Source organism: Caloenas nicobarica, chromosome 1 (genome assembly GCF_036013445.1).
Source record: "Caloenas nicobarica isolate bCalNic1 chromosome 1, bCalNic1.hap1, whole genome shotgun sequence".
NCBI lineage: Eukaryota > Metazoa > Chordata > Aves > Columbiformes > Columbidae > Caloenas > Caloenas nicobarica.
The window spans coordinates 194,785,895-194,921,734 of record NC_088245.1 but is presented as its reverse complement, the minus strand read 5'-3'; the positions used below and the strand labels follow the sequence as shown (position 1 = coordinate 194,921,734).

General features: G+C 39.4%; 1 protein-coding gene across 3 annotated transcripts; it reads left to right on the top strand.

The window, feature by feature from the left end:
• Positions 1 to 46,293: 46,293 nt before the first annotated feature.
• TNFRSF19 (TNF receptor superfamily member 19) lies at positions 46,294 to 116,548 on the top strand. 3 transcript variants are annotated; one of them, XR_010606960.1, is made up of 11 exons: positions 46,294 to 46,379; positions 60,037 to 60,125; positions 61,910 to 62,020; positions 72,087 to 72,265; positions 75,666 to 75,751; positions 106,515 to 106,679; positions 107,947 to 108,072; positions 108,844 to 108,946; positions 111,443 to 111,843; positions 114,254 to 114,617; positions 115,540 to 116,548. XR_010606960.1 is itself a non-coding variant. In XM_065644412.1 (10 exons), exons 2-9 carry the CDS (start codon positions 60,060 to 60,062, stop codon positions 111,834 to 111,836), a joined length of 1,230 nt encoding a protein of 409 aa, XP_065500484.1. In that variant the 5' UTR covers positions 46,294 to 46,379; positions 60,037 to 60,059; the 3' UTR covers positions 111,837 to 111,843; positions 114,254 to 116,548. The 3 variants fall into 3 exon arrangements, 2 of the variants coding, with proteins under 2 accessions (XP_065500484.1, XP_065500492.1); XM_065644412.1 differs by having other exon boundaries at positions 114,254 to 116,548; XM_065644420.1 differs by lacking the exon at positions 46,294 to 46,379 and adding an exon at positions 51,053 to 51,135 and having other exon boundaries at positions 114,254 to 116,548.
• The last annotated feature ends 19,292 nt before the right edge of the window (positions 116,549 to 135,840 follow it).

The following is a 135,840-nucleotide window of genomic DNA, read 5'->3' as shown; positions in this document are numbered from 1 at the left end:
AGTTCCTCATTCAGGAGCTCCACCAGAGTTAATGGAACATGTATTTTGGTGGACTTAGGTATTACACTCACATAAGATGTTGGAGCAGACACAGCTCAGTTGTCCTGTGCTCTGAACCAAAAGCTGTTCAGCTGTGATTAGCACAATCCTGATCCCAAGCTATTAAGCTCTACTGGGAGGCAAAGTTTATTAACTTAGGCTGAATGCCACATAAACACTTGGAGCAGGGAAAGAGTGAGCTCATGTTGGTCTGACAAAACCATGTAGCCATATCCATGCATGCATGGATCTATTTCTGACTGAATTTTGCAGATGACACCAGACGGGGGATCAGTAATACACTTGAGAGCAGGCGATTCAGAGGGACCCAGAGAGGCTGGAGTAATGGTCCAGCCTTATGAAATTCAAAGACAAAGGCAAATCCTGCTCCTGGAAAGGAAGAGCCCCTGGCACCATACAGGCTGATTCTGCCTGGCTGGGAGCAGCTCTGTGGAGAAGACCCTGGGCATTGGTGGGCAGCAAGATGAGCATGAGCCAGCAATGACCCTGGCAGCAACGAAGGCCAACAGCATCTTGGACTGCATGAACAGGGCCAGAGGCAGAGAACAAAAGAAGTGATTATCCCTTTCTACTCAGGACTCATTAGACTACATCTAGATTACTGCATCCAAATATGGGGCCCTGAATACAGGAGAGACATTGGCTAACTGGATGGAGTTCAGCAGAGGCCACCAAGATGGTGGGGGCTGGAGCACTGGCCCTATGAGGAGAGACTGGGGGAGCTGAGCTTGTTCAGTCTGGGCAGAGACAGCTTCAGGGACTGAACGGCAGCTCCCAGTGCTAACAGGGAGGTCACTGGGGAGAAGGAGCCGAGCTCTTCACAGCAATGCAGGACAGGATGAGAGACAGCAGGTAGACATTGAAACAAGACAGGCATACTGGCTTTGGCATGGATAGGGTTAAATTTCTTCACAGTAGCTATGATGTGGCTATGTTTTAGATTTGTGCTGAAAACAGTGTTGATAACACAGGGATGTTTTAGTTACTGCTGAGCAGCGCTTACACAGCGCCAAGGTCTTTTCTGCACCTCACCCCACCCACCAGCGAGTGGGCTGGGGGTGCACAAGAAGTTGGGAGGGGACACAGCTGGGACAGCTGACCCCAACTGACCAGAGGGATATTCCACACCATATGACATCGTGCTCAGCAATAAAAGCTGGGAAAGGGGAGGATGGGGGGAGGGGGGACAAAAGGGACTCCCTGGGGACTGGCTGTGTATTGTTTGGTTGGTGGTGAGCAATTGTGTTCTTTTGCATCTCCTGTTTTTTTTCTCCTCTCTCTTTATTGTTTTGGTGGGTTTTTCCCTTACATTTAAAAAAAATCTTTTCAATTCTTAAACTGTTTCTATCTCAACCCACAAGTTTTTTTCTCACTTTAACCCTTCCCTTTCTTCTCCCCATCCCACTGGGGAGGAGTGAGTGAGCAACTGCATGGTGCTTAGTTGCCAGCTGGGGTTAAAACACAACAAATGAATGGAATTTTTTTCACCATGAGGACACCCAAGCAGAGGCACAGTTTGCCCAGAGAGGTGATGCACTTTACTTTTCTTGAGGTTTTGAAGCCCTGACTGGATAAAGCCTTTATCAGCCTGGTCTGACCTCAGAGCTGACCCTCCTGTGAGAAAAGGTTGGACCAGGGGCCTCCTATGGTCTCCCCTGCTTAAATTATCCTGCATTCCTGTGATCCTATGATCCTCCATGTCCATCCTCTTAAAAATGTGTCCCTCTAGTCCATTAAATTTCTGGGCAGACATCACCTCAATGACTTCACTTCCCTCCCACTGTACATGCAGAGCCACCTCATGCTGTACCTTGTACCTGCTTGCTGTCCAACCTCAACACTATGGCTGCTCTTTGGCAAAACAGCTGAAACAGCTTATGTGGAAGCTGAGTAGGAGAAGCTTCTCCATCCCTCCTTGTGAGTAGTTCTTGAGTTAAAAACAAAGCAAAATACACACCAAAAAAAAGAATGATGAAAGCCTCTTTATCTCTCCATTAGGAAGTTTAAATGGGAATCTGGGCTATCTGTCTTGAAAACATATTCTAGATAATAATAAAAAACTCAATGAGTAGTATAAGAGTGTACATTTGGGTGTGATATTGTTCTCAGATTGCCTCAAGATAGTTCTGGTCATGGCTAAGGAGTTTTGTTCCTAGACCGAATGCACTGTTCATAATTTTTTAAAAAGCTAGAATCAAGTAGTTGGCAGCACTACAGGCTTGGGGAAGAGTGGCTGGAAAGCTGCCTGGTGGAAAAGGATCTGGGGTTGTTGACTGACAGCTGGCTGAACATGAGCCAGCAGTGTGCCCAGGTGGCCAAAAAGGCCAACAGCATCCTGGCTTGTATCAGGAATAGTGTGGCCAGCAGGACCAGGGAAGTGATTGTCCTCCTGTACTCAGCACTAGTGAGGCCGCACCTCGAATCCTGTGTTCAGTTTTGGACGTTGAGGTGCTGGAGAGAGTTCAGAGAAAGGCAACGAAGCTGGTGAGGGGCCTGGAGCACAAGTGTGATGAGGAGCGGCTGAGGGAACTGGGGCTGTTCAGTCTGGAGAAAAGGAGGCTGAGGGGAGACCTTATCGCTGTCTACAACTACCTGAAAGGAGGGTGTAGCATGGAGCGTGTTGGTCTCTTCTCCCAAGTACCAAGTGATAGGACAAGAGGAAATGGCCTCAAGTTGCACTAGGGGAGGTTTAGATTGGATATTAGGAAACATTTCTCCATGGAAAGCGTCGTGAAGCACTGGAACAGGCTTCCCAGGGAAGTGGTGGAGTCACCATCCCTGGAGGTGTTTAAAAGGCATTTAGATTAGGTTCTTAGGGACATGGTTTAGTGCTAGAGTTAGGTTATGTTTGAACTCAATAATCCTGAGGGTCTCTTCCAACCAAAATGATTCTATGATTCTATGATTCCATGATCATTGTAGGTCCCTTCCAACTGAGAAATTCTATTCTAAGTACTTCAGGTGTTGTTCTTCAAACTTACAGTTTAGGTATTTAGGGGGAGAAAAAAATCCAGAATGCAGTGAAGAAAACAATAAATATTAAATTATATAATCATAAAACCACATTATTTTTTAACTCCCCAAAACTAGTATTACAGGAATAGATAAAGAGTTGCACCATTACTGCCTGAGGAAGGATGAAAGAGCAGCTCCTTCAAACTAGGATGGAAAAATCTCTTCTGTTAGGACTGTGTGTCACCCACTAAAAGGACTGAAAATGATATATATATAAGGAATATAGGCACCAATTACTCAGAAAAGTATGACTCTTTGTGCAATATGTTTTTAAAATATAGGCCGGTACCCAACTTTGAACCAGCACTGACATCAATTAGTGGTCACCGCATTGTTTAATTTCTTCCCGTTAATTCTCACTTGTGTTCGCTTTTTCATTTCCACTCGGCTTCCCCTGTGAAGCAGCGCTTTGCTGTACGTGTCAGGGAGAACAGGACCAGGGGTTGCTGCCCCGATTTCCACCACGAGAGGTCCCCCCAGCCCCGTCGGCGGGGACAGTCCCGCTGTGCCGGGCCGGGCCGGGCCGGGCCGGGCGCGGCTGCTGCGGGCGCCCGGGCAGGGCTGCGCCCTGGGTCTGGGCACCAGCACTCACCGCGGCCGGGGCGAGCTTCAGTAAGACACTTAGTGACCCTTGGGTGGCTAAAATTAAGTTAAGCACCTAACTGTGAGACTTGATTTTTCCGCTCCCCTCCGCCCCCCAATTAATTCCGTTGGGAATAAGAAGAGGCTGCAGGAAAATATCCAGCAGAGAGCAGAGTCTGCTCGCAGCTTGTCTGCAACACTGTGTGATTGTGCTTGGAGTTCCTTCACACAAGAAGGTATTTTAAATGATGGTATTTGCAAATTCCTGCCTCATAGTCTCATGGTTGCAGTTATAACACCCCAAAGACTGACATTAGATATGTTGTTCTTTTAATAGGTAGTTAAGTTAAAAAATAATAACAAAACCAGAACTAGAAAAAAATGGCATTGGCCAAATATTCAGAATAACTCAGAAAAATATTCTGTTTCTGATGAGACTTCAAATAAACCAACTACCGGCAGTTACCTCCAGAGTTACTTTTAAAATTATAATGGAAATGTAAATTTCTGGGTGCCAGCAGGGGCCCGAGCAAATGGACATGCATTATACCTTCTTTTCACACAGCACTTGCCATTCGCTTTTGCTGAAGCATATTCTGAGCTGCGTTTTGGTAGGCATCCAGATGACTTCAGGCATGGGTGTGCTTCAGCCAAATTGTTAATATGAATAATGATTCACGGTAGTGAAAGTGACACATATCTGTGCAGTATTCATCAACATGAAAGGATGGTGCAGGTGGCAGTGTATTAGCCACCCTGTTAGTTTTGATGAGTGCTGCATCTCAATGGTTGTCACACATCTTTTTTTTTTTTTTTTTCAAATTAAAAGTCGTGTGAGAGACCAACTGGTTGCACATTAATCACTATTGCAGAAGGGAATGGCGAGGAACAGGTTGGCCTAGTTGTACAGTTAGAAAGAACCAGGGGCTAAATTGGGCAAAACTCTGTCCTAGCTTTAATCCAACAAAGCATGTGTTTAAGTCCATAAGCGATTCGTTGACATCAGTATGGTTATTCTTATGTTTGAAATTAAGCACCTGTAAAAATGCCGTATGGGATCAGACCTCTCCCTTCAATACCCTCAGAGTGTTTACACAACAGTGCCCTTTGTAGTGTCTGAAAATCTGGTTCCTCAGCTTCCTTTGCCTGCAGTGATACTGCATAATGTGAGAAGCAGGTCATTTTGGGCCCAGTCCTGCTGTGAGCTCCACTTAGACATCAAAGCTGTAGAGAGACTGTATAGCCCAAGTCTCTTAAAGCCTGTTTGCACCAACTGCAGTGATGAATCTGGGCTCCTGTTGCATTCTTCACTCACCAAACTGAGTCTCAAACTATGGCAAAACAACTTCAGACTGGTAATTCACATCACTGCTGCACCAGGGCAACAGCTTTAGCTTGCATAAAACTTTCTGCAGTGCTTTGTCATGACAAAATGCCCGGTTTACTTACAGCCTCCAAAATTCTGAAAGTGACTTCTGATTAGGATATTGTAAGAATACAGTCCAGTAGACTTGCATGTTTGTTTTCCTAAGCTTCCTAAAAATCTTGCTTAATTCCCAGATGGAAATTGATCTCTAAGTATATAGCACTGTTACCAAGTGAAACTGCTGAATTAGCTTGAGTATGAATGTATGATGCCTCAGTAACATACCTCAGCAATGTACTGCAATACACAAAGCAGAATACATGTATTTGCATGCAGCTAATCATAAACGCTCATGATTTACCACTGGATGACCTGGGGGGGAAATGAAGTAACCTTCTAAGTGGCTGATTAGAAGGGAAAAATGTTATCCTGTCATTAAAGAGTGACTGAAGAGGGGAATAAATTTCCAGACCAAAGACATGAACTAAAATAATTTGAATTACTTTCTGATGCTAAGTATATCAGGCATTTGGACTGCAGCCATCACTGCAAAACTACCATGCGGTGAGCCAGGAGTCGTGTTTGTCACGTACCTGTCACTGCGGAGGAGTGGGTGAGGAGTGCCCTTCCCAAAGGGCAACAGCATGCTGGTTGCAGGGACTCGTGTTGGATCTCAGTCACACAGTAGATTATAATCTGTATGAAGTGCCAGCTCAATGCCTTACAGTAGTGCCTTTAACCATGGCACTGGCTTTTTGTTTCAGTATCAGAGACAGGAAAAATATTTGTGTGCACTTGTATTTGTACACACATTAAATTCCACTTATAGGAAATAGAAACTTCCCCTTAAGAAGGGCTATTGCAGAGATTAGAGAAAAATTTCAGAAGCAGATGCCTCGAGTCTGGCTGCTTTGTATTTAAACACTTAATTTAAATTTTGAAAATGGTTAGTGTCTAGTGGGTCTTTCCAATGTGAAAGTGCAACAGAGGGCTTATATACAACCACAAATCGGTGTTTTGAAGTCTAGCCTTCTCTTAAAAACTTAGTGATTGTCTAGAAATAACTTGAACAAACCCATATGCTTACATCAACTTCAAAGAAACAAAAGTATGTGAAAATTTTCTTCATAGGGCATACATTTCTACTTGATATTAAACTATTTATAATAACACATATTAGTATAGAGTGGCTTTTATATTTTTTTTTCATATTTCAGTGTCTTACCTTATGATGGTTGGTATCAGAATTACTGTAGAAATGGGGAAACTATACTGAACAGATTGCCCAGAGAGGCGGCAGATGCCTCATCCCTGGAAACATTCAAGACCAGGCTGGACGAGGCTCTGAGCAATCTGATCTAGTTGAAGATGTCCCTGCTCATTGCAGCGGGGTCAGACTGGGTGACCTTTGAAGGTCCTTTCCAACCCAAACTATTCTGTGATTCTATTATATTGTTTAAAATGGATGTATCAGCAAAAATTCATGCATGGAAACACACGAAATGGTACAAATAGATATGACCGGCCGGAGGGCACAGCTGAAACGTGTATAGTATGCAAACATCACCACTGCTATTTCATTTGGATATCAATGTATTTTTCACCCACCACTTTTTTCAATTATCTCCCATACCACATTGACAGTGGTTACAACACCCAGGTCCTGCCACTGGGTAGAGAAGGTTCCTTCTGACCTCTTCCCCCTGACATTCTGCATGCCTCTGACTTCCCATTCAGAGCAATCCTCTTGCTGCCTTATCACCTAAAGTGTAGGTCTTCCTTTCCAGAAATGTCCCATTACCTGCAGAAAGCAACAAGTCTCTGAATTTGGTCCTTCATTTCAATGATATTAATCCAAATCTCATCACTGAGGTACAAATTACAGAAGAATTTTGCCTTTGCTGGCTTTGAAGCAATAAGGGAAAACATGTGCGTAATCATTAACATCTGTGAATGTACACATTTTGAGGCGTGTTTTTAAATGAAAGTATGTGCTTTCTGAAGATGTGATTAGTTAAGCAGGCATAAATCCTACAGCTATATTGAAGTCTGAGGTGCAAATAACAGTAAAGCTTTGACTTCAAACGCTCATGAGACTTTTCATAAAATACTCCACATCAGGTAGTAGCTTTATCAAAAAAACTTTTAGGAAAAGCTACAGACCATTATGCTAAAAGTAGGACAAATGAGAAATCAATACGTAAAAACAGTATTTATAGAAAGATCTAATAAATATCATATTTGGATAATATAGACCGTATTACTTGTATTCATAAACTTTAACTTGCTTATGGCCTTAAATGGTCACTGTTACGTAGGACTAAAGGAAGTCATTGCTCACCAGAAGGATTCTCAGTTTGAAGTGTCCCTTCATTTTCTTCCTTACACTCAAGAAGTTTTAAAACATCTACTAGTTCATCAGTAACCCAGCTGTGATGTAGTAGACATTTTATTTTTTTAAATAAATGTCGCACATTCCAAAATGTCTAGTGAACCTCCTTTGTGTGTATTGAAAACGGGGAACGAACAGAAGTGCTATTTCCAGGATCCAGCAAATGGCTCTGGACAATAGTGGAACTAGTCTAACCATTTCCCCATCACTCTATTTGAAAACGGTTCCCACGCACTGAGAATCATTTGAACACTTTAATCTTGCTAAATGTTTGGGCCCACAGAGGACAAATTTGCTCCTAAGTATTTGAGTTAGCATTGTAAAAGACGGAAGTATTTGTTTTTATTTTTTGTGGCTCTGCCTGAAGCATGCCTAGCTGCCAAGGTGCTCCATTTTCTGCATTCATCTCCCTCACCAGCCAGGCTGGGCATCTCTTGGGGTTCACTGCAGCTCCAGCTTGGCTCACATCCCCAGATGTCCTTCCTATGGAACCCAGGGATCGGGGGAGGGATGGCTGGCACGCACATGGGTTTCATTCCAAAATGTGATCCAGACATGGTGTTTGTGCACATTCTGTCTCAGGAACTCAGATGTTACCCAGGTTATGGTGTCTAGACATAGGCTTAGTGCTTCTGGGATAATAATTTACATTTTCCTCTGCATAGGTTTCTCATCTGCGCAATGGAGGTATTAATACTACCATTGTACTGTCCACGTTGCTTGCTATCAGTTTGGAGTAAGAACAGTCTCCTGACTTCCTTGTTGAGAGTTAAGACACAAACATCCTGATTTCTATTTAGATCTCTAGCCAGCATTATAGTTAATACACGCACAATAATTTTTTGCAAAGTGTTAGGGTATCTGTATAGAGAACATCATACTACCAGAAATCAAAAGAGCAGATAAAATAGAAGTTTAATCTCTCAAGGATACATAACGCATGCTTCTTTGCTACCCACCTGACTGTAGTGATGACTATGATGCCACACACCACATAAATCCAGAATGCTTATAAAAAAAATACATTGTACCACCTGTTCTCATCCAAGTTCTTTTCTTTTTCTAACTAAAACAACTGCAAGTGAAATGCAGACTTTCAAGCCAAAGAAACACTTCAGGCAGGGTCCAATTTCAAAGGGTTCATATTAAAATTATATGAAGAGAAATCCAACAGGAATAACTTTGGGAATTCAAAAGCATAAAAACTGGCAGTTTCAAATTCCATGCTGGAAGGTGACTTATTTTTAGAGACAAATGAGAATTTCTGCTTCACTTTAAACCTGTTCTATTTCTGGAGTTCTAGCCAGCTGCCTTCTCAATAAAAATGAAAAATAATAATAACTACAACATGTGAACATTGGCCTTGTCACAAGGGTTTGCAACTTTAAAAAAACATTGCTAGCAGTCATTTTCTGCTGCTGCAGTGATTGCATCCACAGGCACACTCATCTTAACTGAAGGTAAGTTAAACTTTTGGCAGTTAATGTTGAGTTAGGAATTATTTTACGTTAATAAATTCAATGAGGAAAAGAATGTGTATCTAGACACCTGTTTTTCATTTACAATATTGGATTAAGTTCATCTCACAGAGTTATAGAATGTCCTGAGTTGGAAGGGACCTAAAAGGATCATCAAGTCCAACTCCTGTCCCTGCACAGGACAACCCCACAGTTCACACCGTGTGTCTGAGGGTGTTGTCCAGTCTCTGCTTGAACACTGTCAGGTTGGGGCCATGACACCTCCCTGGGGACCCTGTTCCAGTGCTCCACCATCCCCTGGGGGAAGAACCTTTTCCTAATGTCCAACCTAAACCTCCCCTGGCACATCTTCCTGCCATTCCCTCAGGTTCTATTGTTGGTCACCAAAGAGAAGAGCTCAGCGCCTGCCCCTCCTCCTCCCCTTGTGAGGGAGCTGCAGCCGCCATGAGGCCTCCCCTCAGTCTCCTCTTCCCCAGGCTGAACAAACCCAGTGACTTCAGCCGCTCCTCATAAGGCTTCTCTCCAAATCCTTCACCAACTTCGTAGCCCTCTTCTGGACACTCTCCAGTAGCTTTACATCCTTTTTATCCCGTGTCACCCAGAACTGCACACGGTGCTCCAGGTGAGGCCGCACCAGCGCAGAGCAGAGCGGGACAATCCCCTCCCTGCCTGGCTGGCCATGCTGGGCTGGATGCACCCAGGACACGGTTGCCCTCTTGGCTGCCAAGCCACACTGTTGGATCATGTTCAACTTGCCATCAACCAGAACCCCCAGATCCTTCTCCGCAGAACTGCTTTCCAGCATCTCGTCCCTCATCTGTACGTACAGCCAGGGTTGCCGTGTCCCAGGTGCAAAGTCCGGCAATTGCCCTTGTTGAACTTCATGCGGTTGGTGATTGCCCAGTTCTCCAATTTATTCAGACCCCTCTGCAGGGCCTCTCTGCGCTTGAGAGTGTCAACAGCTCCTCCCAATTTGTGTCATCAGCAAATTTACTAAGTAGTTCTTCAAGTCCTGAGTCTAAGTCATTTATAAAGACATTGAAGAGCGCTGGCCCTAAGATGGATCCCTGCGGGACCCGCAAGTGACTGGTCACCAGCCCGACATAACCCCATTTACTAGAACCCTTTGAGCCCGGCCTGTCAGCCAATTGCTCACCCACTGCATTGCGTGTTTACCCAGCTGTGTGCTGGACATCTTGTCCAGGAGAATACTGGGAGAGACAGTATCAAAGGCTTTGCTGAAATCCAAAAAATCATGTCGACAGGCTTCCCTTGGTCAACTAGGTGGGTAACCTTGTCATAGAACAAAATTTTGTTAAACAAGACTTTCCCCTCATGAACCCATGCTGGCTGGGACCAATGACTGTGTTGTCATTCAGATGTTTTTCAATAACTCCCAGAACAATCTTCTTCGTGATTTTGCCAGGCACAGAAGTGAGGCTGACAGGCCTGTAGCTGCCAGGGTCATCCCTGTTGCCCTTCTTGTAGATCAGGACAATGTTTGCCAGGTTCCAGTCTTCCGGGACCTCTCCAGATTCCCAGGATCATTGAAAAATCGCAGAGAGAGGTCTTGCTGTGACATCAGCTAGCTCTTTAAGCACCCTTGGATGAACCCCATCAGGCCCCATCGACTTGTAGGGATCTAGCTGGAGTAGCAAATCCTGTACAAGTTCCGGATATATTGGGAGTTTGTTATTCTTGCCCAGGGTTTTCTAGCCCAGGGTTATGGGGGCCCCAAAGTCCATCATTGGTGTTGAAGAACGAGGTGAAGAAAGCATTAAACATCTCAGCTTTGTTTATGTCCCTGTTAATAAGTTCACCATGCTTATCAAGTCATAGGCCAATAGCATTTCTAGTTTGCCTTTTGCGATTAATATATTTTGAAAAGCCCTTTTTTACCTCAAGGCAGGAAAAGAATCACCCGAATCCATCTGTAAGAACCTGAATAAATTATAACTTATGCAAGAATGCAGAAATTCCCTTTCAACTAGAAGTAAACAAAATGGCTCACTGGTAATTAGATTATTGATTAACTTGGCCTGCCACCCATGCCACAATGCAAACTGATCATTATTCATTTAGACAACAACACATGTCAGTACCCTTTTGAATCCAGGAACCCTGACTGTTTGAACTGGTAGTAGCCTCCCAGTTAATACATGAGCATGGTTTTCAAAGCTCAGTACTTAGTGGGCGAGAAAGAAAGAGGACAAGATGCAGTGAGTTTTACTGCTGTGAATAGGAGGACTCTGTGGTCATCTGAAGTATAAGGCCTTTTCTACCTGCAAATTCTCTGACTTGGTGGCTCCTGGAGCATATGCTTAATATGTCATTTGTTTTCTCAGCAAGCAAGCAAGAACTTGAACTGTGTGCCAGCCAAGGCCAGATGAGACCTCCCTGACCACTTACAGTATGTGTGCACAGGGCACATATGAGCTCCTTTCATGACGATAAACAAAGATTTGAAATGTATACAAAATACAGCATTAGAGTCTCTAACTTTGGAAAACACCTTTTTGGATACCCTAATAAAGCCTGTTTGACATCCAAAAAGACTTCATTACAACTGAAGCGCTGAGGCACGTATAGAAGATGTACCAGTTTACCACACATAATCGTGCAAGTGCACAAACACATACATGCACAAAGGTGTTTGACAATTTTTCATCTTTCACCATACGAACAGCCCATAGTTATTTCCTTCAGCTAACATACAGCATCTATATTATGCTGATGTCCCTAACTATAGCTGATAAATGTGCCTTCAACTAGTAAATCTGGCAAGAATAAGTAAACGCAAATATAATTAAAATACTAGCAAAATTAATGTATATTTTGCCCCAAATTACAATAAATCACATCCTTAAAACAATAGTGGAGGAGTAGAACATCCTTATTGCTACATCACAGTATTTTCAACAAAGGGTTACAACTTTCAAGTAAAAAATCATTGTCATACATGATAACACAATTGTGTCCAAAAATAAAATTAAAATTAAGACAAATCCATCTTTATGTAATTAAATATGTATTTCATTCAATAGTTGCATTTGTGCAGAAAATATTAATTCTGTTTGTGCATAAAAATATCCTCAAATAAACAAAAAGGAACAGGAATCCAAACGGCAAATATAAAACATTCTAGTAACCTACTAATAATTTGCCTCTGTTTCACTGTGTTTGCAACTACACTAACCTTTTTTTCGTCACTATATTCTGTATTATTAATTGCCAGTACAGCCACTCATTTTCATTACAGAAATCTAAACTCTGAAACAAGAGGAATATAATAGTTAAGAAAATACTGCACGAATAGAAACACTTGTATCATGACCTTAAGGGCACTGGCTGATTTTAGATTGGAGGTTTATCTTGCACATCATATTGTATAGTGTAAAATTTGAATCCAAATAATGAGAGAGAGAACTAGGTAAGTAATACCAAAGCAACTTCAGTAGCGTCTCAAGTAGCTTATTTTTGCCAATCAGCTGCATATAGGGGCGCTATTTTTTATATTATTTATACAGTCTAACCTTACCTAGATGTCTCGCTGACTTACCCAGTTCTTGGTGCTTGTTCCCATTCCTTTTTTTGGAATATATCAAAGTGAGAAGCCAAATACAACTTCTGACAAGTATAACTCGGCAAGACTGTCTTCAGAGAGAGACCCTTAGATGGGTTCATTATTTCATCCAAAGCAAAATTTGCAGCTGCTAGGAGCTGACTGAAGACCTTCCAAATTTTTCCTTTTTGTTGTGGATCTTCAGATATCATTGTTTTTGTAGATATCTGCCCAACATGTCTTGACAGCTACTTGATCTCAAATTATCTGATAAGAAGATGTAGAATAATTTACTGTTATTAATAATAAAATCTCATAAGTCCTGCTTTGCAAACACAGAAGCAAAGCGTACTCACATGAAATGAGCAACATATGAGTGTGCCCTGACAAGTTTACCATCTAATACTAGGAACCTCAGAAAAAGAACGGCATGAGCTCTTTTTATGCCTCAAATCGAAGAGTACAAGCAAGACTAAAAAAAAACCGCAGGCAACTGTGTCAAGAGTGGGGATTAAAAATATTGGGAGGAAGGCTGCTATAACAAATGGGGTTTAAGAATGGTTATAAAAGAAAAAATAGAGTTTACAGTTCCATTTGTACTTTTTTGTAGTTCTGCCTCCATTCCTAGAATAAACTCTATTCCTTAGGACTTCACTCCAGGTGATTCTGGGAAGGGAAAGGTGAAAGGGTGCTGGGCTTTGCAGCATGCATGGTACTCAGCCTTAGGCACCTCTCCTCAAGCTCTCTTGCTGGTCTAGGAATGGAGACACAATAAGAAAAGGGATTAAATAAAATTTTTTTAAAAGTAGTCAGGAAAAAAGTTAAGAGAAAGGAGAGTCCACCACTCTTCCTACAGCTGTACAGAGGCCTGTGTGTATGTCTATGTACTTTGGTACCAACAGCTGCACATCTGCCAGACCCATCGCCCAAGCCATAATACAGCCCATGAAGCTGTATTAACAGAGCCCTGAGTTTAAGGCAATAAATTTTGCTGTGAGGTGGCGTTAAATAGCTCATACTACATGAGCGTGTTTGTATGGATGTTAGTTCTGAGGTGGCCTTTGTGTTCTGAGTTCAGAGATGCAAGTGCCCACGCTTATCCATATACACAGAGCATAAAGGCATGTATTTTTCCATTCTCCATATATACATAGATACGTTCCTTCTCAGTCTCTCAGAACTATTTTTCCAAATAATTTAGCATATCTAGCTCTAAAATAAAGCCTTAGCCTTTTTCTTTTTCATTAAAACAAGGTCTCTTGTGATGAATATGGATATAAACCTGCAAACCATTCCTTCTTTCCCTAGTCTTTATGAATGAGATTCAGTTCTGGCACAGAAGGCTGTATATATCATCCTGTACTAGATGAAAAGATTGCAGGAAGAGGGGCTGCAGGATCTTGTGTTCAAAACAGCTCACAGTCTTAGTAGAAAGGTCTCAGCTCCACTGCTTAGCTCGCTGCACAGCGCTACAGCCTCAAGCAGTGACCTTTGGGGTGCATGTTTCTGTGAAGCCAGGGATCCCCACAGCTGCACAGCTTGCCTGGCAGACTGAAGCAGGGAACGTGAAGGTCTATGTCTGCAAAAGCTCAACCACAGGCTGCTCTCTCCTAAACTCTCTGTGCTGTACCACTAATACTGCTGCAGGAATATTTGTGATCTATGTGCTCCCCAGCACATTGTTCCTTGGACTTCAGTAACACTGCTCACAGGACTGGAACCTTGCAAGACACCAAAAAGAAAAAAAAGAAAAAAACATTACTAGGGCTTTTATGATATAATATTTCAACTTCTTAATGGATTAAACTAGCAAAATGGAAGTAAAAGGGGTGCTTGCTGCAATGCCATTTCAGCTATGAGGTTCCTGCAATTCAGCACTAAGGAGGTTTATCAAATTCCCTGTTAATACAGTACAGTATTGGGTCCCAAGCTAAGACTGCTGGAATGAAATAACTTGTGATTGTGGAGCACATTTCCAAATGAAGCCATAAGTGCCTAATTCTTTGCCTTAAGATTACATCTAAACATTTTTTACAGATCTCAGACCCTTAGAACTTTAAAACTTTACAATAGCATAATTGATTTTAATATTTTCTAAGCACTTATCTGGTATATGAAACTAGATATTGTATAGTGTGATTCAGCCCTCAGGCTTTAAAAATTGTAAATACAGTTCCTTTTAAAGATAAAATATAAAATCAAATACGATATCTCTAATGACAGTATTAGGCTTATCAGTTTATGGTTTTATTACTGTGATTAATACACAGCCTCTGTGCTTGAGGTAAAAGGAGCCCATAATTGTGAGAAGAAAATTTGTCCAATGTAAAACAAAGCAGTAATTGACTTAACTGAAAAATCAGATTGGCAAGGACATTAACTCAGATATGCAGGACTGTTTATAATACACTTCATTAGGATGTTCAGCACTTCTGTCGTGACTACGTCATTTTAATACCCATCAATGTCAAACTCCGAAGAAGAGTGAAGTGCTTGGAGCACTGCTTTGGAGCAATGCCACATGAACAGTTAGGTGTTGGGGCACAAATCAAAATTCATAGCCCAAAATTAGACTTTGAAGTGTCCACACCACCTGGTGAAGTAGGAAGCAAATACAAATGGGATCTTTACGTGGCAGCACCCCAACCGCACAGCCAAATACACAGACCAGCAGGAAATGCAGAGAGAAAGGCAAGTCCCAGTGTCTTCACTGGGGTCTGAGCATGCAGCACCCCGCTGCCAGATCTGCTCGCAGCCAGCTCCAGCTCAGACCCAGCCACCACAGACTTAAATCTCTCTTTGATGTGCCATCTCAAACCAACTGTGAAACCTCAAAAAAATCCCCCAAAGGAAGCCTTCTACACAATAAAAAGGCACCAGAGCACTCCTCCAAGAAGTACAAGATCTTTCAGATTTTTTTTTTTTTTCTGTCTGGCATTGTTTGAATATGTCCCTTGCCCCATGGCCCTATTTCAAAATTTTGGAGTAAAGCATACACCCTTACTGAAAAGCATACCTAAGTCTCCACAGAGTAATGACATTAGCAAAAAAACCCATATGTGATGATACACAGCTTTTGCAAAATCAGGCTGTTCTGTATTTATGTGTTTATGCTTTATGTAAATGCTGCTATTATGTCCATTTTGTACAGTTTTGTATCATATAATGAAATTACTGATGTACTTCTTAGGAGATATAAGACCCATCTTCTAAGCCAATGCCAGTCCGAGGGCATTTGAACACACTTGTCTCACAGGAAAAGCCTCACCCCCAGACTACACATCTGGTGAATGAGATGTTCCCACGATCAGTACCAAAAATGTATATGAATGCGCTTTTATTAAAAAATAGTCGTTTGAATTTCATGAGAATGTTGGATTAGATTATCATGTCTTTAGAGCAAAAGGTTTAAAAGCTGGAGTGGGCATACTGGGCTAGACTGGCTGCTTTGCCTACCCTCAGTGAAGCAGAGCAGGAGACTTTGGGAAACTGCTTACAGCTCTCTGATTCTCTGCCTAAACTTATCCTGCTCAGGAAGGCCTGGAGACTGGCTCACCCTTGCCAGAAAACAACCATTTCTCCTGAGATCCTCTACGATGGCAGGGCTGGCTATGGCAAGGGCATAAGTAAGGTGACTGGAAAGCAAAAGGCTTAGCCCTTTCCCCACTCTTTATTCGGTGGGGGGATGTCAAGGAGCTTTCACCAAATACTGCTGCTCCACTCATCCAGAAATTTGGAAGGTGGGAAGGCAATAGGAGCACTCAGGTGAATCCCTCCAGGGCTCACTTGACCCATGTTGGCACAAGTAGGTGTAATCTCTGTCTCAGGGGCCAGCAGAGGTGAAGTGGGGAAAGGATGTCTCTTCTGCTTTTAGAGCAGGAAAAAAACCCCATAATTTATAAACTGTATACAGTGTCTACAATAAGCCAGCTCAGATCTCTCCACATGATTTCTGTGTTGCAGACCTTAAAACTGTACCTTAAAATTACTGATCAAAAATTGGAACAATGCATGCCTCATAAGAAGCAATGGGAGCAAAACCTGAAAAATGTGCTGAAACATCTTTTGTTTGTTTGTTTTCCCCATGTTTTTCTTTTTTTTTCTATATTACTCATTTTATGGTTGCACCACCAGGTGCCAGTCAAGAGTGAGATGAAAGGGTACAAAAATAAAGCTGCAGTTTGTGCATTTGAGGACTTAGGTACCACTCTAACACAAGATGTTGTAGTTCTGACTACAAAGCATCTTACATCTTACTAGGCACAAACACTACAGAGGTTAATTTTAGCCCTTAGCTTCTTATTTCACTCTTCTGAACTAGAACAGAAACTGCAGCAAAAATTCCTGAGAGCTGAATTCAACCTCCATCTCGGATACATGGCTATTTCTCTGTATTATACAACACTCTCCAACCTGTCATGTACTGCTATCACTCAAAACCATTTATAACTTGTTAACAAGGTGGTGACAGGGAGCTGACTATATTCCCAGAATGGTTTTAATGTTTTAATAAAGGTAAGTATCTTGATCATTTTAAGGACATATTAAACAGTGGGAAAAAATAGCCTTCTTTGACATCTGGAAAAATGTTCATTTGCCAGAAGGTGGTGCAAAATTCATTCATAAATTATTTTAACAAAAATTAGTCTGGCAATTGACAGCACCAAGAAAATACCACAGATTTATTGATAATTTCATAGCTATTTTTATCATAATAGAATATCGTCAGACAAACTCATTGAGAGCTAGACAAAACTCAGACCAGAGAAAAATTAAGTACTGTGGTATTGACAGAGATTTCTCCCAAGGAAAGTATGGTGCCAGTAGTTTCTGAAGGGAAATCCAATTATGATTTCTACAAACAGATTTTTTTTTTTTTTTCAGAAAGCGAGCCATCTGCCCACAGACTGTGGTGCATAAAGCATTCAATTTTCACCTTTTCTTCCCAAAGTCTGTTCTCCAGGCTCCACAGACTTTTCCACATGCTCCACTCTTTGCTCTTGGTACACAGGTAGCTTTCCGCAGGGAGCAGAAGAAACCGGCTCCAGCCATAGGGACAACACCACTGAGGTGGCTCCTCCATGCACCAGAGGAGACCCACATCTGGACCATAGTGGGACAAAGACTTGAAGTCTGGATTTCCCAGATTCCTTCACAATTTTGTCCATATGTTTGTACATAACTTAACGTTACCTCTTCTTAGATCAAGCTCTCCTACTATTTCATCTTCCTTTTGAGAAACTGATGCAAATAATGCTATTCAGTGATCAGATTTATATAATGTCAGTGACTGAAGAAGGTAGATTTGGTATGTGTTAGGGAACTACCACAGATTCAAGTCCTGTCACCATGTACAAAAACTTGTAACAAAAGGAAAGATGGAATTAATAAAGAATATGTGAAGTGTAATGAGAAAAATGTAAGGTGTAATGAAAAGTATAATGAATGTTAACTTCACCTCTGCTGTCCAGGTAAGAAAAAATAATCTTCCTTAAGAGCTTAGCAGTACATCTGTAAAAGACTCAGTCCTGAAGCCCTGAATTAGAAGAAACTTGGCATCTGTGTCAACATTTGCAGGATCAAAGTTCACACTAAAATGAGGTTTCTTTCTTTCGGCTTTTCAGTTTTCTTTTTTTCTTACAGCCCTCCTTTACCATGCACCCACCACCACACAGTTTCTTTTTTCTTTGTTTGTTGCCAGAATGCAGAGGAGGTCTTTAAGGATTTTTTTCCCAGCTCCATCTGATGGAAAACCATCAAACTGAGTGAGATGCAAATAAAAATGTCATCTGGTTTCACATGTTATAAAGTGCCTGACTTTCTGTATTTATAATTTTAAAATTACTTAATTTTAAAACCTCAGACTTTAAAGGATATCTTCATTATGCCCTGAAAACTAGCACAAAGGCAAAGGATAAAGAAAACTGGTTTTTAAATGAACATGTATTACATTTTTTTCTCTGACAAGCTTTTACACAAGCAGCTGCAATAGTGAAATAGTTAATAAGCTGTACAATACTTAACCCTTTGAATGTCAACTTTAATCAACATTTTTAAAAGGAATCAACATTTTTTGTGCACTTGCCCTACCTGCCTCCCAGCTCATGCTTTTGAGATAAGTACATTCTCCTCTCTCGAACTGGCCACCAAGTAAAATCTCTATGCTCCGTTTTGCATGTGTTTTGCTGCTAATTATGCTGCTGTCCCAGAAGAATAGCTGAGAGAAGTTATGACCACTGAGTCACTGGCACTCCTGTGTACAAAAATGCAGTCTTCAGGAAAAAATAAATTATTGAGATGTTACCTGCAGGTACAACTGGGCACTATAAAAAATACCAGGGTTTTGTGGTTTGTGTCCATAACATACTCTGAAGTACAATCTCGAGATGATGAGTGTGTGTGTGTAAGTGTGTAAAACCAGGCTGTACAATGCTCACATTTAGTACAGAGGAGACATGGGTGTAGAAAATGGGTATCAGTCACTTTTCCAGTCCCTTTATCCCAGGCTTCTGGATGGCCAAACTAGCCCTCAGTATCACATGTAAGTCTAACTCTACAAGAGTTAGAGCAAATCCGCAAGGACAGGTGCCACTCAGGCTGTCCTGTGTCCTTGGGACCCCTGCCCCAAGGGACACACACTTCTCCATGCTACGGAGGTCCCTAGGTAGCTCTTTTTTGAGCACCACATGCCACCTGGTAACACACAAAGGCTGAAAATTGAAGGAATAAATGTCCCATTCCTGGAGACGTTCAAGGCCAGGCTGGACAGAGTTCTGAGGAACCTGATCTAGTTGAAGATGTCCCTGCTCATTGCAGGGGGGTTGGACTAGATGACCTTGAGAGATGCCTTCCAACCCAAACTATTATATGATTCTATGATTCTATAATCCTCATTTGGGCTCACATCACTTACACTCCTATCGGATTTCTTTAGGAGAAAGAACCTGCACATGCCTTGAGGCAGAGCACGGCTGGGACCTGAAGAGGAAAGTGGCAGTGACAGCCAGCCACAACCCTCCTCGGCTGCCACCTCCCCACAGAGGTGACACAGCTGTAGGAGCTGATGACCTCTCTCAGAGCTTGAGTCCCTGCTGCTGCTGCTTGGGAATCTCATGGCAAAAAAGAAGGTCCCCATCTTCAGTCAACAGGCAGGCTGGTCATCTCCTGGGGCTACACTTCCTGCTGCAGCGGGATGCAACCTGCCACTTCGCCTGTCATACAGAGACAATTTGCTCTCCTTTGCAAAGCAGAAGTGCCTTTGATCCAGAGCCTGGATTAAAATCCAACTTTGAAGATTTGCTAAGTAGCGCTACATTTAAAACTTTCCTATAAATTAATTTAAAGACGCAACAATTATCTTAGAGAATTTCCAAGCCTTGCAGCTGTGTTGTTGTGACCTCCTCTCACAGAAGCTTGGGTTGGAGAAGGATCACTTTGCAACCTCCAAATACAGGATAACCTCATCCACTTTTTACCTTGTGACACCTCAGGTATGTCCCAGTACACAGACTGAAAATTATTTCCCTAAGTGAATCCCCTCCTCCAGAAGAAGTGGGGTCAGGTGGACAACATGGAGCCACGACCAGGTTACAGCCAGGGATTCCCACACACAAGCCTGGTGCAAGCAAGAGGGGATAATCCCACCTCTCCATGAGTGTCAGATGTAGCCCAGGGCCCTAAGCAGATCTTTTACAGAACAGTGCAGTTAACCAATTGTATAGAAAACTTGATCCTTTACACTACTTTGCAGTAGTGTTTTGGGGTGGTTTTGCAGTCCTTTTGGTTACAAACACTTTAAAAACAGATTAGGCTGCCTTATTTCATTGCTATGCCACCTCTGTGTATCCTTGTGACTCATAACCAATCATTGGAAAGCAACTTGCCAAATTAGAATAAGGCCATTACAATTTACACCTGATAAATGTAGGTGGATGCAAGAAATACACTCCTAGGAGAATGCATCATTAAAAAGAAAAGGATGTCATGCAGTATAATTAAAGAGTTGCATACCCTTACAATATAACCAAGTATCTATGCACTAAAAACTCCAATATGCTGATCAGGAATTTTATCAGCTTTTAAAAACATGTTACTGTTATCTGTTAGTCCTCTGTAAATACCATTTGCAATAGTTCATAGACATCAGCGACTTGCTCTGAGCAAAAGATCATTGCTGCTCAAATATAAATTATTTAGTCCTCTGTGTGTTTCAACACTGGTGCAACTAATTTTCACTTTATTCAAATGGAAGGAGTGTGATTTTGGAGATTAATATGCTGGTTTTTTCACCATTGCGACATATCATAATCTCTGATCAAGGCTATCTTTGTCTTATATGTACAATAATCCTCTTCCCTCCCGTCATTCCTTATAAGCATGTCAAAAATGATGAGGTTTTTTTCCAGAAGATCAGTGTTTTTACTGCTTTCCATTTTCATGCTATTTAACTGGCTATTTTACATCCCTGGTTCCTTTTACATCTAACTGTCTTGCAAGATCCCCAGCCACCTGCTCCAGCCCCTGCTCCCTCTCTGAAGCTACATTTTGTTCTAAATAGTTTATGATGTATTATTTGTTTCTGATTCTTCTAATTCTACATAGACAGAGTGGTTTTTGATAGATTAATATTTAACCAGACCAGAAAATACTGAGATCATCTAACCTAACTCTCTGAAAAATAGTGGCCACAGGACTGCCTTGAATTAACTCCCCTTTCAATAGGAGGAAATCTCTAGAAACACATATGAACTTGATTTAAATTATTCCAGTGATGGTAAATTACCACAACCTGTGATAAACTGTTCCAGAGTTTAATTAACATCTCTATTAAAAATGTGTGCTTTATTTGTAGTTTACATCTATCTGCTTCATCTTGCACCAACTGGATATTATTAAAAGCTAGTTTGTTTTAGAGTTCAAAAAGCCTTTTCAGAGCGGGTTTCTGGTTTTGATCTAGGTACTTACACGTTTGTTGACTCTCTCACCCCGAGGCAAGTTTTCAAGGACTCTGGTCATTCCTACACCTTTCACTTTCTTGACATGTACACATAAGACTCTGGCAGTTTTTTCTTTTTTTTTTCTGTGTTCCATGAACATCTGGAGCCACAGCAAATATTTTAGTCTAAACTTTTAGTCTATATTCCTCTGTTCACACACCTGAAGATGGAAATTGGTTTTTTTCACCAAAGCATCATTTTCAGATGATAATCTGCTTGAAAACTTCCTTCGTAGGAGGCCGACACACATCACAACCAACATCTATCAGGGCAGAATTTATGGATTTAACTGTTACTACCAGTAGCATTAAGCTGTTATTATTAATAGCAGATAAAGGTACATGCAAGCGCTCAGACTCCTGTTCAAGATCCTTGCTGCCCAGCTGGAGCAGCCACTGGGAGGCCCGTCCTGGTCGTTTGCTCAGAAATGGAGGGCCCTGCTGAGGCTCTGGGGGCTTCAAGTGGGTGCTCAGCAAATCCCTCCCGGTCCCCTGCTTTGTCAGGCTGGATGCAGCAACCACCGACTTCCTCAATATGGTCTGAGTAGGTGTCAGCACATGCTGATAGCCTTGCACATGCTCTTGCTGTCCCGAGTTTAACTGTTCTAATGGGTTTGCCAGGACCAGGAGACTGCAGAGCTTGTCAGCTCCTGACGGGTTTTCACGTGCTACTTCTCAGCATGTAATTTTTCTTTCTTCAGCATTCTGTCTTCAGGTCACTATTTCTGCATCCACACGCAGAGGCCCCACAGAGCCCACCCACACAAACTCACCCAGGAGAGATGTTCACGGCATCCCATCATGATGCTGGAGACTTCTGCGGAGTCATTCCTTCCCAAGCCCCCCTCCTGTAATCATGGCCTGGAGACTCCTTTCAGCGTATGGACATTTCAGTGTGCCCAAACATTTCTTTATAGTAAATTTCCCAAATTATTCAGATGATCCTGCATTCACAATCTGTTCTTATCATAATTTAGTCCTTCCTCAGGCATCTCAATATCAGAACGAAGTTTCATATAAGAGCACTGAGAATTGGTTTTGCATTATCTTTCACACAGACCATCTTGATGCTAAATATTCAAATACGCCTAACAACACCATAGAAAAATATACTATTGCTTCAGAAATTAAAGATTTATTTTTATTTTTAATGTTCGTCTGTCCCCTAAAAGAAGTTGAAGTGAGTTTTACATATTTCTGGGTCTATGTCAGGTGTTTAATCTTATTTTATCTTCGCCTATTAAGATAATAATGGATGCAAAAAAAAATCACGTTTGTCTACAACTCCTTGGAACTTCTGAAAATTTTGTCACTTGAAATGTATCAAAACTCTCTCTAAATAGTGTATCGTGGGTTCTTGAACTGGAAAGTATCATTGGTTCATAATGTACCCTGTAGAATATTTTAGATTATATTCTTTACTATCTTTACATCAAAGCAATTTTAAACTTAGAAACAGTAACATAAATATCCCCAGAAGTAACTTTCTGCTACTTCCATGAATTTTAGACAGGAACAAGTTAAGAAAAACTAATCATTTACATCCTCAAACAAAATTGACTGAAACCAGCAAAAGGACTGCCTCTGACCTCAATGTTTTTGAGTCAGGACTGGATTAAAACTGGGATTGGATTGCTTCATTCACAGGTTTTTAAAGAATTTAAAATGAGTGAACAAAATAATTCACTGTTGTACAAACTAGCTGTTGTTATTTAAAAAAAAACAAAAAAACAAAGAAACAAAAACCAAACCAAAAGCAAACAAAAAAACAACAACAACAAAACATGGGACAGCTGAGCATGGCAAATAGAGGCCAAAAAGTTTACTTAGCAGCCATCATTTTAAAAGTAGTATTTCTTTCATGAGAATTTAATAATTTTCATGAAACTGAGATAAACAAATCAGAACTGCTCCTCTGAAAATAAATAAATAAATAAACAAATAGTGGACTGTGATCTCATTGAACTCTTTAGAACAGAGCAAGAAGAACAGAAGCATTCAAATTCAAATATGAGGTTATTAAAAGGGGCTAAATGGTTAAATATGTACTGTCTGCTTATGGCTAGGTTCTCTGCAAGCAGAGTAGCAGTATTTGGAAAATTTACTCCAGAGTAAGTATTTGTCTTGGTGATACCCCTCAGACATGTGATTCCCTTCTCCCTGTTATTGATTCATAGTGAATTGGTTTGAGGTTATCTAGGACTTGAAAATGAGTACCCATACTTTAAGGGTGTCTGAGGTAGCTATCTTCATCATTAACATTAAAAAACTCAAAACAAACAAACAAAAAAACCCCACAAAACAAAACAAAACACAAAAAAAACAACCAAACAAACAAAAAACCGAAACCCATGAATTATACAATATACATTTGCAGAAAACAAATGAAAAAAAATATATATATGTAATTTTCAGTAGGCAGAGTCCCACTGTTCTGCACAGGGACCTATGCTCTTGAGGGTGTTGCAGGCCCACAGTTCATTAGATTGGTTTAGACCCTCAGGACATATTTATTTCACCCAATCAAAGCTATCTGGGAGTCTGGTGCCTTAGGTGTCTACACTGGTCACCCCTACACCCCATGTGCAGGCAGTGCACGAAGATCAGCATCACTGGAGGCTGAGTCACCCCACCTGCCTTGGGCATCTTGTTTGAGGCAGGATGAAGCCCTCCCTGAAAGCCCTTATTTGGCTCCTCAGGCTACTAAGAAAATGTAAATAACTGTTTTAGCCTCCAACTTCTGGAGAGCTGAAGTTAGACGAGATTCATTCTTCCGACAGGAACTGATTGCCCCAACATACAATATTTGAAAGTAGACAATTGCCAATAAGAGAGCCAATGGCATTCCTGCAGGTATGTACAAGCTAATGTCCTTTGGAAAAAAAAAAACAAAAACAAAACCACAAACAAATAAATAAAACAGACAAAATAAACCCCACCACTTTTTGAATATTCATATATTTTGAAAGAGGAGATGGATACTTTTCTTACAGAGTCCAGATTCCCCATCCCACAGATGAGAATTGATTCTACCAGTAAAACTGTTGCTCATCTCAATACACTAAGATTTTTTTAACTTCTCCCATATGTGCATGTTTAAAATTAAACAATTTACTTCACTGAAGTGGAAGAGAAATTATTAATATTTCTGGAAACTATGTGATGCTAATGTAATATCAATTCTACATCCTGATGTGCTCTGTTGAATTGACCAGTGTTTGTCCTCATATCTAACTGACCCTGCATGACTATGTCACCTTTATCAAGAGTTATTTACATGCAAGTGTTTGTAGGTTATGAGGTTCTTATACAGAGCTATAGCAGTTTGGGTTTGAAAGCATGTGTAGTTTTATCCAGTAAGATAATCTTCCTACTTAGGCCTCAAGAAGTGCAACTCATGTGTTGCTTCTGTTGCAGCCTTCATGTGCTCTGCAGAAAGCTGAGTATAATTTTTTAAAGAAGGACCCGAAATTTTACAGTACATGAGTGTAAACAGCCAGAAATCCACAGCTTCACAGAGCCTTAGAACTCAGGTTACTCTTTTAATATGAAGTCTACATTCAATAATGCTGCTTCTGTGCTATCTGATAGTGAATTGATTTTATTTCATCTTTCAGTCAACATTTCATCTTTACTACACTGTGGACTCACCTTTTTAAGTTTAAACAAGCCTGGTACAGAGCAAGTCCCATCTCTCAGCATTATTATTTCTGGCTTTCTCTGTGACCTCAAGAAGACAACTATATTTCCACGCAACCATGCATGTAAACCCACATATTTTCTCAAACATCAGGGCCAGAAACATTATAAAACAAGGGCTGGGAAGCTTCTCTGGAAATTTACCAAATTATTCTGGAATAATTATTTCAATAAATTCCAGTAGCTTCACAAGTGTGGGCACACCCTCGGAATGGAGACAACAATTCTGCAGCAAGAGGTGGATTCCACAACAAATCGTCTCCATAAATTACCACCCCAGCAAGGATATAGAAATTCCTCTGCATCTACACATCTGGTCTTGTTTTTAGTGTCTGCCAACAGATTTTGAATGGATATTTTTGATACGAGGGGGTTTTGTCCTCCTTTGTTGTTCTTACGATAATAATTCTGACCTACTTCTTTGTAAAACTACCTGAGAATCCTCACCTAAAAAGGTTCACCAATTCAAAGCAAATTACTTTTATATTTAATTGGAAAGCTCTGTCTGCTGTTTGCATGCCAGACAAAACAAATTGGCTCTCTTTGCTATTTTTCTTCCAAAAAGGATGTGTGCTCTCCTTCTACGATAATTATTCTACATTTCAGTACTTTCGTTACTTTGGAAATAGTTTCGCTCTCTTCTGTTAACTGGTTGCATCTCACAATCAGTGTGCTCACTTACCATAACATTAATTTCCACTGTCATTCTTCATGTTTTTCCAAGCCTTTCCAGCAGATTAATTAAAAAAATAATAATAACAATTCATAATAATGAAAAAAAAAACCAGACAGAACTTTTTCCTTTTTGAAATTGGCATAAAAATAGATAAACAGAACAATGTGACAAATGTGCAGTGAAAGAAATCATAGTAATATTCTGTGACATGGCATTTTTTCTGCAAGCATGCACACGTCTGTATGTGCACATGTCTGTATGTGCACATGTGCATTTGCTAGTGTGTACACAGGCAATTTTGAAATGTTACTGTCCCAGACTAAAAAATGCTGCTTTCAAGGAAGTTGTGCAGGCACAGAATGTCTCAGGAATATTTTTCTTCGAACAGACTTGATATTTCTGTCAACCACTGAACGAAATAAAAATCATTTACACAGGGGATCCCTTAGAGCAGTGAAACAGGTGACATGCGGTGTTATTAAAATATGATCAAAAGGAAGAAGTGTTGGTAGTGCTTTTGAAGAAGTCACAACGAGATAGCTTTTTATTCCTTTATGTAAAAGTATTCTAAGGACTCGCCATCCAGGTGGTTATGCTTTTCCTATAAGCATTTAAAATCTTCACAGGATCAAAGGCCATATGACACTTACTACATCCTCTGAGATCTGTAGAGCAGGGGAAGCTTCAGGGGTAGTTCAGAGGATGAGGTTGATAACACTGCAATGGGAATTCATTTGTCCTGCCCTAATTTGGGGGAGTGCAGAGCACAGAAGTTGGTGTTACATTTCCTGCTGGTGTTGGCCTCCCCATCTCCTGCCTGTTCACCTCCTCCTGCAGCCAAAGGCCACGTTGTCCAGCTGTCCCATGCCAGGACAGCCCTACTGACAGCCCTGTGCTACAGTCTTGGCAGAAGAACTGCATCTGCATTGCCGGCAAGTCCCAGCTGAAAGCCTACAAGCTTTCCCACCGCAGGCTATGAGACATATAGAAGTGTTTAATCAAATCTGGTTTCAAAGGGCAGATGTCCGGAGCACAAGTCTGATGAGGAGCGGCTGAGGGAACCGGGGCTGTTCAGCCTGGAGAAAAGGAGGCTGAGGGGAGACCTTATTGCTGTCTGCAACTACCTGACAGGAGGGCATAGCATGGAGGGTGCTGGTCTCCCAAGTAACAAGTGATAGGGCAAGTGGAAATGGCCTTAAGTTGTGCCAGGGGAGGTTTAGATTGGATATTAGGAAAAAATTCTTCATGGATAGGGTTGTCGGGCATTGGAACAGGCTGCCCAGGGAAGTGGTGGAGTCACCGTCCCTGGAGGTGTTTAAAGGATGCATAGATGAAGTTCTTAGGGACATGGTTTAGTGCCAGTGTTAGATTAACAGTTGGCCTCGATGATCTCGAGCGTCTCTTCCAACCTAAATGATTCTATGATTCTATGTCATTTTTGGTCCCGATCCTTTTGGCTTTAGTGCAGCTCTAGAGACCTGAGTAGCCATAAAGTGCAAGCAGTATATTTCATGTATCTTATCCACTTTCACCACTTAAAGCAGTAAAATTAAAAAGTAATCAACTAAAAAGTAGTTCTTAATCACTACTCCTTGGTAGGGTGGGAAAGTGCAAGAGAAATGAAACCACTACAAATATCAGGCTAGCCAAGATCTCAGTAAATGAATATGATCTCCTACAATGCTTAAACTATTGGCCCACCTCAATGCCTTCAGGAACTCCTCACATGTGGACCTCATCACCCCACACCCAAAGAATTTGCTGCCTCCTCTGCAAAAGAGACATTTGAGGGCATCTCTGCCACTAACCCCTCTCCCAGGCACCCCCAGAAGGTGTCACAGATGGCAGAAGGCAGGGCTGACACAGCAAACGTCAGGTCTAAGGGAACATGCTGGGCTTCCTCCACAGGCCAAGAAGCGTCCCCCCAAAAGATGCACCAGAACTGCAGGTCTTTGTCCTTTGCACAGAGCCAGGATGCCCTTATGCCTTATGTCTCAGCAGACAGTGGTACACTGGCACTGCAGACTGCAAAATCATCATAACCTGTCTTGCTTGCAGATGACTTCTTTGGACCCCGACACAGGAAGATAGCACGGTGCTCAGTCCTGGCCAGTTTGTCCTGCTCCCTGCACCAAGCTGCACATTCAGACGGCTTCTAGTCCCTGAGCTAGCTGGCACATTTCTGCAGGTACTGCAGGGTCAGCACTCGGCTGGAACCTGGAATAAACATAAATGGTGGGGACCGAAGAGATTCTCAATGAACCAGGGAAGATATGGGGCATCTGCCCAGCTCAAGGGGGAGTCTCTGAGCTAATAGAATGGCAAACAAAGTATTATTCACCTTCACGGACTTTTAAAGGAGATTTTCATACACATACCCTAACCAAGAATATCTCATATGAGTTTTACCATGGGAAGAAGAAATCTAGGGCATTTTGATCACCCAGAAAAACCTGCTTAAGACTTCTGATCTTAGGGCATCTGCCCGTGCATATAAAATATTCTTAAAAGGTAGGTGTATGTGTGGAACAACTACATCAGATTATATGCACTTCCACCTTCTATGAAGTTATATATGCATGCAAAAGAGGGAGGCTACATGTAAAAGAGAACTACAGTTGTCTGTATCAAGATAGACACAAGTTTCAGGAAATTATTTTGGCACGAGACTTGGAATAGTAAATTAAAATAAAAAGATAAAACATGGAACCATGACACATCTTCAGCTTAGATAAGGCTGCATAGCATAAGATACTGTAGAAAACAGTATTTACGCCACAACAGGTGGCTACAAATTCCTGCCAGACAAATGACAGCTAACAGCAGCACTTAGAGAACATAAATCACACAAATCAATTGTAATACTCAGAAATTACAGCTAGTAAGAGCTCAAGTTGCACTACGGGTGGGCAGAACAAAATAGACTTTGAAAACCATCAGGAAGTACAAGATTTAAAATATGGGAACGGGCCTGAGCATTCATACTAATTGAAGAGCCCTCTAATTCTGCTCATGGCACCTTCTATTTTGCCCTCCTACTGAGAGGAGCAGTTACTTACTGGGAAACAAGTGAAAATGTGCTTCAGTATACTGAGCACATAATACTTTGAAGTAAAAATTTACATCAGGAAATCTACAATTTAAAGCAGGTAAATAAAAAGTTTCTTTCCAGTAAAGTGAATAGTTCTATTTACTTCAATCAGCATATGTGGCAACAAAAAAATGAAAATTAAAAATTCCCTGTGTTTTCTAACTTTTGTAACTTAAATACTTTTAAATGTCTTAAGTCATTAAATTTAAAACGCTTATATGTATCTTATTTTCCAACATCTGTGTTGTTTGTTCAGTGTTAAAATTTTGTAACCTGAGTAATAAATATAAGCATCTTCATTTTTTTGGTTTTCAGCCTATGTCCATCACTGGCTCTTATTTGTAAAGAGAAGCATTTAATCCAAGTAAGAATTTCTAATTTTATTACATTTTGCAGGGGATTTTTTAAAAAAATAATAATAAAAAAACCTGAGTGATCAAAATTAAGTGAGAACATACAACATACTATATCTTTTGTTAGAGCAAGTGCATTTTTACACAAGAAGCCCCTAGACATAATTCCTGCATTTAATGAAAATATCTAGAGATTCTACACCAGATAGAATTGAACGTTTTATCTATGAATTATAAAACTGTTTGGATGTAAAGCACAAGTCAACTTGTGGCTTTCAGGAATTTTGGTGAGGATTTTTATGTGCTGGTTTTTTTCCACCATGAGCTGGTACAGGATTTTGTATTGTCTTTTGAAGCATCTGACCCCAGCCAGTGTCAGGCAGGAGGCAGTGGGCTGTGTCACCTCAGTAGGACCCTGTATACTTCAGGGCATATGAAGACCAATTGAAAGAGAAAGGAAATGTCAGACTACTAAGAATTTGGCATGAGGGGTTTTTTAGTTATCACCTGTTTACATGCAGTGAATAATGAGAAGTCAGAGAAAGGAACTCTTCAAAGAAAACTCAGTAGTCCTAGCACTGTGAGTAGAGTGGGAGAGTTCGCAGTATAATTTGCTGGGAAATGTTGAAAACACAAGTCCTTCAGCAAAATCAAACAAGTCTAGACTTTGCAGAGATTGTATTTGCTTTTGCAAGTAATGGAGTTTTCAAATATCCATTTTTTTCCTTCTTTTTTTTTTTTTCAAGTAAAAAGGACAAAAAGGCCAGTAAGGCAGCTTTAAGAAGTACATTTTGAAACTCATTATCCCTTATGTAATGCACTATGTCTCCACCTTCTATGCTATTCGTAAAAATAACAAAACCATCATCATACAAGGAGACTCCTTTGTTCCCTTTTTCCCTATTGTACTGAAAATCGTTCCCAGATATCAAAAAAGGAATATACTTCATATTATTATCAACATATAATATTTATATATTGCTATATCTACTAGCTAGTTTTGACAGTTGCACACTTTTTTCAGGTAAAGAATTTATTAAGTAGATCTGGGTGTTTTATTAATAGAAAAAATGAGCAAGGCCTTTGCTCCCTGACATGACATCATTCAAGCAATGGGAAGTAGAGTTGCAAATCCAGCACCAATTCATCCTTGGCCTGAAAGCTTGTTACCACATCTTTTTTCTGCAGTGCTGTACTGCAGTGTTCTTTATTCTGTTCTGGCTTTCTGCTACTTATTTAGAGTTGCTTCAGACTTTCTTTTTTGGTCTCTTTTTTTGTTCTTCACTGAGAGGGTGGACAGTCACTGGGACAGGCTCCCCAGGGAAGCAGTTGTGACACCAAGCTTGTGAGAGTTCAAGGAGCATCTGGATAATGCTCTTAGTCATGTTGTTTAGTTTTAGGTGGTCCTGTGAGCAGCAGGGAGTTGGACTCGATGATCCTTATGGGTCCCTTCCAACTTGAGATATTCTATGATTCAGTGTGTCTATTGTACCTGTTGTCAAAACATATACTCTCCTGTATATCCTCGCTGTTCTTCATACTGAGGAATATCTGTAAGATGCTTTCTATTCTTTCAGATAGTTGACCAAAACCAAATTATTTTTCTTTTGTTTTTATTTTTCTACTTAAAAGAAGGATCTCATTACACTAGGGGCTGAGAGATGAAAGAAGTTGCTGTGTGTCAGCTAAGCTGCTCATGCCCATTGTCAATGTAAACTTGAAAAAAACAAAATCATGTGAGCCAAAGTATGTCATAATGCTGTAACCTAGGAGCATGCACTGTGAAGATTATTCTGTTTCAGCTGTTAATGTAATACGTTGAAATGCCCAAGCCACTGGCTTCAAAGAGACTTAAACCATTACAGTTACTATAAGTTGTCCCTGTTAAATAAAACTGCAGCAGCAGCAGCAATTTGACACATTAAATGTGATTAACAGTTACAAGGGATTTTCAATTACATGGAGGACACACCACAAGCATTAAATAGAAATACGGGCACTTTACACAGGACAACTCGTAGCCATTAAAGCTGGTCCTACCCGTGACATGGCAAGAAGAGGAAATGGGTCTCCGCAACGTCTGTAGCAGTCTTCACTCTATGGGTAGAAATGGTTCAGCTGGAAATAGAGGAAAAGCCTTTGTGGGCTGTGTCCTCTAAATTTCTCAGAGCATTTCTGTCCACTACACCAATTCACTGATACATGTAAGGTTCTTTGCAGCTGCCAGAAAGAGAAGGGGTGGATCTAAGTCTTCTGCCAGATAACGTTGAACAATAGCATTGTCTAAAGCCAACAGAGACATTAAAAAGTGTTTTCACGGCTGTGCTACACACAGAATGAAGACTATTTACTTCTCTTTTTAAAACTTCAATTCACTACTTTTTGCAGCGCTAGGTGTGCTTTCACTGCAGCAAGGTGCAATCATAGCCTATATAAGCAGAGCCCGGATAGCTTTAAGTTCTCTAGTTTGGGGAGCAACATGAGTAAAGGTGTAGCAGCACTGATTTCAGGAAAATCTAGAAAACCAAGTATCCATGTATCTTTATATAGCCTACTGTAAAGCCAGCACCACTAAAGACTCACTGATTTGGCTGCCCGAGCTTGCTGTTACCTGGATGGATGTTATCTCAGGATGCCCACACACACTGCAGTCACAACTCCCAACAGCAACTTATTGCATATATGCATATGCAGCTGTGATATTATAAAAGACCCTTTCATTTTGTAAAGGGACTGTGCATGGGCTGTTATTACTTAAGGTGGAGTTTTCCTGTACTGAGGATGGCAGAGCTATGGCGAAGCCTTGCAGGAATCCCCAAAAACATTTCTAGCTGATTCTGCAGGGGCAAACCCACATCAAAGGAGAGGCTCTGACCTTTTTAGATAAGGCGTTATTTGAGTTCCTTTGCCCTCTCCAGTCCCTCTAGAGTCAACGTGCAATTGTACTTTTCTTGTTCTTTGTATACAAGGAACTTAAGGAATGTAGGTAATTATGACTAATGGCCCCACTTCCCCTACCTGAAAGCATTCACAAAGGACGAGCCACATGTCTGTCAAAAAAGTTCAAAAAGCAAGCCAGAGAATATTACAAATATGAGTTTAAATGTGATCTCAGCTGTAAACTTTATTGCCTTATAAAATAGCTAACATCTGTAGATAAAAACAATGCTGTAACATATTTTTTACAGAATTGCAATGTCTTATAAAGCAATATTTTTTACAAAATAAATAATAGTCTTTCAAACTCAACAAAAGTTATCCAGTCTTCAGTATACCCAACAAGTTCAGCAGATAATATACTTAACCCATCCAGCCAGAACAGACTGATTTTCATTCATTCTTTACAGCTGTGTAAAAGACCTTCTTTTCTCTCATTCTTGTGTTGTCTCCCACTTATGTCAGTATACTTCAAATGTAAAAATAACTCCATCAAGACAGATTAACTCCTGCATGAGCTTATGGCTAATACATACACATATGGAGAGGGAAGAAGAAGAAAATGCAGCAAACTTCAAAATGTCAGTTTGGGTTTATTTTCCTCTAACTGGTAGGGAAGGAAAGCCATCCCTTTGCACGGTGTTTCACGGGCTGTCATTTAAAACCTCCTGAGGGATATACAAGCTAGCTACATTGCTGAGCATTCATGGTTTGAAACAACAGGAATGTATAAGGTAAATTTTTCAGTTATGTGGTAAGGGGATGTATTGACTCTTCAATACAATTATAATTAGCTGTGAATGAGTGGTACTATAGTGTCCTTCATTTTCTTCAATCCTTCCCCTTCTGTGAAGACATAAATAGCAAAGATACAGGAAAGTTTCATTATATTCGAATATCAAACACAAAACAATTTCTTCAAGAAATATTCAGACTTGATAAACCTCAAATTTATTAACAATCCTCCTCACATATTCATATTTATCTATAGTAGATACTGACTTCACTCACGAGGATGCAAAGATGTCATTCAGCAGTGGCGCTTTTTACTTAAAAGTGCTGACAAAGCACTTCTGTATATTGCTGTGCTAGCTTAAGAAAATTAGGACCTCTAACTGTCTGTTCCACCTCTTTGAAAGAGTCCTCTGAAAGGGACCTCCAACAAAGTCTCAGCCACTTTTGTGCCAAGTCTGGCATCTTCATAACCCATTTTTCTGTGCGGTAGTGCTGACCTGAGCACCCCAATGCTCCTTTTCTGCTGTCTCCACTGGGAGGACACAAGCAGTCAGTTAGGAGTGGTGACCTGCTAAAGGCAGGCCTCCAAATCTGCATGAGCTCATCTCTATGCTTCTGAGTCCTCTCTCTCTTCTCTTGCATGCAGTGGATCTACAACTGCTACTGTCTTCCTTATGTACCAAATTCATCGGGGGTTTATTACCTTTGTTCTCCATTCCAGGAAAGAAAAAAAAAAGATAAAAAACCCAAACAAAACAAAACAAAACCAAAACCAACCAAACAAAAACAAAACAAAAACCCCACACACACTTCTGCTATCTTTGCTACCCTCCTTTCTACAGCTCCTTCGTCAGGGAATATTCAAACTTCTTCCCACAAGGTATCAAGCAACGTTATCATTATCTTTAATTATAACCTAACCTGATGTATTTTTATAATTAAAGGGAAGTAAATAACATTTAGAGTTTAATTCTGAGCTTCTGTGGAAGGCAGTGGTTAAGTTAAATCACTTACTGCAAGTACAAAATACTATCCACAAAAGATGAAGATGAAATAGAATGACAGGCAAATGTGAATCATGTCCACAATACCTTGTCTTTCATAATAAGTATCTGCATCATTTCAGCAAGAAGAGAAAGAACCTAGCTGTAAAGAATAGTTGGGGTAATCATATCATGCCATAAAAAGACAACTTTGAACAGAACTCTATTTCTTATGAAACACGGATGAAAATTGCTGTTTGCAGCTCCTTAATTAAAAGGTAGCTATCAAAGCCTTTTAAACCAGAGAGATTACTGGTTCCCGAATGTTAAGCTTATACTCTCCTTCTATATAGTCTTATTCCTACATACATTTCTATTTTCAAAGCCTGTATGCTGAGGAAGAGGCATGCCAAAATTGTGAATATCAAAATAGCAAGAGATACAGTGTTAACATGTTTTTCAAAGAATTAAAGACTCAAAAGGTAGTACAATTATTGATACTGATTCAGTTCAATTCAAAGCAGTGCCCCCAGCGCTGTAACACACTGCTCCCTGTATGTCCAGCAGAAAGAACCAAGCAGCATGTAGGATGCTGCATATTGTCCTTTTACAGGATGAAAGGCAGCATCTGCTCCGTGACTCAGTGGGGACCACTGCCCCACCAGACAACCCAAACCAGGGGCAGCCAGCACTCACTGACCCAGCGTCTCAGGGGCAACACCAGCACGGCCAGGCAGGACTTCAGGGAGCCTGCATGGGCTATGGCTTGGGGTGGAAGGGTGAAGACCTTCCTGCTGAGTATGACATGCAGGTAAATGGTTCCCCAGCAAAGGAGGCAGCATGCCCACAAAACCTTGGCATTGTCCTAGCCAGGCAACAGTGAGCTTTGACCAGGGCTGAGCTAGCAGGGCTGAAGGAACAGCAGATGTGCAGAGTTAATCCACATGACATGTTAGTACAGCCCAGAACTGCTGAAAATTAAGTCACTTTTCCATAGTTGCCTAAAATATAAGCTTTTAACATAGTGTGAATAACCTAACAATAACATACAGCCATTTACAACACTAAGGATCTTGAGGGATTCTTGAAACATTAGCAGCTTTCATTTTATGTTGCAAAAGATAGAGTATTATAGCACTTGTTATTTGTAATTCTCTCTTTGAATAACTGTAACACTGTGCAAGGTCTTAAAGACACTTTTTGAAAATGTAGCACCAATTTGTAAACCTCAGTGCATTTTCATATCACAGTATACCTCTTAACTGTAGGTTATAATCATCTTCCTGCAGATTTCAACACGTGTTCATTTGTGTTCACTTGCTATTCTGCCCACTGACTTCCTTTGTGCTAGAGGTCTTCTCTAACAATTTCACATCTTCCACTGGAGTTCATTCTTAAAATAATGTGAAGACTATCGTCAGGAAAAGAGAGCTTTCTTGAAACTAAACTCTCTACATAATAGCTTTTGGCCTGTGTCTGCACACTCCTGTCAACATAAAGAGTCTAGGAAATAAGAGTTTATTTGAAATCATAGAAAAATGTCTCAAATTACTAATATTTGATACCCATCCCATCTTCCCCTCTATTTCTTCACAAAAAGCATCTTCCACTCCTCCAGGTAGTAGTGGTGTCCTGAGGGCTCCTGAAGCCACACCTGCCATCAGGTACTATCTTAAGCCCACTTCTGGTTAAACCTCTTTCCTGACAGCATGAATAGCATTAGACACATCACCATTCAGATGGGTTTACAGAACAAAACCTTTTTGTTTTAGTCAGCCAAAATTCTAACACCATCAAGTAACTAGTCTTTGAGTAATTAGATCTTCCATCAGGTACAGTATCCAGCTTTGTGAGTCAGACCACTAGAAAATAGGTTGTGCTCTCTGAATTAACAATGAATAGTTGTCCTGAACATTTATCTGGAGGTAGTAAGATCCTCCCTTGTCCCTCAGACAGATGAATCTCAGAGATATCAGATGTCCTATCATTGCATCCTTACCAGTTCTCATTCATGCTTTTCTGTGCCTGATGAAGAGGTATGAAATCAAAGAATAATCATTCTTTCTTTTCGAAGTATTTATATATATTTACCAAGAAGAGCTAGGAAGGGAAACAAAGAGCACTTATATAAAATTGATTGTTCTGGCTGTTCCCTTGTCCCAGTCAGATGATTGTTCATCAGCAGTACTCACGCAGGCTGGATAAATCACAGGAATGATTGCCTCACAAATGCCCAGCCACACAGTTTTTCCTTCTCCAACTAAGATATCTCCAGGTCGTACTTGACAGCCCTGTTCTGCAAGACAGAACTGATGGCCCCCGCATGTAGCCTGACAACTCAGGATCAGCAAACCTGCTTCCGATTACTGTTTAGTACAGGAGATTATATAGCTATTAAAATCAGCACCTGGTGTCGATGTAATGCCAAGTTCAAACACAATCTGCATGTTATCCCATCAGCCACTCACTGCATCCTCCAGAGAGGAACCCAAAGCTCTTGCTGTTGTTTCTGGCCCTTCTGTGTCCTGCTGAAAGAGGTGCTGCAAGAAAGTGCTGCTCTTCGGCACTGGCTATATCTCAGGTCATGGAGTCAAGTAAGACTGGGCATAGCCTTACGTGCTTTATTTAACTTAAGATGTTGGCATGTTGCACACAGTTTCCATCATGTGAAAGGGAAGATCAAAAAGGTTCCTCCATAAGACTCTCTGAAGAAAATATGATCAGTGGCACAATTTTGTTTGGCACTTCAGACCAAAAGATACAGCTGTAGGAAGGCTAGTGCCTAACTAGGGTTCCAGAAGTCAGTGTAGCTGCAGTTTACAGAACTCGAGTACATCATTGCTGTGCAGAGCAGGTACACATAGCTGGTTTGGCTGATTTAATTTTCCTTACCTGAACAAATACTATATTAGGAACAGACATATAGAAGCTGATGAAATAACAGGCTTTCTTCACTTTAGGTAAAGAAATATGGCAAAGATCATTAAGCAATAAGAGGAAACCATTCTCAGAGATCCCTTCATACATGTTTTTCCTGTAGCAGTGATGAGTGATACTTTTTAAATCTTTCAATGATATCTGTACCAAGTAGTTATCATGAAGTCATAAGTGTTTCAGTCTTACTAAAATCTTTTGCACAAATGGTCTGTGCCATTCCAGAGCAGTCACTTTGGCCTCACGGAGGAACCAGGATCTCTCTTTCAAAATAACTTCCAATGGCGGATACTGCAAAGCAGGCTGGTTCTCAGAGCACTGAGATCTCTTCTGCATTCACCTCCTTTGGCTCTTCTGTACCACAGTACCCCATTTCATCATCCTCTCCCCTTCTAGGGCATAAAGATTCCCTACTGAGCACTCCAGGCTGCTCTGAGAAGAAGCAGGTGATTCAAAGGACAGAGAAAAGGACATCAGAACACAGAGAGCTTCTAGCCACTGCTCCTTCTTCTGCTGGAGAAAGGAGGCTGTGCAAGTCATGTCTGTTCTGGGTTGCAGGAGAAAGGCTGAGGTGGTGTAGGGCCAGATGCTGCAGAGTCAGGCGGAGCTGAACACAAGATCTGTATTGTGATTGCTCCAAACGGTTACACTGTCACAGCAGTACCACCTAAAACTTCTAAGAACACTTGCTACTGAGATGCTATGGTGATGTCAGTGTATAATCCATCATCACCCTATAGATCCATTCATATTCTGCAGCCTCTTATAGACTGCATCTCCACACAGTGCCTGCTTGCAAAATCTCCAGCCCCCAAATAAGTGATTTTCCCTTTGCAGCAGGCTGCCAGGCTGCTGCCTTTGGCCAACTGACACTTCCCACACAGGCCTCTGATCCTTCTGAATCTAATCCCTTTGATACCTCAATTTTTTACACCTACCTATGGCTGTTGCTTCCAGATGATTTTCTTTCAGCTAAACACTGCTGCATGAACATGCAATTGGGCAGGAGTCCAACAGAGCACAAGGCTTAGCCCAGGCATTTGCTCTGATCTTGTGGAACACACCAGGGATCCAATGTCTCATAGACCATGGTGCCCTTCGACTGCAAGCTATTAATGCCAAGTGCCAAACGAGACAGTAGTTTCATAACAGTATTTTCTAAGGCGCAAAAGCAAAGATTATTAAAAACTTAAGATTCTAAATGTTGGTATGGAACAAATATTCTGTGTTTATTTTACTACAAGAACTTGCGAGTATCAAATGAAACAAGAAGTCACCAGGTCCAGAATGAACAAAAGGAGGAATTGCTTCTAACAGCGTGATGTTAAGTTGCAGAAAAATAGGGACATTATCACGTTCCTGATGGTTTTAGCCGTTCTATAAAGTTTAGTTCATTCCTTGATAAATGTTTATGTTTAACACCAAAGTACACAGAATAGGTCAGAAGCTGGAATAAATCATACAAATAATGGAGCCACATTTCTATACCTCAACGTTTTGAGAGAAAGCAAGAACATCACACAAAACCAAACCAAGAAATAAAACACTTCGTCATGGAAGTTCACATTCCATAGAATAAACAGCCTTCTAAGAAGTGATTTTTCTGTGGAATTTCAGTAAGGAATTAATGTGCATTAGGTGATAGTCACCAATCTCGACTATGATTTCTTTGTTATCTTTCCTAAGATAAACTGCTGTCACAGTATTTTCCTGATTAAAAAACTCTGTTATACCTTCATAACCTTTTCCAACCAAATCTTAAAGCTGTCTTCTCATCACTTATATTATTACTTTGTAGATATTATTAGAACCCATGGTTGCTTTTCCTAAGTCATCTTCATCTAGTCTTTATAGTCTCTTGCTTTTAGGTTGTTTTAAACTATTCTTTTAACAGGTCTTTATTTTTTAGAAGAGCGTAAGGGGCTTTAAGGTGAGGAAAAGTGCAGCAATATATCTAGGGAAAATATATGAAAGCTTTACAAATCATGAGCTAGGAAATGTGTGTCAAACTAAATACAGAACTCTAGACTGAAAACAGATGAATGTCAGAAGAACAACATCTGTTTTTAAAAAGCTGGCAGCGAGTATCAGCTGAGCCTAATCCTTTCTATAACATGCTCTTTTGTTTAACTTCTTTCTTATTCTTTTGGCATTTTTATGGCTGTGGCTAATATGGAAGGTTTCTTATAGACAGTAGGATGCAGCTGCTATCACACCATACAGGGAAAGTATAGTTTATCATCTATAACCGGGGAAAAAAAAAAAAAGAAAATAATCAAATCTGTCAACTCTTTCAAAGTAGAATATGTGAAAAAATGATGTATTGCAACTGGGGCTGCAGACAATTTCGTAAGGATTAGATCTTGTTACTGTTTCTTCTGAGACACTGATTCTGTTCAGATGTCTTCTTAATGACAGTGCTATTTATCAAAGCTGCCTAGTTGAGAGTGGTGACAATCTGTACAACTTCTTGTCTTTCATTTCTTCAAATAAATCTACTTTTCTCTAGGAGGTGAAACTCATCCAAAAACTACACTAATGCTGCTTTACAAATCAGTTACTATATCGTCTTCGGAGGAAAGGCTCTTTATGTCCAAATCTCCAAAAATAACATGTGGGCTAAGCCCCAGTTCAGAAATATGCATATACTTAAACTCTATTGACTGTCTCCTGCTTTAGGATACAGACATACAGCGCTTTGTTATAGAGATGGAATTAAAGAAACCTCAACTCTTTACCCTTTTTGCACTTTTCAAGACAAAAATCAACTTTTGAGGGATTAAGTTTGGGTTTTCAGGATCTTAACTGCAGAAGGAGTAAGTACCCACAGTTTGTAGTAATTCAATGTGGAACTGAAATTGCTCAGCACAGAAATTTGGATTTCTGTTTGCAGTATGTTGTGTACTTTGGAGGACAGAATTTGATACAGGCAGTATGGGATTTTACATGAACTACCGAAGTGAGCTCCCAGATGCCAAAGTAATCACGAATCAGGGGAATTAGAATTGTATCATTAGCAGGTCTGTACTGATACAGCTCACAGGAAACTACAAGCATTAGCTGAGAATCTACTATATCTCTACAAGTGTATGCCTTAACAAAACAGGCCACTGAATCGAAGCTCTGGCATAAAGTAGTATTTTAGAAAACAATTTAAAATGAAATACTGATTAAAAAAATAACAAAAGTAAGTAAACACGTTCTTAGTTTCTTTTTGATTACATGCGGGGAAAAAAGTTTGGGAAAGAGGGACAGTTCTGGTTCAGATTGACAGGAAAAAAAGGAAAAGGAAACAATAAGTAGCATAAGATCTATGAGATAGACTGAGAGCGTTTTATTCAAATGGGGAAAATTCTGAACTACAGAGTGAAAATAAAGGGCAAAACTGATGTTTGAAGATAGAAATGTGGTCAAGTGATTGCAGTCTTTCTATGATCAGACATAAGTATTTTTAAATATCATTTTGTCTAGAATTAGAACATTCTTTAGTTGAAACTAACTTCACGATCTCTTAGAAATTGTTTTGCTGGAGTTGCCTTAAGGGAATACTTCTAAACATGTGTTTTGATAACAACTAGGCAGGTGGCCAGCTATGATCTCTACTCCTGATCAGTTAATTGCACGTATCAGATTTGTTTCTCCATTCCCTTCCTTCCCACTTAGCCTGCTTTCTTTGTCTCTTCTGTAGAACAGATAAATTTGGATTTGGGGTGTTGGGTTTTTTTTACACTGTTTTCTGCAACATCTAGCAAAACATGGCATAACCTGGTTGAGACCTTACCATGCTGTAAGAGTAAAGGCTGGATAATAAAGTGTTCCGAAGAGAAGGGCATGCTACTAAGTACATGAATATTTTAAAAAGTAGGCTGAAAATATAGTGCCTAAAAAACATCCATTGACTTCTGAAACACAAATTAAAAATCACAGGTATATCAAATTTCCCATTCCAGTTACATGAACAATATTGCTGATGAAGCTCCGACAGCCTTGGAGGAAGTTGGTTCATTGACCCAACTCCACCAGCACCTCTGGAAAGAATGCTGTGTTATCAAAGCTTCCAGGCTAGTGCAGAGCTTCAGCCACCCTAACAGGCAGGGGACCATTTCAGTACAAGCGAAAAACTCAATGTAGAAGAGAGAAGAAACTTTATGTTTTCATTTAAAGAAACAATTAGGAATAATTACAGAGACACAACTTTCATGCTGTTGATTCACTTCTCAGATGTGTGTAAGGACAGCTAAGCGCTGTGAAACTTCACTGCATAGTGAAGTGAGAAGTGCACTAGTGCCCTAGGGATGCTTATTTTTCTTCAATAACACTTTAAATACAGAAACTTTTGAAGTTTCAGAACGGGATTATTTTGGTTTGGAATTCACACATAATTGTTTTACACTATCTGAAGTAGATATGCTGGGGACGACTGGATGGCCCTATGGCATAAACTGCCATTGCTCCTTTGATTAAATTTTAGCTGTTACTTACACAACTGAGGATCTAACCCAGTGAGAAAAAGTAACTCATCTCCAGTCATACTTACGTGATAGAACCAGAAATAAAACTGCAACTTCTGACTCCCAGTTACAGGTGAATTAATACTTCCTACGGGGTGCATCTACATTATCCTTGAGGACAACCTCAAAGCCAAATCCCCAACCTCCCACATTATCTAGATGCAGGAATGCCTTTGAGGCTTCCCTCAGAGTGATTCACCCAGTGAGCCAAGAACCAAAAATCTCCATTTTACTTAGATCTTAGGGTACTTATAAGGGAACCAGCCAAAACTGGGTCCTACGAAGAGCCATGGGGAAAAAACCACAGACGAATAGCAATAAAAATTCAGGACCAAAGAGAGGCAAAACAAAGCTGTTTTCTACTCGTAAGTCATGAGGTCAAAGGCCCGCCATTGCGAGCACAGATAAATGGCAAACAGGGCTTTTCCCTGAAAGTCAAAACCTACTGGGGCTACATTCAAAGCTAGTGTTAACTATAACAAGTTGTCCTGCGAGGACTGTGCAGACTGTTGCAGATTAGGGAAAGCCTGATTACATGCTCTGTGATAACACTGAGCCAGACTTTCAGGAAATGCCGAAGGGTCTTGATTTTTCTGCCTAAAGGTGCTGTAGTTGAAGTTCTTATGAACCTTATGACTATCAAGGAGCTTGTAAGCACTGCAGCAGAGAGTGGGAGTAAGAATCAGCAATACCTGGACTAACAACACCCATGTGATAAGACAGAAACTGGGTGTTCGCTTTTATCAGGATGGCAATCCAAATCATGTAGGAGGATGGATTTGGGTATTCAAAAGCATCTCTCCTGACCACAGGACTGACCATTCTCATGGAACAATTTCCCAAATCCTTTAGAAGAGTGATGATCAGCACTTCTGATTACAACTGGGGCCTAGATGGACAACTACTGCTTCAGAGCCAGAGCTGACCTGCCACAGAAGACTCTGAAAATTGTCTTCTATCTCTGTAAATCAGCAGCCCATTGGTGATCACCAGGACAGAGTCGCCCTAGTAGATCTGCATGATGAAAGCTTGCAACTGCACTGATGCTGCTAGTGTGGCATTTTTGATAGGATATCCAGTATCTGTGCCACACTTCAAAAGGCTGTGGTAGCACAAGCAGTGGTTGCATGGCCAGTGAGTGGGTTGCAATGATGGCACTGCATTTCCTGTGATGAGTGAGTCCTGACCTCTTCTCTGAACCTCGGTTGGAGGTCCTATGGACTGAAGCAGAGGAAAGGTGACAGAAGAGGTACAGTGACGTGGTGCAGAGAACATGTGTATAAAGCAATATGGTAAATTGTTTGACGTATATGATAAAGTATGTTAGGCACAGCATGAATACTAGAAGAGCATTGTTTGGCATGGGACAGGGGTTTGTATAACCACTGTCAATAGTTTGATAGGTTTGATTATTTCTTCCCCAAAGAATTCTTCTTAAGATTTAGCTACATTTAAGAAACATCTCCAGAAAGTTCTAATTTCTACCAGCTGACTTGTTCTTTTATGGCTTTGAACCAATGAAGCAATTTGGGCATGAATAGCAGCCCTGGGCTTTGTTCTGTTTCCCTAAAAATTCCTGAAATGGGATCTAACCTGCCCAATTTAAACTTTGTCTAATTGTTGCCTGATCTTTAGGAGAAAAATGAAGTGACCTCTTTAACAGCTTGAGGCCCTCACATAGTAAAAAGAGAATGGTAAACCCACCAAATATTTCTCAAGGAAGATTCTTTTGAAGTACAGAAAAGCTTAAGCAATGAATTAGGAAGACAGCATCTCCCTCTGCAGGGTGTCATAGACACCTCTCTGGTTTCACACAGGAAACACAAATACTTCTATAAAAGCTTTTAGGTACCTAAACAGTGAATATAAGCTGGATACCCAGTTTCAGTAATTTCAGGTCAGATCCTACCCCAGTAATTTCAGTGACTAGAATCAAACATCCAGTGAGTAGTCTAATGGATTTTAATCAGACCACTTGTGCTTGAATGCTTTGCTGGATTAGTGACTACAAGAGGAAGCACGAGCTGATGATCAGAAGGTATAAGTGAAGTGTCATGTTACATAGACTAATTCTGGCTCTGGTACTAGTTTGTTCTGGGCCTTATACAAATCACAATATGTGCATATTATCCTCATTTTATGTAAGGAGAAAAGATTATTATCAACCCATAGAAAAATACTGAATTATATAGACAACATGTTATTATTACACACTTCTGAACAAATTTTGAGGAAGCTGTAGAATAGGAAAGAGTAGATATTTCAGGCTTCCAGCCTCCAAAGTAAAAAAATAGTGTCATAAATGCAAAATGCAATGCTTAAGCTGTAGAAGGTTAAATTGGTAATAATTAACCTTACTTCTCTTTTTCATATGTACAAAAGAAAGATCAAAGACCTCTAAAAGACCTTCAGGTCTTGCTTTTGCTTAAAATGCAGAGCACTAAAAGGTGCCTTCTGTGACAAGTATTGTTCTTAAAGAAAAGCACCTTTGAAATGAAAAGGGTTATTTCAGTTCTGTACAGCTCACCCGTAAATTATATTTCAACATAAGCCTTTCCAGTTTTACCATGGAAGCAACAAAAGGACTGTTATCAAAAAATCTTCTACTGAGTAGGGGGAAGTTGTGTGTCAGAGGAGTGCAAATTAATGTTAAAATAGAAGGAAGTGGCCTGGATAATTTTCTTTTATTTATAATAGATGGAAGTGGAAATTAGAGAAAGAGATAAATGTATGGCTTGTTTACAGATTTTTCCAGCAGTATATTTCTGAAAGCCAGATTCATGACCTGCACGATACTCCTTTATACCTGCAACACCTCCATCTCAATTACCAGAACATTCCCCAAAAGCCTGCCTGGATAGATGAACCCAAAACAGCATTTAAACTATGTCCAACTAGCAACAGAACTACATTATATCGCGCCCCTTATAAAGATGTCAAAGCTCTCTGGAAGTGCTAACTGCCGCCCAGGAAGCACAGCGCTCCCCGCTGGCTGGCGCTGCCCACAGGCAGAAGGCTCCCGCGGCAGGAGCCGCTCAGCAGCGGCCGCAGGGCGGGCGGCGCAGCGCCCGGCGCGGCGGGCAGGACCCCGGGGCGGCGGGCAGCGGCCGGGGGCGGCTGTGCAGGCAGGGCCGGCGGTGCGGGCAGGGCCAGGCAGCTCCCAGGCTGCAGGCGTCCGACAGGGCCTGTGGCTGGCAGGGGGCCAGTGGAGAGAGGGAGGAGGCTGCAGCCCGCAAACCGGGCATCGAAAGAGGAATCTCAACGAGACACTTACTTATCACTCTCGCACTCGACTATCTAGTACCCATTATCTGCTGACTGTTTACCTTTGTTTTTAATGCTCAAGGCAACCATGATTAGCATATTTCCTGTTCTTACTTTTGCCTTTTAAACTAGTTCTTAGTTACTCAGTGTGCAAATATTTGCAGGAGTCTACCAATGGTACCGTAAGCTGACATGCTCATATCACTTTTATCTGCACATGTGGTATCTATACCCAAAGGACAGGGTATACATTTATGCGAACTTCAGTGATAACTTCAACATAGCTGATTATCCTAAAAGCCATCCTGCTTGATATTTGTATGTTTTATTAACAGCTGAAGTACAGAGGGCTGAATTAATCTCTGTGCCAAGGGCCAGCCTCACCTCCGATCTGAGAAAATGAAATGCCATTGTACATTTCTTCTGCATTTCCTCTACTGAAACAGTGCAAGTCACGGCAGCATTGAGAATTCTGCTTTCCACAGCTGCGCAGGATGCTCCAACAATTCTTGAGTCTATGAACTGCAGCAGCACAGAGAATGCCTGTCAACATATTTTTAGCCCCTCCAAAATCCTCCCTCTGCTTGACAATGCAGCGGTGACCACTTTGAATCTCCCCCAGCTAAAAGATGCCCTTATACTAAAAAGCTTCTGAGAGTTACTTATGGCAGCTTTACAGTTCGTTTTCATAAAGGAATCATGAGCCACAGATGAACAAGGCTCAAATAAAATGATTTGCAAAAGGCCACACAGTAAGTAGCAGGGAGGACGTGAGTCGGGGACTAAGAGCATGCTCTATTGTGCTTGATTTTGCCAGTGCAAAAAACCAATTCCAGTGCACAAAATACACCATTTCCTCCTCTCAAAACCTCAATGAAGAGACAAACAGAAGTAGTTTTCTGTCATGTATTACAGCTGCCTAGCAAACTGACCTGCATGTCTGACTTCCAGAACTTCATGGAAAATCATAACTTCCTGTTGCAGACAAAATTATAAAGCATCTTTTAAAGAAAACCTTATAGCTACACTATCCTCCCTTCTTGGGAGGACACTTTAATGTAACGACACCTTTGACGTGAGCCCTGGGTTTCTTACAATGGACTAACCTGATTAGAAATCATGCAAACCCTTGTTGCTCTGGAGCTGTATTCCCCCACAGGCTGTATTATAGCTCTCTAACCAGTCCCACAGCATTGAATGATGTCATGGGATCTGCAGCTCTGCGAGATGAAAGGGATAAAGCGGAACCCGCTGGCACTGGGGAAAGCTTCCAACACACAATCCACAACACAGCTTGGGAACTCAAAAGCTACAGATCCAGCCACTCAACCCGGAGCGTTTCAGAATCGTGTGCTTTCTCCCAGCACAAGAAAGGAAAGGGGGAAAAAAAGGCTAGTGATCCATTTTTAACAAAAGAACTAGAGTACTGAAAGGCAGAATTTAAGAGTGTAACTACCTGCTGGAAAAGGAGCTTTTTTTTTTTTCCCTCTCCAAAGCACTGGCTTTGATGTATGGCAACTGATCACTGATCAGATTACAGGCATTTGGTCTCAGTGCTCGTCTGCCTTTGATCTGCACGGTTAATTTTATTTTCCCGGATTTGGAGTTTCGTCTGGGCTTGTGCTGACATACTCTTTTTTTTTTTTTTTTTTTCTAAGGAGGTAAAAGCATTTAATACAGAAGCTCTAGCAGTGTGAAATCAAGCTGCAGAAAGCGTGGGCACTGGAAAACTTCATCAGACAACAGGTACCGGATTTTGTATTTTTTCACAGTTTTGTATTGCAAGATTTTAAGAAATTATAAAGTCCACTTAAACAGTAATATCATTGCGTGTACAAAGTTCAAAAAGATTATTTACAATTTATGCAGCATTTTATTTGCAACTCTTAGGCAGAATTATATTGAGAACAGATAATTGAAAAATGAAGCAAAATATATTTTTTCAATATTTTGGTGGTTTATAAGACTTCAGTGTGCACTGCTCATTCCTACTGTCTATAGTTTTGTAAAGTTATATTCTAATGTAAGTATTACAAGACTTAGAAGAGTATTTATTTTCTAAGAAAAGACCATCCAGATTTCCTACACACTGTATACTTATTTGCTCGCAGTGCATTTATTAAACTGTGACTTCTTCAAACACTTTTAATCCTAATAGTTCTATACTTGAGATGAAAAAAGTCTCCTCTCCCACAAGTTGTTGAAACTAACTTTATAAATATAACATCCTTATATACAAAAGATAAATTGTTTTATTTCAGTATTGGAGAGATCATAGTTCAGCTAAGCCACATGAAAAGAAATCTTGATATTAAAAGTAACATTTTAATCTTATGATAAAAATTTTGTTTAAGGCTTTTAAATAAAGATATTAAAGAAATCGTAAGCTTATCTAGACCAAACACCTAGTTCTGCTGAGCTTCGTGGATGTTTTGCTCCTATTTCAGTGAAGAAGTTTCCATTTACAGTATTTTGTATTCGGTTCCTAATATTCATATTTCTGAACATGTACTGTGTTTAAGAAAATTTAAGACATCTACTCGAGAAAATCATTATAAAGGAACAATCATTAAAGTATTTAGGATTATTCACTATGCATTTGCAGTTTCAAAGGGCCAAATTTTTGTGTGGGTTTGGGCCAAGTCTTTTGAGTGTTCTGTGTCTGTAGCTGGAGCTAGTCTGTTAAAATAAGACTCAAACTTCTTCTGTAGGTTTTAAATATAATTTAGATTTTCAGAAGAACTTAGAACCCATAATTGGGGCCACACTTGCAAGGAAGTTCAACATTCCAGACACTAAGCTCTTTGAAAATCTGGTCTTAATGGTGGATATTGAGTTCTTTTGAAATATTGACTTTAAATGTATATTCTTACATCTAAATTTGAGTGCATATAAATCTTAAGTGCATCTGTTTATTAATGAATTGCAACTAAAAGTCAGCATAACTGATAGCTGTTAAGCACTGTTTGAAAACTATTCTTCAAGAGGTTTATCAGTCCATAGGACCCTCAAGACGTTCATATTTCAGTAACAGCAACAGGCAAACCCAGATTTTAAGTCTGCTTGCATCTGAATAAGATTAGTTTATCAGCACTCCCAGATAAATGTAGTCAGCTTTCATCAGTCAGTCTGCAAACTTTGTTTTGTTTATATTTGTATATATAAATTTTAAATTTACTGAATATCAAGAGATAATATGCCAGACACAAATTAACTAGGCCTGACTTGGTATCATTTCGTTTTCTATACCACCAATTAATTCATATTCTGACTTAACAAGTCAATTACATTATAAGGAAAGTAATTAGCACTGCATGAATAATGTGTGTATAGCTGTCAAGGAAGAATATTGTTTAAGGCATAGCCAAAGCAAAATTTAGTATTTTGCCTTAAATGGCAATGGTGTACTGAAATGTGTGTTTTTAACCCTGAAAAGATGGGTTTATTTATTAATTTCATTCTTCACTACCTTTCCAATCATCTCTTGCTTGTTGCTAGTTGTTTAACATGTACATTTATTTTCTGAGGAAATTTTTTTCTAAACGATACTTCTGTTTTCTGTAAAGTAGAAAGAGAAGCAAATTTAAAAAATAGCATAAGGACTCGTTTTCCTCAAAAGTCAAAATAGCTATATGAGTCTAATACAATTAAACTATCACTATAAGGATCTGACCTATCATTTAAATGGGTAAAGTTGCACACAGAAGTAATACTGGTTAATCAGATAGATTACACTTATGCGTAGGACTTACATATATCAATATTGCAATATTCAGGCCCTAGAAATGTATTTCAGAAACAACGATTTTTTTGTTTTTGTAAAAATTCCCTAGGATTTTAGGTAATCTTCCCACATATTTAAGCATAGATGTGCATTAACCCATTTACACTAAAAATATATTTGTATGTGAGACTGAAATGAAAGGACAGTTGGACATATTTAACTATGCGGGGGGGGAGGATTTTCAGCATTTTTGTTATTTTAAATAGCAGTTCTCTGACAGTTTAGTCTCATTGATCTGACTTCTAAAGATTAAATAATAATAATTATTGGCACTTGTGACTTTGCTTCTACAAAGTACTGTATAAACATTAATTAATCTCCAGGCTTGAGACTTCAGAAAGAAAAAGTTCACAATGCATTTTCAAGCAAATCTGACTAGGAAACTCACAAATATTAATATTAAATATTTCACAAATATTAAAATAGCTTGAGCAATTTCTGATTATAAATAGAGTCATTTCCAAATAGTGTGTCTTAGATAACATCACAAACATATTTTAAGGTTTGTAATAGCTAAGACTATCAAAAGATACTGCACAATTATACTGACACCAGTTTCCAACAGCTGTCATAACAAGAGTAGATCTATCTCACAGCTGACTGGGGGAACTGTGTTAGCATTTGAGATATGGAGATAACAACTTCCTATTGCTGTACAATTTCTGCTTCCACATCAGATATGTCACGCAACTTAGTCTTATCAAAACGATCAGCTGAAACTACTTTCCAAATATTTATTTTCTGCTTTCTCTACTGTAGTGAGAATCTCTATACTTGCATCTATACTAGTTGCTCTAACAGTTCACTTCTTCCATTTCCTTAGAAGAAACATCATGATTTAAAACAAAAGAAACCCTGCAATTTTCAACATCTTTCAATGATGAATTAACTCATCCATTTTACATTTACAGGAAATCTTCCACATGCAACAACAGAGACTTAAACTTTTAAGTTTCAGTGTTACAGACTACATACTGGTCTTAATTCCTTGGCATAGTAATCCCCTGTCTGATGAGAAAGTCTTAATGTTTCTGTATATGGTAATCTTCAGTGTTTAGTCAACACTTCAGGAATTCTGGGATGTTTTAAAACACTTGTCTAACCATACTACTTTAAAATGAGTATCTGAAGCAGACATGATGACTCCACTTAGAAAAACTCAGGCAATACATCTCACTGGTGTCTACACAAAACAGATAACGTTCAAAACAGTTGTCCATAGATAGCGAGAGGATGCAGCCTGCCCAGTGCTGTGCAGCAGCTGCCATTCACAACAGATGCGCTGCCGTTGTGCTGTACTGTGCCATTCCTCACTGAAATTCCAGCTTCTTGCAAAGCTCCTTCTGGCAAAGGTCCTGAAGCAAAACTCTTCTTTGAAGGCCCTTTATGAGATAATTACATTAAAACCCCCATAAGTTCCAAGCTAGTTATTTTTTTAAAATTGAAAACAACTAATTTTGCAGCAACAATTTATCTCTTCTCAGTCATCTTGCTGTATTCCAATAAGCACTGCTTGTTTTTACAGAAGTCCACGTGGCTGGTGAACTCCAAAATGTTATCTCTGTGAGAAGCTCCCAAAAAAATTCTGTTTATTTGAAAAAGCTTTACTGCCAAGTATATCCATTACTTCATTCTCTTCAGAACCTAACTCAGTTCTCGGTATATCCATACAACCGTAGTCAAATCATTAACTTTTTCGTTAGAAGTAAAGCTAATGAGTGAAATCCCTGCAGTAGCAGTTCTTTCACCAGTTTCTCCAAGATGGGTTTCACTAGTCCTGGAGCATCACTAACTTCAGAAGAGCTCCTAATTCACGCCACAGTAGCCGTAAAGTACACCCTTTCTAGTGATTGCGAACAATTTATTCTCTGTGAAGGGCTGGATTTCTGAACTCGCCTTTCGTATTGACACTGTGCTCATAGCTGGGTAACTTGTCACCTGCAGAATTGAAAAATATTTCAGAATCTGAGACGGCAGGAAAAGAAGTTAAAGTACTTTGGAGAAAACTTTGGAGTGCCTTGTCAGAGGGCCTCCATTGTGCTTTTTGGGTTGAACAGGCAGAAAGGACTTTGGCGAATTACAAGGACTCCTGCACTCACCTGAATGGCTGCAGAGGGTCTTGCCCCGTACATTTACCAACAGCCCGGCGCTAGCCAGCCAATGGCACTTCTAAGTCAGGGCTCACGCTGGGGGAGATCAGCCACACCAAAGCTGCAGCCCCAAATCCCAGGCTGCCTCTGCAGATAGGGCGGCCCGCACTGCACCACCTCGGTGCGCTCAGCAAGCCCCCGCCATCCCTGACAGAATAAAGAGGGACCCGAGCGCCTCATTCGTGGTCCACCCTGGTTTAGCACCACCGTGCAAGGCACACCCCACCCCTCAGCACCAGGCACACATCTCCTGGCGGGGAGGAGGCGGAAGCGGGAGGGGGGCCCCTCCCGCGCCTCGCGGCGGCGGCCGGTAACGGCCGGTAACGGCCTCTCCCCGCCGCGGGGCCCGCGCGACGCCCGACCGCCGCCGCCTCCTCGCCGCGGGGCACGTGGGCCGGGGGACTGCTGATTGGCTGCCTCCGGTCACCTGAGCCCGGCCCCCTCCGGCGCAGGAGGGCGGGGAGCGGCGCGGCGTTGCCGGGGTGACGGGGCGAGCCGGCGCGAGCGGAGGTGAAGGAGGGAGCGGGCGCCGCTCGGTGCGGGCGGCCGGCGGGACGCGGCGCGGCAGGTGGGTGCGCGTGTGGGAGAGCCGGGCGGGCCCATTCTCCTCAGTCCCGGAGCGTGCTTGGCCGATCCCCTCTGTTAGAGGGGCGCCGCCTCCCTCCCTTCCGCGGGCAACAGGGACGCTCTGAAGTGAAGGTGCGCGGAGCGGCGCGGCCACGGGGGGGAAGCAGCGGCGCCTCCGCTTCCCGGGGATCCGCGGAGCTTCCTCTCGCCATCTCCCGGGGCACCGGCCTGGCTGGGCGCTGAGCCGAGAGGGCTGGGCGGCCGCAGCCCCGCCGGGCACCGGCCCGCTCTGCCTCCCCGTTGCGCGTCGGGCCCGCCGGGTGCGGGGGGAGCTGATGGGAACGAGCCTCCGCGGAACGCGCAGGCTGCGGGGCGGGGGGAGGCGGGCGGAGGGGAGGGCTCCGCCGGGTCCCTTCCTCCCCGAGATGGCTCCAGCTCCGCCGATCTCCAACCGGCCCCTCTGCCCCGAGGCGTCCCACGGTGGGTGTGAAGGGCACGGCGCAGCGAAAGGGACTTGAGGCTGATGTTGCTGGTTCTGCAGAGCTCGACAGCCTTACGAACTCCTCCGCGCCCCGGAGTGCGGCGAACAAAAAGCCCCTGGAAGCTGGGCTGTCGTGTTCACAAGCTCTTCTCGTGTCTACTGCATAAATAAGTTGCTGTTTGCTTCAAACAGTTTTGGAGCTGAAGTTGAAGGAACAGGAGCTAGTAACTTTTTCTCTTGGTTGGTAAGAGGTTGAAAAGCCCCAAATTATGGTTCTGTTGAAAAGCCTTTGATTGTTTGACTGCCTTTCCTGGTGTCTGTCTCCGTTAATCTGACCTTGGACAGAAAGCTTTACCTGATGTTCACAAAAAATCTTGATACTGAATACCTATTTACCGCCTTTATACTTACAACTATTTTAAATGGATGCTTTTATCAAATTACAAAAGGGGTCCGGTAGCACTTAATATGAGCAAAAGTGTCACATTGATTCAATCTGTAGGTTTATTAATCTGATAGGTTTGTTAACTACTGCATAATGTCTTTAAAACACACCTTCCCCATCACGTGTAAAACTAGTTAGGTATGCTACCTGGAAGCTTTTTACCATAGGAGCAAAGAGGTTGTTCTTTTTTAGAAGTAAACTTCATAGTTAGTTCAGTAAGATCCTTAAATTGTCAGCTAAAGAGGCAATAAATTACTTTTTTTCACTTTCCACAGCTTGCAGTTGCAATCCTAATAACAGAGAATGCTGAGAATAAAAGTAACTCGTGTCTGTGCTTTTTAAGACATTGCATGCTATCCAAAACCACCAAGTGTGGCTGGATAAATGTAACACATTGGCATTGCACCATTGCAATAGTTAATGTGTTAACCAGCCCAATGCTTTATAATTTAAAATTCTTAAAAATTACATTGAAAAAGAACTATTAGTATACTTTGATATAAATGAAATCTGAATGTAATAATGGCATTCTCATTTTATTGTATTACTTATTCACATATCTAAGTGCAAACATGTACAAATGCAGCTCTGCACTGAGGTTTCATCTAGCACAGTAGTGTCTGCTAGAACTTGAGATGCATGAGATGTACTAAGCAGAAGGAGCAACATGTTTTTATCATAGCTTTGATGTTGAAGCACAGAATTGTTAATTCTTTATGTGAGTAGTCTCACCAGCTTCAATGGGATTAGGAGTTCTGTGAATCACAGTTTCTAATCCTCTAGAAAGCTTTAAGTGTAGGAAAAAATGTCACCACATTGCACCTTTGTTATGATATTTCACTCTAGTGGTGGTCTGGATACGTCGAAGAACATAGATGATAAAACTATTTTACATAGTTTTACCAGCATGGATTTGGAACATTGTTTGTAAGTAGCAAAACGGGATGAATTATGTAGTTCATTCTCAAGTTTTGCTGATTATACTCTTTTTGAGACACTGGGATACAATGCATTCTGTAAATGTTTTATATGATAGTGAAGACACTGTAGAGATGATGCTTTGGGGTGTTAAAGTATCACCATTATTCTTGTAAAGTCAGGTACTTCAGCTAACATAACTCAAAGCATATGGTACTCACAAAGAGCACAAATATTTCCTGGCTTTGTGTAAATCTCCTTTCTCTCCTCCCTCAGCTGCTAAAATAGATGTAATTGTTTTCTGTCACTGATGATGTTCCAACTTTAATCTTCTGTCTTTACAAAACTAGAAATAAATTCATAGCTGCCTAATTTTGCACAATTTCATTTATGGCAGCTTCTGAAAAATACAGATTTATTCAATATGATATTTAATGTGGCGAATGATACCTAACTGACAGTATTTTTTTCCCCCACATGGGCCTTCTCAGAGCAATTGGAGCAAATGTGGTCTGACAACGCCTCATTTACTTCACAAATGGGAAGAGTACAAGGGTTGTGATCAGGGTGTAAAGGGAAGGTGTTCTAGAATATGAGACAGAATAACAAATTGTAGCTCTGTAGCAGAAGTTCTTGTCCCTAACTTGTTCCCTTTGTTTTTATCATTGCAGCAGCACAAATACTTTCCCTTCTCTTGTTTCTTGCCCATGGGGCACTGACTCTGCCAAAGCCATCTGCCACTCCTTGTCACTTTATTGCATGCAGTTGACAGCTGCAGGTGGGAAACAAGGCAGTTAGAAGGGAGCTGAAATCCTGTTCGTTGGATACCAGAGACCTCTGTTGGCAAGATAAGATGGTTATACTTTCATCCCTCTTTCTTATCCAGAACTGCTCAGAGTACTCTTTGCCAGTGTTATAGGGAGCATGAAAAGTGGTCATCAGGTATGAATGTCAAATAAAATATGGGAAACTTACAAGATCTAGGGAAGTTAAGTGAATTTGAAGTTGAGACCCTTCACCTCTTCTAAAGTTTCCCTTAGAAGATGGATGTTGTTGACTTCAAAGTTTTGATGCTAACCTGTATGAGAAACCTGCAGGTAGACCATAATTTAATGATGCCGCCTGGAGTCTTGAGGTGATGTGTCTTTCATGGTTAAGCTTTATTTTTTGGAGAGAAGGAAGAAATATTTTTCTGACAGATTGGCTTTGAAATAGAATGATCGCTGCTGATCAGTCAAGCAAGTAAACATAGGAGTAAATTTTGGTGGTCAGTGGATTTGAGGATTCTGGAAGGCTGGAAGTTCTTATTTCCACAGTACATTTATTGTCAGGTTGGTTCAAAAGTAATTGCAGCTTTGTACTGTGAATTTTAAATCATTATAACTAGGCTCAAACACATCTTTATTAGTCAAAATGGGAACCATTACAATCAACACGTTTTTGCCAATGAGAAATAAGTTTGTTTATTCCTGTAGCATAAAAATCTGTGCTTTGTGATTCAGTGAACTCTTAGAAAGCATTTGCTGCATCCTGCTGGTTGTGGAAGCATTTTTCCCTGCAAAAAGTTGTCAAGATATTTGAAGAAGTGGTAGTCGGTAGGCACATGAGGGAAAACTTCATAGGCCAATTCCTTCAGCCTTTGAAGTGCTGGTTGTGCGGCATGTGGTCAGCTGTTGTTGTGGAGAAGAATTGGGCCCTTTCTGTTGACTGACGCTGGCTGCAGGCAGTGCAGTTTTTGGTGCATCTCATCAATTTGCTGAGCACACTTCTCAGATGTAATGGTTTCACTGGGATTCAGAAAGCTGTAGTGGGTCAGAGCGGCAGCAGACCACCAAACAGTGACCGTGACCTTCTTTTGGTGCAAGTCTGGCTTTGGGAAGTGCTTTGGAGGTTCTTCTCAGTCCAGCCACTGAGCTGGTCATTGCCAGTTGTTGCATAAAATCTGCTTTTTGTTGCACATCACAATCTGATCAAGAAATAGTTTGTTGTTGTGTAGAATAAGAGAAGACGACACTTCAAAACCACAATTTTTTTTCTTTTCGGTCAGCTCATGAGGTGCCCAGTTATCCAGCTTTTTCACCTTTCCAATTTGCTTCAATTGCTGAACGACTGTAGAATGGTCGACACTGAGTTCTTCAGCAACTTCTTGTGTAGTTGTAAGAGGATCAGCTTTGATTGCTCTCGTTTAGCCATTGTCAGCTTCTGATGACCGACCACTACGCTACTCCTCTTCAAGGCTCTCATCTCCTTGGAGAAACTTCTTGAACCACCACTGCAGAGTACGTTCTTTAGCAGTTCCTGGGCCAAATGCGTTGTTGGCGTTGTGAGTTTTCTCCACTGCTTTACGACCCATTTCAAACTTGAATAAGAAAATCGCTCTAATTTGCTTTTTTGTCTGACATCATTTCCATAGTCTAAAATAAATATAAAATAAACAGCAAGTAATAAGTCATTAGCAAAAAAGCATAAAGCCAGAAAAGCACATTAAAATGATGTATAACATCGCCACATTTATTTCAGAATGTATTCCAATATCAAATGGCAAATTTCAACAGTGCAAAAACCACAGTTCCTTTTGCACCAACCTAATACATGTTCCTAATTTATTGTTTGATATTGCCCTCTGTATACGTATGTATAGTAGACCCCACACAACTTTAAAACTATGCAACCGCATTTCTTAATGGCAGTTCTGTGTCTTGAGTTCAGGATATTGCCAATGATGATGGCTTTCCCCCAAGTATTTTGAGCACATATATTACTGTTAACCTAAAAAGATACATGTGGAATGATGTACTGACCTTAAAAATGTGTCCATAGTTGTTTTTCATTTAATACAATTAAGGATAACTGAACTCAGCATTGCAAATATCAGCATCTGCACAAGAACAAATAATGTCTAAATATATTGAACTTCTATTTGGTCATGCATAGTTTAGAGGCAAAAACTTCTTCTGGTTAGTTCTTACTTGAATGCATATGAGGTGAATGGCTTGTGTCCAGCAGACATCCGTGTAATGCCTCTTGATTTCAAGAGAGAACAAATTTGCCCAATGGCAACCTATTATTAAGTGCTGCAGTGTCTGCTTTTTAAGCAAGGCTTTTAACCAAACTGGAGACAGAAACAGGAAACAAGCAGCTGGCACAGTTATGTCTCCTTTGGGACCTGGTTTCAATACAATGAGTTACTGATGTGCCTTAACTCATTTGCATTATTTTAATCAAAATGTTGTCATTAAAAGAAACGTTTTATTTTTTGCTCTCTTAGCAATGTTTCTTTTTTATTGTACGTCAGTTAATTTCTTTCTTGCATGTTAGAGCCAGTATATAGTCTTTGTTTCTTTTTGGTAGGAACTGGGACAATAAGCACGACGACTGCATGATACAATACCACAGGCATTCATACGGGTCTCCTGAAATGATTTGAATATGTTTTGGTGCTACTAAACCTACTGAAGTGCACTGAAGCTTAAGGCCCATAGACCTACAAGCTTATTTTGGAAGATTTGATGGTTATAAAATACAAATTATCTAGGGGATATCTCATATCATAGACTTAGGGATTGCATCGTACACATAATGATCAGTCAACAAATTTGAAGCTCAGTAAAATGTGTAGATGAGTTGGAGAACTCCATGATAGTCTGATGCCACTTCTAAACCACTTGAGTTTGGAAGTATACTCTGGATTTTGGAACTCCTGATGTTTGAAGGTGTTGGATTTGGCAGGGGTGTTATAAAGGCAGATGTGCTTTTAAATATAAAATATTTCACAGGTGCAATAAAATTTTCACACCTAAGTCAACAAAATGTGGTTTAGTACAGCATGCTTTTCTGCATGCTTTCTATGTTCTAAAAGTCTTTGAGTTACTTGCTGTAAGAAGATCATCTTACATACAGATATGACCACTCCAAAAGTGAAATACAAGCTGTCAGCATGACCAATAACATTTTGAAAACTACTTGTTATTCTCTAGTACCTTCTACTACCTACTACTAAATCTACTGGCCAGATGATTGGGTTATTATTTATTTTCTTTATTTTTATATACTTCAGGTGACCTGCTCAGAAAAAATACAGACTGTTTAGATTATGCCACAGCTTCTTATTTTAGATCAGTACAGCTCACCAATATTGTTTGTATTGATAATTCCACATGAAACTTGACGTAAAAATAGACAATTATTACAATATTCAGTTTCTTTTTGATGCGTCGCACATCTATTTTCAGAAGCAAAAGTAAATCCTAAAGTTTAAAATGAAACATACTTTTAACCTTATAAAGAATCCTATTTTAATTTTTTTGTAGTATTGTATAGAAGTTCATAATTGCATTAGAACTGTGCTATGTTTTATTTATTTAACAATAATATTATTAAGGAATGTAATGACTCTAAATTTATACAACTTAGAATAATCACTTGACATTCAGTTCTAGGCAACTCGGTTACACTTACAGCTTTATTTCACTTGCACACTTGTGTAAAGTTTTGCCTCCTATAGCAACTAAGAAATCATATAAACTATTTAATTTTTTCCACTGAATGCCATTATATGAAAGCAAGAAGTCAATGGGTTTTTTTCTCACAAATTATTTTTGTTTCTGCATGATTCTTTGAATTAATATTTAATCAGTTTATATCATGTAGCTTTTAGACTTTTAGCTTTATTGTCTTGTCTGCTCTGAATAAAGTGAAGTTAAGCTTGTTTTGCAGGACTGCTTTTCTGTAATATTGTGTAGACTTGTTTATAATATTACCCTTCTTAGTTCTTTTTTTAATCTTTTCATAACGTTATGAATGTCTGTAACATCCAAACTTTATATAGATTGAACAGCAACAAGCTATTTTTCAAAGTTACTGAGGTGCAAAATCTCACAATTTGTCTTGTGTCTAATCTGTTTTTACGTAGCAGATCTTCAGTTATTATTTGGCCAGAAAATATATGATGTATGTTTTTATCCATCTTGTTTCTTTCCAAATATAGGTGAGAAACATTTCTTGAAACTTCTGAGTTCCCTTAGCAGTATTTTTATTGTCTCTGTCCACTGTTTGGTCTTTGCTATTATTAATATTAGAAATGGTTTTGTTCTGATATACCTAATTATTTTTTTCAGCATTAGCACTTTCAGCTTCTCATGCCAACCTTGTGCACTTAGTAACTCTTAAAACTTGTTGACTCTCCCTTTCCATTTTTCCATTTGTTCTACAATACTTTTTTACATCAAATTGTTGTATTTGGGTCATCCAGAATTCTGAGATTTCCCATTTCATGTTTGTCTGCTTTTTTTTTTTTAACTCAGACTTGAAAAAGCAACTTATGTCGAATACTCTATCTGTATGTATTTGCATTTCTTGATGGTATGTCTTCTTTTTTACACATGTTGACATGCATATAATCTGACAATTGTCATTGGCCCATAGACCATTACCATTACTAAGTGAGAAATAACCATAAAAATGTAATCTTGGCTTTCCTATAGAGTGCTGCCTGACACATCTCTTTGTATGTTCTGTTCTTCCTAGCAGACTTGTGCTGTTTTTACACTTCAAAATACAATTTATCTTAAAAGATATGAATGGTGACACTGAAGTGTGCTTTCTTCTTATAATTTGAAATCATTAATAAGGGTATTCATGCAGTAAAATCTGAAATTGTGTGTTAGTTGTAGTTTATGCTCACTCTGGTCGTATATTTTTTGAAGTGTATTATGCCTGTTAAATTCCATATTGTAAAGCATTTTGCAACTGTTCTTAATAGTTTTCTCTACAACTTTCCTTATGTTTTGGATTCTATTGTTTCATTCGTCAAACTCTTCTACTCTTAAAGAATAAAATTACTGATTTTGTCTTTTAAAACAGTGTAGTTAAACATCAGTCCTTAAGCTCTGAAATAGACCAGAAATGTTTTAAGCATTGTTTTTCATATCCAGCTGAAAGCAATGACATTATATTACTGTCATATAAGGTATGCAAATTAGGGTCAAATTCAAATAGCATCTTATTTAAGATGGATTTATTCATTCTTTTCCTGTTATTGTTGCTATATAATTTGGATTTCTGGACTAAAAGTTACACTTGCATTTCCAGGTAACTGACAAAACTAAAATGTAAGAAACCAGAAGCAAACACAAAGAGTCAAATAAGCAAAAGGAAAGTAAGCGGAGAAAAAAATAATCTGTTGGCTCAGCACAATATTCATAATGACTTTGAGGGTGCAGATTTAATAATAAAAAAAACCCCTAATCCCAAATTAGATCTTCCTTTCCATGACAGTTTTGAATAGTTCCCTTGTTTGTTTTATTTTTTTTCCTATCATTTGTTTGTTACTACTTCTTAAAAAATAACTAAGCAAGGCTTTATGGACTCTTCTTTCTTGTTTTTCTGAGATTATGATGAAAATTGTCTGACCTAGGATATGATTTGGTTTTGCAGTTTAAAATGTCTTCTATAATAGCCTTTGCCTACCAGATCATAAACAATCATGTTAACACCTCTTTAGAAGTTAATATCTCTTAGGTAAGTGGTATATATAGATCCTGTATATGACTCCAGTTCATTGCAAAATGAAGTAGGTTATTTTAGCCACTAGGTAAACCCATTCTGCTCCACATTGCAACATAGAAGGAACGGTCTTGTGATCCGCTAAGTCTTGGCGGATACATGGCATATTTGAAGAAATTGATTTTTGTCTGTTGATCAGGTACTTAGTTGGGCATCTAACACACAAGAAAGATATGTTAGGGATGTTTGATTTTAGACTTAAAAATGTTTGTCTTCTCTAGTCTAGACTGATAGCAGTCTCTTCTTTTGAGAATTAAGGCTATAGAAACTTCATGTATATTGCCTTATCTTCTCAAAAAGGACATGATTTTCAAAGCATATGTTTGTTGTTTAGCTTCCAGGAACCCATCTGAAATACTTTAATGGCATTAACAGGTATATGTTTTGATGTGCTGAATGACACGAAGTACTGTGGACGTGACTTTTGCAATTTAAACAACGTCGTGAAATATAATGGTTTTTTCCTTATTTTCTTTTTTTTTTTTTTTTCCTAGGGAGACAGGTCTAATAGTTAGAAATGGATGCTAAAGGATTACAAGGAGAAGATAAACTGAAGATGCTCATAATTTTACTAGCATATTTGGTAAGTTTGTTTGTTTGTTTTTTGCTTTTTTCTCCCAGGATGAATGTTGAAAAAAGAATTTTGGATACAAGAATGGTGTCTTTAGTTTTAAACATTACTGCTAACACTAAAAGTCTTAAACATGTATATGCAGGCAATTGCATATGCATTTTATCAATTTAAAAGTGAGCTTGGTCAACTGATTTGTATAATTTCTTACTACTCCTCACGTCCAGTTAAAAATTTTTACCTTGTGAGCCTCTTCATAGCAGAAAGGCTGGACTAGGACAGAAAATATAGGTGAATATAGTGCTATGAAAGTGGTACTGCAACACTTCAGAGGGATGACGGGAGTTCTCGCCAATTTGCAGTGACCATCTCTTAGTACAGTATGCTATATACATAGTTTAGGAGTTTGCAGTATTCAGTTTATTGACAGAAGATGGCATAGCACATAATTACATTGCCTCCTAAACATATTTTAACTCTGGTTTGCAGAGACAAGCTCTAGAACTTCAAAGGGTTGCTACTCCTACATTTATCCAGTCCTAAAATTACATTCAGACCTTTGAAGGCTGATGTGGCCCCCGGTGAAAATGAGTTTGACACCCCTGATCTAGAACTAAGGGTAATTAATGCTTCACAGCTGTCAGAAAGGCTTTGATCCTTCTGAAAAGGTTAATACACAAGTAAGAATTTAGTATCAATTGTGGAAACCACTTTCTGTGATGGAAGCCTATATGCAGAACCTGAGGGAATGGCAGGAAGATGTGCCAGGGGAGGTTTAGGTTGGGCATTAGGAAAAGGTTCTTCACCCAGAGGGTGGTGGAGCACTGGAACAGGCTCCCCAGGGAGGTGTCACGGCCCCAAGCCTGACAGTGTTCAAGAAGAGACTGGACAACGCCCTCAGACACATGATGTGAACTGTGGGGTTGTCATGTGCAGGGGCAGGAGTTGGACTTGATGATCCTTGTGGGTCCCTTCCAACTCCAGACATTCTATGATTCTATGCAGACATTTAATTTAAAATTCTATTGAGGGAGCTCACAGGGCTTGCAAATGTTCCTGGGTAGGATTCCAGTGATTATACTGAGACTCTGCATGGCTGATATTACTGTTTATGGTATTTCTCATAACCTTAGTTTCTGGTTTGGTCAGATAATGTACTTAAATGCCTTTGAAGGCAGAAATTAGATTCTCTCTCATTTGTCCTGTTAAATATAAAGCAATACTGAAATTTAGAATAAACAATATTCATACAGGTTTGGGATATTTTTTAAGTTTCCAAAAGGTTAGAGCAACCTTTTAAAATCTCCAATATTTCTGTATAAAGGACTAGATTTTAGCTTATTCATTCAATTGTAATAGCATCATTAAAAAAAATTTTAAAATCAAAGAGATGAAACAAGGCAATATGATGTGGCATAGCTTACTGTCATGAAAATTGTAGCTTTAGTTAACAGTCATGTGCATCTTTCATAATGTCAAGTAAGGTGAGGAACCTAAAGTGGAATTTAAAGACACTTAATATTTGAACCTGACAAGTGCCAAATATCAAGCAGGTCTTCTAAAAATTGTAAAATTATGGCAAGACCTTCACTATTAAGAACCTTTAAAATTCAGGCCACTTATCCATATTTGGAGATAGATTTTTAATTTTCATTGCCATATTTAAATCTTTAGATAATGCAGAATGTTATTTTAAAGATAGAAACAGATTTATTTCTCAGATTTAGAGTTTACATAAATTACATGTTAATCACAGATTATTATATTTGGTGAGTTGACTTTTTTTTTTTTTTAAGTTAAACAGGGTTATTTGTGAGACTGGAGATTGCAGAGAGCAAGAATTTAGGGACCACACTGGAAACTGTATCCTCTGCAAACAGTGTGGACCTGGAATGGAGCTCTCAAAGGTAAGCAAAGCATGCTTTGCTTTGTTTCCAATAAGTGCATTTATGTATGTGGTTAGAATAATAAAAATATGTATTCATGTGGAAATATTTTTTAATTATTTTGGTGTTTGAACATATTACAGTCTTTCAAGTACCTTGTTTTCTGGTTCTCTTTATATAAAATACTCAGTTCAAAAAATGATGATGCCCTTAATAAAGTAGGCAGTAACATTAGAGATCTGGTTATAGGATCTCTAATTAATTTTTTTTTTTTTTAATGTGAGTTAGTGCTACAAAGGGGTAAAAAACTCCAGGGAATTAGGACTGGATAACCTCACTGTGTAGCGGAGAGTACAAAAAATGAATTTCAAACTAGTCTTTGGTACAGACCACTGGGGATTGATTTTTACAATGCTGACTTTCAGAACCAGTTCTGGAGTTTAGGTGAAATTGCCACTATAGACAGTGTTTAAATATTTTCTGTACAACAACTTGTCTTAACAGAATGGTTTGTAATAAAAATAAGGGGAGAAGCAGGTAAATACAGATTAGGATTCAAGTGAGATCTGAGATATTTTCTTAGAACAACTGGAAGACAGGTGATTATGCTGTTTTCACTGGCTCAGTTCATGTTGGGAAGCTAGATTCAAGTGAGGCTCAATTTCTGTATTTTACAATTTATCAAACATGTTATAAGCCTTAGCCATATCTTTATGCAGTGTAAAGTAATTGGGAAGGTTGAGGCCAGAAAAATACACAGTAATATGTAAAAAGCACATAAGAAGTCCTTGTTAATATCATGGAGAAGGAAAGATTTCTATTGTGAGTCTCATGTAAATGTTTTTTCTTTTACAACAACTGCGCCTCTTCCAAAAGAAAATCCCCACAAAAGTTTTGGAATTAGCAGGTTTTTTAGGAGTACAAAAATGAATCAATGGAGATGAGCAGTGACTGAGGTTATGGACTGGGATTCAGTAGAACTAGAAAGTTAACTTGACAAATTTCCAGCAAAATTCCAAGTCTGAATGCAAGTCATGAGGGCAGTCTTAGTTGCTTGCAGCACAGAGAAAGCAGGTGCTATGTATAAGCAAAGATAGAGAACAACAAAGGAAGATACAGCTGAAACAAGAGGGAAGGGTATGGTGGGATCCACTAACTCGATCCCTGGAGGTGAGAGAGATCACAGAATGAGTTCTGTGTCGTGGGGAGACTGGATCTTTTGGGGGAGCAGGTATGTCATGATAGGGGTGTGAAGATGGTCAGACAAAAACAAGAGAGTGCAAGCTGGTATCCTGAAAGGCGAGCAGACTTTTTGAGTCTTGTGCATAAGCGTAAGACACTTTTCTCAGCATCCAGCTACTATACCTGCATCCTTCCCATTGTTAGAGTGTAAAACTGTGGCCCAGATATAACTCTGCAGTTTGATCAATACCTGATAGGTGGGGCCATAAAGCAAGAGAGAAGTAGCTGCCCTGCCCAGTGCCTTGGCACATGGTAGGGCAAACTGCTTTCTACTCTTACTGATAATGCAAAAGGGATGATAAAAGTAGAATTTAGAGTGGTATTTAAGAGTGAAATTTAATTTTCAGGGTTGCTTTTGTAGGCAAGTATGTTATATAGATCTAAAGAAAAATTTAAAATTTTATTTTTTAACATTTTTTTACGAGACATTACTAAGTCTGGTGTGTATGTGTGTTTAAACAACAGGGAAGAAGCTTTCAGCTTTGTGGCTTTGTATTACTATATTTAGCTCTGAAAAAAACACAAGTATTCTGGTTTGTGGGTGGTTTGAAGAGATTTACTGAAATTGAGTGACACATTTTCCATATCTCTCCACCCCTTGTAGCTAGTGTTCAGTGCATTAACTGAAATACTTAGTTTCACACTTCAGTGAGGATTCCTTTCTATGTTAGGCAGTATTAGTTAAGGTTTAGTCATACAAACAATGCTCTAAAAGTAACAATTTGAAGGTGATTAACAGTATGGATGTGGTTTTGTTTAGTTTTTTGGTTTTTTTTTTCAGATTTGCCTTGAATTTGAGGACTGAAAGGTTCTGGGGGCTGTTTTAATTTATAAAGGCACTTGTAAATATGGCACTTTATAACAGTCGTCCTACTAAAGCAGTGTTATATGCATTGATGTAGCATACTTACCTAGTTGGCAAACGAAAACCAAAAGCATAAAAACTAATGCCCTCAGTAATTACACTTTTCTTTGAATTTAATAAAAAATGCTAAACTGAAATAGGAAAGTTATAGTTATGTTTTTACTTCAACTAGTTTTGATTATAGTCTGATAATACTGATTCTTAGGACTAGTTTTTCTGAAAATATAATTGCTCAATTAATTTCAATGTGTAAGCAATTACTTCTCCCAGACATGAATAGGGTTTCAAATATTATTTTTTGCTACTATATTAGAACTGAAATAACTAAACAGCTTTTGCTCAAACCTAAGTGTGAGTGGAAGCATAATTTCCTTTATAAACAGAGGTACAGTTTTTTGTGAATCGTGGTGAAGGATGTGGTGCTGTGGCTGTTACTGAAACGCAATTGAAAGTAGTTTTGCTGAACTACAGTTTCAAGCAACAAAATGTGTTAAGTCAAAGGTCAGAACGCAAAGGGAAAAGGGATTTAATGATATACTTGAAGTAATTTGCAGCACAGGAGGAGTTTTGTTTGCCTGGGTTTTTTACATGTGAGAAAGCACTGATGTAATTATCCTGTAATTTAACAACAGTTTCGTAATAACGAATGATGTGTCTGTTTTCCTATCAAATATTTCATGCTTGTGGATAAAACTAGATATACTGCTGGATGTGTGAGCGTAACTCTTAAGTACATAGTAAAATATAATGATATCAGGGGGTTTTTTTGTTGTTCATTTCCCACCCCCCGCAAAGTGTTTTAAGCAATTGACTGACAGGTTTCAGACTTTGCATCAGCAGTATGGATAAATGTGCAGGGCAAAATACCCCCTGTACAGAGTGGGTGTCTGTATATACTTATAAGTATATACACACATTTGTGTCTGTATATACTTATTTTTACAACTATTAACTTGAATTATTTATATGACCTTTATTGCTATAGCTTGTGAGCATTTCATACCTTTCTAAGTCAGGGAAATCGTGTTGGCCTTCCTTAATTTATACATGAGACACTAGCACAGAAATCAACTTACCCATGGTAATGCAGGAGGTTTTTGGTGGAACAAAGTAGACAGAGGCCACAGAGTGGAACAAGAGGATGGAGGCTCTTCCTTCACAAGGCAGCATATGGACAAGATAAAGGGCAGCAAGGACAAGCTCCACCAGGAAAAAGGTTTTACTTCTATATAAGAAAGAGGTTTTTGTTTTTAACTGTATACAGTGAGAAGAATCGTTCACTGGAACAACCTCTCCCAGAACATGGTAGGGTCTCCATCACTGGAGGATTTTAGGATGCAATTGGGCAGGGTGCTGGATCATCTCATCCTGGCTCTCTGTCCCATGAACGGTCAGACCAGATATTCTTTCAAGGTTCTGTCCAACCTGGGCTGTTTTATGATTCTAAGATGAGTTTTTAATTTTAGATGCAAACTGATAAGCTGGTGTTCGATCTATTGGATTTACCTTCCTGTCTGCATAGATAAGTAACTTCAGATACCATTTATAGCATGAAGAAAAAACAAAACAAAACAACCAAAAACACAAACAAAAAACCCCCACACCCACAAAACCCAAACAAAAACCCAGCCTTATTTCATGTAACTAGTTCCAAATCTAGACTACTCTTTTCAGGTTTTGCTGTTGCAGTTTTGTGGGGCTTTCTTTTTCAATAATGCTTTCCAAGTAATCCTTTCTTTCTGAAAATGAGAAAAAAAATTACACCCTCAACTTTTCCTTTCTGATCTTCTATTAGCTGTTCTGACAGCAATACTGCAGATGTTACATTAACTTGGAACTAAAATCCATTGATCACTCATGTTAATTCTGTTTTTTATAAAGTACTGTTAACATATTGCCTTCATAAGAAAGCCAGCTTTGTTATTGTATCAATAATTGAACATTGATGGGGAAGGCAGTGAAAGCTGCTTCTCCTGTTTGTTTGCTTCTATTTGTTCATTTTAAAATCTATGTAGCCTTTTCTTCTCATAAATGTGTGTCCTTGCTAATGTTTGTGAAACCTTTGAACCATTAAAATAGCTTGCTTTTGAGCATGTGGGGGTTTTGTTTGGGGTTGTTTGGTTGTTATTGGGGTTTTTTGTTGTTTGTTTGGGTTTTTTTTTTTAAGCAGCACTTGCTTCTGGAGTGGGAGACTAAAATTATTATATCAATTCAGAAGGAAGTGTTTGCTTCATGTGGCTCAGTATAATTTCATTTCTCCTTCACTTAGAAACAAAGCATCATGTAGTTAAGCAAGTGGTTTAATATCTTTCATTCTTTAAGTGGCTTCAAGTTGCCAGTGCCTGAATGGTCATTCGTGGGGCTTGATAGTATGAGCCTTTTTTGTCCCATCTTATCAGTAATGTGTTTCTGTATAAATCAAACCTTATGTGTGGTTCAAATACATTTGTATCACAATTAGTGCAGAAAAAGTAAACTGGGATAGCTGGGTTTCAAACTTTTCCTGAAAATGTTCCTGTACAGAAATAAGAGTCCTTCCAGTCCTTTTACCATAATTTGCTTTCTTAAAAAAAAACCAAAAACAAACCAACAAAACCAAACTATAACCCTCTGTAGCTTCCATGTATTTTTTACTTTATTTATGAAAAAGTAATCTGTATCTCAGCCTCATCAAGCTTATATTGCAACTGAGAACTTTAACTGCAATTCTAGATTGTTTTGTCAACAAATCACATGTGAAGTTGTAGTTCAGAAACATTGAAATGACAGTTTTGGCAATATTAAGTTCTTTCCACAGTGCTCCACCTATGCGGTTATGCTGACACAGTAGATTTTTAGGGTGTACTATGAAACAGATCACTGAACTGATCACTTTTAACCTGCATCAATCCCATGGTCAGATCTACAGCTGAGCCTCATAATCAGTTGTATCAGTACAGTAGAGGACAGTGGATCACAAGGAAGAAAAAACAAAGATGAAAGGGAGAGAGTGCCCTAAACCAGCTTTGCCACCAGATGCATGATGATAAGTACTGTCACCAAGAGGATCCTGCTGTACAGAGAGCCTGTTGGACAGAGGCAGCTTGATGGTTGCTAAGGCAGGGCTACATATCATAGGCTGCTTCTTTGCAGCAGGTGTATGATGAAGGAAAAGGAGACCTGCATCTTGGCTCAGAAAAGGAATTGTGAATTAAAAAGGAAAGTACTGTTTGAAGCTACCCCTGAATGCAGAACATGAAAGGTGGCGTGCTGTGTCTGACAGGTTGTCCCAGTGATGTTACCAAAAGCAGCTGCTGCCATGTTTAGCAGTCACCATGTCACTTCTCAAAGCAAGAGAGCTGCTGGTGAGGAAGCCTGCCATATCTCAGCCTGGGAGAAGCTGACACATGTTTCTGGGTCAGTCTCCTGATAGATTTGGCTGACTATTGAATTCTAGATGAGGCTGATCCAAAGCCTAAGGTACTTTTGGAAGGTAAAAGTGTGTGCTATTTAACAAAGCCATATACTCAAAGGTATTACTAAAATCTTCACTTCTCGGCACCAGTGTAGTGCTGTAACCTGTCGTGTGACCTGACATCAATTTGATGTGTCTTAATGACTGGGAGGCTTTTTCTTGAGAATACCCAAATGTTCTTGTAATCACCATGGCATAAGTGGAACTCTGTGGTGTACTCTCTAGGGACTTTGAAGTACTAGAGAGAGTTCAGAGAGGGGCAACAAAGCTGGCGAGGGGCCTGGAGCACAAGTCTGAGGAGCGGCTGAGGGAGCTGGGGCTGTTCAGCCTGGAGAAAAGGAGGCTGAGGGGAGACCTGATCGCTGTCTACAGCTACCTGAAAGGAGGGTGTAGCATGGAGGGTGTTGGTCTCTCTCCCAAGTAGCAAGTGATAGGATGAGAGGAAATGGCCTCAAGTTGTGCCAGGGGAGGTTTAGATTGGATATTAGGAAAAAATTATTCATGGAAAGGGTTGTCAGGCATTGGAACAGGCTGCCCAGGGAAGTGGTGGAGTCACCATCCCTGGAGGTGTTTAAACGGTGTTTAGACGAGGTTCTTAGGGACATGGTTTAGTGCCAGAGTAAGTTAGGTTATGGCTGGACTCAATGATCCTGAGGGTCTCTGCCAACTGAAATGATTCTATGATGTACATAGCTTGTGGATAATTGGTGGAACTAGAAACAAATTCTAAAATGTACGTTTGGATTACAATCTTAATGATGCCTGAAAACATTTTTAAGTGAAATTTGAGATTATTTTAATTGAAATAATGTTTAAAATCTAATTCACTGTTCATTTACTTTCTGCATTGCATTTAACTTTTCAGGAAAAACTGTACCACTTAACTCCATCACCATTTACAGTTTACTATACTTTTGGTCCTTCTGTCTGAGTCGGTGTTTGGGTAGTGTATACTAAAAGAAAGTGTTAACACTGCCAAGGTAATACTTTAAGAGGTGTCTGTATTATTGTATGTTTTTAATATTTTTAGCTTGAAACTAAGTTAGGAGTTTAGTTAACTGTTTGCCGCAGATTCCCAGGTGGTATTAGCCAGTCATCTCACTTGATACCTTAATGAAACCTGAACAAAGGTGTTCTGGGGATACATACATTAAAGGTAGTGAGATATCACCACACTGTGATAGTGAAAGCTGTATAAATATCCAGGAAATAAAAGTGCATTTGAATTTTGAGGAATTTTATTTAAATCAATTTTAATGTAGTTTTCTAAATTAGTGTATGGGTTTTCATGACTTTTACTGTGTATCATTTGAAAGAGAATTTTTTTCATTAGTGTTACCTGGTACCATTGATGGTAGCACTGAAAAGGGGAAGTGAAAAGGGAAGAGTGGATTAAGTGTTCTTCATAGTATGCTTCACAGTAGGAGAAATAAATATAGAGTATATTTACCTGCTCTTTTTTTCTGGCACAAAAATAGAAAACTATTTTGTGTGGTGTTTGTTTGATTTTGGTTTTTTGTGTGTTTGTTTGTTTAAAATCCAGCTAATTGAGGTTACAAGTTTTTTTTCTCTTTTCTACAGTCCTGAGGTAAACCGCCACAGGAGATGAGCCCTCTTTTCAAAATATGAGTGGGAGGATTGAAGGGGTGAGGAGAGTTGGGAGCTATTCAGATTTCATCAGCCATATGACTTGACAGCTTCATAAATAGAGGCTGGTGCACATCGGTTTTGCACATGTACTGATAAAAGATGAACAGCTGATTGTTTGTATCTTTGCTGGGCTGCTAAATTATGAAGTCCAAGATTTCAAAGAATTTGAATCCATCAGCTAAATCATGTCCTTCAGGTTTGGGAATGTGGTTAATTATGAGTGCAGATGTGTTTGAAGTTCTGCCTGGTTTACAAGCTTAAATATTTATTTGCACCTGCCAGGCAGTTAAGTACCTTGAATATTATGTGAACATAAAAAGCGCATACAGAAAGTTATAGTTGTTATGGATTATATTTGCAGAATTCCTGGCAAGGGCTTAGAAACCATCTTTGAAAATACTGGAGACTGTAAATTCCTTAGGCAGAAGATTTCTTTGTATTGCATCCACCATTTTTATAGCTTTAAAGTAAACCACTCCATGTTACAAAGGACCACTAAGATGTGTCCATACATCCAACTGTAGCAAAGCAGATCTGATAGAAACAATTTACCCAAGCTTTGGTAGTTTGGGCCAGTGAGTTGAAGGCATTTAATTCTAACTTTATTTCCGGGTATTTGCTTGGTTTTGATCAGAAACTTCAAAGAAAGTCTGGAAAGGAAAACTTATAATTAAGTTAATTTGAGCCTTATATTTGAAAGTTTCCTGGGACTTGGAAGAGACTGATTCCAAGTGATTTATCAAAAGATCCGAATATACATGATTTGAGTGAGCTATGTAATATATCCTATAATGCTACTATTTGGATGGTCTAAACAGCAAGAGTAGGTATTTAGAAAGAATGTGTTAAGGAATAATGAGATTCAATGAAAAAGTTTATTATACTTACGAAGAGCAAAATCTCCTTACAGAAGTTAGTCTGGCTCCACTCCCCAGTGGTAGTGATGTAGCTTTGTATACAGGCTCACAATTGCATAAATGAAATGGAGTATAAAACTGGACAGAGAAAGATATTTTTCATGACACAAAATAGAACTGCTAGAACCTTCATTGTTAGTCCCAGGAGAAACTAGGATTGAAATAAAATTGTAGAAGATGTTCTATGTCTGAACTAAATAAAAAACCCCATTTTTATCCTCTTTTGCCTGCCAGCCTTATTAGGGTCGGTATTTCACAGGAGGAGTGTGCTGTACAGTATGAAACTGTAGTATGCTTTTTTTTTTGGTTGTTACTGACTGCAATGATTTGTCTGTCTGCTCCTTAATCCAAATAACAGTCAACAGTAAGAAACTACATTTCAGCTAAAACACAAAAATTAAAACTTATTTTTTAAATTCCTGGGCCTAGAGACTGAGGAAGAGGACTATTTTTAGTGTCCATTTGTAGCTGCTTTCTTAGAATTGTTCATTTTCTGTGTACTTGCATGCTTGCTCTTCTTCAGAGGACAATAAAGATATAAAACATAAAGGAAAATTGAAAATTCTTCAAATATCCAGTAAGATGTACTCAAAGTTGTTTATTGTTACTTTATCATTGCAAATTAGAGGCACTATGAAATACATATTGGCCAACTCCATCACAGAGCTTGTTCCATAGATGTTTTCTCAGTGCAAAACCTTGGAGAATCCTGAGTGTGTTTCTAAGGTTCAAAGCTTTTTTCATTGCAGCCAATTTGCTTAGGTTGGTGACTCTAGAAAAAATTACTTATATGCATTGGAACATGCATGTGTTGTGGAAGAAACTGGTGGACACCTTCTCTTAAGTTGCCCCAGCTGAAGATTTCCTACATTTTTCCCACTGGGAAGATGCCCTGTTCTTCCACTGAGACCACATGCTGGAGAAAGAGATTGTGCCTTTCCCACCTACTCCCTTCCCTATAAGCTCTTTCTAGCAATTAGTTGTATTCCTCTTGCTGTTTTGTGGTGTGTCACTAAAGCATCAAATCTTACTCCAAAGTACTGCAAAAAAAATATAGAATATTCAGATAAGAAAAGGGAAGAGCAACTCTTAGTAACTTGATAACTCTAAGAAATAGTGGCATAAAAAGGAAATGGATTGATAGTTCTTGATAACGAGTTTGTAGAATTCAGTCCCCAAACTACTACATATTGTTGGCTGAAGTGTTTCTCTTTGGACCTGTCAGTTGAATTAGGTGTCCTTTTGTAAATAAATTGAAATAACATCTTTAAACAGCTAAATTTGGAATAAATAACCAACAATAATGATAGTTCTTGTATAGTAAAATATCATGCCTCCCCGTGGCCCTCAGAGCTATTAAACTTTTCCAACAGTTTGAGAACTGTTAGAACTGGAGAGGATTTAGTTTCTGAAGTTCTTAGTGGCTAAGCAATGTTTCATGCCTAGCTGGTGGTCATTAACCAGCTCTGTTTTATTTGGTAACAGAAATTCTAAGCCTTTGAAGATCACTGCACTCTCTTTGGCAATTAACTTTGTTCACCTTAGCTATGAACCTTAATATCAAAGTGCTTCTCTGCTGTTTTTGTAACTGAGTGTCTTTATACTTCACTTGTCCCAGTTTCTGCGCTTTCACATGACTGACCTAATTAAAAAACAGACAGCTCAATAACTCTGCCATAAGCTAGTAATAATGAAACTGTGGGAGTCCTTGAAGCCCTTTATCATTCAAATACGCAGTGGTTTCATGAATAAAGTGGATGACTAAGTATTACTTATAGAAGTAAGGGAGATTATTAGCAGTGGAAGACACATTTGAACTTGCTGAAAGGATGGCTTTTGTCTCTAGAAAGACCTACTCTTGGCAATAATTACACTAGGTCTTAATTTTGTTTCAGCATTCTCTTCTTGTTCACGCTTTCAGTGACTGAATAGCTTGCTATTGCTTGTTAATCTCTACAGGAATGCGGCTTCGGATATGGGGAGGATGCACAGTGCATGACATGCAGGCCAAACAGATTCAAGGAAGACTGGGGCTTTCAGAAGTGCAAGCCTTGTCTGGATTGTGCATTGGTTAACCGGTTTCAGAAGGCTAACTGTTCTGCCACCAGCAATGCACTGTGTGGAGACTGTTTACCAGGGTAAGTCCATTTCTGAAGATGAGACTTGAACAAATTCAAAACTAATTTGCATTGACATTTTCTTGTTCGTGTTTTACGGATAAATGTTTGTATCCTTTAAGTATGTATGAAGGTCCTAGATTCTAATCTTGACCTTGCCAACAATTTACTGTATGATCTGAGCACTTAATTTCAAAATTGCAGTCTTAATTATCTCATCTATAAAAAGCGTTTGATAGTTGCCTACCTATGACAGTATTGCCTATACAGTACCTGAGCAAAATACTTAAAAATACTGAGTGTTACTGGTGACTTACTTAATTGTTATAAAGAAATAAACATTTGGAAATATACAGAGTTACCTTCTTGAAGACTGATCACATTATTTGCTTGCTTTTTTCCCTTTCATTAGGTCAATGCCCAGTAATTTTCAGACACATATATTTTTAGGTCAAAAGTAGTGGCTGTGGTCTATGCTCCTGAATTTCCTTCACCATGTTGGTTAGTTCATAGAACGTGATCCTGGCTGAAAATCATAAATAGATCTGAAAGAATTGTTTTGGAACAAATTATAACAGTGTAGAGACTTAATGAAACTTCTGTCGTAAATCAAAACCTGAGCTTAGTTTGTTGTCCAGTCAACCCACATCTCTGTTGGTAATCTTCTCTGTTTGTAGTATTAAGAGTTAAGATCTCTAAAACACTATTCTTTACATTGTGGCCAAGTTCTGCTATTATAAATACCTGCCATGAATTTGTTAAAAGGCATTTCTGATACTTTTTTTGGAACGATGGATTGGTAGTTTAATTGATAGGAGTAGGCTATGAGGACTGATTTGCAATCGTAACAGCCTTTGTATTTTCATGGTATATATTTCAGAGATGCTTGAAGGTTCATACATTTGTTTCCTGTATATATGTCAGCCAGTATATTTTATTTATATATATATATTTAATGCCAGCTATCAAATTCCTGAATACCGAAGCTCCTACAGTTATCCTCTCAAACTGGAAGTGAGGTCTTTTCATTTAAAAACACTTAGTAAAGCTTTGGTAACTAATGTTAGTTTAAGTTATGGTATAAGAAGGTGCAGCCCCAGTCATTAGATGTTACTCACAACCACTTTTGATACTACCTGCATCTAGATGATGGATTGATTTATGCTCTTATTGCATATTTTATGTGTATGTGTGTGTATGTATATATATATATATATATGTGTATATATATATAAAAAAAATAGGGCTTATTTGGCTATCAGCAGGAAGAAAATTTTCTTCTCATGGTGTAAACAATATAAGCTAAATTTTGGAAGATGAGAAAAGAACAAAAAAGAACCCAGATTAAAACATGAATTAAGGATAAATCTAAACTGGGGTTGCTTCTCAGTATTATGGTCTAGAATGTATTCTAGATATGTGCGTTGAGTACACGTTAAAATGAGAGCTGTTTCCACAACCTGCTTTTACTGGCAGCAAGGTTGGAAATATGAGGAGGGAGGGAGTCACGTGTAGGGCAGTCACAGGTCACCTGGTCTGTATGTTTTGGGGAACAGAACTGTAGAACACACCACCACTCATACCTGTCCATCAGTTTAGATGCTGACTATGTGAATGGAGAATATATTAATAGGTAGCCAAATCAAATGGTTTAGCTAATGTTTTACCTCTCAGCAATCATATTTATTTCTGTTTTGGACGGGTTTCCAACATGCCATTTGCTATTATTCAGCTTCAAAACACTGCAGTGAGCATGTCAGCCAAAACCAAATATTAACACATTACGTTCAGAGTAAATTACCACAGTGGCCCCTTTCGGTCTTACAGTCTATGAATCTGTTTCTGTTCACATTGTTAAAACATGAGTTTCTCGAACAGTTGGAAAGCTGTTTGCTTTACCTGATACAGCCTTCATACTTCAATGGCATTTGCAGTGTTAGTTATTTAACATCAGTAGAGTTAGGACCTTTTATTTAATGTGCCGCTACAGCTACAGAAAACAATTCATGTACTCAGCTTAACAGACCATAGCTATTGATTCTAGCTTAGTACTAATGATTGGGTGAAAGACAGACAGATCTACTTGATCAGGGAGCTGTTGTAGATGAGTTCTTCAGAGGATGTCATACTCCCATACGAATTTAAATATAAAACTTAAACTTATTTTAAATATAGAAAAGTTCTGTTTTTTTATTTGGTGTGCTTCTGTCCTCTGGTTTAGGAATGTAGGCTTCTGCCTGTTACTGTAGTCAGTAAGCTCTTCAAACATAAACTCAACAGTAAAGTTCTTGAAGGGTCTTTAGAATAAAATGTGTCTCTTTTTACTGCAGCAGATTTCCAGGGTATGACAGTCGTTATTTTTTTAAAAATGTTTTTGCATTAATTTCTTTAGGAATGTGTCGCTGACTGGTTAGTTTGCTTTCGTTGCTTTAGAGTTTTATTTTATTGTTCACCTGTTACTGCTTGTGGCCTCCCATTGCTATTACTTATCTAAACCATCTGACTGATACTTCTGTTTGCAATATCCATTTTTTCATACCTCAGAATGCTGGCTCTCTATAATTTTTAAACTATACATTTAAGTAAGAATATGAAAATGAAGTGGAGAGTTGGATAATGTACATTGAGACACATGTAGTCACTTGGTTAATTTGCATTTGAAGTCCATGCATGTTGTGATTTTGGTTGGTGGTGAAGATCTTCCTGGAGGAGAAGGAAGAGTCAGAGAGGGATTGTTGGTTTGTTAAAATATAGTTCTGAAAAGCAATTTTTACTGTTTTGCTCTTCTACATAGCAATCAGAATAATCTTGTTTTCTGAAGATTTTGTCACACAGCATGTTAAAACTTTTTTGAAGGGGGGATGCCCTTCTGTACAAGTACATAAATGAACCAATTTATGGGGGATTTTTCCTTCTCTGAGCTAGATGATACCTCGGAGATTTTAATTAGAAAACATTGATGTCTTGCCCATTGGATACTGTTCGTGGTAGTAATTACTTTGTAATATCTTGTTTCTTTTACGAGAGTTATATTGGTTCACTTTTATTTTTTTAAATGTGTAAATAAGCTTGCATAATGTAAGTTCATCATATTTGTCTTATATATTGTGATCTGTGTGGAAAATGGGATATTGATTTCTGTCTGAAATCTCCAGAATTATGTGAATACAAGATTATAATGGCTGTGCATTTGGACTAACAGATCTAGAATTTTTCCTCAGTTTACTTTAGATCTACTGCTGTACTCTTAATATCTACTGTACTCGTTTGCTTTTATTTTCTTCTATTTCCTGATAGATTACATTGGGATGCAGATTGACAAAAGTTTGCAGCCATAGTATTTTGTTAAAATACCTGATTAATTTTGTGCGGAAGAATAACTGGTTTTGAATTACTGTTTTTTCATTCTTTTTTCTTGTAGATTTTATAGGAAGACTAAGCTTGGAGGCTTTCAAGATATGGAGTGTGTTCCTTGTGGTGATCCTCCTCCTCCCTATGAACCTCACTGTAAGTGCTCTTTTCCTCCTGCTGGAGTGGGGTTAACTTTTTTGCTTTAGAATGTTTTCTCTTTTAGCTTGAAAGCTTGGCCAAAAATGACAGTCGCAGTCATGAAGAATGCTTTTAAAGGCTCATGTTCTTTTTAGTGAATGATTTTATTAATACATTTCAGCAGTTCCAGCACCATAATTGCAAAGTTCCCTCATATGACCAGTCACTTGAGGATAAACATTTCTGTCATACCACATGATTAGGGAGCCTTGAGTCCACTACTGATTTTGTTCTATTAATTTTAATTTCTCTTTTGTGTTAATGCCAAAAGAAAGTCTTCCTAGACCTTCTGCCCACTATCAGGTAGGCCTCAGTGAGTATTAATTTTTCCTGATACCCAAAAGGGGTGATTTGTTGATACCTTTAAAAATAACTTTTGTAGTAAGGCTACAGCAAGAGAAAACAATATAGAGAAATGTCTTCATACTACCATATACATTAAAAAGAAAATGAGTAATCAGTTTCTCTCTTTATTTTTGGCCAATTGGAAGATTAGAATCTCTTTAACAAGATAGGATCTGTTTTTTGCAACACAAGCCTTTTTACTAGTTCTTCCAAGACGCAAGTTTTAATTCAATAACAGGAGTGAATTATTCTTATTGCATTTATTGAAGTTGACTTTATAATATGAAAAATAAAATTGATTCAACATAACATTGTGGAAAACCTTGGGTACTTATTTGTTTCTGTAATTTTGAAGCTACCTTTTGGGAATGTTTTCCCCTATTCCAAACAGAAACAATTATTTACAGAAAGAATGAATTGTCAAGTTCCTGAATGCTTCATGCTACTATAATAAGACTACACTGTTTATAAGAAACATTTTTCCTTTTAAATTATGCTAAATTAAAATATAACAAAGTATATGCTATTGTGCATTAAAATCGTACTTTTAAATAGTTTTACATTGTGTTTAATGACATAAGAATTCTTCAGCACTTCAGCTTAGATAGTTGTTTGTCAACTGAGCCAGACTTACTTGTTTTGCTTCCATTGTAGATTTAGTGTCTTCTGGAGAATAAACTTATGAAATCTCCTTTCTATGTACAACATAAGCCTAGAAAGTAAACTCTTCAACTATTTCTGTAGTGTAGACAATATAATATCTTAAAAGCGTTTACAGAAAGTATGTTCTTCATAGCCAATGCTATGGGGTTTGATACCAAGAATAAAATGTTGATCGTACTGAATCAAATCACTTTAGATTCAATGAGTTGCAGGAGGTATTTCTAGACAGAGTTTGAACCCAACAGTCAATTTCATATGTACATTTATTTTAATCTGCCCAATTGATCAAATTAGGTATTATCGCCTTCAATTGTTTTTACTCTCTGTTTAATCTACAAAAAAAAAAAAAAGGAAGTTGGTGAAATCCAAAGTGCAACACTATAATTCTGATCTAGAATCTCTAACTCATAAATTCATTTTATGCAGTTTTTCCTCTTTTCTTTTTTGTTCTCTTCTTCTAAGAAAGTATGTTATTCAAACATGAATTCTGCTTTCTGGTGCAATAGAAGACAGGAAAGAAGAAGAAATTACCTCCTTTATCTTTCTGCTTTGACTGTAGTTAGTGACTCATAGGCCTATTTCTGTCTTTTCCAATTTTTGATTTTTTTTCTTTCCACTGTGAAACTGAAAGTCAAGTATTAGTGCAGCTATCTCTTACATTACAGATGAAAATGAAAAGTTTAAATGTCTTATTTCAATGAATCAATTGTCCTATGAGGTGTGTGGTGATCTTTTGTTTGCTTAAGAATATTACCATAAGGGCACAGAGGCTCACAGTCCCCTACCTGGACTAAAGGTTCATTTTAAAGCTGAGACATGGATGAAGTTCTTTCAGCACTAGTAGCAGTTGATTATTACCTAGTTAGCTATAAATCTAAATACCTTCTTTTATCTTCTTTCTTTCTGTAGACATTTTAAAACAGATCTGGTTTAAATATTTACTCATGAAAAAATGAGTTTGTGAATTGCTGGAGGCAAAGTTGAAAGGATTCTATAATGAACAAGTAAAGAGAACATTAGAGGCCAGGAGAATTTCAATCACCTTTGTGTAAACTTTAAAGGGGACACAGTGACTTATGTGTGTTTTTAGGATGTCAGAAAATTAAATACACAACAATATAGTTATATTTTAATTTGCTTAGTTCAGGTAAATAAACTGTAAATACCAATCCTATGTATAGGATCAGCATCTAAACATCAGATTAGAAATGAAAGCATGTTTTTAAAATTACTGTTTACGTTCACTTTCTAAACTGAGGACATTTTTCCCATCTGAAGACATTTTTTTTTTCCTCAACTGAATGGCAGAAAAGGAGTCTTTTGAACTGGGAACTAAAGTGAAAACCCAATCAATCAAAAATGTAATTTCTGAAATGGAAAGTAGCGTAGACTGTCTTAAACTGGTAACTGTTCAGTAGAGAAAAAGTGATGTATGTACCGTTTAATGATTCATTTTTCTCAGCATCAATTTAGGCTTGTGAGTTCACTCTCCTGTCTGCTCAGGCCAGTGTTGCGCTGCCACGATGGTTTTGCTTAAACTCTTAATAAAACTCTACAGTAAGTGAGATTGTGACTCTATCCATGATATAAGAAGAATTAAAATAACTCAATTCTTAAGGTTATTTTTAAGTCTAATGAGTTTGTGAAACCCAAAACACTTGTGGCACAAGTGAAGGAGGGTAGTGGGAAAGGCTGGGGTAAGGAGCAGAAGATTTTCCAAAGATACCGTTGACTCCTTTGAGCAAGCATTACGTTTTCAGCTAGTCTGTCTTAGCATGTAAACAAAAAACTTTAGAAACCATACTCATTACCTTCTTTTAGTCATATGAACATGACATTAAAATTAAAACAACAGAATTATTTTATCGGCTTGGCGATGTCAGCTATTCCTACACGTGGTTCCTGCTGTATTGTTCAGTTCAAAATGCAAAACACTATCAGAGTCACCAGAACCCTTTAGCCTCTGGACAGGCTTTCTACTAAGCAGAAGAACCTGTGACATTGAACTTTTTCAAGCTCTATTTAAAAAATAGTCCCTAGCACTTCCACATTACTGGTTTTTTTCTAGATCAATCTGCAGTCAGTGGTGTTCCCCTGTTATGTGCAAATTCAGTCTAGAATTTGGCTGTACAAACAACGAAATTAGAATAAATTGTGGGAGTCAAGGAAGAGAGGAAATAAACACCTGGGCACCAAGAGCATTTTATAGCGAAACCACCACAAAAGGAACAGCCTTGTCCTTTTCTTTAAATTTTCTGCACTATTGTATTTTAGAAAATAATAATAATAATGGCATATTATGTCCAGCCAAACTCACCTTTCCTTCTTCAGGATTACTTCTGCTTGTTTTCATGACATAAAGCAAGAAGCATGGGAAGATGGGGAGTGGGGACAGGACAGGGGCAAGATACCATTCCGCATGGAGCTTGGGAAACTAGCCTCTACATGTTCCAGGAAATAAATGCATTCTTTGCTTCAATGAAGCAGAAATGTTTTGTTGAATAAGTCACAGCAGTGGAAATATCTATGGTTTGATTGTAACATCATGTGCCTTTGAAATAAACCCTCACTCAGTTCTAAAATTGCTGCTTTTTGCCATGAGCCATGTTTTGAGATATTGATTTCGGTGATAGTGGTTTCAAATATAAAGAAGATCTCAAACTAGAAAATAAGCAGTTTTTACTAACATGAGGAATAGAAGTGAAGAGTACAGTTTGTCGAGACAAAATACATGTATCAGATGATAGTGAAAACATTATACTTCTATGTGAGACATCCATATCTTATCTGCTTTAAATTTTGTTTCTTTAAGGAACTTCTGCAACACTTAGACTACCTCCACTAAGACTGCTTGCAAAGCTCCCTTTACAGTTTTCTTCCGTACATTTTTTTTAAAATTAGTTTGCTTCTGTATGTTTACAGAATTGTTTTTCTGAGAATTAAATGTGAGTGTCCTAAACTGCAGCTGAGTCTCGCTCTTTAAATCTACAAGGTATGTTGTTTCCCTAATGAAAGGTGCTATGTAAGGGACAAAATCTCATGGTATTTCCTTCTTCCTGGTATTAAAAGTGGCTAGTATAGCAAAAGTAAGATTTAGAATAAATTTACTTATTTACATTTACAAGATTAGGATCTGTGATTTTGTAAACTTTCATGTGAGTGTGATGGGTATTTGGGGTATGCGAGGACTAAACTTCAGAATAAAGATGATAAAAAGCTAGAAATTACCATCTGCAGGGAAATATTGTAGGGTGCTAAAATACATGATTAAAAGTAAGGGAGGGGCTGGAAGCTTGCTAGCTACATATGTATCCTATAAAATACTTTGACTAGTGGTAGAAGAGGAAAATTCCTACTGTCTCAGTTTTACTGTAATTTTTTTACATTATTTCACTAAACATTAAAATAACGTTTTAACTTGAGAGTATTTTTTTGGATTACATTCAATTCCACATTAGTTCCTCTGTTTACATAGTGGAACTTTAATTTACTTGTATCACTTTCTTCTTTCTGTTTATAGAATTTTGTTATTTGAAAGCTGTCAGACTCCAGATAATGTTTTTCCAGCTATTAAGTTTTTCTGTAATTTTTATTTGGTTGCTTTATACAGTAAACTTCGTATTACTAATGCAAAGCAGCCTTTGAAGGTAGGCTGCTTATGTTCATATGAGGCAACTGGCAGCTGGAAGTACATAACAAGTGAAATCATTCTTAATTATTAGCTTCTATTCTAACGTGTATGTCCATCTTATTTCAGTATTTTTTCTGGTATTTTTCTGATTTAGGGTTACCTCATAGCATCTTTCATAATCCTCTTTGCCATGTTGGACACTGTGATAGAAAGCATCTGGAATATTGTATAAACCTTTCATGAAATTCATAAGAAGTGACAGCTAATTTAAGTAGAGCTAATAGAATCACTAGCTTGTAAATATCAGTACTATTTTATTACAGAGACATTAGCTTTCCATTATCTCATAACTGAAATGTATACTTCTGTAAAAATGTAATAAGTCAGTCTGATATTTTCCATATGTAACCTGATGGTAGAGTAGCTTATCTTCAGGAAGTCTAAAACAAATTTGACTGAGTGTTTCAGAGAGATGAGAATTGCTATTCGTGTCTTATAAAGCTTTATTGCAATTCAACTTCTTTCAGTCATCATACATCAAAGAGTTAACCTAGAAAATCTAAATGTTTTCAATTCCTTCTCCTTTATAATTGTGATGCTTCTGACCCATTTGGGAAAGATTCATGTATGACTTGGAGTGAAACAGCTCCTTTTCTTCATGTTCTGAATTGGCTTTGCATGCTGGGCTCCTTTCCTAAAACAAAAAGTTGCAAACAAAAAGAGGATAGATTTTTTCCTTTTAGTCACAGAGATGTTACCACTAAAATCAGTTATGGTAGTTCTGAAACATTACTTAATGGAGAGGAAATTTAGATTCATTGCATAGTTCAATTATGTTCCAAAACTTTTACTTGCCTAGATCAGAGAGTAACCTTTTTTTGCATACACATTCCCAGCTTACTTTCACTAAGTCCTGTTGTCTGTACTTCTCATTTCTGTGCCTGTATCTGGAGAAGTACTTCATTATGTAGCTACTTATCACTAAATATGTATTACAGTTAGTAGGCAGAACTGATTGTAGTTGTTTCCCTCATTTCTATCCACCATCCATCCCACTCCTTGCCGCACCAAAAAAAAAACCAAACCAAAAAAAAAACAGAAAAAAAAAAAAAGAGGGGGGAGAGGGAGGAGGAAACAGAGAGAAAAGAGTGCACTGAGACACAGTGGGGAAAAAAAGTGAACTTTCAATAGAACAAAGTTTAGCTTAAAACTGCTGAAATGACATTACTTTTTTTTTTTTTAAACGCTTAAGAAAGCATCCCATGTTTCTTTGCAAAGTGGTATCAGCCTGGATTTCTGGATTCCTGTGACAGCTTATTTAGGAAGCCCTGACAAGGAGCTGCTACTCCCAACCCCAACAGAATCTCTGTGTGTAGCCAGCCAGACACTTTATCAAGGAATCAAGCCAAAGCACCCAGGGCTTTCAGTCAGTCTAAACTGGTAGACTTTTGTCCACTTTCTTGCACTACCCTTGCATGTTTTGTTCCATGCAGTTTACTTCTTAAACTTTTTCTATTATAAAGATTTCCAACCATCTGTGATATAACTTAGGACTGTAAAAGTGTGTGAGGGCTGTTCTAATGAATTGATTTACTAGTAACTTCTGCAGAATAGAAGCACTCAGGATAGCATGTCTGCTCTGTTACAAAAGATTTATCACTTGAGTACAGTAAACGATAGTAACCTGAACAACATCAGCAATTCTAATGGGTGGTTTGAACTTCCTGATCTTCCTGCTATCTCATCTAAGTTAGATTTCTTTGCACATCGAAATTTTATTTCACCAAGTGAATTTCAAGTAACTCAGCTCAAGCTACATGCTAAAAGAACTGGGCTAGTAGCAAATGCTTTAGAAATATGCTTAATACAGGCAGCGTTGTCATTGTCAGGTTTTTAAAAGTACTTAAGGCTTTAATATCCGAATAGGCCTAGGAACCTGACTCCAAAACTGCATCACTATCCTCTTCAACAGCTACCTGACTGTGCAAATGCTTGAAAGTCCAAGGGACTATGACCTCCAGGAGTATTTCGCTGACTCTGGGTCCAGGTGGCTTGGACACATTGCAGGTTTACATTAGGCCAAAAAGGTGGTGGTTCACTTGCTTTCCCCCAGCTGCCATGGAAATGAAATGCATATGCATGGACTGGGCAGAGTGCTTTCAATAGATGTCCAGTTGGAGAAGACAGGCCTCAGTTTTTGTCATAGTTAATCCAAGAAGTAATGGAACTGGAATTTAAGGAGGCACCTACAAAGTTCTCTGTACTCTTCAGTGGCGATCCCAAAACATTTGCAACACTGAGCAGCTGTGTGCCCAGCTGGCACTGAAGCCATCGGGATCTACAGGCTAATCAGTCTGTCACCCGTCTGGACAATCTGTTTCATGGTGTCTTCTGATGCTGAAATGATCAGATCAGGATATTGTCTGGGATTCCTTTTCTTGATAACTTCTTTGAGTCCAGAATTATTTCCTTATCATGGTGACTAATTGTGTGTTGGCTTCTTGTACTTACTCTTTGACTCTTACATCATGAGTAGGTTCCCAGCATTGTGTACACAGCCTAGATGGTACAGTGCTTAGCAGTGCAGGGCCTGTGTCTATTTTGTGATTCTAGTGTTGTGGTTTAACTCCAGCTGGCAACTAAGCCCCACACAGCTGCTCACTAACTCCCTACCACTGGGATGGAGGAGAGAATCAGAAGAGTAAAAGTGAGAAAAATCGTGGGTTGAGGTAAAAGGAGTTTAATAGATAAAGCAAAAGCTGCACATGCAAGCAAAGCAAAACGAGGAATTCATTCACTACTTCCCATCAGCAGGCAGGTGTTCAGCCATCTCCAGGAAAGCAAGGCTCCATCACATGTAACAGTTACTTGGGAAGGCAAACACCATCACTCTGAATGTCCCCCCCTTCTGTCTTCTTCCCTCAGTTTTATATGCTGAGCATGACGTCATATGGTGTGGAATATCCCTCTGGTCAGTTGGGGTCAGCTGTCCCAGCTGTGTCCCCTCCCAGCTTCTTGTGCATCTCCAGCCCACTCGCTGGTGGGTGGTGTGAGGAGCAGAAAAGACTTTGACTCTGTGTAGGTGCTGTTCAGCAGTGACTAAAATGTCCCTGTGTTATTGACACCATTTTCAGCACAAATCCAAAATAGAATCCCATACGAGGTACTATGAAGAAAATTAACTCCGTCCCAGCCAAAATCAGCACACCTATTTCCATGCCTTATCAAATTAATAAGTCTGAATACAGATCTATTGTTCTAAGATACCTCCTTAAGATAATGACATGGTTCAAAATTCTGCCATTCTGACTGCAACCACAGGTGATGGTTAAAAATAAATTCTAATTTAATACTTAGGCTTTTCTCCTCTTTTTGAAAAGCTATATCTGCTGTCTTTGCTGTTTGGGTATGCTGATGAAAATATACCAGTAAGACTGTTCTTTTATGAAATGGAAATTTGTTCAAATAGTTAAGAATTTGAGTTGTGTTTTTGAAGTAAAGCTTAATCTGTAAATTAGTGAATTTCCATTTAAATGATTATCTGACTAATTAACCAAACTTTCCTTCCTACTTCCTGCCTTATGTGTTTGTGAGAAGTACAGGTGACTAGGTCAGACTTTCAGTTGTTCTGCTCTTTACTCTCAAGTTATGGGTAGTCTTCTGTTTTGCTTCTTGCTACCTTTGTATTACTAGATGTGTTAAGATTGACCAGAAAATTATAGAGAAGGTCTGCTGATAACATCCAATGGACATTTAAAAAGCTGAATATGGCTTTGTAAAATCTCTGCAAAATTTATCAAAAAATGAATGCAAATCAAAAAAAGAAAGAAAAACAGAAAAAAGCAAAAGTTTTACCTGTGATTTTTTTTCTCCCTTCTTTTCTTCCTTCTAATAAAATTATGATCAACAGGAAGGAAAGTATGCAACAGTTTTCAAGGAACTGGTTTATGAGTAATGGGATAAAATTTGGTAATTGTAAATTCAAGTAGAGCATCAGGAATACATTCTAAAATATGTTTTATTGATCTGAAAAAGTTTAACACACTGCTCAATGCATTATAATGTGTAATCCTAGACATCAGGGAATGAATCTGCACAGAAGAATCACTAAAAGACATTTCTCCTATATTAACTGGTGTGGGTTTTGTACCTTTTAATTCAGAAAAATATTGTCTTTCCTTGATTGTAATTGTATTCATACTTCTGTAATTAAAATATTTTCTGAGCAGTTTTAAAAAACACAGAATGTCCTTGACATACAAATAAATTTTTCTGTGGTGTGTACAAGATCAAGGTGTGATTCACCAACATAAATGTTGCAGTAGCAGTGCAAAGCCAAAAAAAATTTGGATTTAATGCGTACTTCTTGGGAGAGTTTCTTTCTGGGGGCTCTACGGAAGGATGTGCTTTGACTTCCCCTTTTCTTTGTGTTATTTTTCAAGGAAATTGTTAAACCTTCCCTTTTATCATATATGATAATTATAGTATGTGATTTTTCTTTCAGCAAAATGTGATTTGTTAGACTGATTTCACACGTGGTGGATTGTGAAAGTTTCACAGTGAAGTTTTATGTATGCAAAATCCGTCTGATTGAAGTGATAGTTAATGGAAGGCCAAACTGATACGCAGGCAGTGAAAACCATCCATCTTTCAGTACATAAACAATATTGTAACCTCACTCAGTCCTTGCAAAAGTAAAGGCTAGGCTTTTTATGTGGCTGTGAAAATAATACTTCCTCCTTAGATCTGGAGACGGTAATATATATATATATATATATATATATATATATATATATATATATATGTACATTTGAGGAAAATACTGTTGATGCTAGGAAGTGATAAATAAGGAGGTAGAATGCTTATTTTATCTTAACATGCCAATTAAGACATTTGTACTTCATTAAGTATCTACAGTTTACTGTCTCTCTGATGCTAGAGACCTATGATGATCACTACTTCTATTGCTAGCTGAAGAATGAAGGAATGTTGTAGCTCTTCCAACAGAGCAAAAATACCAAACTAAAACTACCCTTTCTACTTCTTTCCTGCTGTTACTTTGTGCAAGCTTGTGATGTTAACTCAGATGGGATACTGCCATAAGGTTTCCTCTTCCAGAACTGGCGGGGTGTGTCCCACCCTTGTGCTGATTGACCCTCACAGATGTGCCTGAGGCTGTAAGAGGTTGTCAATAGGAAGTGCTTTCTTGCTGACAGTCAAACGTTTCCTGTCATTCTACATCCCTGTCATTTAAGTTCTAGGTTTATTTGGATTGAGCTGAATTGGTTTTGTTGGCTGATCAACTATCAGAGTGTTTGGTGGCTATAACTGAGCATGTGAATAATTCGTTTAATGCCTGCACCATACTAGACTCTGGATCTGGATAAAGGGGAAAGATAGATGCTTAGATGAGGTTCTTAGGGACATGGTTTAGTGACAGTATTAGGTTAACAGTTGGATTCGATGATCTTGAAGGTCTCTTCCAACCAAAATGATTCTCTAACCCCCATTTTTAAAAAAGGAAGACTTGCGGAACTCCAGGCTGGTCAGTCTCACCTCTGTGCATGGCAAGATCATGGAGAAGTTCCTCTTGGAAACTATGCTAAGGCATGTGGAAAATAGGAAGGTGAATGGTGACAGCCAACATGGCTTCAGTAAGGGCAAGTCATGCCTGAGAAATTGTCATGCTACAACAGGGTTACAGCATTGGTGGATAAGAGAAGAGCAACTGATGTCATCTACCTGGGCCTGTGCAAAGCATTTGACACTGTCCCACATGACATCCTTGTCTCTAAATTGGAAAGACATGGATTTGATGGATGGACCACTTGGAGGATAAGGAATTGGCTGGATGGTCACACTCAAAGAGTTGCAGACAATGGCTCAATGTCCACATGGAGACCAGTAATGAGTGGCAATCCTCAGGGGTTAGTATTGGGACCAGTGCTGTGTAACATCTTTGTTGGTGACATGGACAGTGGGACTGAGTGCACGCTCAGCAAGTTTGCCAACAACACCCAACTGGGTGGCACGGTTGGTATACTGGAAGGAAGGGATGCCATCCAGAAGGACCTTAACAGACTGGAGAGGTGGGCCTGTGCAAACCTTATAAAGTTCAATAGGCAAAGTGCAAAGTCTTGCACATGGATGGGGACAATCCCCAGCACAAATACAGGCTGGGCAGAGGATGGATTGAGAGCAGCCCTGAGGAGAAGGACTTGGGGGTGTTGGCTGATGAGAAGCTCAACATCAACCAGTGATGTGCACTTGCAGCTCAGAAAGCCAACCGTATCCTGGGTGGCATCAAAAGAAGTGTGGCCAGCAGGTCAAGGGAGTTGATTCTTTTCCTCTACTCCGCTCTTGAGAGACCCCACCTGGAGCACTGTGTTCAGCTCGGGGGCCCCCAACATAGGAAGGACATGGACCTGTTGGAGAGAGTTCAGAGGAGGGCAATAAAGATGATCAGAGGGCTGGAGCACCTCTCCTATGAAGACAGGCTGAGAGAGTTGGGGTTGTTCAGCCTGGAGAAGGCTCTGAGGAGACCTTACAGCAGCCTTCCAGTACCTGAAGGGGGGCTACAGGAAAGCTGGAGAGGGACTTTTTACAAAGGCATGTAGTGACAGGACAAGGGGTAACGGCTTTAAACTGGAAGGGGGGAGATTTAGATTAGATATAAGGAAAAACTTTCTTCCCCATGAGGGTGGTGAGGCACAGGAACAGGCTGCCCAGAGAAGCTGTGGATGTCCCATCCCTGGAAGTGTTCAAGGCCAGGCTGAATGGGGCTTTGAGCAACCTGGTCTAGTGCAAGGTGTCCCTGCCCATGGCAGTGGGGTTGGAACTAGATGATCTTTAAGGTCCCTTCCAACCCAAACCATTCTATTATATGATTCTATGATCTGTGAAAGAGTTTTCCTTCCTTAGCATTATTTGGGAGGAAACTCCTTTTTTCTTCCTGGTCACTGAAGTCCAGGTTTCTGAGAACAGAGCATATGTCTTTAATTGTTTTTAACTATTACATATTTGAAACATGCTGAATCTTGCCAGTGGCCCATTAGATGTGACTGTTGTCATTTCTGGCTCCTAAAAATAATTTCAGAATTGTAAATTCAAGTGTTACTGCAAACCTCATAATTTTTAAGTATCCAACCTGTTCTGACACATGATAAGCTTCAAATTTTGTCCTCTTCCATTTGGTTTCCTAAGTGAACACAGTATATACAACACTCTTGTCATTTATTATCCCTCTTCAATCATTTGATGTTGATGACTAATTCCTATCCATGCTGACAGAGTAACAGAGACCTTAGACAAGGAATTTTCTGATCTAGTGATCTAATAGTGCAGAGAGAGCTACTTTAGTGCAGTTATTGAAAAGGTTGTAGCATAAGCTCCTACCACATTCATCAACAGCAGAAAATCTACAGAAAGGAAAATAATGTAAAACAAATAGTAATTTCTGGACCTCTTTACAGCATTCCTTTATTATGATTGGGGAAGGGAACAGGAACATTTTTGTAGTAGAAATCTGAGAAGTTTGAGATCTACTCTAGTATAAAATCTAATAGATTACTAGTAGTAGTCCCTACTTAGAAAGCTGTTAGGAATATAAATATTAAATGCTTTTTCAGAGTAAGAAGATGTAATGTAAATGGCTTCCATCATAGAAATGGAAATAATATAATAAATTAGGAATGAAAATGTTGTTTTTCAACACTATTTATTTATAATCTCTGAAAATTTAATATATAAAACATGTATGATCATAATCCAGTAAAGTTTTAAGTAGATGGTATGAAGTTGAAGGGATATTTGACCAAGCTGAATTGCATTGAAAGCAATTGGCTTTCTAGTTTCAGCATGAGAATTGCACTAATAATGTGTAATCCATTTTTATCTACTAAAGCATGTAGTAATGTATTTTGGAGACAATATTCCAGTGTAAATCTCTTTGAAAATACATTCCTTGTTGCTTACTACAATATGATGAAAAATGTATAGCTTGAAATGTATAAATGTATAGCTTCAAGAAGTGATTGGACAATGGCCTCAGACACATGCTGTGAATTTTGGGGTTGTCGTTTGCAGGGATGGGAGTTGGACTTGATGATTCTTGTGGCCCCTTCCAATTCAGGACATTCTGTGATTCTATGAAATGAAAATGGAAAGGTCAACTTATGATTTTTAAAAAGTTGAATCAAATTTCATTTATTTCATGAATTCATATCACAAGGTCATGCATCTGTTAGGAGTTTACATAAGTGGTGCCCATCTGGCATTCAGAAGGTTATATCAACTAAGTACACAGTAACGTATAGGGCAGATTTCGTATCTTTGTTCTAACTCACAGCTGGCAGCCCTTTCTACTAATCCTAGTGAAAGCTTCAGTTTGAAATACAAAACTACTTTTGAACTTGTGTATCCTTACCCACAGATGTCTGGAGCCTTGGTGATGTGTTTCTTTTATGATCCTTTTTCAATCAGGGAATGAATTGTTGCATTAGGAGTGAAGTTAGGTATTCGTTGCATGACATTGCAATGAATCCTTAAATATCCATTGTAAGAGCATGTTTTATATAAGGAAAGAAAGCTTGAGAGTGACCAAAATACTTCATTTTGCATGATTTTATGTACTAAAATGAATTGTAGAGACGTCTCTTGTTTATTGGGTTAAAAAAATCATTAGTATATGGAATGACGAAGTTTGTAATTGCAGTATTCACTTCTAGTTTGTTCATCTAAAATATGAACAAGTAGTTTGCAAGCTTATTTTGTTTTGTTTCTTGACACTGTTAAGTACAGTTAGAAAATGAAATTCTCAGCTCAACTGCAGAGTATGAGAGTTTCAATATGTTTTTCCAGACCAGTTTACCATACTTTTGTTTCCTGTAGTAACTTGTGCAACCTTTCATCTTATGAGTCAATCCTATAATTAGTATCCTTCTTTGCCAAAGGCATGCTGCGTGTTTGTTTTAGGTACAGAATGTCTGCAAGAAATTTAACTTAATCGTTACTTTTTAATGTAAGAGCTGGTTAGCTCAATTACACTAGATTAAAGTGAACTTGAAATTCCTGAGTTAGAGAGAAGAGGCTAATCGTTGACCTGTACTGAATAAGTACTATTTCCTATGGTGTTTTTTTTTTCTTATGCGTACTTGCTAATGTGGCTAGCCCTTTAGCCCAGTCTTGCAGTGGCTGTAAGTAATTATCTGTTCATTGTATGGAGTGGGTTTCCGAAGTTCTTATTTAACTTGGCCATTAGGTTGATCAAAATTATTCCAGTATTGCATACATTGCAGTAAAGCTGGAAAACATTTTTTCAGTTAATTTTTCCTTTATTGTGTTTGGGGATAAACTGAAAGAATGAGTAGTAGTTACAGCTTTGCAGTAATTTGGGGTGGGGTTTTTTTAGATTTTTTTAGGCATTTTCTAACCACAGAAGCATGTGGCTGTATTTTATATATATATAAATTTAGTGACATGCTTTTACTCTATGTTCAGACTGAAAATATTACTTTAAATTTATCTCATACAATGACCTAGCTAATTCTGGGAATGGTTGCATTAGCACCATTTCAACAGCACTGAGCTTTGGTGCGTATGACATAAATACATGCTGACTGCTACGGCTTCTGGGTACAGAGAGTCCAAGTTGTGACTGACATGTGAGTATAAAATACTGCTGTATTAAATGCACAATAGTGTGTTGGGTTTTTTATTCTACTTTTTGCTGATAGATACTATTGGCTATGTTACTTGGCTACAAAATACTTAATCTGTGCTTCTCTTAAATTTCTTGTTTAAAATAAAACCACCACAGAAAACAGGGAATCCATCTAGGTTGAAACTTTCTGTATTGCCTACTCACTATTAAGAAAATCATTGTCAAGCAAAAGAACACTGAAATATCACTCCAGAGGACTGGAATTACCCAGAGGACTGGAATGTATTGGAAATAGGATAAGATATGATAGCCTTAGTACAGGATTTGTGCACTAAGGGCCTTAGCAGTAATTGTTCGTTATAAACTAACACCTCATGAGCTGGGAACAACCCAATAGAAGAAAGACCTAGTTGTTGCTACTGATCACTTGTGTCCTTCCACTTGTCGTCTACTTTGCTCACCTTTAACTTTTTGTGTGATAGGCCTTGCACATCCTCACTGTTACTGTTTCACTTGGGCTAAGGCAGTGCGTTGCAAACCTTCTTTTTTACAGACATCTTAGAGTGATCTCGTGTTATTTCAGGCGGTGACGTGCCTTTGAGGTATAGGCTGTGACTGTTTCTTAGAAAGATTAGCTCTTTGTTACAGCTTTCTTAAATGAAGGGTTGTATCCACCAGTTTTAATAAAGTTTCATTTAAGTCTTGTGGTATAATTGTATGTGCATCCTACTGAATGTAATTTATAGTTACCATACCTGAATGTGGAAATTTAGGATGGAACTAATGCACCCTAATTTAGGCATATAAATGTTAATGCTTAACTCTGAATTTGTCAGCTCAAACTCCCACTGATAATCAGCAGAGAGAATTAGGTACTTCTAGAGTTCAGGCAAGCCAGATAAGGTAAGCTTCAATGACTAACACTAAGCAGTCTTTCAAGCCATTTCAGCTTAATTACTTCTCTGGAGATGTCTGTTTCTGTCTCTGTTTTAGAAACAGAGACTAAGATAAGTAGCCTTAGACCTTCAGACTTCTGAGCTTAAGAGTTTCATCTAGATGCCAATATCAAGTTAGATGAAAACTACGAATTCAACATTGAATGATTGTATCTGTCTTCCTAAAACCTGATCTTCCTCTTAACATTTTTAAAATTAAATATAAGGAGGAAAGTTCAATTTTTGAAGTGTAGATTATTTTTTTCACTCCTGCTAAATAAATAAAAACATAAATTAAATAAATTAATAAAACTTTTTTTATTCTTTGATGAAATGTTTCTTACAAACTGAAGTCTCTATTCTGAGAAAACTTGCCAAAGTTAGAATGTGCCGAAATTGAGGCCTGCAACCATAATTAGATTCCTTGATATATAGTCACTCTGATATAGTTTTTATTTACATTGTTGCATGTGTTATTTCCTACTGGGCCTTTGTTCTATTAAAGCACAGGATAGGCAAAACCTGTAATTCTGTGTCTGGCCTTATTTGCTACACACTATTTTATATTTCATACAGAATGTGAGTTTCTAATTTACTGCTGGACTTCTCTGTGGTTCTGCCACTGTAAAGCATTTGTTACAAGTTTTGCAGTTGTTATTGAGTTTTATCTTTACAGTAGAAATGATGTAAAATGTATAGTGTCTGTTATACAGTTAAAGTCAGAATAGTCAAAGACATCAAAAACCCTGTGTCATTACTTGACAAACCCAGAGAAGGATGTGTCCTTCTTGACTGTGGATATCTATAATGGCTACATCTATAAACTGGTCACCTTAGGCTCACTCTGTATTCAGTGGAGAGAAATGACCAAGGGAGGTGTTTAAAACAAATTGGATTAATTGCACCCTAAAGGAGCCTTTCTCATCCCCCCATCACTGTGTGGAGAAAGTTCAGGTGACTCCCTCAGAAGTAGATGTTTGCTTTCATCAGATGAATCTCACCAACAGAGCTTGACTTTTCCAAGACAGCCTTTCGGAGTGTCTTATGTGTATTCTATGACTAATTCCCATTGACTTCTGTTAAAGAGGGGAGATGTAATGTTTCAGATTGGGTGACAGAACAAAACAAGGGTCTTGTACGCAGTAGCATTTTGTTCTATGTGACTTGATGTTATCCCCAAAGCTTTAAGTGGTGAGTTAAAAACCGCTTTTTATAAGCTATAATTATTTCTGACTTGGAAGCTACAGCTTTTTCATCTGTACTATAGTTTTCATGTGCAGGGTTACTATTGCACAGTAGGTAACTTTCTTTGCAGTAAATCATGACATTTACTTTGATTTTTGAAGTATTACAAAAAGCTGGTGATTAATATCTAGCTTCTAAAGGTTTTAAGGCTATATGTTATAAAATTATGAAAATTTATATTTAATCTCATGTATTTCAGGTTACTTACCCAAAAAATGCATTTTTAAAAGATGCTGAGGTTGCAAAGTTGAACATTAAAAAGTTAGAAAATACTAATAGGGTGGGTTATGCAACTCACAACTGCCACCTTAATTCAGAATCATAATTCAACCCAGTTGTGTGTAAGTGTTATGAAACAGTCTTAATTACATAAACACACTCTGTTTTCCACAGTACAGACATATTTTCACCCCAATATGTGGAAATCATTAACAGTTATGTTTTTAAAAAAACAAAAAACAACCCCAGCCACCAAGCCCCCCACCCCCAAAAGAAACCCAAACCAACAAGCACCCCATATTCAGAAGTAGTTGCCTTGCCTGGAGAATTTAAACTAAATTAGTGATATTTTAACATGATTATAAACAGGAAAAAAAAGTAAGTGGTGGACACACTTGAAGAGCGTATATGCTCCCTGCCTGGGTGAGGATGGGATGTGTCACGGCTGCCCTGCAGCCCGGCCTGCCGAGCTGCTCATACTTATGGGATGGAGCTTTCCACACTGTTGTGTTTCAATCCATACTGATAAACAATCCATGCACCAATCTGCAAGTTCATCACACAGCGAATATGACATCTTGATTGAAACTTCTAGAACAGATCACAGTATGCATGTGTCGTGGTTTGATCACAGGGAGACAATCAAAAAACCGCGGCAGATGTATTTTCCTTAACCCTCTTCCCCTCTCCCGTTTTCCGCCCCCCCTCTCCTCCCCCTTTGTTACTAAGGACAGGCGATTTTGAGAGGAAAGGAAAAGAAGAACAGAGAGAAGAAAGCTGGAAAATTTGAAAACGTTTTACTAACGCTACTAAATAAACAGAGAGAAAAATAAAGCAGAACAACTATTATAGAACCAGTCTTGCAATTCCCAGCAGCTGCATCGGCAAGATCCTTCAGCCAGCCAGAACTAGATTGAGTTTGTCACGAGGCCTCAGCTTGCAGGGACAGCCACGAGGCCTCAGCTTGCAGGGACAGCAGAAAAACGCAGAGACGAAGCCAAGCAGCAGGAGATCCAGCAGAACAGAGAGAGTCCTTCGGGTCCACCTTTTAAATCCAGGAAGTCGTGAATGGGATGGAATACTCCCATTGGTCAATTGGTGGTCACCTGACTCAGACCACCTCCTCTCATTGCCCCCCCTCAATGACCCAGGACATTCCACCCCTTATAACATACCATTCACGGCATATTTAAACCTCATCAACACAATCTAATTAATACAATCTATCAATGCGATCTAATTAATTACAACAACTATACACATGTATATATGCAGGTATAGCTCATCATTCTCTTAGTCCATGGACCATCCTTTGGAAAAACTCATTTAAGTTCACTTATCACACATCTAGTACATCTCATGACCACTGTTTGTGGGTTAAAGACATCAACTTTGAAGAAGTTGTCAGGCGCCGCTCCAAGAAACTAGCTCTGGTTCCATCACCACTGTCTTGATCTGAAAGACAGTTATTAGACACTGTTAGTATGGCAATTAACATAATGCAGTTCAGTCTTGACTATTTTCACCTAAAATCAAATCCCCTTGAGGTACACATCAAACTTCTCCATCTTTAAGCATCACCCACCAGGTGCTACCAGGAGCTTGGGCAAAAACAATCCCACGAATGGGCTTGCCTTTGCCTGAGGTAGGAGTGACCCAAACTGCCTTTCCTAACATATTTTTCATGTGTACTACAGGGACTTTATCTCCTTCTATAGTACGTAGAATTTCTGATTGTGCAGGCCCGGCTCGATTAGTTGATCCTCTAGTGTTGACCAACCAAGTGGCTTTTGCTAAATGTGAATCCCAATTTTTAAAGGTTCCACCACCCAGTGCTTTTAGTGTAGTTTTTAACAAACCATTGTACCTTTCAATTTTCCCAGAAGCTGGTGCATAATATGGAATGTGATATACCCACTCAATACCATGTTCTTTGGCCCAGTTGTCTATAAGACTGTTTTTGAAATGAGTACCATTGTTTGATTCAATTCTTTCTGGTGTACCATGTCGCCAAAGGACTTGCTTTTCAAGGCCCAAGATCGTATTTCGGGCTGTAGCATGGGGTACAGCATATGTTTCCAACCATCCGGTGGTTGCTTCTACCATTGTAAGTACATACCGCTTACCCTGACAAGTTTGTGGAAGTGTAATATAATCAATCTGCCAAGCCTCTCCATACTTATACTTTAACCATCACCCCCCATATCAAACAGGCTTTAACCTTTTAGCTTGTTTGATTTTGGCGCAAGTTTCACATTCATGAATAACCTGTGAAATAGTGTCCATAGTTAAGTCCACCCCTCGATCACGAGCCCATTTATAGGTTGCATCCCTACCTTGATGCCCTGAAGCATCGTGGGCCCACTTTGCTAAGAAGAGTTCACCTTTATGTTGCCAGTCCAAATCCACCTCAGCTACTTGAATCTTAGCAGCTTGATCCGCTTGTTGGTTGTTTTGATGTTCCTTGGTGGCTCGACTTTTAGGCACATGAGCATCTACATGACGAACTTTCACGGGCAGGCTCTCTAGCCGAGCAGCAATGTCTTGCCACAGTGTGGCAGCCCAAATGGGTTTACCTCTGCGTTGCCAGTTGTTTTTCTTCCATTGCTGTAGCCACCCCCACAAGGCATTTGCCACCATCCATGAGTCAGTATAAAGTATTGGCCACTTTTCCCGTTCAGCAATGTCCAAGGCCAACTGGATGGCTTTCACTTCTGCAAACTGACTAGATTCACCCTGTCCTTCAGTGGCTTCTGTGACTCGTCATATGGGACTCCACACAGCAGCTTTCCACCTTCAATGTTTTCCTACAAGATGGCAGGATCCATCTGTGAACAGGGCATACCGCCTTTCAGTCTCTGAAAGGCTATTATACGGTGGTGCTTCTTCAGCACGTGTTACTTCCTCCTCCTCTGGGGACATCCCAAAGTCTTTACTATTCTGGCCAGTCCGTAATCACTTCTAAGATCCCTGGGTGACTGGGACTCCCAATTCGAGCTCGTTGCGTGATCAGTGCAATCCATTTACTCCACGTAGCATCGGTTGCATGATGCGTGGAGAGAACCTTCCCTTTAAACATCCAGCTCAGCACCGGCAGTAGAAGTGCCAGGAGGAGCTGTGCTTCAGTACCAATTACTTGTGAAGCTGCTTGGACTCCCTCATAAGCTGCAAGTATTTCCTTTTCAGTTGGAGTATAATTGGCCTCCGATCCTTTGTATCCTCAACTCCAAAAACCTAAGGGTCGACCTCAGGTTTCTCCTAGTGCCTTCTGCCAGAGGCTCCGGGTAGGACCATTATCTCCAGCCACAGTGTAGAGCACATTTTTAACATCTAATCCAGTCCAAACTGGTCCAAGAGCCACCGCATGAGTTATCTCACGCTTAATTTGTTCAAAGGCTTGTCGTTGTTCTGGTCCCCACTCAAATTGGTTCTTTTTACGAGTCACTCGATAGAGAGGGCTCACAATCTGGCTGTAGTCGGGAATATGCATTCTCCAAAAACCTACAACACCCAAGAAAGTCTGTGTCTCCTTCTTATTAGCAGGTGGAGACATAGCTGAAATTTTGTTGATTACATCCATTGGGATCTGATGCCGACCATCTTGCCATTTTACTCCTAAAAACTGGATCTCTTGTGCAGGTCCCTTGACCTTACTACGTTTTATGGCAAAACCAGCATCCAAAAGAATATGAATTATTCTCTCACCTTTCTCAAAGACTTCTTTCTCTGTGTCACCCCATATGATGATGTAATCAATATACTGCAAGTGTTCTGGAGCTTTACCTTCTTCCAGCGTGGTTTGGATCAGTCCATAGCAGATGGTAGGACTGTGTTTCCACCCCTGGGGCAAGCGACTCCATGTGTACTGGATGCCCCTCCAGGTGAAAGCAAACTGCGGCCTGCATTCTGCTGCTAAAGGGATAGAGAAAAATGCATTAGCAATGTCAATGGTGGCATACCACTTGGCTGCCTTTGACTCCAGTTCAAATTGCAGTCCTAGCATATCAGGTACAGCAGCACTCAACGGTGGTGTAACCTCATTCAGGCCACGATAGTCTACAGTTAGTCTCCACTCATCACTAGACTTATGCACTGGCCAAATTGGGCTATTAAAAGGTGAGCGAGTCTTACTGATCACACCCTGGCTTTCTAGTTGACGAATCAATTTCTGAACAGGAATCAAAGAGTCCGGGTTGGTGCGATACTGTCGATGATGCACCGTCGTGGTAGCAACTGGCACCTGCTGATCATCACCCATCAGCAGTCCTACAACCGAAGGGTCGTCTGAAAGACCAGGCAAATCAGACAGCTGTTCAATTTTCTCAGTGTCCACAGATGTTATACCAAATGCCCACTTATACCCTTTTGGGTCCTTAAAATACCCTCTTCTGAGGTAGCCTATGCCAAGGATGCACGGAGCATCTGGGCCAGTCACAATGGGATGCTTTTGCCAGTTTTTTCCAGTTAGGCTCATTTCAGCCTCTACAACAGTCAGTTCCTGGGATCCCCCAGTCACTCCAAAAATATTGATGGATTGCGTTCCTTTATAATCTGAAGGAATTATCGTGCACTGAGCACCAGTATCCACCAAAGCCTTGTACTCCTGGGGGTGCGTTGTACCAGGCCATCGTATCTGTACAGTCCAATAAACTCTGTTATCCCTTTCCTCTGCCTGGCTGGAGGCAGGGCACCTCTAATCTCTGTCTTGCACAGTCTCTGAGTGTGAATTAGAGGTTCCTTCACAAGCATCAGAATCTCTTCTGTCCCTTCTGTAAACTGAGGCAGCCCTTTTCTTAGAAGTTTTCCCTTTTAACTCACGTACTCGTTCTTGAAGCTCTGAAGTAGATCTTCTATGCCACTTATTCATATCTTCTCCCTGCTCATGCAGGAAGGACCACAGTGAACTTCTGGTGCTGGTCTGCCTCTGTTCTCTCTCCGGAGATTGGAAACGCCTTCTCCTAATAGCTGCAACATTGGTTCGTGAAGCGTGTGTGTCTTCTCTGAGTACTTTGATTTCTTGCAACAGCTTTTCAAACTGGTCATCAGATTTTTCACACAGTTTCTCCACAGCAGAGACACAAGCCCGTAGAGAACCAGCAAGGCTGTCCTCAAATTCCCGGAGCTGCTCAATCATGTCAAAAACACTTTGTCTACCACCAGTTGACAAGACCATTCCTACCAATGACTTAGCATATGAAGGTGGTGCACTTTGTACTAATCTGCACCACATAGATCGTGTACACTCGATTCTATCTGGGTCTATCCCCTCTTGGCTATTTGGCCCAAAATAGATGATCTCTCACACAGCTAATTCTCTCAGGAACTGGATACCTCTCTCCATAGTATTCCATTTCCCTGATGTGCACTGACAATTGTCCTTGTGACGAAATCTTGTTTTCATAGCTGTCAGGAGTCGGGTCCAGAGGGTAGCAGAGTTGTGCTCACTTGCAATTGCCCTATCAAAGGTGGAATCCTTTGATAGAGATTCCAGCTGTTTTGCTTCTCCGCCCTCCAGTTCTATCGTTTCAGCCCCATTATCCCAGCATCGGAGCATCCAGGTTACAATATTCTCGCCATCACGACGGCTATAGTCTTTTCGCAGGTCTCTCAGCTCACCTGGAGAAAAGGACCGAGTGGTGGTCACTTCCTCCCTTGATGATGCCCCTTGGGATGAGTCTGGCCTGTTGCCATCATCTGCAGTATGAGTAGCCTTTCTAGTGACTTTCTTACAACCGGCAACTAATGCTGATATGGGCTCACCATTATCATAGGGGTTGTTATTGTTGCAACAGCAACCATGCCCCGTGTTTGAGGAAGGAGGGGCCCTGTTAGCCTTTGGACAAGCAACATCATCCACAGTCGAGGAAGAAGCTCGAGCCTGTGTAGCCGTGGTGTCTGCGACTGGGGGTGCGGTGGCTGCAGCTGCAGCTTCAGCTGCCCTTCCAGCTTCAACAGACACCGTGCAACTCTCTTTGCTCAAAAGGGACACAAACCTCCTATTTAATCTAATTTCTCTTAACACTAGTATTAATACTAGCGCATTCGTCATGGCAGAGAACACTGCTATATTTCTATCAAAACTCCACGGATATTCAAAGCACTCAAAAATGTTGGTAATCTGCTCAAATGAGAAGGCGAAAGTATGGTTAGTCAACCTTTCTAAAGATTCGCTAGCCCATTTAGCAAACACATAGCTGGATTTTATCTCTCTCGGAGGTTTCTCAAAGTAAAGCAGAAACGAATAGAAACTCATTATTGGTTGCAATATAATAAAGTAAGCCAATGCCAAACCACACAGTACAATCATAAGCATTGTCCAGTTCTTTGTTGTGATATAAGATTCTATTCCCAAGAAACAGCCAACATAAATTGGGTATTGCAGTCCATAAAACAGAAAATAACTGATACAAATTATACCACAGCATTTTCAAACCAATGTAATTCACTTCTGCCTTAATACCACTAAATAATATCCTAAGCACTCAGACCCGCAAGTTTTATAACTCTATGAGTTGGGACCGTGCCAAGAAAATTGGAAGGTACGTCTGACCACTTTTAAGAGCCAAAAGATCTCCAAATTTCGCGCCGAGCCGAGCCCCAGCACGTGGTTGTGCCGAGACGAGGCGCGCACAAAGACGCGGCAGGCAGCGCCACCTCGTGGCCGCCAGACAAAGAGAAACGCGCCAGGCGCGGGCGGCCCCACCCCTTTTTAGTGCCAAAATATTAACTATTTCTTGAGCTCCAGTTTTGCCCGCATTCTCCACCAATTATCTGTCGTGGTTTGACCGCGGGGAGACAATCAAAAAACCGCGGCAGATGTATTTTCCTTAACCCTCTTCCCCCGTCCCGTTTTCTGCCCCCCGTCTCCTCCCCCTTTGTTACTAAGGACAGGCGATTTTGAGAGGAAAGGAAAAGAAGAACAGAGAGAAGAAAGCTGGAAAATTTGAAAACGTTTTACTAACGCTACTAAATAAACAGAGAGAAAAATAAAGCAGAACAACTATTATAGAACCAGTCTTGCAATTCCCAGCAGCTGCATTGGCAAGATCCTTCAGCCAGCCAGAACTAGATTGAGTTTGTCACGAGGCCTCAGCTTGCAGGGACAGCCACGAGGCCTCAGCTTGCAGGGACAGCAGAAAAACGCAGAGACAAAGCAAAGTAGCAGGAGATCCAGCAGAAGAGAGAGTCCTTCGGGTCCACCTTTTAAATCCAGGTAGTCGTGAATGGGATGGAATACTCCCATTGGTCAATTGGTGGTCACCTGACTCAGACCACCTCCTCTCATTGCCCCCCCTCAATGACCCAGGACAGCATGGGATTCACAATGTTGAATTACACTTTTGATTAGTGGACATGAGTTATTCTCCGTTGGCTGAAGAAGCAACGGAGACATTCAGACATGCTTATTCTTGCGTTCACACATGTGCCGTTGTCACTTAACTAGTGAATATACAGTTAGATTCCAAAGGGTATGTGGTCTTCCTCTCCTCTTTCAGAAAACAGGTAATGGCAGCAGTTAGCCACTTGAAAATGGTGTGTGCTTAGGCAACATAAACTCTATTACTGCTTATGTGGGTAATGCCTTGTATAAGCATTTTGGAACTGAGAGTGACAGAGTGTGTATACAAGCAATAACTGTCATCAACTGACTTGACTCAAATACTGCACCAGGTTGTTTTTAATGTATAATTGGCTAGTCCTAAAGATGAAATGTTACTGCACATACAGAATATGAAACAGGTACTTTCTACTTCTGTTGAAAAGACAAAGCAACTTTCATAGTCTGGATGGGATGGATGCATTCTATACTTGGATTTGAACAAGAGAATGTCCTAAAATACTGTGTTCTTGTTCCCAAAACATGTCTGGAAAAGAATTTGGTTAAAACTACAAGTTAGAAGTAAAGCAGAGAAATAGATTTTCTGCTGTGCCTGGCAATCTCATATGTGCTGACAGAAACTTCTTGTGCTACTGATTTAACACATAAAAACACCTGAGAGAGGAACTGCATTTTCTGCAAAGTCAATATTAGACACCTTCAACTGTCAGAGGTGCAAAGTGAGCTGCTAGAAGGAAAATTCAGAAAGGTAATTGCTGACAATACCACAGTCATGTTAACAGCAAGATATACTTGGTGCCACCAGATCATGCTAAGTATTTGTGATTTATGGAGGAGAGACATTCTGTCTTTTCACATTGATAACCAGTTATGTTATGTGGCGGGGGCGGGGGGGCGGTAGGGGAATGTAGTTCAGCAGTGACACAGATTTTATCGCACTTCCTATGATTTTTTTGCTTACTGTCAGTTTTTCCAGGTTGAGGGTATCAGTGATTTGAGGCTTTATTCTCAGGTATTAGTATTTTTAAATGGCTCCACAGTTCTCAAAGCTGAAAGTTTTGTATATGAAACAATGTTACTTTTGTGCCCATGTATCAGTTCAATTTAGGTGACCATGGTAGTGCCAAGAATTAACAGCTCTTAATTACTAAAAGAAAAACATGTTGCAGAAGTTGACTATGCCTTACAGACGTAGTGATGTGTACCCAGTATTGTGGAGTTCATATATATTTTAAATTCACATACGCAATGTAATTGTTCTGCCATTTTAAACATAAAAGGCTGTCAGCAGTTGTAGTCTGTGAAAATACACAGTGTGAGAGAAATGGTCTTGGAAACAAATAAATCAAATTCCAAAGATTTTCATTTATAAGCACATTTCTCAGGATTTCCAAACAATGGATAAATACTTGAATAGTCATTTTCTCCCCTAGGGCTTCTTGGTACATTTATTAAGAAAGTAACAAAACCAACAAAATAAAACAAAAAAGTTGTAGGGCACTAACTTGGAAACTAAAGGCTTTAAAGTCAGCACTTGGAGTACATTTGAAAAATGTGGTTTGACATGATGAACTTTTGGGTGTAGGCCATGCACGCAAATGGCTGTCCTTTTGCAGATGTTGGGAGACTTTCTCTCTCTGTGTTTACCACAGTCTCCAACAGTAATGTTTAATAAAGCTTCTTACCTCCTACTTGAAATATCAGGAGAAGGGAGGCAACCTTCTGCCTTGTAAAGACTAAGAAATATACTCAGGACCACTTACTTTCCATTGATGTTAATGCTCAGCAGTATATATATAACATGTATTATATATATACACACATCTATAATACGTGTAGTATCTGAATTATATAAACACACATATTTATTCATAATTCATTCTTTTGGTTGTTGGGGACTAAGTAGAGGTATTGCCTTTTTACTTTTAAATGTACACAAACGTATTTTAAACATTTTTCAAAATGAAGGAGTTTCAAGACAAGCCACGTCGCCTTGTATTTTCCACGGATCAAGAGCACACATACAGATAGCTGCTGCAATTCAGCTGGCAGGCAGTAACTTGTTAGATTATTGTAATTTGAGGGTATGTCTGAGCCCTTAATTCTTGTCAAATTCAGGTTGATGGCACTGACTGGTGCCAATCAGCATAAAGGTGGGAAACCACTTTTTATAACAGGCGAATGCTTCTTTCCCCTCTCTTGACCAGAAATAGCCATATTCCAGGAATTAACAACATTTTCATTCACTTTTGTATCTTCTTTTCAATCCTCATAGTAAAAGATAGCACTCTGTCCAATGTTACCATGTTATCACTATCTAAGCGGAAATTTGATTAGCTTTGTTTTATTGAGTAAACCCTCTTTGGGTTAGCACTGACTTGACATGGAAAGAAAGAAAACCCAGACATAATCCACATTTTATTTTCCTCAACTTTGGTAATTATTATTGTTATATTATTTTTTATTATACCCATGGAAGAAACATAAAATGTTGCAAGCTCTTTTTTCACATGGTTAATCTACCACAAAAAGCTTTCTTTTAGGCGTTCTGATTCCAGTAGTGACTGTAAGTAATCATGGTTCTGACAAAAAAATCCAAGAAAATAAACATGAAATAAGTGATAAAGGAAGCCTTTTTACATTTTGTCCTGTCTCTGGTTGTTTGGTATAATAGGCTGAAAATTCAACTACTCTGTTTATTGGCAAAAGTTCTAGTGATACAGCTGGCATTCATATGTTCCGTATTAGCTGAGTTACTGCTATTTAACCATCTTAGATTAGCAGAAACCTCACTTGCTTTTAAGAACCATACCTTTGCATATACTGACATTACAATGCACTATTGGTTAATTAAAGGAAGAATGTGTATTTACGCTTCCTGCTCAAAATTATGCAGGAGACATCTTGGTATTTTGGGTAATTCTTCTGTAGAACTAGCACATTTCCAGAATATGTTGGAACTAAGATTTAGAAAAAGGAATCTGTTTCTTAAATGAAATATAGTTTTTGTTTTCTTTGTGTGATACATAATATGCACATGATTTCCAAAATCATAAAACAATGTGCACCTCCTTGCGCTGTTCTTAATGTATCACATCCCATCCACAAAGGGTTTAATTACATATTTAAGTTTAATCATGTAATAGATGTAAGTGCAAGTTTAACGTTTAAGATGCACCTCCTCGCTTTACTGAAATGTGGCCATTAAGTCTGTGAGCCTGAAAAGAAGGAGAGGGTTTGTGAAAGTGCATACATATCCGCGTAACACTGAAAGCAGAGTTCAGCAATGCCCAACGGGCCACTTCTACAATAGCAATCCACTTCTGAAATGTTGGTCTCTGCAGGGAAGATCACTATCATTATAATTAGAGCTACACTACAATGGACTGCTCACAGTAGCTATTCCAAAAAGTTCTTTGAAGGTGAAGATGAGTGGTAGGCATTCTCAGGAAAATGAAATTGCTTTCTCAAGTAAAAAAATAAACTAAAAAAATCAACCAAATAAATAAATCTTAAATAAACAGCTAAAATAAATTTATTTTTTGCCATCTCAGTGTAAAGTCCAATGTCTGTAATTCCGGTTTGGATGTTGCTGATGGGCACTAAGGAAATACATGTAATTTGTAATTTCCCAGGATGCTACTAATTATGAAGGCCTGATTTGTTAGAACTGCTTAGTATTTTGGGGTAGGTACATTGATACAGGTATTAATATACATATTATATATTAATATGAAAAATATTTGAAGATATTTTGATCAGGTTTTTATTTTCTTGTTTTTAAATACTTGTCCAGGGTGTATTTACCCTTCTAAAGACTAGATCAAACACTTGACTACAATTGAAAACCCAATATCAAAGCATACTCCTTGGTTTTCACACCACAGCCACCACATGTTGCTGTATGGATAGCTTTTTTGTGTATAATTTTACTGCTTCTCACTGAATTATATTCTGGAACTTTTCATACCATGCAGAAATTTCTGCAGTCTGTTAAACTGTAAACTTAAAACTACAGCTGCAAGAATCCTAGAAACTGAGTAAAAAGCTTTCTCTGTGGAAGATTGCAATGCTGCTGCCAAGAACATTGAAGTTACGACAAAAAGATTACAACATTGGTTGCTTTTTCTTTTAAATAACAATGAAGATCTGGAATAGTGGTCATACCACTTAGCTCTGTGAGTAATAGGAATTACAGAAGAACATAAAGAGAAGGGTAGGTAATAATTATTTAACAGGAAAAGTACCAGAGATCCTGAATTTAAATTGTACTATATTATCTGAAACAGAACTGATAAATAGGCTATCTGCTATGATAATGCAAATGATAGCATTTCAGTACAAGGACAGTATCAAAATGTATTTCTAGTTCATGTAGGAGACTTCAGCCTCTTTATTGACTTGAGTTTTGAGATCTGCTGTATTTTAATAACTCAGAATCACAGAATGGTTGAGCTGGGAAGGAACCTATGGAGATGATGTGGTTCAACACCCCTGTTCAAGCAGAGACACCTTGAGCTGGCTGCCCAGGACCATGTCCAGATGGCTTTTAAGCATCTCCATGGAGGGAGACTCCACACCCCCTCTGATCAATCTGTGCCAGTGCTTGGTCACCCTCACAGTTTCCTGATGTTCAGAAGGAACCTCCTGTGTTTCGCTTTGTGCCCATTGCCTCTAGTCCACAGAAAAGAGCCTCTGTCCTCTTCGCACCCTCCCTTGAAGGATTTATACACATTGATGAGATACCCCTCGAGCCTTCTCCAGGCTGAGCAGTCCCAGGTCTCCCAGCCTTTCGTCACGGGAGAGAGGCTCCAGTTCCTCAGTCATTTTTGTGGCCCTTCACTGGACTCTCTCCAGTAGCTCCAAAAAAGATCTGCTGTAAATTTGCTCTCCACACTTCTCATGTGACAGTGGAACATAATAGTACAAATCAAAGGTAAATAGAAATATTCAAGCAGATGTAGATGCAGTAGCACTTGTTTTTCTTCACATTGAACAAAAATTCTTCTGAATAATAGCTGTGATCTGACCTCTCCACTTTTTTATATTCCTCCACTTACCAGCAACTACGTGATACTAAAATCCACAGAAATTGTCTTTATTTGAGAAGTTGTACATATTTTTTCTTAAACTTGTGATTATTTCCTATAAATTAATATTTTCTTTGGTGTAAGTGGTCTGAAGACTTAGAATTGGATCTAATAAAGTTGGTTTTCAACATATCTAGCTTTTTGGCAATTTGCCCATTACAACAAAGCAATATGGTGTTGTAAATGTTTTTCTGCTCACGTTTGATATATGTAGGGGAAGTATTCCTGAGTAATAGAGTCCAGTTTATTGCACTAACTAAGCTAGTAAGTTAGTTCTCTCCTGCTAGTATTATATTGCAGTTAGGATCTCGAACAATTGTATGTATGTACAATTTTATTAGAGGTTTTAATGTAGTCTGGCAGACATTTATCTCCCAATTTAAACTTTTGACTGCATGGACCATTTCTTGGGAGTTATAGTGTTTAGGTTTTAAGCAAAGATTTTCAGGGGGAAATAGGCTTGTTATTTTCTAAGTTAATAAAATATGGTTTGTGTTTTTTTTAAAATTTGCTGTCAGAGAAATACTCAATATTTTGTTCCTTTTCTCATGAAGTACTGTTTCATTGATGTGAACTTCAAAATAGATCGAAAGAGGTGAGCTATCAGAACTTATAAGTTGTTAAAAAAAATATTAAAAAAAGGACTGTCCAAAGAAAAGCAACGAAGCTGGTGAGGGGTCTGGAGCACAAGTCTGATGAGGAGCCGCTGAGGGAACTGGGGCTGTTCAGTGTGGAGAACAGGAGGCTGAGGGGAGACCTGATCGCTGTCTGCAACTACCTGAAAGGAGGGTGTAGCATGGAGGGTGTTGGTCTCTTCTCCCTTCTCTCTTCCAACCTAAATAATTTTATGAATTTAATTTTAAAAGACCATTTGTAATTCAAGATCATTTTAATAGTTGTAGTAAAACTTTTGATACTTTCTTGCTTTCCATGTAAAAGTAACTGTATTTGTCAAAACTAGAAACATTGTTTAAGTCTTTACTAACATGGATGTAAAATCAGTCTCCTGAATTTTTGCTAGAGATATTGCGTGTATTAAAAAACTATCACTGAACGAAAAGAAGTTAGCACAGTTGAAATCCTAGGTTTGATCCTAGAAATGGCCGTGATGTCATGACATCATACAACCAAGCAAAATGGTTTGACCTTCTGTGGGTGTCTCAGTTCTCAGAAAGTTTCCACATTAAGGGAAGTTCGTGTATTTGTGACCCCCTCTAGTGGATGGCTTTCTCCGCTGTCCACTGGGATATGTTCTCCATGTTAAAATCATCTGCCATCATTTAAAATTGAGAAGTCTTTGTTTTCATGGTGAAGATCTGATTCCATTCCCATGGATGGTCAGAATGTGTTTGTGCTCATCTCCACTCATTACCACTCATCTTGCGATATATTTTAATACGGGTTTTTTTTGTGATGTGGTTGCTCATAATTGTATCTATTTATACGTGCAACTGATGTTTATACATTAGCAGTTGGAACATCCTTTTTTTTCTGTGCTACAAACCTCTTTTATTTCCCAAACTTTCATTTACATGAATGTATATTCCTGAAATGTTTACGATTTGCCTTGATTCTTATTTAAATTTATTTCAGGTACCACCAAAGTAAACCTTGTGAAGATCCCATCAACTGTTTCTAGCCCTCGAGACACTGCTCTAGCAGCTGTTATATGCAGCGCACTTGCGACAGTGCTCTTAGCTCTTCTTATTCTTTGTGTTATCTACTGTAAGAGGCAGTTTATGGAGAAGAAACCAAGCTGTAAGTTTCCAGTTATTACTGTTTCTTTGTAATATTTATAAACCAGTATTAGATTGGCAAATACCTCTGTAGGTAAATAAATGAAATTTCCACAGCATTCAAACAAGTTTAGCATTGAGATGAGCAAGCTAGCAGAAGCTCAAGACTACGTATCCATACACGTTTGCCAGGTCAGTTTGAGTGTTCCAGCTTCTACTGAGAAAATGCTGTGCAGATGTCCAGAAATAATGCAATTGCTTTAATTCTGTGCCATACTCTGTTAGACACTGCACAGATATAATGTGGACCATTTGGGATCCAAGCTGGGGTGTCATTATGGAGTTGCAGTGCCAATGTGGAAATACCAACTTGGAGGATCTGTGCATCACATGCCATTGTGAAACAACTTAGCTCGTCAAGATAATGAATGTGGACAGTGCAGATAGGAGATTTGTCATTAAAAATTTTGATTTTATAGGCATATTCAAGATGAATTAAGTGCCTAAGCCAGTTAGATTTATACATTAAAAAAAAATCCGTAACAGCTCATCAATGTTACTCATAGATTGTTTATAATAAACATTTTTCTGCTGCTTAATTTAAATTAAGAAAAAGTCAAAAGAGCTCTAGTTCCCATTTATCATTTAAGAAACTTTTATTAAAATATGTTTATAGCATCTAATGAGCACTGGATGTCAAACAATAACAATAATAACTAGGAAGAATCAGTGTTATCACTGCTTAAAGCACAAGCAAAAATAAAAAGATTCAGAGAGGCATGGTAAGAATTTTTCCTAACCTAGAAGAGGCTTTACAATGGAAGTTTTAAGAAATTCAGACATAGGGAATTCAAACTTAAGTAAGTGAAATTTAGTAACTTGTTTCCCTTTGCCTAAACTTATACAGATTAAAGGAAATCTGCTTTTAATATAAAGCTCTTTAAGACAGCATAAACAAAATCCCAGTGGCTGAAAGCTGAATGTGGAAAATTTCAGATGGGAATCACTGAGAATCATTAAACACCGAGAAGATGTAACAGTAAATAAGATATACTCTCAAATCATCATCAAAATTAGAGCAGATGTCTTCCTAGAAGAGGCTGTAGTTGAACCAGCTGTCCTAAGGCTTGTTGCAAAATCTGTGGTTTATATAAAACCACATGATCAGTTGGAAAATGTATGGAAATACTGTATAGTATGACATTTAAGTATTCTGTGAAGATAGGAAGCTCCAAACAGGAAAAAGAGTATAATTTACTAATATATATTTTTATTCATTTTGTCCAAAGGGTCTCTGAGATCACAAGACATTCACTACAATGGCTCTGAATTGTCATGTTTTGATAGACCACAGCTAAATGAATATGACCATAGAACTTGTTGCCAGTGCCAGAGAAGCACATCACAGACATGTGGTATGTTAGGTCTACTTAAAAGTGACTTTATGGCATGATGAACATTTATCTAACACTTGAGTTGCAACATTTAACTTTAACTACAGAGCTAACGTTGTCAAGTACCCTTTGTCCTAGGCTAATTTCTCAATAAGCACATAGAATTTCCAAGTAGCTATTTGGTTATGGTATTTTTTTTTCTTGTTTTCATTCCAATGACCCTTCACTTTAGAAAAAAGTTTTAAATGTCTATCGTCTCATTTCTTTCTGATAAAAATAGCACTGCATCTGGCTTTGAGACTTTAATTAGTGTGAAGAATTTACCAGACAGTATCTAAGAACATGATATGAACTCTAAAGGACATTAAAAACTTGAACAATTCAAATCATTGAGATTTTGTGAAGTAATTTCAGAGCAGATGCATTTATGACATGGACAAATACATAATTTAAGACAAGAGCACAGGCTTAAGTACCATCCTAATATGTTAACTCAGAACGTGATACTTCCTCTCACGTGTATCTAATTGAAAAGTAAATTAATTTTAAAAGCAGATATTCGTGACTGGCATCTGTATTACTCCTGGAAGAATGGCTTGGCTTTTATAAGTAATTCCATTTTAAAGTAATAAATTAAAGAACCCATTTTTTTGCAATAAGAATTCTCTTTCCTCAATCTATATATTATAACGTAACTGGGAAACCAATACTCAGGTTTGAAAGAGTACAGAGGCTAAGTTTATACAGAGCTTTAACACTTTTAACATTATTAAATTAATTTTCATTCCTTAGGACCAGTTCACTTGATTCCATCACTGTGCTGTGATGAAACCTGTAGCATGGAGCACAGCAGTCACAATTGTGCTTTCCACTCACAGACTACACTTAATGAAAGGTAACTTAGTTTTATAAATTTATAAATTTATAGATGTCTATTAAACATTATGTATTTCTTATGCAGTCAAATTAATATTTATACAGATACAATAGCTGTTTGGAGTGGAATGAGAGATTTTGATGAACTGTAGCCATGTACTTCTGTTTTGTGCAAAACCAGGTTTATGGTGAAAAGTGAGATTGGAGTATTACTTAATAAATGCTGACATGATATATCCATTTCTCTGACAAAGAAGTGATTTATTTCTCTCACAAGCAGACAGTCCCCTTTCTCCCTCTCTGGGAAGACCTTACAGCAGCCTTCTAGTACCTAAAGGGGACCTACAGAAAAGCTGGAGAGGGACTTTTTACAAGGGCATGTAGTGACAGGACAAGAGGTAATGGCTTTAAACTGTAAGAGGTGAGATTTAGATTAGATATGAGGAATAAATTCTTCCCCGTGAGGGCAGTGAGGCACTCGAATAGGCTGCCCAGAGAAGTTGTGGATACTCCGTCCCTGGAAGTATTCAGGACCAGGCTGGACAGGGCTTTGAGCAACCTGGTCTAGTGGAAAGTGTCAAATCATTCTATGATTTTATGATTCTATGATTATTCTATGGTACCTTAGAGGCTTTGGTGACCCCCCTCTTCTGCTGCAGGTTAGCAAGGTGCTGTATAAACCTGCGAATCTGAGAGGATTAAAGCGCCCTTTAGAAGTGTCATGAAGGTTTTCTTTTTCTTAGAAGCTCTTAATGACTGTGAGATTTGAAAGATTTAGTTTTTAATTTCTAACAGATTGTAACCATTAGTTTCTTGTGATCTGCTGAATAAAATACAGTAGTAGAGTAGTTATTTCTACAGCAGTACCATGAGCTAAATATATAAAATTTATGGTGTCATTCAGAGTTTCCTGGTTACAGATTTTAACACAGGATGTATTTATTTATTTTAGCTAGAATTGTTTTCCATATAAGGTTTAAATTGGTCTCCAGCTGTCTTGTTCTTATGACCACATGTAACTAAAAACGTAGAGGCAGCTTCTTCATAGGCAGTTTATGCAAGGTGACTTAGTGACCAAAGTACAAGATACAAAATACCTAAATTTTCTATAATAACTTGTTTAAATACCGGCAAGCATGAGTCATCCTTTTATACCACTAAGGCTGACAAATTGAGAGTTGTGTACTTTGTGAGGGATCATTTGGTTAAGACTTTAAAAATAAATGTCATACCCATGCTATGTGGACATCAAAGATCCTGTGGTTCCTTCCAGAAGTAATGGAGTTTGCTTGAATTTTCTTTGCCAAAATAATGTATTTCCTTCAATTGCGGTGCAATGTCCTGACTCTCAGCCTCATCTATGAAAATGCTTTGTGTGTATATCAAAGCAATTAAAGCATAATGTTTCAGAAATTAGTAAGGCTACTTAAAATTTCTTATAGGCAAGGTTAATTTGGGATGAGTTTTGTCACAGTAATTATTACTGTATATCAGACTTAATAAAGCCTTTATATTTTATAAATCTGTAGACAGTTTTTGGAAATAAAATGTATTAGTATATCATTTTGGGGTTTTTAATACTTATTTAGGTATACTATAGTAAAAAACATTACTGGGCTTTCAACAGAGATAGGCATGTGTATTACACTCAGACATGTCAGTATCAACATGTACCTTAAATACATTTGAGATAGACAGCATTGAGTTTCCACTTCCATTTTCTCCCATTTTCTGTAAAATAAAAATGACCCTCGCGAGAATTAAAAATCCTTGCCCTTCATTAATATTCTGTTCTTTCCACATGAAAGACGATACAAAAAAAAACTTTTCATGTTTTGAAGGCTAGACAGAACAAACTGAAAAATCTAAAGTGAATGCGTGTTCAGTATAAAATCACATAGATACAAGGAGTTTCAAACAGTCTTGTGTATTCCTTTTTCCCAATCTGAACCCACTTTACTTCTTTTACTTCCATTAGGTATTTGTCTAGCCTGTGGTTTGCTTTTTGTTTGTTTGTTTGTTTGTTTTAAAGAAAACCTAGTGTTGGAGCTTCCACAGTCTCCCCAAACATCTTTCTTGCTGCAATTTAATCTTGTATCTTGTTTTAACCCCCCTCATGCATTGTGAACAAACAAATTCCTTCCTCTTTGTGACAGTCTCCGTATCTGAACAGTATTATAGTATTTTTTGTCATATTTCTGTTATTTAGACGATAAACAACCCCAAATGTAGTTCATGTTTTCTAAAGCCATGAATTCACAGCATGAAAAGCTCTAGGCATCCTCTTTACGTTTAGTGGTGTTCTCCAGAGTTTTCTTCATTTCCAGATGAAGAACAAACTATTCCTTTTCAAAAGAGCTTGTTTGTACAGGGTGCCTCTAGAGTATTACCGTAATATAACCCTGTTAAACCATCTTGAAATACCTGTAATTATTATATTAATGACAATAATTACTATACTGATAATATTTTCTGGAATGCTTTTGAAACCATGTCCTTTTTTACCCTTTTGCAGGGCTTCTGATTCTGTTGGAGAAATGATTCCTACCTTCCTTGGGTCTCTTTCACACTCTACCTGTGGAGACATTTCAGATGCTTGGCCTCTTATGCAAAACTCAGCTTGCCGTGACAGCATTTCTTTCTGTGAATCGTATTCAGAACTGGCTGGAGGATCTGCAAAACCCTGCATTCCTGAGACTGAAAATGCGGCCACTGTTGAGTCGGATAATAAGCAGGATCTAAGTGAAGTACTTATTTCAGCTAAGGCTCTTGATGGAAACATTGCAAAGTCCTTTGAAATCTCCAAACATAGAACCTGCATAGAAGTTTCATCACCTCGGAACTCAGCGGCTGCTGAAAGCCAGCCAAATACAAAGCGTAATGGAACAGCAAATGACTCTACAGACTGATAAAGAGGTAAAAACCATAACTACAAAGGAGTGAGAATGAGTACTCAAGGCATGTAGAGCTAGATAAAAATAGAATTGTAAAAAGTTGTAGGGCTAGGATGTTTCTCCTTAGGTTACACCTAGCCATTGCTGAAAGGAATTAAAACTCTACAAGAGATCCAACAGTTTTGCATTTTTAAATCATTGACTGAATTCGAAAAGTGTAATTACCCAAACTCTAATGTTAAGAGAATGTGAACCAGAATACAGGGGTAAGTCTGTACACCAGTTAGCTTTTATCAGGTTTCTCAATTTAATTTCCAGGGAAAAAAATCAGTTTAATAGCCTTATGACCAGACTGTAATGTGAAGCTAGTCTTTGTTTATGAGGGAAGAACTGAGAACTTGTCTTTGCTTATTGTACACAAGGCATAAAAGACACGGCAAGTGTTCATCCAAAAATATTTACAAAGCCTTCTCTGAAGTTACTACAGCAGCAGTAGAAACAGGAGAATCTCAAATGCTTTTTAAAGCCATATATATTCCCATCTCATCAGACAAAACATTCTGCAAGTTTGTCCATAAAATATAATTTAATCTATAAAAACTGACTATTCCCATTCTCAGAGAAAATGCAGCTCAGGTCAAAATGAGAAGAGGTGATAAGGAATCATCTCTACCACATAACAATGTTACCATCACAAAAAAGTCAGTCTGCTGCTGCTTCATCATTGTATATTAGCTGTGCTCTGTATTTTTAAAATTACATTTTCAACTGCTGGAAGTAAAGGATCCCAGAGTACGGATGTGCACTGGTGGTGTTACACAAGGGTTAGGTAGGCTGTGGTTGGAAAGCTGAAATAGTCTCCTGTGCATGCACACAAAGGCAGGAACAGAAGCACTTGCCACTAATATTAATAATCCACCAAACTTAATTAAGAAAATTATCCTATCTGTAATTATAAAAATTTTGGGGCCATCTGCAGAAATAAAACTGCCTTCCTTTGATCCTTTTCCATTTGGTTTGAAGCCACTTTCATATTGTTCTTAAATAAGTAGAAAGTAATTAGTATTTAACAACAAAAAAAATATTCTGAAAACATGTAAGTGCAATAGTTAATTCTTTGTAAATCAAGCCTTAATTCTTTAGGTGATGTTTTCAAGAGGTAGAAGAGGAGGTAAACAGACTGCTAAGTCAGGAATTTTTTTGGCATTGGCTTCAATGGAATTCGTATATCACCCCAAAAATCTACTGCTGTCATTGAAAATATTAACCTTATCTATGTTGCACATATTTTTATCCATATATTATTTATAATATATGGTTTGTCTGTAACAATGTCTGGCACTAAGTGCCCGTGTCAGATAGCCACTGGCATAGTTTCAGTTTGGTGTATACCAAATATCATTAGGTGATAGCCCTGTTCTCTAGGTATGTATAGAAAGGGACAATGGTATCGCTATAACTGCAAATATCGATGCTGCTAGTTCCTAGTTTTTCAGTGTTTATCAATGGAGCTAGAATGCTCTCTCGATGTTTTAAGGGAATATATTGCCACGTTTAAAAGATTTTTAAAAATCAGAAATTAATTTCTGGGTAGTTTTGCCCACTCAACTATCAACTTAAGAGACATGTGATTAATATTAGAGTTTTTCTATATGAAAGGAACCACAAATTTCAATCTATCACTAAAAATTAACTTACATTTCACCATATTTGTTAAAAGATAGAAAGTGAAAATTTTCTTACTGATTCATAGGTATGTGTAGAAAACTTTTATGACATTTCAGACTCCTGTGTTCTTCAATGGTTTTGTATTATTATGTATTACTGTTGAGATTTGTGTATAATTATGAATAAGCAAGATGGTTTAGGTGGTTAGGTTTTTCTTCATTTTTTTGCTTTAATAGACCTTGCTGATTCGTTTCGTACAATTCCTCCATAATCATACTCTACACTGCATCAGTACATATGCATCTTCGATGAAGAAATTCAAGTACCATTTGAGGGATGTGATCAGGACTAGGTTTACAGGAGATGTATTTTCAGGCTTAACTCACAAACTGTACAACTTTATCGCAGCCTACCTCATTTTTTTCGATTTGCCCTTCAACTTTCTTGTCTTTTTGAAATATTTGGAGGGAAGGATGTTTTTTTAGTACATATGCATGCATTACAGTCTTGCATAGGGCCATACTTTTATCATATTGGAAAATAAATAATAATGTAATAAAATAGAATATCGCGTGTTTTTATTTCTGTGTACATAAATATACATTTTAATGGGTATTTTAGTGCAGTTTCAATATTCAGGTTTAGGTGAATTTTTACTGCAAGCAGTAAGTATAGTTTTAGGTTTTTAGTGTTTAGTCAAGTATAGGAGTACACAGAGGTTTTTAATGAATTTATGTAACCACTGTTCTATCACTCTCTTCTAGAAAGCCATGCTAGTTCTCTCAGCACTGAAGCTGACTGATTCCCTAACGCTCCTGTGCTGTTTCTTATCAAACATAGTCTGGTCTTCAATGTTGCATGGTTTCAAAATCAGCTGGAAAAAAATGGCATCATTTCACACCTTCTGCACAGTTGCATCTGAGCCGTAACAGCTGTAAAGTGAAACTTCAAGGAGCATCCTGGGAGAACCATGAGGGTGGATTTATGACCTTGTGCATCTCTTTAAACAAACAAACAAACGAACTCCACAAAACCTTCTATTCCTTCAGATTCTCAAAAAGTCTAATGGAGTGAGTTTAAAAGTGCACACAAATACAGCAAGAAATATAAATACTTCAGTGTGTTTAGGTGAGTATGTTAAATTCAGCTGCAGATGTCAGAAGGCGTGGGACAAGACTTTGCCAGTTATTCTGTTTGCAGATTTATGCATCCATTAGGGGTTTTTTAGCTGGTTCTAATTTTAACTCAGTTTCCTGCTGTTGAAGGACTTAAAAAATACACGTTTCTATTTATATAAGGATCATCTATTGATAAGCTGAAGCTTTTCTTATATATTACATTATAGTCAATAAGCTAGTTTGAGGAGTTAAAGAATTTGCATGTTACGATATCTATGGTTGAAGTCCTCTCCATCCAATTGTTACATTTGTGGGAGGGGGCATTATTTTGTTAAATATAGCAGGTGATTAGCTTTAAATTAGATTTAGTTTAATGAAAGTCAGCCGTATAGGTAGAGATGTTGTCTTTAATTGGTAGTCTCAGTATTGGAACACAGCACTTGTTGTTATAGCATGTAATTTTTGGACGTTGAAATAAATGTAATCAACTGTCACATCAAAATGTCAAACTGTAGCAGGTGTGCCATGAAGGTATTAATACAATTAGACTATTACTATTTTTTAGTAGTGCGCTATTTTCAAGGGTCAAGCTTCATGGTGATCTGATTCATTTATTTAGCACGCCTTTTCATTCATGTCACTCTGTCCTTCTCACTGTAGTATTGTGTAAGTTCAATTTTTTCATGCAAAATGTAAACACTAATTCATAACACTTTTTAAATACCTCTAAATGGAAGCCTTAAAAGTTGCACGCATGCCTAACAAATCATCAACTCTGCCCTCACTGCTGTTCTTTAAGATTTTAACTGCAGTTTGTTGCACCACATCTCATAACATAATACCATTTGTTCTGCAGCCATTTTTATCCCTAAAATAGTTTTCACTTCTGTGAGTAATCCCAGTAACCTCTACTGATTCATTACATTCAACAGGCTCAAACCTGTCAGTCATGAACTCCACCAATTATTCTTTTAAGTACCCAATGTGCCTTGACAAAAGCAACACGATCAGCAAAACAAACGCAAATTCGCAATAAATATTACTCATCTTTCCACGCATGGTTTGTGTGGCAATGGAAATGTTGAGATGGTATTCGTGTTCCAAAATGGAAGAAGACCTTTTCGTGGAAACACTCAGTAGAAGGTTGAACCCGCACAAGAATAGCTGAAGCAGGAGTAGGCAGCCAAGGCAGTGAGATGCTTCAGCTAAAACCTGTGAGATTGTTCATGTGTGCAAAAATCTTGAATAACAGTTACCAAACCCAAACCAAGTAAATGAAGAAATTATGTGATTGTTTAAAATTTCTTATATGGCGGTAAATACCATGATTTGGTCACTGACAGAATAATATGCAGTTATACAGGGTGTACAATTACTCAGCTAAATACTTTAAAGTATATATTCAAATAAGAGTAGTATTGAATAATTTCTTTGGATACTTCCATACATTTAAGAAGTGACAAAACATTATTTTTCACTACATAATGCATGAAGAGATGTGTGCTTCTTTGTATATACTTTGTAAATAGAAAAAAATCCAAAGTGCATTTCAGTATATGGCAAGATATTTTTAGAACATATGGAGATTTAACTTTTCACTAATAACAGTTCTTTAAAATGTTATTTTCAAAGGTTTTGCCAGCATCTGTCACAGTATGTTTTCCCATTGGAATTTACACTTCGTATAATTGTTTTTGTCTGGCGAGAAAAATACTCATGTCTTTAAATGAGTGACAGGTAACTTAAGAGCAAATTGGGGGAAAAAAATTAAAAGAGTGCTTTTTAAATATATGTGTATATTGTGTATATACTTTTTTCTTTAATTTAACCAAATTGGTCTTTTTTATATTGCCTGTGGCAAGCAATGTTGTACATGCCAATAGAAGACATACGCTACCACCGCATTTAGACTGCCCACATATCATGTCTAGGGATTTATAGTGCTGTTTTAAATACTCCTCTAAGGAATGTAAATTAAAATGTTTTATATATTGTTTTGTAATACTTTTTCTACTTGTGAATAAAATGTTACATGAACTGGTCTTGGCTTGTTGATCTCAAATTAATAATAGCATTCTATACAAAGTTAGTGATAAATTATTTTATCATTTTTAGAATTCCATAATGGTTTAATTGTGCTAAAATAACGGTATAATTTGGTATGTCTTTGTCGTGAGATGCTTGCTTTTTAACAGTAGCATCATTCTTCAAGCTGGAGGACCTCGAAGAAGCTGTAAGTTAACATCAATCTTTAAAATCACAGTGCTTCAAAACCTTTTCAAAATTTTGCTTCTCAAGAAAGTAAAAAAAAAAAAAAGGCTGATGAGCACTACAGTATAATGTCTTTGAAAAGAAAACCCAGTACTCCACACAGTAGACTATTTTAGAGAAGGGAGATAGGTAAATAATGGGAAAATAGCTTTATTTTTGAAACAGAAAAGGATGCCCTAATCATGGCCCTGAGAGGCCCCACGGAGCCTGCACTTGTGTTGCGCTGCAGCAGCCAGGAGTGGTTCCAAACCTCGGCTAAAGAAAGAGGGAATTAGAAAATACTGGTGGAGAAAACTAATCTAGGCCATTTCTCAAACATTGTCCAAGAGGTTTATATGTTGAAAAGATTCAGAAAAATGTTACTCAAATGGGATGCTCTAGAATTTAATTTATTAAGAAAGGCATGGCATGGTTTGACTGACAAGAGTAGAGGACTGAGAAGAGTTATTTGATAATTTCATATAATTATATGACTTCTTACGGAAAAGACGTAAGAAGAGGTGACTGGAGACTGAATCCAGACAAGGATGGTAGGCGACATAGAGCCAGGTTGCTTGTGGTGGAAAATTTGTAGCACTGTTGGTTTTTATGGGAAAGTTTGAGAGAAATTGAAAGCTGCTCTGTCCCTGTCACTAGTTCAGTCTAGCAAATTCCGCAGTGGTTCTTGTCTCTATATTGCTGTTATTTCTCCAGTTTTAAGCACCTAATTCAGAGCTTAGCTGGAGAACACCTTCTCAGAACAGCAAGGTCTCCCTATGTGGCTGTGCCCATGTGCTGCTCTCCTGAGCAGTCTTCTCGTGTGTTCTGCTGAGGCTGCCAGAGCCCCAGCAAGTCTGCAAAGCAGCACATGGCAGGTGTGGCAGCTCAATTCTACCCCTTTCTGTCGATAAAGGCAGCTTTGTGACTCAGCACAGCAAGGATCACAGTAGCATGCCCCTGCCAAAAATAAATTTAAAAAAAAAATCAAGGAAAAAAATCAGGAATTGAAAACCAGGTATTTCCTCTATTTCAAGTAGAAACAAAATATAATTTCAAAACAAATTACATATGTGATTATAAAACTTGCATAGACATAACAGATAAAATGTCATTAAGTAAGGCTGCAACCTTCTATCCAACTATCTTTCTAAAAGAGGTCTACGAAAAAAAAAGCCACCCTAAAATCTTTTCCCTGCTCGGATGGCTTTTCAGTGCGTTTCCTGTCTGTTCTACAGGGTACACCAAGCTCTCAATCCAAAGCTCCTCATCCTACCCTGAGCTGGAGATCTTATGGCTTTTCCCTTTGTTGTGGGCTCTTTGAGGGCCTTTGGTTTGCATTCCTGTGAAGTCCCTCCAAGCAATAACCTTCATGCATTAAATTAATCCTCTGGCTGACTTCGGTGATGGAGGTTTCGATCACTACCTGCAGCACATTCCAGTGCAGACACTGCTGCTTTGTTTCGCCCTTTTGAAAAAAGGGTATTGAGGGGAGCGTGTAGTGTTTTATCAGGCGTGGAGCAAGCTGAGGTTGAGTACTCGGGGCAAAGCCACACAATGCACACTTTGTGCTGGCAGGGTGCAATTTAATCCGTATTTAGCTTTGGCATGAGTGTTGGTAAAACCCACTTGCTCTTCACATTGCACATGAGCCATTTTGATTATGTCCGATAAGGCAGCGCTTTCAATAGGATAAGAGCGGGTGGATTTGCTCGTGAGCCTGCTGGTTTCCACAAGAGCGGTGGATGATGGGATTAGTGGAAATGTTTCTAATGTTGTGCTGACAGCCAGGGTGGCTGGCCCAGGGCACAGCGAGGCTGCTGGCAAGAGCCACAGCTTCAACGGCAGGGGCAGCTGAGCAAGATGGAGACTTTTTTCCCATCATTTGGTTTTCTAAATCCTTCCTCACCACAGTTGTATTTAATTTGTTTTCGTTGTTCTGACAAAGGGAGGTTTGGCTTGTTCGAAACTTTATAAATGACATTTTTCTCATGCCTTGGTGGAAAAGCGCACACACGCACAAAAGAATGCAGCATTTAAGAAGTGCTTTCGCTGAGCCTCAGTCTTTGTGAAGTTTTCCATTTCTTCTGCCCGGATCCCAGCTTCAGTTTGTGGATGTACAATTCATGTGCTACTCAGCATGCAAGAATTTTCCTAAGTATAGGAGATTCTGTATTAAAATCTAGTCTGTAATCAACAGTTAAAGGGAGAGCATGCTGGTTTAAAGCTTAGAAAATTAAACCACTGGAATTCAAGAAATCACCTTGCTTTGCCCAAGTTCTGTATCAGACATTTCATTGGAACATAATGATAAACATATATAAATACAGAATGTGTATATATATTCATAAAGATCTGTTCTACAGTAGAATAAAATAATAACCTTCTTTTAAAAAAAAATCATCTTGCATGTGATCTGAGGCAGAGCATTGTCCAGGCTGGTTACAGTAATTTTATTCCTAAGTGCTTGAACATGAGGAAATTACAGAACACTATGGACCAGTTCAGATGAGACCTTTGCACCACACAAGCATCTATTCTGCTGGTGGGGGTCTCAGCAGGACTTTTTTGTAATGGGGACACTCTGAGCATGTGCATTTAAGAGAACAATATTGAACAAACCAGAAACAGTAGAGGTTTTTCGTTATGAAAATAATAATTATAATGAGAAAACATCTAGCTGTTAGTGCACAAAACAAAACAAAAAACACCAAAGCAAAACCAACCCTTATGTTGCAAATTAATCATATTTTTAAAGCCAAAGTAAGGATCTAGTCTACGGCCACTTAATGTCTCTAACTTCATGTTCACTTAAACTCACAAAAAATCTGCATCTGGCCAAAACAAGATGAGGAAGATCTGTAACCAGCAGAATAACAGTATTTACTGCACTGATTTTGTTCATACATTGCAAATGTGCTTCTTGTAGATTGTGTTGCCTCCTGCTACCTATGGTAGTTGAATTTAACCTTTGGAAATTCAACAGCCAGTATCAGTTTGGCCATTTAGTTGACCCTGTTCCAAGATGAAAAAAGGAAGTTGTTGACCAACCTGATGCTGTTTTATGTTGTTAGACCCAACAGTAGTTGAATTCCTATATCATTAGTAACTCATAGCTTCAGCTTTATTAAACCTTATTCCTAAGGATGTTCAACAATAAAAGTTAAGGTGACACTGCATCTGTGTGAGAGTGAGAATATCTTTCCTACTGAGACACCAAAACAGACCCATAATGTTCCACCAAATAAGACTTGTGGTACAGTTTGTCAAAATTCATCACTGTTTTTTGATATCTTTATAGAATCATTTAGCTTGTAAAAGACATTTAAGATCATCAAGTCCAATCTAACACTGCCAAGTCCACCACTGAACCATATCCCTAAGCACCACATCTACACATATTGACACTATGAATAGAAAATATTCCTTGTTTGAAAAAAAATTCACATGATGACAAAATGCTGTGGAATGTCACATAAGAGGATTTTCTCCAAGAGGGTTTGTGCAGTTACCCTCAATGTTAAACCATCAATAAATGGAAATCCTCCATATTAATTGTATTTGTATCTTTAAATACATTTTAAGCTTTGGAGGGTTAGTTGTTTTTACTCAAGGAGGACTAGTCCATTTATGCAGGCAAGAACTGCCTCAAAGTTATTTTCATAAATTGGCCTTTAACTAGCAGGACAGATGGACGCAGGCAGAAGAAACTATAAATCCTTTAGATGGTAAAATACCTATTTCACTGATGAGTTAAAAGAAGCAAGCCGTGTGGGTTCAGCCCTTTCTCTAATTAGTTCAGCCAGGCTATGGGGGCTGCAAGAATGCCATAAATTACCTCTCCTATGGCTTTCCACAACAGACAGATAGCGTTGGAGTTTACTCAAGGTGTTGGCAAGTGCTGTAATAGATCCCTGAAAATATCTGTCTGCCAGATGATGTTTCCTAATATCACTGAGGAGGTCTTGCTGCCTTCACAGCCAGATGCTTGCTGCTCCTAGTGAAGATGTCTTTTTACTGCCTCTCTGCAGTGGGTGGATGGGGGCGGTGGGAAGCAGAAGCCAGAGGAGAGCAGGACGCAGCATCGCTACATCCAGCACACACCGTCACAGCCCGGTACAGCTGAATTCCCCCCACCAGTCTCTCCGCTGTGCAGAGGTCAGCTCTAACTGTGCTTGGAAGCGTGAAGATTGCCAAATACACAATATTGCACCTCCTGCAGAGGTATCGGTGTTGCAGCTGCAGTAGCTGAAAGCTGTAAGTGAAAAGAAATTAATATCTTCTGTTAGTTGAGGGGGAGGAACAAAAATTAACTAAAGGTTTTGGGCTCAAAGCCTTCTTGGATCTGCTTTCTAATGTTTGCTTGCACACTTTGCATCTAGTTAAAGGGCTACAGCTGCTGTGGCTCTGAGAATGCTCCTGGAATTCCCACCTGACCTTAGGGTGCAGAAGTTACCTTTCAGTTTGGCCTTGTTACACTTCATGCTGGAAAAACTGGAGGGTTTAAATGCCTGGGATTCTCTGTTCTTTTCACAATTACCTATTTTTGACCAAAAAAAAAAAAAAAAGGACTTTATTCAAGTTTTGCTTAAGTTGCTATTACTCACAAGCTGCCCATAAGACTACAGTTTCATTTTCTCATGGAAAAGAGATGCAGTTACTCTAAAGCCACCCAGAAGACAGCCCGGGAATCAGATGCTGGTTCACGCTGTTACCAGTGTCTCTCTCTGCTGCTCTGTCCCCTCAGTCAGGAAGCAGCCCAGACCAAATTAAAACACATTTTTGACCAGAGCAACCCCAACCCACACCAGCAACCTGTTCTTTAGAAATCTGTCATTGAATCACAGCTTATGAGTAGTTCAAACAAACAAACAAATAAGAGCAGGAGAAAAAACCTTCATAAAGAATTATACCAGAGACTTATTCAGCAAAATTCCCATTCGTGTACAAAAGCTCAGCTAAATAACCTTGGGCTGCACAGGAACACAAGTAGGAAGAAAAACTCTCCTATCTTTACAATCACCCTGCCAGCACACCAAGCATTTTGTCTTCTTGCTCTTCATAAAAATTTGCTTGTGAAGCGGACATGCAGCACTTGCTCCTCATTCTTGACTCAGAAGGGTTCGCCCTCCCCATCCCCTGCTCAGTGCCAGAGGTAGTAACCAATGCCTGGCACTGAAGGCTCTTTCCTACCAGGAAAGGAATATCTCTATCTCTTCCCCTTCCCCTCCTGGCTCTTCCCTACCATTCTGCTTTATTTATGACTGCCGCGATTTTGGGGTATTTCTTTGCCTTCTTTTCTCCAGGTCTCTGCTTCCCGTTCTCCTCCCTCCACAAGCTGGTCTACTCCCCATCGCCACGTGAACGCAGAATTGTGGATTTCATTTAATGGACGTGGAAGATGTAACGCAATGTACAAAAGCAACTCTAAGGCTTTGCTCTGTTTTTATATAAATGCAAAGGATAAAAAAAGAGAGGGAAATAAAGGTACCCAACTGTAGTAAGCAAATGCTGGCCAGTGCAGCACTGGGTAAAGCTTACTTTCAGAAAGACAGCAAGCTCAAATTCAAAGCCAGCCTACCTGGGAATTTATTTGGTTGGATTCCTTTCTGTGCACAGCTGCTTTTGAAATGGAAGATAGTGGCTGAGTGCTTAAAATGGTGATTTTTAAGGACATGCCCTGATCAGGATTTTTTCACAAGGACCCTCTGTGAAAACTAAAGATGAGGAATTTGTCACAGCAGGGAGGCAGAGCTAACAATGAGAGTATGTAAAAATTGCTGATAATGTGACTTACCCTAAAGCGCTGAAAAAAAATTATCTATTGAAAACAATACAGGCAGGTCAGTTGGGAATTATGGTTTGAACCGACTAGAAATGAAAACCTGCCCTCTTTTTCTGTCTGGAACAGTCATTTTCTCTTCCCTGAGATAATCTTCCCACAAAATATTATAGCAAAATAAGCAATCATTCATATCAGATCTACTTTTCACACCCCTGACCTGGTGTCTGACTTAATTTCCTGAATGGGTGAGTCAAAGCAGGTTGGGCCAACCTGTAAGCTGAGACACAGGAGGGAATTCCTGGCTGGGTGCTTGGTAGGCTGGTAGAAAACAGTGTCGACAGAGCAAAGGACTTACTGCAGAAAGGACAATGCAGTTAGACTTAGTCTCCTGCTTGGCACTGCTAATTATAAATTGGCCCAAATCTCATATAAGTTATTGGTTTACATTTGGTTCAACAGAAATTATTTTGACACTAATGTTTTGAAACACTTTAAAACTTACAAACAGCAAGATGGAAGAGGTGGAACGAAGAATCCAGCCTAATTTGGACTGAAACAGGCAACGGTCCCTGTGGCGCTGGGAGGGAATGCTGGAGGGTGGTACAGCCACCCACGCCCCCAAGGATGCTGAGAGTGCTGCTGCTCCCATCCCAGAGCCTCACCCTCTGAACCTCGCCAGCTATTGCTGGTTAACAGAACAGGTCCAAATGATAGGTTTGTGGTTTGGTAGTGGTGGCGGTGGCTTTTGGGTTTTTGTGTTTGTTTTTGGTTTTGGGGGGTTTTTTTGGTTGGCTTTTTTTTTTTGGTTGTTGTTGTTTGTTTGATTTGGGGGGGGTTGTTTGTTTGTTCGGGTTTTTTGTTTTTTTGTTTGGTTTGGTTTTTGTTTATATTATACTGTTACAATCTTTACATTTACTTAGGGCCCTACAAGGGCCCTTCAAGAGCCCCAGCTCATCAGGGGTTTGTCCTGGCAGCGTGACGCTCCTCACCTGCGTCCAGATGAATGCAGAATGATGCCGTGACTGTCGCACACAGCAGGTCCTCCATCCATTCCTGCAGCAGAAAAAATATTGTATTATATTGACATCTCCCCCTCGCCCCTTTTTTTTTTGCTAAGAGTTTTATTGGTGTTTGCTCATGGTCTTCCAGTGGGTGAATGGATTTTACACAGGAAACACACACTAGATTACAATGTACTGCTGTGTTACGAAATTCGACCATAAAGAAGCATTTGCACTTGGTCTCTTTGGCTCTGGCTCTTTATTAGGTGATGGAGTGGGAAACTGCAAACTAGTTTAAATGAGTGAGCCTTTTTCTTAACATTGCTCATGGACTTCCAGCAGCTGAAGGATATGTTCCTGGCTGCAATCAATTCATCGATATGTAGTATGTGAAAATCCAGACTCAGAAATGGCTGAAAACACTGCCACCATTGTGCAGCATCCCAGCTAAGGACTCATCATCTATGTGGAACGTCTGTGCGCTGACACTGGCTGAGACGGCGCTGTGCAGAGCCCTGAGTCCAAGCCATGCTAAAGAAGTCCTTGCAGGTACACAGCCTGGTGGAAAAGCAGAAGGGTGCACCTGGAGGAGCAGATGATGGTATGAAGCTGGGACTGGGTTTGTAAATCCCATTTTCTCTTTTAGATCGAGGGGGCCGGATTCCAAGGTGATGAGCAAAGGATGGGCAGAGCTCCAGACAGAGAAAGCGTGGGTGTAAAAATTGGTGTAATGGCAATGAGTTTAACTTTAAGGAGCCCAGAACAATGTATAAATTACATGAGCTTAGCCTCACTCCTCAATTTAGTGCAACACCTGAGCGCTAATTTGCCATCTGTTTACTTTCAGTAGAGCTACAGAACAAGAAGGTGTGAAACACCTTGTTGCAGCATGTGGTCAGTGCTGGACAGCAGGGCTGCCCTGGGAGCACTGGAACATAGTTCTGGATTTTGCTAGAACTTGTCTTGGGACTTCGCTAGCGATCTGGCATCTTCCTTTTCAGTATTTGTGAGCACGGGGAGTGTTAACTGGCAGGATAGCGGACACTTTTCTAACCCAGGCACCATCAAAGGCTGAGGAAGAGCACATTTCCCTGTCAAAATATGCTGAACTGTGAAATGAAGCTGTACTATCCGCCTCTTAGCTTTCCCTGCACAGAAAGGAATATTCTGCAGCCGCGCTGACTGCAGTGCAGCTCCCGGGTGTGATCTGCAGATCCACGTGCCTCAGTTCGCTCTTCATGTTTTCTCTGCACGGTGAACAGTTCCTGAAAGAGACTGAAGTGTGTATCATGCCAGCTATGAATATATGGGGACAGTGACGAGGGGCTTTCTCCATAAAAATGCTTCTGAAGGCAGTTTTTAAGTGTCTGACTCAGGTATGCAGATTTACATGTTTCCAGCCAAACTAAAAGATCTCAACATGTTCTTGGCTGGCCTCAGCAAGGTTTAATTTCCTCCTTAGAGCTTAAGACACTTTCCCTTTTTGAATGAACGCAGCTGTCACGTACACATTTTAGTTGAAACCGACTCGTATGAACACACTTCATCGCCCCTGAATTCCGAAAGGCGTTTGAGTGCACATGAGCGCCTGGCCACAGCAAGCGTGTTTGTCATGACCACTATGTCCCCACTGGGACCAGCTTACTATAATGGCCTTTTAACTACCTACTCCTTCGCTGGCTGATCCCGCTACACCATCCTGTAGAGAACAGTTCACACCTGCAATTATAATTTAAATACTGTAAACTTCCAGCTGAGCAAGCCAACAATGTTTATCATTTAGCATGTTGTGGCTATTGTGAAGAAGGATGCTCCCTTCAGAACCTTGCACCATTTTCACTATGCTTTTTTGCACTACCAAGATATTATTTTTATTTGACACTATAATAATTTTATGAATCAATTTTATTTATTCTCTCTCCTCCTAGAAATGTTTGGGTGCCTTCCCTACACCTTTGCCCAGCTCAAGAGCATACCAAGAGACTAGAAAAAACACACTTCACTCAGTGATTTAATCCAGGTTTCCAGCAGCCAGCTGTGGCCATCTAAATTAAAGGTACACATGGACTTTGCATGGGGCTTCACAGAAGCATTTTTCAGATTTACCTTGAAGATAACAAAGCTATGATATGACCCATTCAAAGGAAAAGCTAGGAGAGGGACTTTCCTAGATAGACCTGGCCTGACCCGGGAAAGTTGTTCTTTGGCCCTTGAGCCAACTAAACTGTGCTTTACCCAGAAAAAGTTATCTTTAAATGTATACATTTTGTTGGACACTGTCCTGCATGGAAGATTTCACATGCGATATTAAAACATGAAAAGATAGAGGCCTGCCAGTAACCGGGAGCGGTGGCACAGGACTGTAACACCCATTTCCTCCTGTGAGGGTAATTTCCAAAACTCCTTACTAATTCTGGGAACTCCTGCAAATTTCCTGCCCACAGTACTCAGCTTTCTTTCCAGCACTCCCTGCACCTTTCTAGCTCTCATTTCAGGGCCATGTCATGACACAAGTATTTCATGCACCCTTCTCTCCTTTCTGTCCTTGCTCCAACCCACAGCCTCCTCCTTGCCACACCAGCTTGAATTTTTTTGAACCTGGCATCTGCAAAGCCAAACCCTTCGCCCTAATTTAGCCTTTTGGTCCTAAAGCATCTCTCCATGCCCAGGGCTTTTGGCATGGAGCTGTTCCAGCCACTTTCCCTCCGGCTCCCCAGCAGCTGGTTCTCCACACCTGACTTTCGCCATTTCATCCTGGGCTTCTGTCGCATTGGACTGACAACCAACGCAACCCCCAAAACCATCTGTGCACACCCTGAAGACGGGACGGTCAGGACACTGGGGGCCGGGGGGCCCCACACCAGGCATCCCTCCCCTGGCACCTGTGCGAGGGTTTGGGGAGACGGGGAAGAGGCAGACCAGCCCCAGGCCAACAGGAAAAGCCGTGGAAGAGATACGTGCACTTGGGGCGCTAATGCAACGGCTGCGCCTCTGAGCGGTGAGAGCAGGGCCGGCCTCCGCGGCGCGGGAGCCAAACCAACCCGCCAGGCACAGCCCGCTCCTGGAAAAGCCGCCAGTCGTTGACCTTGTCATCCCCTCCATGTTGCCAGTGCCCAGCTGCTTATGAACAACTTCCAGCCCCTGCAGGAGGGATGGCATTTCAGCAGCCTCACTGATGATGACCCTGAAAGTGGAGTGAGATGTGGAGGCTACAGCTGCTGCCAAACACCCCAGTGCTCCAGAACAGTAAGGAAATACCGGTTTGGCTGCCACGTGCCCTGCCAAGGGATGTTACGGGACTATTAATTGCCTCAGATGACCTCTGGGCATATTAACACCTACTCTTTTCCAAACAGTGGTCACTGCCGGATCCAGTGCCTCCTTCCACTGCGAGCTGGTTTATTCACATTTTAATTGCTCAGAGATTCATCTACAGACAGTAATTTGTCAGCTGCCTCCGCAGCTGAAACCACATCTTCTCAATCCCACTGGCAGGCACTGGCAGCCTGTTGGCAGCGTGCTGGCTGCCAGCCCTTGGACAGGCGACGTAGGTCTGCAGCAAGATGCTGCTCCTGGGGAATTCAGGAAGGAGACACTTGGATCAGCCACCTCATTTCATCGCCTGAGTGTCTTGGCACCACAGAAATAATCCAAGTAGACACGTCGTACTCATCTGCTGTGTGCATTGTCTAATAGATGGGACATGTCCTACTCCCAGCCTGTTTTGGGCTGGTCTGATGTGAACTGCTGTATGCTTGCTGCGTACTGCAGGGTGCATCTGCAAAACATGTCTGGCATGCTCCAACGTCATATGTCTCCCATTTCCACATACATACTGCGACTGCTGTTTCAGCTCTTGATAAACAAACCAGCTATCCGGATGGCTCTCGCTTTTAACAAAGCCTCTCAAGATATCACTAACTTTGGTCCTTAAACACTTTTTTCAGACAACCAGAGCCAATAAAACACACACGTGTGTCTCTTGATGGATCTTCTGCTCAGAACTGAAGCATCAAAGGACCTCTAGCCGAGGATAATGTGAGCTCAGACTGTCTCCTTCCCCAGTCCCGACATCGATAGAAGGTGCACAGTCTCACTTCAGCCTAAAAACTGAGGTGGATAATGAAAAAGGAAGAGAAGAGCTCAAGGGTTTGGTTTATTTAAACAAGTCCTGCACTTCTGAACAGGTTGCACGGAAGTGACCTGTTACGTAGGGTGCAGTGACTGGGATCTGAAGTGTTTGCAGTTGGCCCAAAGGGTCCCAACACACAGGGAATGAGTTACAGGAAGAGTTTAGCTTTTACTGACCACTTCAGTTTGTGAAATGTATTTTTTTGCCAAATGAAACAGAAAAAGCTGGAGATGCAAGATGGGGTGAGAAACAAACATGAAGCAGGGAAGAAGAAAAACAAAATCAGAGTGAAGCCAGCGAGGCACCGGCTTCAGACCAGCTAAACAGATACTTCTGACAGATCCAGGGAAAGGCGTGGAAAACAGAATAGCTCACAAAGTAAGAAACTGAGTGTCAAATTAGCTATTTCGCTGTACTCAGGCAGCCTTCATCAGTTTTTCACACACATTTGAGACTGTCAGAAACCAAAGAAAGAAAAAAATGAAAGTAGATTTTCTTGGAAAAGAGAGACTAAAAACTGAACAGACTACTAAAACCACCTTGTCTTGGGAATTTGGCTTAAACACCAGATTGAATCAGAGATAACTAATTTGATTATGTAGAACAAGTTATCTAAATCCCTATTCAGGGAAAACACCACCGGTAATTCAGTACTGTTTTGCAAAAGGCCTTCAATGTTAAATAGTTTCAGCAAGAGCAATATCCACAGACACATGGCACTTCTCAAAGCATGAAGAACATGTTTGCTGGGCAGGTGTCAGGGCAAGTCAACAAATTAAACTTACAGGAAAATAAGGAAATTCGCCGAGGATGGTGAGGAATCAGGTCAGATCAGAACTCACCTGTTCTCTGAGAGCTGACTTGGGTGACAGGTCTGAATAGCATGGGTGCTTTCTTGCAGCATGCAATTACAGCTCCAGTTCTCAGGGAATTCCTGTTTCAATCCCACCGTGACAGTGTGTGCTGTTTGCACAAATCTTCAGAGACAGTGAACTGTAGTTTCAACTCTCATTTGTAATGAATGGGATTTACTATGGCTAGCATGAGTAATTTTGATAACACATATAATTAGTTTTATAGAAGTTTTAGTATGCTATAAAAGTTGCTATATCACTCGTATTCCCCCAGGTCTCTCTTATAAAATGATTTTTTTACAACTCTATTCTTCTGGGAACTAAAGCACAGACAACTGCGCACAGCTGTATGTCAAGAGCAGCATTGTCAGCCAAGACATTCATGGCAATTTTGTTGCCTTTTTAGCTTCTAAAATCCATGTGAAGAAATGCAATCACTGCTGGACTTCAGCATTATCAGCTGTTCAAAGCTGAAGATAATACTAATTTCCTCCCAGGCCGTCAATAACTAAGCTGCCTCCATGCAGCTCACGGCTATCGAGAGGAGCGGCTCAGCTACCAGGAGCTGGGATTCCTGTCAAATGTCCTTGGGGAAAATGCTCAACAGATATAAATAACATAGGCCTTTAATAACTTCATTTGAGCTATGCAAATTTACCCTGCATGAGGATTTGGCTCTGTACAGAGGGCTGCAAAGTGAGTTAACTTGATTCCACTTTCATGAGGAAGGAAAGTGAGCTTGGTAGGAGTGTGCACTACGTGACACCAGCAATCTCTTCAGGCTTTATAAGGGTTTTTTCTTTCATATGTGTTTTGAACACTGAAAGTAGGCTCTGATTGAGCCTTGTGACCACTTCTGAAGGGTCCCATTAATAAACAGACTCTGTTTTTAACAACTGTCCTGCTAACCCGTAGTGAGTATGTCAGAGGAGCTCACTGAGCTTGCCCAACCCTTACCTCAAGGGCTGCTGCAAACATCAGCTGAACACAGGCTTCTGACCGTGCTGAAGGGATGAGCCACTGTTCAAAGACTCACTTGATAAATTACCATTATTCGTGAGATCCAGCTGCCTGCGGTGTATTGGGAGCTCCTGTGGCGTGCGACCTAAAGGGGCTCATCCATCCCCACTTGCCCCAGCTTGGCAATGCTTCCCCTTCTCGGCAGGTCATGTTCAGGGCATTTCCCCAAGGCCCATATCTCCCAACTCTCACCTCACATGGCACAGGGAAGGCGGGTGAGAAATGCTGCTCAAGCACGAGATGCACTTCAGGCTACATGGGCACGTGCCAGCAGCAGCTGTGGGCAGGGTGGGAAGAACATACCATGCTGCCGTTGTGCTTTTCCTCTGACATGAGGAAAAAGGTTTAACAAGGCCAAGTGCTGGGTCCTGCACTTGGGTCACAACAACCCCAGGCAGCGCTACAGGCTTGGGGAAGAGTGGCTGGAAAGCTGCCTGGCGGAAAAGGATCTGGAGATGTTGGTTGACAGCTGGCTGAACATGAGCCAGCAGTGTGCCCAGGTGGCCAAAAAGGCCAACAGCATCCTGGCTTGTATCAGGAATAGTGTGGCCAACAGGATCATGTCATTGTACTCAGTGCTGCTGGGGCTGCACCTTGAATCCTGTGTTCAGTTTTGGGCCCCTCACTACAAGAAAGACATTGAGGTGCTGGAGAGAGTTCAGAGAAGGGCAACGAAGCTGGTGAGGGGTCTGGGGCACAAGTGTGATGAGGAGCAGCTGAGGGAACTGGGGCTGTTCAGCCTAGAGAAAAGGAGGCTGAGGGGAGACCTTATCGCTGTCTGCAACTGCCTGAAAGGAGGTTGTAGCATGGAGGGGTTTGGCCTCTTCTCCCAAGTACCAAGTGATAGGACAAGAGGAAATGGCCTCAAGTTGTGCCAGGGGAGGTTTAGATTGGATATTAGGAAAAATTTCTTCATGGAAAGGGCTGTGAGGCACTGGAACAGGCTTCCCAGGGAAGTGGTGGAGTCACCATCCCTGGAGGTGTTTAAAATGCATTTAGACGAGGTTCTTAGGGACATGGTTTAGTGCTAGAGTTAGGTTACAGTTGGACTCAATGATCTTGAGGTTCTCTTCTAACCTAAATTATTCTATGATTCCATATGATCACAACCATCAGTCAGAGTCACAGTCCAAAACCCCAGCTACTCCCACCTCGTGGGTCATGCCCCACTGCAGCTGTAAGAGCAGAGGGAGAAGGAGCCATCTGGAGGTGTCTATGGAGTGAAGTGAGGGGGCTGTAAGGAGTCAAAAGCCAAAAAGCGACTTCATAAAACCCAAGATGTCCTGAAGATTAATTAAAAGCATCTTCTGCAAGTAGTTTAATATTGTCCTACATGATACTATCATTAATGTATAAACTCAATTATATATGACAGGCAGGAAAAGCAAATGATGGTGGCATTTGATGATGGAAAAATGGTGACGTCAAAGAAAAGAGAGTAAGTTTGGCATTTTGAGGTATTCTGACTTTTAAACAGGATTCCGGACACTTAAATTGAAGCCATCTGTGCTCTCTAAGTAGTTCCAGGAGCAACAAAAAGGCCTGTTGAAGAGCTGGTTCACCCCATCCTAAGACAGGCAGGGTATGTCCGATTTTGAAGGTGCCTGTTTCTTCTCATCAGGCGCGAAGGCAGCTGGAATGGCAACCTTTACCCACTACAAGTTGCCTTAGAGGCAACAGGCTGATAGACAACCGCTTGGCAAGAAGCATCCCACCCCCTTTCCTCTGTGATTTCAAATCTACACACCAGCAGAGCACCACCTAGTCATCCTGTCAGATCTTTATCAGCACTTTGCTTCTGGTTTAAGCATTTTGTCTTTAACAGATTTTTGTGATACTTCCTCCGATCAACAAGCCGTAACGATTTCCTACAACCACGCAGCCCCGGCGTGCTGCCGCACTCTGTGGAAAGAGCCATCTGTTGCAGAGCAGCCGCAGCTGACTGAAAAGGTAAACAAATCTCAGCCCAGGGAAGATCAGAAGGGCCGACAGGCAGTCCTGGGGCTGGTTTGTTCTTCCTTATCTTTTATCTCCTTCCCTCTCCTCCCCGAGCATGCTAGCTGTTCTCCCACGGTCCTTCTCCCAGGGAAATCCGTGAGCTTGCTTTCTGTAACCGTGCATTTTCAATTCTCATTTAAGTCCCCTAATTTTAATGTTATATTCCCCTTTTGGTAGACTGCAAATCTGCCAGGGTAAAGCACTCACTTGAACTTGTTCCCAACACCACATAAATAAATCGCTGGCTCTGGGAACAGAAAATCTCCAGTCCCATGCCCAGAAGCAATCTGAAGCAGCAGATGCACAGGCCCTCCCACGTCCCGGCAAGCAGAGGAGGTGCTTTGGCTCACATCACTTTTCCAGCTCTCCACTGGTGAATTCCTCCCCAGCCGTGCAGCAGGACAGCTGCAGTGGGGCATGACCCACAAGGACTTGCTGCCCTCCTGGCAAAACCCCCTTCCAAAGGGACTCCATTCGTAGCTTGTAAAACCAGAGAAGACGGCTGTCCCTGGCATACTAGAGCGTACGGGGCTTCTCTGAACTAATCTGAACTAGGGAATATTTTTGTGAAAACTATCCAGTTTTGATGTACACTTCTAGTGCTGGCCAGTCAGCCCCAGCGCCATCCTTCACGTGTTCCAGTGCCCAGTTGTCCTTGCTGTCAAAAAAATAAATCACAGGCAAATTTGTCTAATTTAAACTTTTAGCTACCAGCTCCTGTTAAACACTTGTTGTCAGACCAGTGTTCGACCTTTCAAATTTCTGCTTCTGTATCACAATTAATATTTGTTAATCTTCTGATAAACTGAAATGCGTATTTCATGAGCCATCAATATTGCTGTGTTACAACCTACACTCTTCATTTCCATCCTAGTATCATCTACGACACTAAGCTCCATTACTTTGAGATATATTCATTTTTTATTTTTGCATACTGATTGAAGTCTGACCCACTGTACAAGCTGCTATTTAAAATCCATTGAAAGTATTTTATCAACACATGAATTCTTCCATCTGGCTCTCCACTGGAGACAAAGCAGAAATATTTTTGAACACCTCTGCCTTTTCTGTTCCTGACAGTGTTGTAATTTCCATTTTCAACCTATTGCTTTGGAAAGATAACCCTCTTTTACTCTCCCCAAGTTTTTAACTCAGAGGTCATTTTGCTTCTGTATCAAGCCCTTTTTGTGCCTGGTTTCTAATCTGTGTTCAGTTCTTCCTTGCCCTACTTCCCTTCTCTCCCCTGCCTTCTTCACTTAACTGCTGCCCTCTGCTCCTGTTACCTCTCTTGCTAAGGTGTTCAGAGAACTCCATGCAGCACCAGCTGCATTTATGTCACCAGAAAGCAATTATTAAGCAATATTCCAGTCTATCTTAAGTGAATCAGAAAAATAATCAAATCAAACATGAAAAAAGCAGAGTTGACACCTCAGATCAAACGTAATCCACGGGTTTTTCTGATGTGTCTTAATTATGTGTTATTATTTCAGGATTGCATAAGGGTATAATTTCTTCTGAAGATGTTCACTACTTGTTTTCTGTAGCAGCTAAAATCCAAAACATAGTACAATTTCAGATTAAAAGCATGACACTGAGTTATAGTATTATAAAAACAACTTTTGGATAGCTGGTTCAGCAGCCCCAGTGGGAAAATATGGAATGCTGGAAAGGGATTACAGTGGTTTTTACGTTTAAGAAGAGCTACACTGCTGGTCACAAGAAAGGTCTCACATTACTGAAAGTACACATATTTGCTGGAAAATAAAAGTCTTTCAAAAATAAAAATAAAATTATAAAAAGAAGGAAAAAGCATCGGACATTTGAACAGCTGGAAGCATTTTTAGCAATTACCAAAAAGAAAAAAAAATTAATTTCCCTTTCTGTAGTAAGCATCGTAGTGGTCATGTGGTGTGTTCTCAAGAGGCTTAATCACATCTACTGTTCAATCCTCAAAGGTTATTTCATAAATAAAAAATTAGTGGAGTCAACAGAGTTTCTTCACAAACAAACAAACATACCAACCAACCAACCAAAAATGAAGCTGTCGTTCTGACTTATATTTTTCTACCAGTTCCCACTTTTGTGAAATGTCCCAAGAGCTATGAATCTGCGACAACAAGCTGAAGTCCACTGTGCTCTGGCAAAAGACAAGATTTTCTTCCTTTCTTTGTCTATATCTGATTTCAGTATTAGGAAGGTGTTTGACATCACTCTGATAAAAACTTGAAAAGACTGTTGTTTAGAGAAGGATCAAATGAGACAGTGAATTAAGGAAGCAGTAGCAGCCAAGGGCATAAAATGGTGTGACTACTACATATATTTTGATAAAGTATCTACACTCCAGAACCAACATCACTCGAATTTCTTTCAAATTAATCTCTTGATTTTAAACGCTCTGCTAATTCCGCCAATTACGATGCTTTATTTTCTTTACCATAGTGCTCCCAGGGCCACGTCAGCACTAGGATTTCCTTTTGCTAAGTTCTTTTTGTCACAATGAATCTTTCAACATGTGCCAACTCCAGATAAACATTATTGGTAGCTTGCTCCAGTACAAAAACCAGGCAATAAACACCACAAGGCTCCCTTAGCAACACCCTTGAATTCCCTTTAAAACATACTTCCATTAAATATTCTATGAGGGGCTGTTAAATTTATGTTCACGAGCTATTGTCTCCTTTTGAGAGCTTCCCATCACTACAATGTGTTTTTACTCACACCTAAATTCAAATTTGTTTAGGTTTTGTGTTTTTTTCTAATCACTCAAATGTCAGCAAAATACTCCCCTAGTTCGATAAGCGAAACCATTCATTCTTTCCTCGGTGGGACCAACTGCAGATACAGAATGCAGCCAGTCAGACATACAGCACAGAAGCCTTGTTGTGGTACATGTCTAAAAATACGCCTGTGACTGTTTAATCGAAACATTTCATATCTAAAAATGTCATAACCCAGTTCTAATAGAATGGCAGCACTATTCATACAAGACAAATTCCCACCATGCAAAACCAGACAAAGTGAAAAAATAGGGTAAAATATAAAATGATACCAAATAGCGCAAACTCTGCTAAAAACTGGGCCAAATCATCCAATCAGCTCTTCGTCTTATTTATCCCTTCCCAAACATCCACCTTTTTTGGTTAACCTTTATCATTACTCTTCCCTTGCTCCTCTCCCAGCTATTAGCCCTCATCTCTCAGCCTTGGTTCTCTTCCTCTCGTTTCTTCCACTGTCTTTCCGCTGAGCAAGACACTTTCAATACCTTTAGTAACAACCTAGAGAGGACCTCAAAAAGACAAGGCCATTTCTCAAGAAAAATTCAACTTTTTTTTTTTTTCTTCTAGTAGGCACTCAAATACCATTTCATTATTTACTTCAAGAGAAAAAGAAAACCTCACCAGTAAAATTTCTTTTGTTCATCCCTCACTATACAATGTGCAACCTTAAACTGCTCCAGCCTATCCTGGAAAAACATCTTTGTTTTGAATGATTTTGTGTCCCCTCCCAAACCTGCCTTCCTGTACTTTAAACAGTTCTCCAACACACGTCCACTCATCATTAAAAGTAAACTCCATGTGAACAAACATGCAGGGACCAGATTCAGGCCATACCTTTGCAGCAACGTTGCCAACATATTTCCACAGTATTCACCAAAACATGACAGACTTCATCCAATAAAGTCTTTAAAGTAAGGGGGACAAAACTCAGCCACCACTACACAATAAAACAAACACGCCTAGATAACAGATAAAAGGACAACAGGACCAAAATAATGGGAGAATACTCCTCAGAAAACAGTTGCTGACCCCTGATCACTGAAGATCAGTGCAAGATCTGCAAAGGATAAGCCCAGGAACTAGAACACTAACTCTGTTGGATGTTTTAAAAACTACTAATTCAATAGCAAGACCCATTTTATGGCATCTTGTAAATTCCATTCCTCCTCCCAGCCGTTTTATGCACCTGATACAAAGAACGGTCCATCTTTTGTGTTTAACTTTGAAGTTTGCTGTTCTGTTCCAAACCTGAAGAAGAGCAGCTCAATGGCTCTGTATAACAAAAGATACTATTTTTACTTACAAACATGGCCACACATATACCCACTGGATCCACACAACTAGAAAAGCATGGCTACCTTCCGTGTTATCCACTAGGAAATACTCATGGGGTACCTATTGTACTCTTTCATCTCTGGT

What these genes read in the sequence shown, in the direction of transcription:
- TNFRSF19 (XM_065644412.1), top strand. Translation starts at nt 60,060, where the DNA reads ATGGATGCTAAAGGATTACAAGGAGAAGATAAACTGAAGATGCTCATA. An exon ending in CTGGAATGGAGCTCTCAAAG is followed by an intron (nt 62,021 to 72,086) that starts GTAAGCAAAGCA and finishes TAATCTCTACAG; the next exon opens with GAATGCGGCTTCGGATATGG. An exon ending in TATGGAGAAGAAACCAAGCT is followed by an intron (nt 106,680 to 107,946) that starts GTAAGTTTCCAG and finishes TTTTGTCCAAAG; the next exon opens with GGTCTCTGAGATCACAAGAC.